This window comes from Zootoca vivipara, chromosome 5, assembly GCF_965207765.1.
Source record: "Zootoca vivipara chromosome 5, rZooViv2.hap1.1, whole genome shotgun sequence".
NCBI classification, from domain to species: domain Eukaryota; kingdom Metazoa; phylum Chordata; class Lepidosauria; order Squamata; family Lacertidae; genus Zootoca; species Zootoca vivipara.
In genome coordinates this window covers 4,821,071-4,927,603 of record NC_142588.1, presented here as the reverse complement: position 1 = coordinate 4,927,603, position 106,533 = coordinate 4,821,071, and the positions used below count along the sequence as shown (strand labels likewise).

The window sequence follows — 106,533 nt, the reverse complement described above, 5'->3', positions numbered from 1 at the left end:
CTAGGCGACCGGGAGGGCGGGGTTCCTTGCCCCTCGAGCCAAGGCCCAGGGCGGCAGGGCTCCGAGAGGGTTAATGCGCGGGGGCGGGGGCGGGGAGGGGGGGAAGGCTATATAGGCGACTCGCGAATAAAGGCGACACGGATATACGTGTGAACGCTCATCAAGCGGACGGAAAAGGACCAATGCCCGTTTCCTTTTCTCACATTTCATTGATGATCCTCAAAGGAGATGCAAAAAGTTAATACCCGATACAAAGTATTTTTAAAAATAGTTTCCTGATCCAAGAAAATAAATGTGCCCTTTTTTGGGAGGGTGGAGGAGTGGAGATATAACTGGTTGAAGGTTTGCCTCAAGGTACATGCACTAAAACTTTCAAGATTTCAGCCCTTTCTCAAGTCCTTAGAAATTAAGAGGAAGGGACGTTGCTGGAGGGCTTTTTGTTATGTTACATGAAAAACAAGCGCACGCTTGGGACGAAGGGGGAAAGCCTAACGAGTTACATGTAGAGCTTCGTTTCTTCTTGCCAATTAGACAAGCAGCAGGATGTGATATGACCTACAACTAAAAAGAAGTTGTGCCAAACTCTGTGGACGCCCCTAGACAGCCGAAATCTCAGGGGCCCCTCACAAATTAACTCAATGTATTTTTGGATTTTGAAGCTCAATTGTAATTTTCTGTCTAGATCAGTACTATTTTGACTCATAGTTGCAGGGCTCCTGAAAGGCTGCTGCCTATTTGGTAATCCAGCATTGGCTGGGAAGGGATGGAGGCCTGCCTGGTGACGGTCTACCCACCGAAAATGTCTCTCAAAATGTACCTGAAAAAATTAAGAGTCAACTTTATTTTTCCCCATGGTAGACTCTTACTTATCAAATGGGCCATCAGTTCATTAAAACTATTGGGCCTAAACAATTGGTTCATTTAAGAAGCACTTAGAAATGGGTTCTTTTTTAGGAGCGATCAAATCCACTTTCGGGGTTAGTCCAGTAAAAAAAAAAATTCAGCTCCACAACATATTATGCTTGTTGTATCTGTTGCAGTTGGAGTCAACCTTTGGAGTCCACATGCTGATGATCAGCGTGTCTGTATCAAAGTGCAATGCGATTGCAACACTAGCTCCACAGGTATTCCTGAACAGCAGCTGCTTGAAGTAGCATTGAGATACTATTGGCATGCTGTGCTATTTTCTGCCATCAGCAGGAGTTACAAAACCGCTACCCTCCCTCTTTGTAGTTAATTGGATAGATAGGATGAGGACACAAAATTTCGAGTCCTACATGTGGTTTGTAAGTGCACTGGCCATGTTAAATAAAAGCCGGAATTGTAGGGTTGGAAGGGACCCTGACAGTCATCTAGTCCAACCGCCTGCAATACAGGAATCTCAACGTCCATGATAGATGGCCATCCCACCCCTGCTTAAAAACATCCATGGAAGGAGAGTCCACCACCATCCAAGGGAGTCCGTTCCACTGTCAAAGAGCTCTTACCATCAGAAAGTTCTTCCAGATGTTTAGTCTGAATCTCCGTTCTTATAAGCTGAAGCCATTGGTTTGGGTTCTACTCCCTGGAGTGGGAGAAAACGATGGGATGAGCTTTGAAAACCATTCCTGGGACTATTTACCATGGGTCAGTTTAAACATGGGAAGTCTTGACCTGAGTTAAGTGGTTAGCACAGGGATAAGACAACATAGTGCCCTCCAGATATAGGACTCATATCAGCCCCATCCAGCATGGCTAAAGGTTATGGATGATGGGCATTGGAGTCCAAAATCATCTAGAGAGCATCACTTGAGCTATCCCTGCAGCACATTGGAGCACCAAGTCTGCATCTCTAAAGCAGTTGGTTCAAATCCCTGCAACAGGGTGAGCTCCCATTGCTCAGCCCCTGCTCCTGCCAACCTAGCAGTTCGAAAACACGTCAAAGTGCAAGTAGATAAATAGGTACTGCTCTGGCGGGAAGGTAAACAGCATTTCTGTGTGCTGCTCTGGTTTGCCAGAAGCGGCTTAGTCATGCTGGCCACATGACCCGGAAGCTGTCTGCGGACAAACGCCGGCTCCCTTGGCCAGTAAAGCGAGATGAGCGACACAACCCCAGAGTCGTCTGCGACTGGACTTAACTGTCAGGGGTCCCTTTACCTTTTTTAAAGAGTTTGCATGTTTTGAAAAAATAAAGTGCTAGATTAACATATGCATAGAAATGTACTTGCCTGGTTTTCTTTCATTTTGAAAAGCGGCAGAATCCACCTGAAGCACCTGGGAAATAACAAGACTGACAGCCACACTAGTATTTGATTTGCTGGTTTATATATGGATGTAAAGGAGATCAGCAGGATACTGTGGTCCCACTGTTAAGGCAAGCTCCCTGGTTGGTGACTGGGACTGGGCCTTCTACGTAATAGCGCCTTGGCATATTTTCACCCCTGTCCACAACCAAACATTTTAAGAGGAACTGATTTGTGGTTGTTCAGCATTCCTCTATTCAGCATTTGTTTCATCTCAAGATATTCATGCCTGAACATAAATACAGTTTGTTCTACACTTGCCTAGTGTAATGGGTCTGCACTTTGCCTATTCTGTATTTTGAGCCAGCATTTCTTCCAAAGTATATTTGACTGTTTCGCTCCTTTTGTAGGCATACTTTGATAGCTGGAGGGCAGGACTGTAACTTTCTCCAGTCTCACGTTAGCCGAAGTCATGTGTGCATTCCTGGGACAAATAGTTCTTCTACTTATCATTATGCATATACCAAACAGTACTTTCACATTAAATTTGTGTTCAGCATATTTAAGATTTTATTATTTTTAAAATAGTGTACTATACAGAAAAATACTCCAGACATATTTTTTCACCACTTGTGGCATAATTGTTCATGAACAATTATGCTGGAATATTACGATGGCAGCGATCCAATACTCAACCTTATACAATTGAACTTCATATGTTAATAAATATATTGATCTCCAAAAGCAAATGTAATACCAGGAGCACTTACAGCATTTTAATTGTCAAAAAGTTATTTCAATTACAGTGTAGTTCCCTAAAATAGCATTTCTACTTACCTGATAAGATTTAGATTTTCTATAAAGCAACTTGTTCCAACATGTTCACAATCCAGCTATTTGATCTCCTACAAATGTATACAATTTTACACTTTTACAGTTGATTTGCAATTGCAAACAAGTAGATTTTACAGTGTTCTGCTACAATAATCCACAGTGGGGCTACTGCAAGTTTATATTTGGAGCCACGATTCTACCTACAGATATTAATATTAGGATGTAACTACTATGTTCATCTTATTTGAGAATCAAAGTCACATAATACTTAGGCCTCACTCCAGTGTGCTGTGGATGCAGGGCCCAAAGAAGGATCCCAGGAATGCATAGCGGAAGACCGGTCTTCTCTCTTCCCCCCACAAGTGTGCCAGGCCTTTACAAGGAGTGGGAATCTTGTGCGTACCTTGCAACCTCCTCCACCTCAATCAAGGAAAGTGAGGTTGGGGTGGACAGGGACGTATTATGTGTGCATGCAGGTCTCTTTCTCCTGAAACCACTCCATATGGAAGAGGGTCAAAACTGGGCTCTTACATCCTTATGACAATCCCTCCCAACTACTACATCCACAGTGGCCTGGGTTGAGCAGATGATCTACTTTATGTTTAAATGAGTATGCACTGTCAAAGCACAGTTTAAATATGTTATAATTTAAATGGCTTGCTCTAAAGCTGCAACTTCCCACTGACGTGGATAGCAAACTCACATTTACTAGTGCTGGACTCCACCTTAAATCTAATGCATAGGCAATAGGCTGGCTAATTAGGACATGCTCTTTAAACATTTGAATATCAAATTATATATACACATATGCACAACTTAAAGAGCATCTCAATAAAAAAGCATTAATCTATTTTACAGTCTTTTGCTTGAAAAAATAATCTTCGTATACGTTTCCAAATCGCACAAAATCATTAACATCTTGCAAAATGTAAATTTCTCAGCAAGAATATGATGGAAATAGGTTTAAATATTATACTTCTAGAAATCTACTTGAAGTCGTAATTTGGAAAATTCATGTTTCTGGTGCCAAAATGCATCAATGGCATTCAAGAAACCCAAACTAACATTTGCAGACAGTATGCTACAATGTTCTGTAACAGACCCAATTTGGCATTTTACACCATTAAGGCATGCTAGTAACATGGAAAAGTTAACAGTACAATGTAAACTGAGGAATAATCAAATTCATAATTTAAGTAGTAGTAGATGAACCAGGCATGAAGATGGCAGGCTACATAGTCTTTAAATTAAAAAAATGCATCTTTCAAATATTGCTAAGAACAGATAAAAAATTGCAATTAAAAAAACAAGTTGCAATTTATTGCAAATTATTATAGGTCACTTAAAAGAAGTGATTTAAACAAGAATCAATGCAACCCACCACCCAGAAAACTGGGACTGAGGCAGTAGCAAATTTGAAAATATACATAAGGCATGATAAAACAGTAAATTGGCAATAAGTTCTAAAAATATAATTTTCTTGCCAACTAAATCTCCACTCTGGCCTGGTTATTTTGTGCTGTGCATAAGCTGCCAACCTTTCCCCAGTTTCAGTCTGAATTGTTATCTTGTCCCCTGGGAACACATCTTTCAATCCATCATTCATTTGCATTAAAGGAAATATATACAATTTCAACACATTTCAGTTCTCTTCATGGCGGGCCACCAACTTCATACTGACTGACAATTACTGCAGCACTTCTGCAATTCTTTGTCACTGGATTGCCTCAACATAGTTTGCAGGATAGAGTCCAACTTGTCCATTGTCCAAGCGGCCTTTGCACCAACCTTGCTCATCTTCATCTTCTATTTTAGTTAGCTCTTCCCCTGTGAGGAGAGAAAGTAATTTCAGAACCCAAAAAATAGCTACTCCCCGGGAGTGTTTGAGGGAAATGGGTCTTCCCATTGCAGTTACAGTACTGCCTCTTCGCCCCCAATAAGCATCAGAGCATTAGAAATCTGGGTTTTATTTCATTGCTCCTCCCATACCTTCAGAAACAGAAATAATAAAAGCATCAATTGAAGCATCATGTTAACTGGATAAAAAAACACACTAGATACCATTTATTATTATTTATTGAATTTATATACTGCCCTATACCTGCAGGTCTCAGGGAATCAGGGATATCAGGGAAATTGATTGCTACCAGTTCTGAGTGCAGGACCAGCTAGACAGACACAGCTGTGTAATGTCAATGTGTGTATAAGATAATGGTCCTGGGGGGTTGCGGAGGGTTTTGATTTTTTAGGCAAATATTTTTAGGGAAATGTTTCTGGACAGGCCTGGGATAAGAAGGTTGCAGAGCAGATTTAAATCCCCTAGGGGGGAAAAGAGGGAAATGTTTATGATCATTCAAATGAGTGGGGAGTAGAACTAGGCATTGAGAATTCAGCGGCACATGACTGAAATTCAGAGATGCCAACGCACTGCAGACTAAAATGCACATGCCAAAGACATTTGAGATAAACCCACGAATGCTGGACTGTTCCAAGCCAAGACCAGCCATCTAGAGTGCTTGGCGTTTGAGTAGACCATCGATACAGTGGTCGTAACACTTATCTCTGGTAAAAACTCTACAAGGAGAACAGCAGAGGGCATACTGGAGGTGCTGGGACACAGTACATCTAAGAGGATATGGAGTCTGTGGAGGAATCACCTTTTGTTTAAGTGTATTTGCCGAGGCAAAGTTTGGTTTGTGAACAGGATTGGTAAAAAGGAACCCCAGTGACTGCTATTGGAACCCGACCCTTGTTCGGAAATGATCTAGACCTGGGCGTGAGCAAGTTTACTGATGATACCAAATTGTTCAAAGCAAGCTCCAAAAGGAGCTCTCCAAACTGGGTGAATGGACAGTAGAATAGCAAATGTAATTAAATGTAAACAAGTAGAAAGTGATGTCCATTGGGGCAAAAATTCCTAATACTGTATCACATATACAGTCATGGGGTACAAACTGGCAGTGACTGACCAGGAACAGGAAGTTCTATTAAGATTTTGGCCCTGTGTGCCACAGCCGTTAAAAAGGTGAAAGGGATTGAAAGCAAAATTGGCAATATCATAATGCTGTTATACAAATATATGGTGCAAATGCACTTTGACTACTGGCATTAATCTGATAAAGGATACTGAAAAGAGTTCAGAAATGGGCAACCAAAATGATCAAAGGGCTGGAAAGCGAAAAAACATTTGGGAGCTTTGTTTTATTAGGGAAAGGACAAGTAATGAAGGACATGATAGAGGTATATCAAATTATGTATGGGGTGGAGAAAGTTTTCTTTCTCTTTCTTATACTACTAGAACTTGCGGTCATTCCATGCAGCAGAATGGTGGGAGATTCAAGACAGACCAAAATGGAATACTTCTTCACACCACAAAAACTAGGGGATTAGGTTCCACAAATTGTAGTGTTTTCCGCAACTTGGATGGGTTTAAGTTGATGATCAGACCAATTCATGAGGGTTAAGGTTACCAAGGCCAACGTTGTACCTTCCCTGTCAGAGGCAATATCCTAAGTGGAGAGGGAGGCTGCATTCCAGTCCTGCTTGCAGGCTTTCCTTAGGCATCTGGTTGGCCACTGTGAGAACAGAATGCTGGACTGGATGGGTCCTTGGTCTGATCCTGCAGCCAGGTTCTTACGGTCTCAGAGATGCTTGTGGCTGGCATTGACTCCTATGTACCTGTGAGGGACAGGGGATATCGCGAAGTCCCTCCCCTCCTGAGTTCAAGCCCGTCCCCGAGCAAAGGGGAAAGCAGGGAGAGTTCCGATTCCAGTGGGGAAGCAGGAAGTCGTGTCCGAGGCTCAGGCAAGGTAGAGGAGCCAGGGTCCCAGGTGGGACAGGAAGGGGCAAGTAAGGGGGGAAGACCCATCCCCCCAACTCCAGAATTACGCAGGAAGAGGAGGGGCAAGAGGATGGGTCTGCCAAAGCTTTTGTGTTGGAGAAAGACGCGCCAAAAGCCATTAGGAGGTTCTGAAACCGACTGACAACATCGCTCCGTGTAAATAGCAATGACTTGAGCACTGTAAATACGCAGCACCAATAAAAGAATAAAATGCAGAGCTGCGTAGCGTCGTTACTCTGAAGTAGTCCACTCCGGCCACTGTGACAGCAACCTCCTAATCATTTTTGGGCTACTTTGGAGTTGCCGGGATGAGCGTGTCAGAGGCGGAGAAGTGGCGGCAGATCGCTGAGCAAGCCCAGCTAGAACTGCAACAGCTGTCGCTGCAGGCGCAGGGAGAATTGAAGGCAGCTAAAGAGGAGACTAAGAAGGTCCAGGACGACCGGCTACAACTTGCGGAACAGGTGAGAGAGCTCCAGGAAAAAGAGCAGCATTTAAGGGCGGTGGCGGTAGACCTCCAAAACAAGCTGGATGCAGAGAAAAACAAGGCGGGAGGGGCACCCCAAGTCCAAGTGCTGCCAGGAAGGAGAGCCGGGACCCTAGTAAGCAAGTTCAATGGAGACCCGAAGGAGTTTCAGGGCTTTGAGACTGAGATTGTGTATGCTCTTGAGCTGCACCACGATGAGTTCCCTGATGATGAGCACAGAGTAGCGTTTATTGTGGAGCACCTTACAGGGGCGGCCAGGGAGTGGCTAAGACCGTTAATTGCAACAAGGAATCCTTGCATGAAGAATGTCAAACTATTTCTAGAAGGTTTGAAAACGATGTATTCGTCCGATAGTCATATGGACCAGACTAAGGAGGAACTTCATAATTTACGCCAAGGAAATATGACAGTTCGCGCGTATTGGGCGAAATTCACCATGCTGGTGCACAGATTGGGGTGGGATCTGGAGTCTGCCCCAATGCAAGCGGCGTTTTACTTGGGGTTGCATGAGGAGGTGAAGGATGAGCTCTCGAGAGGTCCAAAGCCCAGTAATATGGATCAACTGAGCAAAGCGGCTCTGGCGGTGGGGGTGAGGCAGGAATCCAGATGGAGCGACAAGCAAGCAACGCGCGCAAAGCGGGCTTGGTTCCCACGGTCGCAGGAGAAGCCACTCCCTCAACAACCCTTTCAAGCCACGCCTGGGGCCAGTCAGGACCAGGAACCCATGCAGATTGATAGCGCGCGCGCGCGGGCTTTTCAAACCCCAGCGGCGCCAAGACGCAAGGAGGGAAGGGGTGGGAATTGCTTTCTCTGCAACTCCCCCCAGCATCTCGTCAGAGACTGCCCACATCGCAGGGAGTGGCAAGGAAAGGCGGGAACGGTTGTGCCCTCCCCCACTGACGCAGCACCACAGCAGGGAAACGGGAAAGCCTGGCTGCAGGAGACAAGGGGCGGCAGCCAGGCACAGTCAGCAGACAACAGCCCCAGCCCACCCACCCGCACAGAGAGGAGCAGAGCCAGCCCACCCCTCCCAGAGCAGGAGTGGTTCTAGAAGTGACGCTCACGCTCCCAAATGGCTATCCATTGACGGTCCTCGCCCTAATTGACAGTGGTGCCTCAGCCAACTTCTTCTCGAGAAACTTTGCAGAAGAGCACCAGATCCAGCTTCTGCAGCTGGATTTTCCTCTGCACGTGGCAACCATTGACGGCAGAGAGCTGCTGGGAGGGGCCATCACTCATCAAACCCCCCCCATGAGAATGACGGTTGGAAGGCACTCAGAGACACTGGCATTCAACGTCACCACCATCTCAGACCCCCCAATCGTTTTGGGCATGAGCTGGCTGGCGCGCCACGACCCCTCCATAAGTTGGCATCAGAGATGCATCACTTTTGGATCGGACTTTTGCCTGGAACATTGCATGCAGCACCAACCAGGGGAGGGGCCTCCGATAGCCACGGTGGCCACCATGCACGTCAAAGGGGGTGAGGCGATACCCAAACCATACTGGGACCTGCAGGAGGTCTTCAGTGAAGCGGAGTCCGACCACCTGCCCCCACACAGGCCTTTTGACTGCCAGATCAACCTGGTGCCTGGGGCAACTATACCCCCAGCCAAGCTGTACGCCATGTCAGACCAGGAACTGGAGGATCTGCGCGCTTTTATCGACAAGAACCTCAAGCGGGGGTTCATCAGAGAAAGCAAGGCAGCAGGGGGCAGCCCGGTCTTCTGGGTGGACAAGAAAGACACGCAACAGCGCCGTCTTGTGGTGGATTTTAGACGGCTGAATTCGGTGACAGAGCCAGTGGCTTTCCCCATGCCCAGAGTGGATGATCTCCTGACAGCGGCACGCAGAGGCAAGATTTTCACCAAGCTAGACCTGAGGGGGGCGTACAACTTGATCAGGATCCGGGAAGGCGATGAGTGGAAAACCACGATGTTCACGCCTCTGGGCTCTTTTGAATATCTGGTGATGCCCTTCGGGTTGCAAGGGGGCTCAGCATGCTTCCAGGCCTTCATGCACCACGTCCTGGGGTCCCTACTCTTCAGGAAATGCTTGGTCTTTCTGGATGACATCCTTATTTACTCCAACGACCCAGTGCAGCACGTGAAGGACGTCAGGGAGGTGTTACAGCGCCTGAAGGAGAACCACCTGTATGTGAAGCTGGAGAAGTGCAAGTTTCACACCAAGGAGGTGGACTTCCTGGGCTACAAGCTGTCAGACAAGGGGCTGGCAATGGACAAGGACAAGGTGCAGACCATCCTGGACTGGCACAGCCCCAGGACGCGCAAAGATGCCCAACGCCTACTAGGCTTTGCCAACTTCTACAGGAAGTTCATCAAGAACTTCTCTCGAGTTACGGCTCCCATCACTGACTGCCTGAGAGGCAAGCAGAAGTTCAGGTGGACACCAGAGGCGCAAGCAGCGTTCGAAAGCCTCAAGAGGGTGTTCGCCTCAGACCAGAACCTGTTCCACGTGGTTCAGGACGCGCCCCTACGCATTGAAACAGATGCTTCTGATAAGGCTGTGGGCGCCATTTTGTTGCAACTGGACGCCAACAGAGAGTGGAGACCCTGTGCCTTCTTCTCCAGGAAGTTGACCCAGCCCGAGCGAAACTACACAGTTTTTGATCGGGAACTTCTTGCGATCCACGCGGCGTTCCAGCACTGGAGACACTTCCTGGTGGGCGCCAAGCACCCCATCCAGGTGTGCACAGACCACAAGAACCTGGAGTTCTGGAGAACTGCCAGGGTGCTCAACCAGCGGCAGATACGGTGGGCGGAGTTCTTCTCGAACTTCAACTTCTCCATACACTACATCCCAGGAGAGCAGAATGTCAGGGCGGATGCCCTCTCCCGCAAGCCAGAGTACATGGAGGAGGAGGCGCCACCAGCCCCAAGGCACATTTTCCCCCCGTCGGCATGGTCCTGCGGAGCAGCAGTGGTGAGCGAGGCAGAACTCACAGCACTGACGGCAGCGGATGAATTTGCCAACCGCATCTTCAGAGAACTGAGAGGGGGGAGGGAGCAGGCAAAAGACTTTGCAGAACGCAGAGGGCTGCTTTTCTACAAGGGTGCGCTGTACCTACCCACCACCCAGCTTCGACGTACGGTCCTCAAGCAGATGCACGACAACCCTACAGCGGGGCATTTTGGAAGGGACAAGACCACTCACCTAGTCATGAGACACTTCTGGTGGCCAGGGGTGAGGGAAGATGTTCGAGACTATGTAAGGGGCTGTACCACCTGCCAGCGGGCGAAGGTGGTCAGAGCAGCGCCACCAGGGTTGCTGGAGCCCTTAGCCACACCACACAGGCCGTGGGAAGTGGTGTCCATGGACTTCATCACAGATCTGCCTTCGTCCAGGGGTAAGACTGCAGTGTTGGTGGTGGTGGACCTCATGTCCAAAATGTGTCACTTTATACCGTGTGCCAGGGCAGTCTCGGCAGAAGAGACAGCCAAACTGTTTGTTGATCACATTTTCAGACTGCATGGATTACCTTTAAGGGTTATTTCGGATCGTGGCCGCCAATTTGTTTCCAGGTTCTGGCGGCGGCTCATGAACCTCCTGCAGGTGGAGGTCAGCTTGTCGACGGCTAGACACCCGCAGACCAACGGACAAGCGGAGAGGGTCAACGCCATTCTGCAGCAGTACCTGAGATGCTACGTCAGCCAGCGGCAAACGGACTGGGTGGATCGCTTGCCACTAGCAGAATTTGCCTACAACAATGCAGTGCACGTCTCCACAGGGGTGTCGCCCTTTAAGGCCAATTACGGGCGCGACCTCAGATCTTTCCCAGAGAGGGAGAGGGAGGAGGAGGAGGAGGGCCCACAGGCTGAGGATTGGGCAGAGGAACTGGAGACGGTGCACCAGCAGCTCAGAGAACACTTGGAGAGGGCCAAGGAAGCGTACAAAAAGGGGGCAGATCGCCACAGGCGACAAGGGGAGGTCATCAGGGTGGGGGACAAGGTGTGGTTGTCCTCGGAGGGCCTTCCCACCAGAGGGAGGTGCAAAAAGCTGGCACCCAAATGGCTGGGCCCCTTCACGGTCACGCAACAGGTCAACCCGGTGGCATACAGGCTGGCACTGCCAGAGGACATGAGGGTGCATCCAGTGTTTCATAGATCGCTGCTGTCGCCGTACAGGGAAAGCAGCAGGCTCAGAGACAGCGAACAAACCCCCGAGGGAGGGGGGGAGAGGGAAAGCAGGGAGCAACTCAATGAGGCCACGGCCATCCTGGATTCAAGGTGGGGGGTGGGGGGCCTGGAGTACCTCATGGCATGGGAGGATGCTCCACCGTCCCAGAATGAATGGGTTCCCGCCACTCAGATACAGGAGGAATTCTTGGTGGAAGAATTTCACGCCCTCTTTCCCCACAGACCCAAGCCCTGGCACATGGAAAGGGAGGGGGAGGAGGAGGAGGCACGGGAGAACAGCTCACCATGGCGCTGGGAAGCGGAGTTTGAGGAACCAGAGGATGAGGTATGGGTGTCGCCAAGATCCACCCAGTCAGAGGAAGGAGCAGATTGGCAAAACATTTTTACCCCCACCAGCTCTGACGCCACGGACTTTTTGGGATTCCCGTCCTCCCAGGCGGAAGGGGGGGGCTCGCAGGACTGGGGGGAGGTGTTCACACCAACGGGCTCGGAGAGCACCGAGTTTTTAGGCTTCCAGTCGTCACCGACACATGGGGGGGGCCTGGGGAGGGGTGAAGGAGAGCTTGGGAGGGGGGTGGATGTGAGGGACAGGGGATATCGCGAAGTCCCTCCCCTCCTGAGTTCAAGCCCGTCCCCGAGCAAAGGGGAAAGCAGGGAGAGTTCCGATTCCAGTGGGGAAGCAGGAAGTCGTGTCCGAGGCTCAGGCAAGGTAGAGGAGCCAGGGTCCCAGGTGGGACAGGAAGGGGCAAGTAAGGGGGGAAGACCCATCCCCCCAACTCCAGAATTACGCAGGAAGAGGAGGGGCAAGAGGATGGGTCTGCCAAAGCTTTTGTGTTGGAGAAAGACGCGCCAAAAGCCATTAGGAGGTTCTGAAACCGACTGACAACATCGCTCCGTGTAAATAGCAATGACTTGAGCACTGTAAATACGCAGCACCAATAAAAGAATAAAATGCAGAGCTGCGTAGCGTCGTTACTCTGAAGTAGTCCACTCCGGCCACTGTGACAGTACCATTGCAATTTGCCATTTTGTTTCGGGCAGCAAAATGTTTTGGGCCAATCCTGCCTTGCAACATTTTATGGCAGAAAAAAAAGGTAAAGGGTATTTACCAGTCTTGAAACTGAGTTCATCAAGCTCTTGACCCTCATAGTCATACAATGCCCGTACTCTAACTTCCATTGCAGGGGAAGTATCCTCATCAAATGGATTTGTTTCTGGTGGAGCATCGTTCAATGAAAAAGGGTTGTTGGTCTCCTCATCGGACCAGTCTGCAGAGTAACTTTGGTTTTTCTCCGAGCTGCTAACACTAAACACACGAAAAAAATTCTGTTAGCTTCCCTGACAGAAGTAGCTTGGCAGGGGGTGGGATATCTAGAATCATCAGCGCTGCGCCACCAGGGGCACCTGCTTCGCAATGCTGTGCTTTGCCCATTTTCACATAACAGTAAGAGTGAACATAGAGGTTATTTACCACCAAGAGAAACATCAAGGACAACATATTCATTTGAGGGGGGGGGGACATTAAACTGTGAGAAAGGGGAGGGGGGAACACCTAGTGAGCACAGCCAGTAGCAAAGATCCAGCAGTAGTTTCAAAGCACATGACCACAGTTAACGTTTGTGGAACCAGTGAAGGAAAACCAACCAGAAAACAAAAGAGTGACAGAGCATTGGGAGGTTAGTCGGGTTTGCAACAAAATAACCGTTCAACAAGGACTTCATGCATTGTGCAACATAATGCTTTTGTAGAAACCCGGAGTTGGAAACCCTGGATAGGAAAAGTGTAAGTATAAAAAACAGTTTGAGAACCGTCTTTCACCAACTTTTTGATTTTATTGTCCTCCTTTTCACTGACAGTACTTCCAGTATCCTCTTCATCTTCAAAGGGATTGTAACTTGACTGAACTGACTGCACTGTGTCACTCGGAACACTAACACTGCTATTTGGGAGAAAAAAATCATGAAGGTGACCCTACCATTTCACGAGTCAATATACATGCAATTATTAACAGAGCCATGCACATCCTTCTCTTTGGGTGACTTACCTTTCCAACACTTACTTAAAACGAAAACACACCTTCCCTTCTGCCAAAGCCATTCCCAACTTATTTCGCTACAGACACACTTAAGATTCAGTGTCACAAGTGTCTGACCTGCCACTACAGAAGCCAGCCTAGAATCCCAGTTTCAAGCTGGTTTCTGAGCAAATAATGCTTAGCAATAAGAATGGATCCATTGATCCATTGATTCACATCAAATTATAGTTAGCGCTAGCCAGGCAAGTACTGTATGGAGTGCACAAAGTGGGCCGTGCACTCCAAATCAGTCTTGATAGCAAGGACTCTAAAAAGTACAGCAATTAATGCCGTTTTAAAGGTTACAGTGTATGTTTACATTCTGAAGTCACTTATCAATCAGACAAGCCAGACAGGACGGCTGTAACATACCCTAATGTTATTTTGGGGGTGAGATGGATAGACCAAAGTTAAGGGATGTGGGAATTATGTAGAAGTTAAATATGTTCCCAGAGTTTATTTCTCACAGCAGAACTAAGAATAAAACATAATAAAACAAAGTAAAACTTGTTAAGAGTCATATGCTTATTAGAGTATGATATTCACACACAATGGGATTTTCTATAATATATGACCATTCCCTGATTTATGGTGCAGCACAGGGCAGCCTGTAAATGAGTTGCTGAATTGGGAGTGAATGTCCAAGTCCTCCACTGTTCATCCTCATTATTGATAAAGTTCAGTCCCCCTGCCCTGCCCTCTCATTTTGAACTGCTGGAGAAATATGTACCTTATAATTCATAACAGAGCCAACACTTCCTGTACTGTACATACTGGGTGCACGAGTGTCTGACTCATAATGCCGCAAACAACAACTGGTAATGATCATAGTTCATTCAATATGTTTTACTCCAACGTAATTTATTTATTAAAGTAATATGCAACCCTTCCTTCCAAAGGAGCCCAGTCTCAACCAGTCTCTATGACACACCCACATGGGTATCTTTAGGGTGTTACTGGAGCAATAGCAGCAGCAGCACCTCCCTTACGGATAGTATCCAGAATCCATGTTTGCCTGGTATCCCCACACAGGCAGTCAGGTGAGGACAGCAAAGCATCTATTTTAACAGGTCCTTAGTATGACCATGCTAGAGGTGGCTAAACCTTTGGCCTACAATTTTTTATCTGCTCCCTCAAATATTTCAGTCCTGTGCCCCCTTCTCTAACTTGTGGTAAATAATTGGTTCACCGTTCTCATCAATATTATGGATCTGGAAGTAGAAGCATTCCTTAATTATTGGCAAACGAATGTATCTGAGGACAACACCTAATCAATGACTGCTTACTTTTTAGGATAGAGAAAAATATTATTCCTTTATGGAAGGTGGGGGGAATCTTTCAAACACTCTATGTTGCTGATCATCCCTAGGAATTGGTCACGCTTGCTGCTGAGCCAAGTGTTTCTTCTCCTGCTCTATGGCTCAGCTGAGCACAGTCTGCATTTGAGCGGGACCAAAACTGACAGTGTCCATCGTTTTCGGGGCGGAGGAATCTCAGGCCGAGGGCCCTTAGGTGACATTCTGGGCTCTTTTATCTTGCTCTCTCCCCATTTCACATCCCTCACCACCAGCTCAGCTCTGTGCCTCCTTGAGAGCTTTTGCCTGGCCGGAATGTGCCCTTGAAATGTGCTAAACCCTCTGGGTGGAGAGCTTTGTTTGCAGAAACCTAATGTGTAACTGCAACATAGCCTAGAGTGCCACATGCCCACCCCCACCCCATGAAGACTGCTTATGAAGAAACACAACCCTTGAGCTAATGAAAAGATTCACTACTCCTTATCTATTACCTCAGCTGGTCAAACTTTAACTATAAAAATCCCAGAACAACAAATCCCAGAAACAGATGCTACCTTTCTTTAAAGCTTGTGTTATACACCTAGTTCTAAACAATTTCATAAGTGAATGACCAACACCTAATTTCTCATAGCAAGTCTTCTGTATAGGCACTAAAGAGACTATAGAAGGGGTGGGGGACTTGTTTCAACACCAGTGCTCAGTTTCTTCGTGGACTACCTTCCAGGGCCCACAGGCAATGCATGTAATGCTCACCTTTGAACAGTAGGTTACATTCCAGCCATACCAGAGTAAAGGTTTCCACATTCACCTTGTCCATCCAGGCAAGCTAGAAGCATCAATGGTCTTCAATGACACACGTCAGCCAGGCAAAAACATCCAGGTTGGGCACAAAGCAGAGCTAGCAAGGGATGTGACTAGGGGAGCATCCTGAGGGCCAGAGGGGCCCCAGGCCTGAGGTTCTCTATCCCTGGATTACAGCTTTGTAAACCATATGCATTAAGATACTAGGATCTCCAATTAAACAGACCTGTAGTTAGGAAGCATAGAAGGAGGACCCAGCTTTTGAGCCTGGGAATGTGTTTTGTCAGGGCATACAACTTCCTGCTAGATACTGCTCTGACTCAATATAAAACTTACCTCCATCTGTTTTCAACAAGGCCAAATGTTGAATCTATTTGTTGCAAGTCTGTTCTTTTCCACAGATTACTACTTATTTGCCTTATTCTGGAATCTAACAAAGAAATTCAAGACTCCACTGTTTAGGTTGGTTGACAAACTGACTGCCAAAACAAGTCCTATTTATTTACTTAGATTTTAAATGAATGTATCCCTACTACTCTACAGTTCTGATGGGACATTATTTCCAACCCAGCTTTGGCAAGAGACTGAGACGAGGGTTCTGGCTCTCTTACCCACATTTCAAACAAACCAGAAAAGGCATGTTTTCCAGAATGTGGTGACTCCCTGGCTCTGAGAAGTTAGATATATTTTCAAGATATCAACCTTCCGGAGTCAAGAAAAATCCCATATTCAAACTACTGCAACATCTCCCAGTTCAGTCAGTCATTCACTTCTTCCCATAGTAAGGGGGCCCAGGAATAAGCATGTCAACTCAAGCCCACTCCCAATCGCTTCTTATGGGGAAATATGTCTGAATGGAGCCTAGACTAATTTTCCAAAACTACGTATTTCCAGTATAATCCAAAATACAGCCATTTGATACTTTGCAATTAGTGCTAAAAGATAATGGGGCTCATGATCATGTACCTGCTGTTTTTGTTCTGCTGTGGAACTGGTTCTGTCTGGTTAATACCAGTCAGAGTTACCCCATCTGCAGCTTTCTTCTTCTCTCTTCTACTAAGAGTGCGATTCAGATCAGCTGACCAGTCCTAGAAAATGTAAGTGAGAAAAGGTGTTTTGCATCAGCAGGAAAGTGGATTTGATAAAAGCAAATCAAAATTTGAAACTGAAATACTGGCAGGGTAGATACCTTGATCATAATTCAAATTCAAATTATTTCTTAAATCCTTGGATGAAATTAAAATTCCTTAATTGAAAATTGTTTCTAAGTAGCAAGGGAAATTACGTACACCATACACAGCAAGTAACCATTCACAAAAAAGCTGAAAATTGTACAAATAGCTCATGTCATTTGACATGTTTTCATGACCATTTAGGCAGCCTGAGTTATAGAATTAGCTGTAAGTAAATATGAAAAAAAAAACTTACTTCCTCCTTGTTGCATGAAAATAAACAAACAGTATTTGTTAGGACAGCATTTATTTTAAGCATTTTAAAGCCTGACATTCATTTAAAAAAGAAGCTTCCAGCTTAAGAGTTTAAAGCAAAAAATTTACCGTAAATGCAAACAAATTAAAACAGTAGAACAGATGGGAAAACAAGCTATAACATCACATCTATAACATGTAATTTCCATTTTGGATAGTGCTTCACAATTGCATACCCAACACAGAATATGTACAGAACATATATTAGTATAATTTGCAACACAGTTCTCCGAGTGTTTACTCAGAAGTAGGCCTGATTGAATTCTATGAAGTTTACTCAGGGTAAGTGTGCAAAAGATTGAAGCCTTAAGTTTAAATCCATATTCCAGCTTTATTCCACCAAGAAGAAAAAGAATATTAGAAATACTGAAGAGTATTTTATCAGTCCAGCTGATTTTAAATAATGTTTTAAACATTGGTTTATTTTTTGTAACCCGCCCTGGGGCCTTAGGGCAAAGGGTGGGTAATAAATTATAATAATTTCAAAATGGAATTTCTAAAATGCAATTGTGGTTGAGTCCAGGTAAGATAAACCCATAGTTCTCTTGCCAGAAATGTAAATATCTGCAACTACATAACCTTCCTACAACAGGTTTTTTTTTAAAAAAAACAACAACAACAGTATAAAGCAATGTTAAATTGTCATTTGCATAGTATCTAGCTCACAATGAAGAAACATGATCAAGGCAGCAATAATTTGCTAACATTAGCCTGATAGTCCATGGCAGCACTTTTACATGCTTGTTTTCACATAGGGTCTTCGGTAAAAAGATCTGGTTTAGCTTACTATTACATATGCTGTAATGCATTTGTATTGGAAGCCATTTAAAAAGGACACAGATTTCACACCTCTTTAAAACAAAACAACAACATGAGGATAATATTTAATTTATTTCATTCATAGTGTATTTTTCCAAATAAGAACGTGAGCCAAACATGATCAAGATTCCGAGGGAGAATCTCTCAACTAGCTAAGTCACAACCAGAGCAATAAAACTGCTGGTTAATTCTGAATACAGAAACGTTACCACAGGGGTTGCCTTCTGCCCACCAGTCCCTCCTATGGTACCTGGCAAATGTCCAGTAATTATTATTTCAAAATTAGTCTGCTATTCTTACTCAGTTCCTCTTTGCACTAGCATAGCCTCTTGTACACTGAACATGCCTCCTTCAACATACCCACATTTCTCTGGATGACAGCCACCCTCCTTCCATCCATTCAGAAGAGAGGAGAGTCACAAAGAGCTTCCCTCCGTGAGAGTGTGGAAGCCATGGCAGATGTAGGTGCCTTTTACCCCACTAAGGGGGGCATGCCGGCACCATTTTCTGGTCTAACCAGGAAAAGGCTGCAATAGAAGATCAAGTCCTTACCTCAAACTGGGGCCAGTTCATTGACATGCCTGGACCATGATTAGCTCTAAACCACCTCAGATCTTCAACAGTATCTGCTGCTTTGATGTTCTGCTCCAATTCACGATAGATATTTTTATAGCTGTTAAGGAATACATGCTGATTTAAAGTTGCAATGAGCAAATCAGAAAGGTTCCAACTATACAATGTTTTGCCTAGGTATTCTTATATAACGTCTGCATGAAGTTCAGTACAATACAGACATGTAGTAGATAGAAAAAGGAGTAAGATCTTTTTAATCAGATCTATAAACAGCTGATAAATATTTTCATACCGTTTTTTTAACAAAAATATTAGCCTCTTATATGCAGTTAAACATATTCATCATCAGCTAAAAGAGAGATAACTTTGTTGCTTCAACCCACATTAGTCAATCTGGATGGAAAACACAAACCAGATCAACTGTAAAATTAGTGCAAACTTTATTGTGAGAGTATTTCCCAAGGGCAAGGTGAATTCTGTTATTAGATCTGCACATCTACTAGGCATTTCACTGTAGCACCAACAGACTTACTATATGGTATTACTACTTAAATACGAACTAGCAGAGAGAAACATTTGACAAATGTTTAACACACAGGATGGTTGTTGTTTTTACTAACAAGGGGAATGGGTCAGTGCTTGCACTACTGCAAGCACGCTTCAGTGATAAAACTGAGTCTAGCAACATATCTGCATCCATTTTAGCCTGATAACTGAGGGGGAGAAAAATCCTAAAAACATGAAGTTTACTTTATAGTTTAATCAAGTAATAATAAGCAAAATAAAATAAAATCTGGTGCATGTGTTTTAGCTGTTAAACATATTTTCTAGAGGAGTATAAGCAGTTGATGAATAATATTTGGGGGGGGGAAACACTTTGAAGCTGGGTGTGAGCAAGGGCATCTTTCAGTGACCAATTGTATTTAGAAGTATTTAAGAGTTTAATTTCTTTACCTACCTGTCTCTGGGGATAGGATAGGTTGTATATAACACTATCATACAATTGGTTTTTCCTCACTGGAAAGATTAGTGTGTTAAAAGCTATATGGAATTATTCCATTTTGCAGCCAGTACTTCACCACTAACAATTGTGAAGACAGAAAGAGGCTGACAGCAGGAAGAGTTGGATGTTTTTCTAGAGAAAATACCCTCTACCCTAGGCATAGGCAAACTCAGCCCTCCATATGTTTTGGGACTACAATTCCCATCATCCCTGACTACTGGTCCTGTTGGCTAGGGATGATGGGAGTTGTAGTCCCAAAACATCTGGAGGGCCGAGTTTGCTTATGCCTGCTCTACCCTCCCATTATCATAAACTCACTCAAGTTGATCTTTACAACCCTCTAACTGATTAATCTATTAAAGCCTATATAACATTGCCCTGCTTAATTTTTAAAATTATTTTAATTACTTTATTAAAGGTACTTTAATAAAATACTCTATCTATCTATATCTCCCACACAGGGGACTCACCTTTGGGTTGTATTTGTTTAAAACCAATCTTAATATTCTATAAATAAACTGCTGTAACTCATTCTTGGACCTTGTAGTGAAGGGTGGGGTAATAAACAAACAAACAAACAAACCATTCTTTTGGGAATGTTATGAGGATAAAGTTTGGGGTGGACCATTATCATAATGTTATAAAGCATATGCATTTAATAGTATTTATAATTATTATATTTATGTTTTATTATTTATTTATTCCTTAATAAGCCTGTTAGTATTGTTAACTAAATTAAATCCCATTTATTAATATTTACCATTCTGTTCCTAGCTTGTCAACATCATGTTTTCTTATTGTTACTTTCTACTTAATAAACAAACAAGCAGTTTCAAAAAGTGCTAACAAAACTGTGGTGGGAGACCTCTTTTTGGAAGCAGCATACCTCCTTCTCTTTCACAAAGGAGGGTTACACTCATGACGCTGCATGCTTCCTAAGAAGACTTTTTTTTTCTTACTGAATCTTCAAATTTATGCAGATTTAACCAAATCAACTAAGATCTCTTAAAGCAAAACACTCAGAGAAACATCACTGGTAGCTTTTTAAATGAAAATCACAACAAGGTTAGTGTCTTCTCATAATCTTCTTCAGAAGTCAGTAAATTCAACAGAAAAATGTTTGAATATAGGTTATGTCACCCCAATTCTATATTCTTTAAATAGTAAACTATGCTAGCATAATTTACTGTTAAATTATTTCACATGAAGACAACTTTTGTATCCAACGGCTTTCATCTTACACATTTACCCTGGAACAGTAGACAAGTCAAGATGTTTCTGAACTTCCAACAACACTTCTCGGAAGAAACGGATTCGTCTTTCCTCAAACTGCTGACACTGCTCAAAAACCTGCTCCATATTTTCCATATACTGAGGTGTTGCATTGTCCAGGTCTTTCAGAGCCTTTTCATACTTTTCTTTCGTCTTAAAGACAAACAAACAAAAAAATCCAAATCAGATAAGCTAATTGGGGAAATAGGTCTGAACAAGCTGGCTATGGCACAGGCAAGACTAACCTTGCTGCACTGGATTGCTCACAGATGAGCTAAACTAAGGTTAGGTCTACAGGTGGATGCCACTAAGATATCCTGGCTCAAGTTTGGCAAACTGTCTCCCATTAGCACAGTTCTAGTTGGGTGTTGACTGCCTCACTTCAGTCTCCGGCTGTGTGATAAAGCATAGTTTATCGTCATGTATTATTATTAATACATGACCCAGGGACCCAGGTGGCGCTGTGGGTTAAACCACTGAGCCTAGGGCTTGCTGATCAGAAGGTCAGCGGTTCGAATCCCTGTGACGGGGTGAGCTCCCGTTGCTTGGTCCCAGATCCTGCCAACCTAGCAGTTCGAAAGCACGTCAAAATGCAAGTAGATAGATAGGAACCGCTACAGCAGGAAGGTAAACGGCGTTTCCGTGTGCTGCTCTGGTTTGCCAGAAGCGGCTTTTTCATGCTGGCCACATGACCTGAAAGTTGTACGCCGGCTCCCTTGGCCAATAACGCGAGATGAGCGCCGCAACCCCAGAGTCGGTCACGACTGGACTTAATGGTCAGGGGTCCCTTTACCTTTACCTATTATTATTATTATTAAAAAATTGAATATGTATAGCCCTTAATCCTGTGGAATAAATTAGCCTCATATAACCAACATGCTAAACTCTACTTAATGCATGGAGGGGTTAAGACCATAGAGGAAGCAGTCGTCCCAGGCTTAGCTAGGAAAGACACCCTCACCTTGGAGGAAGGACTACCAAACTCTTCGGTCTTCCACTTTCTATCATCTTTCTCTTTCCACCATGTGAACCGACCATCTTTGTGCTTCAATGTCTTTTCTTGCTGCTCTTTTCTTTGCAGAGTTTTTAAGTAAGCCAGGTTTAACTTACCAAATGTGGTCTTTTTCTATGCTAATGGAAGTGGGTAACTTTGGAAGTAACTTAGAAGGGGGAATTTTAAAGGTCTAACAGACTATCTATTTCCATGCTTTCCTCTGTTGCATTTTCTAGGATTTCAAATTTCTGCTGGGGCTCTCTCACCAAAGAATTGTTGGAGCACTCTCAGAGGTGCAATACATAGTTCACACACACACACACACACACACACACACACACACACACACACACACACAATGCTACTGGCATATCTAGAATACAACAGGAAAAGAAGAACACTTCATATAATTGAACAGCAAAGAGAGAGTGAAAATGTGCACATGTACACTCCAAATACCCTAATTTGAATAGAATAAGGATACTAATAATATGAGACAGAAGATGACAATTTTTTACCCTTGTGCTGGGGTCACTTATATTTACTAATCTACAGAGTAGTATTTCCATTTTTCCACCCTGGAAGAAATGCTTGTAAAGTCCTGTGTTCAGAGTAACACACAGTTTACCTTAAGCACATCCTGTTTACTTTTATCAACTTTGTCCTGCAGTTTCTTCAGTTGTTCTGGATTCAGGGCTGGGTCAGCTTTGCTATTAGTCTCTCTGGATACGGCCAACTTTTCTTCCTTGCAGGCTACATGATATGCTTTCTTAGCAGCTTCGACCTAAGTGACATGTTTCAACAATTATTTCATCTTTGTACAGCATCACTATAAGCACCCACCATAGATTAGAAAGTTTGAGGGAAAATATTGTTGTAGGACTCAAGGAAGTATCAAAATATATTTAGATAGCCTGATCATTATATTGCTGAAAAGTACAGTGATTGTTTAATAAAGGAGCAAAATTGAGGCACCAATAAATACCGTTTCACACATTACAAATGTGAAGTGGTCCTTGTGTAGTTAACACAGCCCTGTTACTGGTCCTACCCCATCATGAGGTATGCCACTGGCTCTGCCCCTGGACACCCAAAAGTTAGTATATATGTTTGCAGGGGGGAAGCATATGTGTGAGCAGCTACCCTGCAAGCACATAAACACTGCAGAATTGTTTGCTCATACAAGACGGAAATGAGACTTCAGTGGCTACTTCCAATCTACAGATACAACGAAAACTTGTAGTCAAGGACTTAAGCGCGTTTGGCTCTCTGTGGCTTTGAGACCAGAGGGAAATGAGCATTGGCCGCAATTTTCTTAGAGAGGGAGAAAAATAGCAGTGGAGCCAACTGCAACATTACTTCATTACTGACTTTCACTCTCACCAGGAGGAAAGAAGATATTCTTGAGGAAGGCAAAGGGCCCTGCTGCATTCTCCAATCAAGAAACAGCACACTATGGGCAGGGGGGGGTGTGAAAGAAGAGGGAGAACTGGATGCAAGGATGTCCTTCTGCAACATTCAGTTCTTACTAGAAAGAGATCAACAGTCTTCAGTTTGGGGTCAGTCCAGCCTACTGTGTCTCTCTGCTTCAAAGACCAGAAAGCAAGGAGGGGACATGATCAGCAGTGGAGTGGGCTCCCTCAGGTGACAGACTCCGTCACTGGAGGTTTTTAAGCACAGGTTGAATGGTCATTGTCCTGGATGCTTTAGCTGAGATTCCTGCATTGCAGGAGGTTGGACTAGATGTCCCTTGGGGTCCCTTCCAACACTTTAATTCTATGATTCTATGTGAAAGCACCCAATGCAGCATGGATACAAGAGCACGGAGAGGAGGAATAGTGGACAAAGTTGCAAGGAACATCCTGCACATAACAATCACTTACCTCTTTTAGCTTTTTGGCCCATGGTTTCTGAGCTTTCCTAAATCCATCTTCAGCTTCTTTGGTTTCCTTAAATCCACCCATTATTTGCTTGTGAAATGCCTCCTTCTGCCAGTTCTTTATCTTTTCGAAGTCTTCATTCATTAGGGCACTTTTTACTTCTATGTGTAGTTCACTCACCTTTTCAGCCTCAGACATAAATGCATGCCAAGCCTTTTCAACGGTACCATACTGTGGCCCTGAACACAAAGATTGAAAAAAGAAGAAGCAAACGAAGTTATTTTTCTCACACTATCCTGAGTTTTTAAGGGAGGACTATAGCAGGCTTCCTCAACCTCAGCCCTCCAGATGTTTTGAGAATACAATTCCCATCATCCCTGACCACTGGTCCCGCTAGCTAGGGATCATGGGAGTTGTAGACCAAAAACATCTGGAGGGCCGAGATTGAGGAAGCCTGGACTATAGTGACTACATTCACTTCACAATAAAGCAATTAATGGTTTACTGTGAACATACAGAGGCCTGACAACACCTAGTCTGTATATTGTGGTTCCCCAGAATAAGCCAGGGGGTCCTTAACACACCATCTGAGACCATGCAGAGACTGAAATGCAGGAGGGTGGTCAATGCCTTCTAGATCACCCACCAACATTTCAGTAACGTAGGCTACGTCAGTTCTTTTAATCAGGATCAAACCCTATATGACAAATCCTATAACACCAACCTGGCATTAAGCAGCAACACCATAAGACTGGTCAGATAAACTTCAATACTCTTTAATTATCGATCCGTACCCAAAAAAAGAATCAGGGAACCCTTTCTCCCACATACCTAATGGTCTGCTAAATAAAAATAAGCATAAAAAATGCAAGCCAAGATGATAAAAGCTCGTAACACTGTGAGAAGCTTGCTATAAATTCGAGAACAATAGCCTCTAAGATAATGGGCTAGAGTTATAAGCAGATGATAGATACAAATATGCATTCCAAAAACAGTTTCCCCAAACATCAAGTTATTTACGGTATTTCCATGTGATCTGTATCTGTCTGAGGGCAGTAGCTGGCCCTTTGATCCAAGGATATAACACAGGCATCCCCAAACTGCGGCCCTCCAGATGTTTTGGCCTACAACTCCCATGATCCCTAGCTAAGAGAACCAGTGGTCAGGGATTATGGGAATTGTAGTCCAAAACATCTGGAGGGCCAAAGTTTGGGGATGCCTGATATAACAGGTATATTTTTAAGTAGGCTACCCATTATGATTGAACTTGCATTCAGTTTATTTTTCCCCTCTAAAACCTTCTTAGAAATCAACTCCAGGACCTATATTTGTGTTTTTCATAGCTTGTTGGGTTCCATTATTTTGCCTTTTTAAAACAGAGGGCTAATTTAATTAAGGATAGCTAGACTTAAGTAAATTACGTACCAAATCACTTGTGTTTTAAAAAAAGATGGATGGATTTTGAAATCTGGACAAACAGCTACTCACTGACATTTTGGGAAAAAGGATGGTATCCAGGGTTACTGTACATTTTTCAGTGCTTCCTAGTAACACGTTAAGATCTCCAAAGTAATAAAGTGGACTTGCACTGACATCAATACAGAAAACATAAACATGCAAAATAGACAAAAGTTCCCTTTACCCTTTTCTACAAGTTGTCTCCACCTTTTCGCCCATTCAGTGAGCTGCTGTGCATAGCCCTTTTCTATCCTTGCACGCTCATGAATGCAGTTCATAAGATCACTGCAAAGTCTATGACCATCATCAATGCGTTTCACTGTCCGCTTATAGTTTCCAACCTAAAAAGAGAGACAGAAACATTTATATAAACACACCTACTGCAACAAATTCAACCTCTTATTTAAAATGGAAACCAATTGTTTTTCTGTTCCTAGAAATGTGACAATCATTATTAGGTTAAATACAAAAATGAAATGGGCAGGTGTGGAGGACTCCCTGGTCCTGAATGGGGTAACTGTCCCCCTGAAGGACCAGGTGTGCAGCCTGGGAGTCATTTTGGACTCACAGCTGTCCATGGAGGCACAGGTTAATTCTGTATACAGGGCAGCTGTTTATCAGCTCCATCTGGTACGCAGGCTGAGACCCTACCTGCCCACGAACTGTCTCGCCAGAGTGGTGCATGCTCTAGTTATCTCTTGCTTGGACTACAGCAATGCGCTCTACGTGGGGCTACCTTTGAAGGTGACCCGGAAACTACAACTAATCCAGAATGCGGCAGCTAGACTGGTGACTGGGAGCACCCGCCGAGACCACATAACACCGGTCTTGAAAGACCTACATTGGCTCCCAGTACGTTTCCGAGCACATTTCAAAGTGTTGGTGCTGACCTTTAAAGCCCTAAACGGCCTCGGTCCAGTATACCTGAAGGAGCATCTCCACCTCCATCGTTCTGCCCGGACACGGAGGTCCAGGGCCGAGGGCCTTCTGGCGGTTCCCTCGCTGCGAGAAGCCAAGTTACAGGGAACCAGGGAGAGGGCCTTCTTGTTAGTGGCACCTGCCCTGTGGAACGCCCTCCCACCAGATGTCAAAGAGAAAAACAACTACCAGACTTTTAGAGGACATCTGAAGGCAGCCCTGTTTAAGGAAGCTTTTAATGTTTTAATAAATTATTGTATTTTAATACTTCTGTTGGAAGCCGCCCAGAGTGGCTGGGGAAACCCAGCCAGATGGGCGGGGTATAAATAATGAATTATTTATTATTATTATTATTATTATTATTATTATTATTATTATTATTTATTATTATTATTATTACCCTGTCCTGAATAAAGGTTGGTCCACTGTCCTTTCCTCATGCAAGAGCACAGGCATCAGCTCCAAGGGTATATGGGGTGGGCAGCAGAACTGTGAGGACTGATCGGGGAGTGAGAGTACTGCTTGTTTCTAACTCTGCCAGTCACCTAGGAGCCAAACAGGACTACTTTGGGGGAGGTTATTGCAGCTTCCTGAGAGCCTCCAGCATGCTGCACCACTTCCCCAGAGTCCACCCGGTCAACCAGTTCATTGTAGCTACCAAATGACAAAACTCTGGGGAGATCACAGCTTCATTCTGCGAGATTTGAAAGCCACGGCAACAACCCCCTTAGGGTCTCTCACCCCATCCAATTACTTCCCCACCCACCCGCCATGCAGACCTGCCTCTAAAGCCACAGAAAAGGGTAAAAACTGCCCTTAGGCACGCTGCTATGGTTCGGCTTAGTGTGTCGTCCAAACCCGGGCTTGTGGCTTAACATAGCACAGCAGCAAAATGACTGTAGGAGCAAACGTGCACATTTGCTAGTTTGCACTAAGACATGGTTTGACATAGTGTTCCTTGCAAAGAAATTCATACAGTTGGCAACCCTCAAAGGGGAAGGAAAGTGAAGCTTAAGACTATCACTGCTACTAAAAGGTATTCTGAGCCCTTGCAGTTTCTGCATTCGCAATGCCACGTAGAATAGGAGAGAAGCAGCCACGAATCACAGGAGACGCCCTACAGGAGTGAAATTTGAAGTCCTCTTAGCGTACAAATACATCTGCCAAATATTCTCACTTACAAATGAAGCTGTTGTCTTGCGAACCTCAAGACAGACACTATATCCTTGTTGTGCATTCCCTTCTGGCAAAACACCTGCAAGTATTTCCACTTAATATGGAGAACATCATAAGTGACGTTTGCAACTGGCACAGCTTATACGGAACAGTATCACCTGATGCTTTCAGAAGGGGAAACCCTTTTGTAAACAATCTGCTTTTAGCACTATCCTCACGCACACAGCAGTCAAATCCCTAATGCTATTTACTCTGTATCTACTAAATCTTATATTGTATTGCTAAGATTCACTGGTGACCTGTGGCATCTTTATGTAAGCCACATTTAAGTGGAAAGTGCAATGGAAGCTGCCTATATAAACCGTGAAGGTGGTTACTGGATTGAACTTCAACTGCAGGCAGGGTTTCATGGGAACTTCACAGGAAATTAACTTGTATGGCCTTGGAGTGGGGGGGGGGGAGGAAGAAGATAATTAAATATTGTAGCCAAACTACCGTACTTTCCCGTGTGTAACACGCCCCCATGTATAAGACGCTCCCTATTTGGGGGGGACTAAATTTAAAGCAGGGATGTCCAACCGACAGGTCGACCCCTGGTTGTCAGAAGTCAATCGCAGACTCATTTTCGTCCGTGGGTGAAAAGGAGCATTCAGCCCCACCCCCTCCCTCTTTCCTTTATCCGCGCACGATTTCAAGAGGGGTAGATCACTGCCAGTTTTTCATTCTGTGAGTAGATCACTGTCCCTGATTTAAAAAGGGGGGGGGAGATGGCAGAGAGTTGTCAAGCTTTTTGGGGGGAGATTGCCCAAAGTTGTTGAGGTTTTTTGGGGGGAGGATTGACAAGAGTTCTTTTTTTGCCGGGGGGGGGGATGCCCAGTTGCTAATTGAGGGGGATGATGCCGAAAATCACTCACCCAACTGAAATGCTAACAATCGCAAGCAACGGCAGGCAATCCAAAACAGCCCTCTACACATCCGCAAATAACCGCAAAAACCCACCCAATTGACAAAGCAGCCCTTGCAGCAGACACCATTCACTCACCCAATCGCAAGATCCTGCTCACAGCTGCAACCAATCACCCGTCCCCCCTCTGCACTACACATGTGTAAGACGAACCCCCCCCTCCATTTTTAACTTTAATTTTGAGAAGAAGAAAAAACCTCATCTTATACGGTACATGGAAAAGTACGGTAAATGCAAGTCAGAGATAAAAATGCAATCATGAGCACACTTTAGTAACTTTCAAAAAGTTTTTATATAAAGACATGCCTCTGATATTTAAAAGCTGCATAATTCCTACAATAGCAAAGTTATTGACAAATTCTCAAGACAAATGGTTGTGCCCACACAAGCAGAACCTAAGGCTCGATTTAGACAAGCCAGAAAGCAGTAGGATAAGCTTGCAATGCAAATAACAGGCAATGTATGGTCCAGACCAGTACATCTGCTTTTGTATTCCATCCTCTCAGCACTTGGGTCATAGCAAATTATTTTCTGGAGGCAGAACAACAGGTGTAAATATGGTTTGCCAATTTGGACATCACAGCAAACCACAAATGGTTTGCAAACCATAATTCACCATAGTTTTGAACTTTCTGGTTCTGTTTTGCCAGCACCACGATCTGTCGTGATGACTGAATAGAGTCTGAGTTCTATCTGCAAAACAGGAATCTAGTGTAAAAAAAGAAACAATGGGCCATGATGATACTATGCAAATATAACTGAGGTTGCGGGGGGACGGGACCTACTGGGAAATTTATTCTGCTTGGCTGCTAAAGATAAAAGAATGTGTCATTTGTTTTCAGGTCAAATGCTTCTAGTGGAAAATAGCCTCCGAGAGCATTTTATAGTTTTAAATCTTTGCAATCCGGCAAGCAAAATTTGAACAAAGCACTGTTCACAAAGAAGATCCAAAAAATTAACCATACTTTGTTTTTACTAAGCAGGAAGATGTTATCAGTTGGTTTCCCGTGCTTAGCATACGCAGAGGCAAATACCTCTTTGCGACAGTTCACTTAAGCAGAAAATGAAATGTGCAAATCTAATGTAGCAATATTTCAAAACCTTCACATTTTTATCCCTAGTAGCAGAACATGAAAGCTGGAGATTAAGTTTTAACAGCGGCATTTTTTATAGTTAGGAGCAAACGGAATCTTGAAATTTTGCTAGCATATCTATAAATGCAGCTGATGGAGAAAAGAGAAAAATTCAGCTTTCCACCAGGTAAGTTTCTTCCCACAAAAGCTTAAAAAATAAAGGTCTCCCCCATTTAGTTATTTTGTAGACTACATCTGGTATCAGTCTCTACTTGTGTTATAACCAGCATGCAGAAAGCTACTTTGACATGGACCAAGGGCTTACACACATTCAGTAGGCCCTCTCTTTAAAATAGCAGACAATTTATGTCATATCAAAATGATTTCTAAAAATCTCAGTCTGAAAAGCAATCCCAAGGATAGATTCTGAAGTTCATTTGGTACGTGGAATGAGCAGCGGAACTCTTTTCACTTCCAGCCAATGGCTATTGTGACCAAGTGCAGAACATCACAAGCTCTACTTGTTACCTTCCCCAACATTAGATGGATTACTGTAATGTGTTATAAGTGGGGCTGCCTCTGAAGACAGTTTGGAAACTCCAGCTGGTGCAGAACTCAGAGGCCAGGTTGCTCACCGGGGCAAAAAAGGTAAAGGTAAGGTAAATGACCCCTGGACAGTTAAGTCCAGTCAAAGGCAACTATGGGGTGTGGCACTCATCTCGCTTCAGCATGACTAAACCACTTCTGGCGCAGCGGGACACCATGACAAGTGCCAGAGCACATGGAAACACCATTTACCTTCCCACCGCAGCGGTACCTATTTATCTACTTGTGCTGGTGTGCTTTCGAACTGTTAGGTTGGCAGGAGCTGGGACAGGGCAATGGGAGCTCAACCCATCGGGCAGATTTGAACTGCTGACCTTCCGATTGGCAAACCCAAGATGCTCAGTGGTTTAGATCACAGCGCCATCCACTCCCTTAATAATGCAGTTTTATCTATTGAATTTTCCACATGAAGTATAACTCTATAAATCTCCATCATTTCCTCTGCATCACCTAAATTCTAAATGTTGTGGAGGCTTTTGGTTTTGATACTTTTGGTTGCCCTTTTTTGCAAGTTACCTAGCTTCACAATAGCCTTTCTGAGAACAGTACATTGGGCTATGGCTTGGATACTTCATCCCTGCCTCACCCCATGTGGTAATCCAAATGTGGTCATAGAAGTATTCAAAAAATGGTCATATAATCAAAGTGTATAACAGCATTACAATACTGGCAATTTATTTCCCCTTTTCCCTTTCCTAATTATCCCTCACAGGTGTCACATAGCAAGTTACTGTTCTCATTGTGCGATCTATAATGACTCCAATATCTCTTTTCAGGTTTGTCACCACCAGTGTATGCAGGAAGTTAGAGGTTTCTCCTCCAATGTAAATCCGTTTCAGTTACTTATCAAACCTAAATTGCCATTCTGTTGGTCAGATACCCAGTTCAGAGAGATTTCATTATCCAGAATAACCTGACAACTTGACAACTTTACCACTCAACCCAAACTTCTGATGATTAATGAACAAGTGGAACAGCACTAGTCAGCTTAATTGAAACAGGTATCTTTCCCAAATATTTCACAGTAAAGAATTAAGTCAGGGGTAGGCAACCGCAGGCCCATGGGACGGATGCGGCCCAATCGCCTTCTCAACCCGGCCCACAGACGGTCCTGGAATCAGCGTGTTTTTACACAAATAGAATGTGTCCTTTTATTTAAAATGCATCTCTGGGTTATTTGTGGGGCATAGGAATTCGTTCATTTCCCCCAAAAAAAATATAGTCCGGCCCACCACCGGCCCACGGCTGAAAAAGGTTGCTGACCCCTGAATTAAGTCAACAACTTCTCCGAATGAATAGAGACCTGACCTTAGATTTCTGAAACCGAAGGCTCTACAGGCCAAGGCTTACACAACTTGTGAGAGCAGCACAGCTTGCCAGCAACTCCAAGTGGGGGGTTTGGGGTATTTTTTTAACCAAGGCAGATAAAAATTGTAGGCTCATGTGTTTTTAATAATGTGTTTTAATGTTATAACCCATCCTAGGACCTTAGAGTGAAGGGTAGTGGACAATAATAAGCAATAAATAATATTTTTTATGTAAAGTATAAAATTAAAGTCAATACTGAACTGACAAAACACAGGCGGAAAAAAGACTAGGACATGATTTAATCCATTTACACATTTTGTATAGTATTTAATCCAATAATTCCTTAAACCAATTAATTGAAACCCTGATAAAAGAGAGACAACCAATACAGCTGTTTTAAAACAGAGTTTATATGCAATCTAAATGCAACATCAGCAGTTGCATTTTGGGCCAATTGAAGTTTCTGAGTTCAGTGACAGCCCCACATAGAGGGCACTGGAATAATCCAACCTGGAAGTTACCAGAGCAGGGAGCACAGAATCATTTCTGTCCAAAGGAGGCCATAGCTGGTGAACCAGCTGGAGCTGGAAAATGACACTCTTGGCCACTGAGGCAACCAGAGCCTCCAGTGAGAATGCTGGATCCAGGACCAAAGCCCAACCTGTGGGCTGCTCATTTCAAGGGAGTGCAACCCCATCCAGAAAATGCTGTTCCCCCACCTCCCGAACACGAGCACTCAGGGCACATAATACATTTACCATCCAGCCTGATGACAAGTTCTGGAGAAGCCAAAAGCCAGCACACTCTTTTATGGTATTTTGCTTGGTCTAATAAAAATGTTGCTCTAATACAGATTTTGGGATTTCTTATAGTGCAACCTGTACTTTTAAAAAACATATTGTTTCGTTTTTTTTCTTAATTACCTCCCAGAAGCTGTCACTAGGAACCTCTTCTCCAACAGAATCATAATACGAGTCAGACATCTCTACACACCCAGTGCAATCCGGAGTCTTGTAAATATCAGTTCTTCAAAGTCTGTAGAGAGGAAATACAAAGATCAGCTGAACAAATAATTGAACTTGTACATTTTTAAAGAATGACTGTAAGTTTGTCGTGTCGAGAGAGCCATACTGTATCTGTTTTATGTTTTATATACTATATTATACTATACTATACTATACTATACTATACTATACTATACTATACTATACTATATAGATACTATACTATATAGATACTATACTATACTATACTATACTATACTATACTATACTATACTATACTATACTATATAGATACAGAGACATATCTGGCAGGATTGAACTGTCAGAAGAGTAAAATACTCAGGAGAAATATCAAGTTAATGGCTTGGTTCACATGTTACGGTAAGTCAAACTATGACTTTTACCAGGACTGTACAAAGAGGCTGGCTCCAAGAAAGGAGCTCACTCATCCACTTTTCTCCTCTGCAGCTAAGTCAACGTTTGGATTTACGTATCATCTGGTGGTAAAGCTCTTTCTCCTTAACCACAGTCTGTACCCAGTAACAAACCTTCTCTGCAGAAGGTGGTTAAGGAGCAGACAGCTCACCCATGGATGATAAGCCAAACCCAGGCTTAGTGCCATGCTGAACTGACCAAAAAAGGACGAGAGTGAAGCAGAGTGGGTGTAATCTCCTCCCAGAAAGCAAGCATGTTCACATTAAGCCACAGTTTGGTTTAGCGCAGTGATGGGCAACCTTTTGAGCTTGGTGTGTCAAAATTCGCCAAAAAAACCAAGCATAACTCGGGTGGTGTGTCACTTCGAGAAAAAAACCATAATTTCACAATATTTATAGTTTAAATAACAAAAATGTATAATTGTTAATAAACCAAAAATGAATTATTTTACCAAAACAAAACAAAACAAAAACCCCTTATGTATCACAAAGTGCCCAGAGTTGTTGAGCTTTTGGGGGGAGCTGCTGACCAAAGTTTTGGAGGGTTTTTTTGGGGGGTGCAAAAGTTGCTTTGCTTTTGGGGGGGAGAACAGAAATGAATGACGAATAATACCTTTTCTGGAACTAACATAGTCTACCAAAGCGCCAAAAAAACCAGCACAGAACGGGTTAAAAAATGAACACTGTTACACCCAATCATAGTCTGCCAAAGCGCCAGAAAAAAACAGCACAGAAAGGGTTAAAAAACAATCTCTGGCTAGCAGCAGCAGCAACAACAACAACAACAACAACAACAACAAAAGGATCTGGGTTTTAACAGCAGAGACAACGGAGACAAGCGGGAGAACAAATTGGGGGGGGGACAACAACAACAGCCGAATGGGCCGATGGGGCACGTGCCAGCAGTGAGGGCTCTGCGTGTCACGTCTCACACGCGTGTCATAGGTTCGCCATCACTGGTTTAGCGTTATGTGTAAACAAAGTCAAAGTCACATGTTTTACATCCAGTCTCCAGGCAAAGCCAACAGGTCTAGGGGCAAGCAGGTCTTTGAGCTTATACAGTCAGAATACAAACATCCAGTTGCCAATGTACCAGTAAGGTTACATTACAGCAGTTAACTTAGGCTCCCTAGAAAATAGACAAGGTTGTTTTCTAATTCTAAATGGCATCATTAAGGATTTCTTGTCCCCTCCTTTCCTCATGTGCTCAGGTTGACTATATTCCAGCTACTTGCAGAAATCATTTTTTGCTGCCAAGCATTCTTTGTTGACCATCCCACCACCACCCAGATGCATCAATGCATGCCATTTTTGGAAGCAAAATGCTTAGCAAAACCCCTTAAATTTGAGTTCACACAGAACAGACTTGAACCAAATTGCCTAAAAGATTTGTTCAATGCATACAGGAAAGTGTTTTTATGGTTTTCAATTACAAAAGTACACCTAGATATCAAGTGCAGAACAAGGTGCATCTCATGAAAACTGCTATTCATACAGACCAAAACATAGGCAAACCTCCATGCTGAGTTCTAGCTAAGGATTACACTGCTACCACCAACATTTTCAAATTTTAGCCAGGCAACTCTAGAAAGCTGAGAGATAGACAGCAAAGAGCTTACCCATAGCAGCCTTGACTCTATTTAAATTTCTACTGTCCTAAATTTTAATTTGTGATGAGGAAACCATTTAAACCTCCAAAGTTTTCAAACTTATATAATGCCCTTTGGTTTTTAATAAATTGGCTTTGAAGACCCACCTTATGGAAATATTTACCTTTCCGAATTCAGCCTATGACTTTGTAATGTTTACATGGCAAGGGAAACTGGGAGTGGTTAATACAGCAATGAAGACACACACTCTTTCCAATCAGACAAGTCACAATATTTTTTGAATAAAGCATTTTCTCATGACACATCAAGTTATGCTAATATTAATTTTAAGGTTTGTACACAGCATTGATGCTACATGGTGAGAAAGTAAGAACAGGCATATTTGGGGAAATATTATGAAGTCATAGCAACGACTACACCAGAAAAAATCTCTACTCACACAGGACTTTTAAAAAATAAACTAGATACTAAAATACCAACATTACGCTAGCGATGACTCACCCCAGTCTTCTACAATACAATGATTAGAAGAACAGCCAGTACCTCAACATATCTGATTAAAGAAATTGGCTTTGCCTTCCCCCACTCAGCACAAGAGCAACTGATCTGGCATTTATCTCTACAGCAGCAGAGAAGCATAACTTGATTGTGTTTCATCCTTAATAGTCCAGACTGCTTTTTTAAAATGTGGGAGCTGTGGCACATTTAGACTCAGTTTCACAAAACAAAGCTGTATAAAAAACAAGTGGACATGAATTCAGTATCTTAAAGGGAAAGTACATCTCACTCATTCTTAGAATACTAAAAATAATTAACTTACATCACCAGGTGCTCAAAAGGCTTGACAACAGATTTAAAACTACCATTCTTATTTATGCCACATACCGGTAATTTATAATTTGTAAACCACATGACTGTAAAAACAACCACCACAAAGTTGCATTTTCTTCTTCATCTATATGCTATACCGCCAACTTTGGAGAAGAAAAGTATTTTGAACAATGGACAGCTATTGATTCTTTTGGACTGCTTCAAGGAACATTCAAGTTTTTAAATCACCTAGCCTCCCTTTAAGCTGCTAGCCTTCCAAGTCTCACCCAAAACACTGAAACCGTTGAGCTCACGCTGGAAACTGAAACCATCAAGGTTGGAAGCCAAGGGCATCTTTGGGAAGAGAGAGCAGGAGAGCGGCAGAACATTATGAGGGCAGCCAGTCCCCTGTGCTATGGCAATGCCCCACATGGAACACATGCAAAGCTCAGGGAAACATTGGCTCAGAATTGGGGGGAGAAACAAACAGGAGGGACAAACATGTGAGGTTTTTTTGAAGAGGGGGCGACTTACTTTGGCAATGGTGGTGCTCATCTCAATCTCAACAGCCACATTTTTCTCCTTGGAATGCCACCATATCATGACACAGCATCATTCTGAGGGGGCTTCTAATAATGGTTGCCTTAATGACTATCTCCTAATGATCAGCCAGATATTTCTAAGAACTTTAGGAAATTATCTGTATAGGATCAGGGGGTTACACACAGAATGTCCTAATCTATATTAGTTACCAACTTACACACCCAAAGACAGCCACGCCACAATACCACAGTGACGCCATTACAACTGTTAAAAGTGAAATAATAATATTTTCCATAAGTTTAAAAGATACTGAAGTTACTAGAAATCAGACTGGGAAAATAATGTTGCAATTATATGCATATTTACAAAGAACTGCTTCAGCTCAAACACACATAGGATTGGCTTGTAAATATAATATACCTCAAAAGTATTAGCAAGATGCCAAACACGTTACCTGGAAATAGTACTACAGGTGTAAGTTTGGCTGAGAAAATGTGGTGTCAAAGCACTGCAAACCATGATTTGATGATGTGGAAATAAATTAATTGGCATTTCCAGTGCATTATCAGTCTCTTCAATGATTATTTGATAAATAATGACAGCATTGGTTTCTAGGAAATGCAATACCCACACAAACAAAATTTCAATAGCTTCAAAAAGGCATCACTTTACTAACTGGATAGAATAAAACTGATCAGATACTTGAATCAAGAAGCCTAGCTTCAGTTAAGGCTATTAAAAACTTACCAGCAAGTTGCCTGCAAGTCATGATTTTTAACCACAATGACCGTGACCAAACATGCTTTAGCTCAGGCATAGGCAACCTTGGCTCTCCAGATGTTTTGGAACTACAACTCCCATGATCCCTAGCTAACAGGGCCAGTGGTCAGGGATCATGGGAGTTGTAGTTCCAAAACATCTGGAGAGCCAAGGTTGCCTGTGCCTGCTTTAGCTCATGTTTGAACATAGTTGTAATGCTCCAATACTCAAAACCTGACTGCAAGGGTTTTAGGATTAAGTAATGAAGAATTATTTTACAGGAAAACATTTCCCTGCCTGGCTGATTGCATGACCCTATTACATAATAGTCTCCCATGCTAATGTGATGTTTTAAGATCCAGGCAGATTAGCTGAACTTAAACTGAACTTTGATACACACATCTATGTTCTAAAGTGTTTTAAGTAACATCCAAAGTTGATTACAACAGACACTTCACACTAGAGGACAATGCTTTCACTTTGACAAAATTCAGTTTGAAAAACTGACTTCTTTCTATTGATTACATTTAAAGGCAGAATCTGCACCACTTCCTTGTCCCAAAACTGCTTCCTCACCACTTCCCCCTCCTAAAACTGTTTCTAAGACAATACCATCAGATCAGAAGCAACTTTCTAAGAACAATTTAAGCCTTGAAGCATCATTCAATGACTCCTCCTGGGCAGTCATCTTTCTACCTGAACCATGAGCAGATCTACCCAAGCCTACCATCTTAAAGGTAAATGTAAAGGGACCCCTGACCATTAGGTCCAGTCATGGATGACTCTGGGGTTGCGGCGCTCATCTCGTTTTATTGGCAGAGGAAGCCGGCGTACGGCGGTCATGTGGCCAGCATGACTAAGCCGCTTCTGGCGAACCAGAGCAGCACACGAAAACGCCATTTACCTTCCCGCTGTAGCGGTTCCTATTTATCTACTTGCACTTTGACATGCTTTCGAACTGCTAGGTTGGCAGGAGCTGGGACCGAGCAACGGGAGCTCACCCCGCCGCAGGGATTCGAACCGCCAACCTTCTGATCGGCAAGCCCTAGACTCTGTGGTTTAACCCGCAGCGCCACCATCTTAGACCCAAACAAAATACTTACAGTAAGTTCCTCATGACATACAAATACATTTGTGGAGGCAAGCTAGCATATTTCTAGTGAAAATTCTCAGGGGCAGAACACAGTAGTGGAGCTCAGGAATACAATTTAGGATGCAGCGCATTAGGTACAAAAACTGCTTCACAAAATACCACCACCACCCCATTTAAGGCATGATCTGACAGCAAGTGTGGGAAACCTGTGACCCTCCGGTTCTCAATGGGACTCCCAGCCCCCATTAGTTCCAGCCAGCATGGTCAGTGGGCAACCATTTCACACAGGGGTTCCTTTCCCGGCCCACGAGCATTGGCGCTGCCCGTTACGCCTTCCTCCAGGTCCAAAAGTTCTCCTGCGTCAGTGATGGCACGTCAATTGGATGTGCCTGAAACGGTCGCCATCTGGATCTGGAAAGACAACAGGTTCCACACCCATGTCTTACAATCCATTTCTTTAATTACTCACTCAATATTCTGGAAAGCATCACAGGGAATTAGCATCCAACATAAACTGCCATGAAAAATACCAGTTTCCTTAAGATGTAGTCTCATTAAAATATGCAAAAAATTACACATTATGGCCCAGATCCAAACAGCAATGCAACTAGTTCTAAATGCCCAGAGGTGCTTTGAGCATGTCTTTCTCAAATAGGAACCCATCCTCCAAGCTGCCACACTATTCGTCTCTTGTGAAATTAATGAGTTTGAAAAAGCAGCCTCTGCTTTCAGTGCCCTGTGCTGAAAGTAAAAAAATTCAGCTGGACACACCTAAAAACTCTTTGGGTCCTGGCCAGTCTGCAATGTCTTGTTGTGCAACCAGTGTATGAACAGGGTTCCTTCACAAGCACAGCACTGCATGCCAAGCAAAACTCCACACAATGTCATCAGAGCTTAAGTTTGGAACTTTTTATTTCTGGCCAACTGTTCATTACTAGTTGACCACATCAGGAAGACCAAGTCCACAGCTTGATGTCCTCCTGAATAAGATATGATCGGTGAAATCACAGGTGGTGTGACAATGAATAGGAGCACCATTTACTGGCTCAAGTCAATTCTCCAATTATCTAGATAGCTGTGACCCTATCTAGATAAAGCTGTTTTCTTACAGTGACTCCTGCCCTTGTGGCATCCAATTTCAATGCAATTTGCATTGTCCAAAAGTTTCAGCTGGTACAGAATACAGCTGCTTGGGTGTTGAGAGAGAGAAAAAGGCTCAGACTATGTTACACCATTCCGGTTCAGCTGCACTGGTTACCTATTTGCTTCCAGACTCAATTCAAAGCACTTGCAATGAACTTCAAAGCCATTAACGTTTGGGGTCAAGCCACTTAAAAGGACCACCTACACCCCATATGAACCTATTAGAACATCAAGATCAGTGCTTCTTGTTTGCTAACTAGGAAGGGAAGCTAGCCTGGTAGGTTCAAGAGATAGGGCCTTCCTGATAGGCACTTCATATAGAGCTTCCTTCTGCAGGAAATATGAACAGCAACTTCCTTGGTGTCTTAAGTGGGTGGGTGGAAACTTTTTGTTTCAGGTATCATGGGATAAACTAGGTTGGTAGAGGCTGTTTTCAGTCTCTGTGTTGGAATGGCTAGCTGAAATGTTCCTGGAAAATCCTAAACCCATTTAGAATATCACCAACCATTTGCATCCCTCCGGACTCACCCAGGTGATAGACTATGCAAACCTGCATCTTATTGTTCCTCCCTTGTAAGTACTCAAGGATTTCCTCCTGGTAATTACCATAACGCTTATCGGTACCCTCAGTCATTATCTTATATTAATCTTGTTTACCTCCCGGGCGCCCACAGCCCTTAATGGCCCAGCAGAGCGTCCAACCCCCCCCCCGGACAAGTGGTGGACAAGGATGGGCCCCCGCCCCCCCCCACGCACCGCCGCTGCGATACAGGCCGCTGCACAGCCTCATCCAGGGCGCCTACGGCCCTTAATGGCTTAAGCGGAGCACACTCACCCCACCAAGCGGCGGCCGTAGATGGTCCGCAGCCCCCCCCACTCGCCACCGCTGCAATACAGGCCGCTGTGCGGCCTCCTCCCAGGCGCCTAAGGTCCTTATGGGCCAAGCAGAGTGCCCCCCCGCCAAGCGACGGCCGTGGATGCGCCCGCAGGCCCCCCCCCCACGCCACCGCCGTGATACAGACCACTGCACAGCCTACTTTCTTTGATCTCCACACACACACACACCCCGGGCCAGGCGTCCTTTGCCCTACCTGGCCAGGTGGCAGGTCATAGGCCAACCCGAGCAGGTGGGTGGCATCGGTTCCAGGTAAGCCTCGCGCGATGTCGCAAACCCTGCCCACCTGAGGGGAAGAGTGAGGGCGGAAATTACCAAAATGTTAATGCTGTGTTGACCTCCCCTTTTCTGATGTTTTAGCTATGTAACAGTGATGTGGTGATGATGCTTTCGAACTGTATTATGGGATTGAGGTGGGACGTTTTAAAAGTTCTTGTCACCCAACTCCTGGTGTTCAGTCTTGGCTTGAACCTGCTGCGCAGTAGTAAACTTTGCTATTTTGCTATTTGGTGGCTGGACTCCTTCCTTTTCATTCCGCAGTGGACCAAGGGCTCGTGCCCGATGAGCCGGGTGGCAGAGCAGTCTTGCACCCGGAGTTTTCCCTAACAACAATAACACTACTTTTCCATCTACTATTCATCAATATCCCTTGCTTCCCAATTTAATGCAATACTGAAACTCATATATACTTTTGGTAACCTTAAGAAGCCCTTTCCAAATGTTAACTTTTAATTTCATTAAAATTTGTTCAATGCCTCCCCACCCCACCCCACAAAAATCTATACTAGCTTAACAAAACCTAATCCACAAAAACACTAAACTATCAACAGAAGATACCAGCATCATAAATTTCAAAAAAACAAACACCTATTTAGCTGGTCCAGATAACTAGGTATTAAAGTTTGAAAAGTTTACAAAACTTCTTTGGCCCTCAATTCCTGTTACTACGTTTTTCTTTTAATAGTGGCAAATCAGAATATCACTTGAATTTCTAAAGTGAAGGAAAGAAAACATTTTGAAATAATTGTGACTCACTATATATGTTGCTTTGAGAAACTAGGAAGCCTTAAGTAACTTGACATTATACAGCAGTTCTATCTTTGATGGGGACATAACTATTCTGGAAAAGCCTTGGCTACCTTAGCTGGATAAAAAATGCCCCTTATGCCAAACATGATATTGATAACAACAAATTAAGAAACACAGGTAATGAAACGGTAACACCAGAGACAGGCAATACTGTATCCCATTAAAAACAAATATAATGTACTTGCAATTAACTAAATCCACAAAGAACTAATACCTGACCTTCTATTTTAGACGAAAGTGCTTGCAGTCACACCAACACTAATTCATATTTAGCATTTGATCTATTATCCTATATGTGAGGTTTCTGTTAGGCCAATAATTTTAAACTAAGTTTGCAATACCATCTATCTTCTTACAAATACCTTAAACATTTCACATTCTTCCCAATTTCACATGCTTGCATAATCATGTAGATCTATGAACCCTGTGCCTGTCTTCTCCTAACAGAACTGTAATACCTGCAGTGTTCTGAAAACAGAATTCTCACGGCACATTTCATCATTTCCTGTTGGCAGCTAAACTCCTTGTAGCTCAAGATAAGGTCATTCTTTCATACTGCAGATCTCTTCCCCCACCAGCCAAAAGGTTGTTTGTTTGTTTTTCAATGCTTATATACTGCAGTTTCTGCACTAACTTGCCTCTCCCAAGCAATGAAAATAACTGAAACTAAGAAACAAAAAATATAATCGGTTAGACAAAGAATTACTCAGCAGATCTTATGTTATACCTATTATGTGCACATATAGTGAAAGGAATTGTACCTAATTTTTATTTCATTTCCCAGCCACTACCTCCTAGGCAACTCACAAACAGTTTAACAACAGCTAGTCTTACAAATTATAAATCCAATTTTCAGTCAACATAAGACAAGGTGATGAGATACCTCCTTATTCCCTAGATATTAATGAATTCTACTTTTCCACATAGAATGGTTAATCTTTAAAAAATATATTACGATCAACAGCACCAATTGATACTATTTTTCTTGTTCAAACGCACACACATGAAGACTAACAATGAAGGAGTTTCTTTTACGTCATCATCTTTATAATTACATACAGTACTTTGATGAAGATCACAAGATAATGCCTTAAAAAAAAAAAGTCTGCAGGAGCTCAAGGTTACACCAACATTATGCAGGCATTTTTTTCCCCTGCAGCTTGAAGGATTTCAAGCAGCTACTAAATAATACTGAACCCATACATATATTCACTAGATACAGACTATATTCCATAAAAAGGCTATCCTGCCCACCCCTCAAATACCAAGATCCAGAAACAATTGTGCTAAATTATTCTTTCCTTTTCATTTGCCAACATCCAAGCAACCAACAAATAATAAAACGAACAGAAACATAAATTAATGAATACAAGGTTTAAAACCAATCAATGAAAACCGATTTGTTGTAGCCTGAAAAATGAGTCAGCAGCATCAAAGAAGTGCTTCTTAGGAGGGTATTCCCTTAGTGGGACAGTACCAGCGAAGAAGCCTAAGCCCTGAACACCTGCCTACCCCCCCCCCCCCGAAGGGCCTAAGAAGATGGTCTTAATGAATGGACAGATTTACATGGGATATCCTGTACTGTTAGTCTATCTGTTATTCATAAACAGCAACCCCACTTGCAACAAAAAGGGAAGTTTTAAAGCCCCAGTGAAAACTGCAATACCATACTAGACAAGCAAAGGAAGACAATCACAGAATGCCTTATGGTGGTTTATTTAAAAATACATTAACTGGAATGCCACAATATGTTCAGTTTTAGTAATACATTGAGGATGCAGAATTTTGTTTTCAAGTAAGACAGTGCTCTTAATTAGACTGAGTGGGCGAGGAATCTGATCAAAGAGAGAGCTGAATCCTCTTTGCACCCCTGCATACACACACACAAACAAACAAATAAACACATTTCTCTTCTTAGATGAGTTTACCGCAGAGCTGGCTGAAATTTAAAGTGTCCAGAGTGGAAAATACACACATATTTTAAAAATTCTGAAAATGCTTTAAAAAAAACAAACAAACGTTGAATTTTTGCCATCTAGTGTCACGTTGCATATTACACTTAAAACATTTTATTTGCAGATGTATAGCTGAGTCCCAGGAAGACAATCTGCAGAGATCTGGTTACAGGTAGGTAGCCGTGTTGGTCTGGATCGAAGTAAAATAAAAAAATTCCTTCAGTAGCACCTTAAAGACCAACTAAGTTTTTATTTTGGTATGAGCTTTCGTGTGCATGCACACTTCTTCAGATACCACTGAAGAAGTGTGCATGCACACGAAAGCTCATACCAAAATAAAAACTTAGTTGGTCTTTAAGGTGCTACTGAAGGAATCTGCAGAGAGGTTAGCATCCCTCACCATTATCACCTTTTGCTCTTAAAAAAATAAATCCATCCATCTTTATGTACAAGGTGGTGGACACTCATTTCTTGGAGGTTTTTAAGCAGAGGTTGGATGGCCATCTGCCATGGATGATCTAGTTGAGATTCCTACATTGCATGAGGTTGGGCTAGGTGAGAAGAGAGGAGACTCGCATCCTGGGGAGCTGCCAACCATCTAGCTCCCAATATTCAAGCTAAGGTGGTCTCCCTCGGGGCTCATTAATAACCATCTTAGTCTGAAAGGAAGAGATACCTAGTTTTCAAAAAGTATTTTCCCCTGTACTTTGTCTGAATTAGTTTATTATATAATCAATCAATTCAGGATTATTGTTTAATATTTCTGTGTTCTCCCAGCTCCCCTAATCACCTGGTGCTGGTTATCACAGAATCATAGAATTGTAGAGTTGGAAGGGCCCCACAGGGCAACAGAGGAAGGGGAGAAATGGAGGTACATGGAGGCAGGGGAAGAATATGTGATTATTTCAATTGGCTTAGTTACAGAAAGATACAGATTCCGGCCCAGAGTCTACTAAATATTTGCACTAACAGGAGCCAGTCCAATAAGTCCTGCTAGCGCAATGGGGCTCTCCTTCCATGGTAGTTTTTTAAGCAGAGTTTGGATGGCCTCTGCAGAGTATGATCTAGATTCCTGCATCACAAGGGGTCGGACTAGATGACTCTCGGGGGCCAGAACAGCACACAGATGGGTAGAAGGAAGAGCGTTCCGTCTGGCAAGCAGAAAGGCTGCACTGATAGGTCAAATCTCACTAGTGCTACTTTGAATTCTACAGTCTATACCTTATCTAAGCTAGAAAGGCATCCCAATATATTGTGGCATTGTATTCAATATAAGAACACGGCTCTTTAATATAAACTGTTCACAGTACTACTTCCTCTGCTGATACCCTAAACCAGAGTCTGCACAGCTCGCATCTGAACTGATACTACCATTACCTATCCACAACCAGGTGCCTAAAAGTAGAACGACACCTTCTGCAAAGTAGAACACTAGATAGCAATTGGCTTTCACATGCCAATTGCATTTCTTCTTTATCTCTGTCTTTTGCTAGAAATCTCTGCACTTACAGGCATTCATCTTAATGTTTGGGGCTTTGGTTATTTCATTCTATGAGGTAGTTCTGCAAGTCTGAGATAAGGGAAGCAGGTTTTTCATCTGCCCTAAAACCTACCAAAGGGGATAAGAATATGTGGCATGCAGCCTAACAGGAAACAGAGCTTAATTTTCCCAACATATTCTTTCCACACTATTTTGTGAAGAAATTCTGAGGGCAAAACTATTTAGAAGCAGCCTGTAACATGATCTTACTGCTATTTCCTGGGTCAGAGTATGGGTGCTTTATTTTAAAGCAAGAACTGTATTCTCGGGAATATATAAGAAGAATCGACCATTATAGTTTAAATATAGCCCTGTCCAGAATTATTTGCAGTACAGTACTGTGGGTTTCATGTTTAAGAATTGGTGTAGTGGTTAGAGTTCTGGGAGAATAGAGTCCATAGCCCCACACAGCCATGCAGCTGACTGATTGACCTTGGGCCAGTTACTGCCTCTCAGCGGTTCCTACTTCACAGTGTAGTTGCAAAGAAAAAATGTGAAAGTGGGAGAAACTGCGTATGCCACCTTGAGCTCCTTGGAGGAAAGGTGAAATATAAATGGGATTAAAAATTGCAAAAGTGTCAGCCTGCCTTTCACTCACCTAACAGTATTTCCCATTTCTTTTTTCCTCCCTGAGAGTTGGAGACTCTGCAAAGCAAATTTCAGGGAACCTGGGGTGGGGGAGAGGAAATTCTGTCTTATCTGCTCACATGTGGAATCATGGATATTGCCCTTAAGGGGCAACCAACCCAAAACTGTTCATTGTGCACTAAGCACAGAATGCTGATGGAGAAAAATAAAACAGAGGATGGGGGATAGAACAGTATGGTTGGAACATTGAACCAAACCACACTGCACTGCAGATACCACTTGTTTTTCCAGATTTTAAAAAATGTCATATTAATGCCAAAAAAACCACACAGTACCTTTATACTTCTGCCTTCATCTTATTCCCTGTTTACTTTCCACTTTAGAAAGTTTACTTAGCATAATGAGTTTTTATGTTGGCCACTAGTAACATCCATGTTTTCTCCAGGTGTTTCAAAAACTAGATAGTTTAAATTACCGCAAGCTTAATTTGCATAATAGCTATGCAATAACCATTAAGTCAAATAAATAACTGATAGCCTTAAAGCTTGGTGGTAAATCAGGTAAATGCCAGTTAAACCACACACAATGTAATCTGTGCCGCTTTTGAGTAAGAAGACATGGGGATCATTCCACTGTTTCAATCCATAATTCTTTCCTGACATGTTACCAGGTTGTACGGTATGCCTTTTCAGAAGAAAAGCATGCTATGCATTGCTATCGCAGAATAGAACGTACTAATGAGATGTAGCTCTTGATGCTGATTATTGTGGTTTCTATGGGAATACAACACTTGTCACAGTTCTGAAATAGTGATGAAATTAAGTTCCTTGGTTGATTAACCTTTAAAGACATGGACTTTGTGTCATTATCAAAGTTTATGAACAACTAACCTGTATTTCCAGTTGAACTACAAACTATACAGTACTTCCACAGGGATTAATATATTTCCCTAGACATTTTTCAGATGACAGATGACCTTGTCTAATGCTACCTAAACAAACTACCGGGATAATAGATTTTATACAAACTTTATTAGTACTTTTAAATTCATTAGACTTTGTCTGCTTTTTCTTTTGAGGGGTACACCAAAACTTTTCATAAAATGTTTGCCTTAAGTCAACTTGCAAGAGGCATAGGCAATATGAATTCACTCATACTATTACCCTAAATATATGCTATTTTCGGAAAAAAGGACTCAAGAGCAGTGATTTTCATATTACACGCAGAGTACGATGCAATAAATCAGTCTAAATCACAATCTAAGTGGCAAAAAGAAAGCCTTCCCAAGCTATAGTATTAAAGAGTGCTGTCATAATGGATGTCAACTACATATCTGGATAGGTAGAGTGAGTCACAAAAAAACTGACTGGCAAACTGAATTTAAACTCAGTAAGAACTGACACCATAATCTTCACAATTACAACAAATAAAGGCTTGACATATCTCACTTTGTATGTCATGAGTCTATCTCCTATATTGGTTTCACCTTTTAAGTTGAATTACTGAAATAAATGACTTTTTGACAATCTTCTAATTTTTCTAGTTTCACCTGTATAAGACTTAAATCTACTAATTACAGGAACACGTTAAACTACTGTAGGTTGTAACAGGTACAGTAACTTATTCAAGTATAACTTATTCAACTCAGGCTTCTCGTAAACTACAAGGGCCAGGATCTTGAGAATGCTGAGAAACTAGATTTCATTTTAATGAGAGCAAATTGGCTTCACAAAAGGGCCTCAAGGCTACACCAGGCCAATTTGCAGCAAATAGCTCCAGGCTAGAAAATTTAAAGTGCAAGAGCTAAGAAATGTAGCATATTTAATGAACAATTCTGATCCCCAAAGCCTTCTATAAATAGAAAATATTGAGACTACAACTCAACCTTGCATTTCTTTATTGAAATAAAGCTTTTTTGATAGTGGCAGCCTTTATAGTATTCCTAAGAAATGTATGCCAAGCTCATTCTACTAATTAAAGTAGACTCTAATTAAACTCTAATTAAAGTTAGTAGGCTAGAGACTGATCTCTTCTACCAGGTATCCAAATTAAAAAATGGTTCTCAGCATTCTTGTTCTCATTTTTAAAATTGAAGTTGATGTTCTGTTTTATAATATTGTATGTAGTTTTACTATATGAACTGATTTGCAGACTTCAGTGGACCCAAAAGGAAGGCATACATTTAAAAGTGAACATTTCAACAAACATCCGCATGAAGATGGGAGCAAGTCTCAAGTTTCAAATATACATGTTTCCCAAATGAATTGTCTGGTGCACTTAAGGAAAGTGCATTAAGGAAATCAGATTGGTGGGAACATTTCTCAACTCTTAAGCTTGTTTTGTTGCAGCTCCTGAAAGGCACTTATCAATTAGGGGTGGGGGTAATTATGGAAGAACTAAACAAAATATATAGCCAAGGTTAGAATAACATTAGCCAGCCTATAATTTCAATCAGAACGGCCACCAGAAAAGCTGAATATCATATGACTAGGTATTTGAATAAATGAATCTGATCTGAAAAAGAAAAGACAGCATCTCACTCAGTACCCTAGCAGAGGAAAGCACATCACAGATCCTAACACACTAACTAGCACTGTTTTTGAAAGCCAACTATTTTATTTTTGTATTTATAGCCCACCTTTCAGTCTATTGTGAGCCTCAGGTCAATGCTGATCTCTATCTCTGTCTTTATTTTTCTCCATTTTATCTTAACCATTCTGTGAGATAGTTTAGGCCAAGAGACAGCAACTGGTCCAAGGCCATTCAGTGAGCTTCATGACTAAACAAGATTTGAATCCTGGTCTCCTAGATCCTAGTCCAACACTACCCATCGCACCACTGCAGAGCACATGACCATATTCCTTCTGGCAAGAGGTTGCTGTGGCAGAACATGTCTAAAAGTCATACCACTGTATTTCCACTACTACTCAGAAGGAACTGCTTATTTCAATATGAAATCTCAATGCAGAGCTATGTGAAGAGGGAAAAGATACAGAACTATTAACAAGAAAGTAATCTATCCCAGGATCAAGAATACTTTATTACTATCATCACCTTTAGACTTTAATCTTGTCCTCTAAATTGTCCTGCAGTACAACTAGAATTCAATTTCACTCATCTCAGCTACACTTGAATAAGAACAGGATTTACAGAAAGACATTCAATAGTAAACACAGAACTCACCAGGTTCGCCAGAACCAACATAACATGCAACTATTCCTGCCCACTGCTTTGCCTCATCAGATGTCTGTCTTTTTACCACTTGTTCCCTTTGCCATAGCTCAGATTATTCCATACAATTCCCTTTCCATGACTTAGTCATTCACATTAAAATCTACCTTCCTCCTCTGAACGCTGCAAAAAGACACACACCGCAAAAGATTTCTGCAGTTAAAATAATCATTCCCTCTTCGCCCAGCTGCTATTTGTTCCATTGTGGGGTGGGGAGATAGTACCATGCTAACAGATCTATGATCAGGAGTTATTGTGTATCATGTCTTGTTGGCCATATGATATATTATTAGTCTTTAAGATACCACAAAACTCTGTCCATTGGGATGGGAGAAGATACTGTAAGTTTTATTTAACAAAGCAGAAGCTATGGCCAGCTCAGTTGCACAGAACTCCAGTTTCAGAGGTAAACATGACACGAGAACACCCCAGGGACTGTTAACAGTCCCATCATTAAATAAAGGAATAAGCAAGCTACTGCTGCTAGAACCCAGGCTGCCATTGATGGGTGTTTATGTTGGATTCAGTAGCTGCTAATTCTAAGACAACCAGCATACTACCCCAAAGCCAGAAATGCCAGTCATTTGCCTGCAGCTTTGCCTAGCAGACTACTGAGATCCAAGAGAAAAAACCTCACCAAAGAGTATCACTCCATTGTACCCGACTAAAAACAAGATGCAATAAATATATATACGGGGGAGATAAGCTACTGAAAGAGGATGGATGCTTCAGGTTCAGAGGCGCTATACCACCAGCAATGAGAAAATGGAGCTCACTGGAAGGTGGCCACCATCTCCACCATGTGGGGCAGGACACTGAGCTCACCACTACTAGAGACTTGAATGGAGGTCACACTATCGCATCCTGAAGCCATCACATCACACGGCACATAAGAAATTTTATCAGCCCAAACTGAACAATTGTTTATAACCATTCTTTGACTGATCTGGCCAGATTTTTTTAAAATATGCTCCCTAGTTTCAATCCCCACAATCCATATAACAATTTGCCCATCCTTTCAAATGGAGCCTCGCGTGTTGTGATGTGCGCCCAATACACACATGCCTCTGGTACCCGGACTCCTGCTGGCTATCCCTAGGGGTTAGGAGGAATAAAGTAATTCGGGCACAGCGAATACCTAAGTAGGCAGCACTGGACCTGGACCAGGAAGGCCTGCATTTCACCCCCACAGCCTCTCCCAAAAGGGGCTCTCCAGGTGATGACCTTGAGCCCATGGCTCTCTCCTTCAGGCTGCCTCGGAGCCTTTTCCAACCGCAAGAGCTACCCGGTGTCATCCTCGCCGGCAGCCCACAAAACTGGCTCAGCAGAGGCAGGGCTCCGTGTGGCCGGTGAGGAACGGGGAGCGCGGCAAACCCAGGACCCCTCGGATGCCGGGGGATAAATTCATGGGGCCCCTCCTGGTCTCCTCCAAACTCCACGGCGGCGCACGTGAAACAGCTGCAGCGATGACAGCCAGCAAAGAGGCACCACGGAGGCGCCCCTCCCGTCCCCCAGACGCACACACGTCTTCCTCATCAGAGCGACTCCCGCGTCCCCACACCCCACCGAAGGGGGACCCGGAGCCTCGCCCCAGGTCTTCCGGCACCTGAAGGGAACCACCCCGCGACGTCTCCCTCTCCCCGCCAGGAAAGAAAGGGCGAGCGAAGGCCTTCTGCCGCCTGAGGCGCTCGCCTCAACTGGCCTCCCGGGCGGGCCGGCCCTACCGTTGGCACCGGCGAAACGGGCGGGGGGCCGGTCCGTCCTCACCTTGGCGAGCGCTGCGCGGAGCCCACGAGCCTCTCCGGGTACCAGAGAGAGAGAGGCAGGCGACGCCCAACTGCCCAGCCCTCCGTCCTGCCCGTCGCGCCGCGTCCGCTCCGCACCGCAAAGACCGAGCAATTCCGGAGCCTCCGCACCGAAGCAACTCCCTTCTCCTGCCCGCCTCCTCCGACGGCGCCCGCCAGCCCGCCAGCGCTGATTGGCCGCCGCCAGGGCGCCGCCTCCGATTGGACGAACGCGAAAAATTGCGGCCAGTCCGGCGCTTCGCCGTTGGCCCGCCCCGCTCCGCTTAACCATTTTCTCCGTGAACTGTCGATCAACGCTGGCTTCCGCGTTGAATCGCCCACGCGCAGGATGAGGGGAATTCGGATTGCAGCAGCAAGGAGGGAAGGCGGGGCTTCTGGGGAGACCGCGAGCCTGGGGGCGTGACTTAGCAGCGTCTGCCCCGCCCCCAGAGCCAGCTGTATTTCTGCCCCTCCCCGCTTGGAAAAGCACAGTTTTTACGGGAAGCGCCCAAGGTTTTCAATGCCCAGCCCTGTTTAGCGAAGTTTTTAATGACGGGTGTTTCAACGTATTTTTAATCCCTTGTTGGAAGCCGCCTAGAGTGGCTGGCATAGCTGCCAAGTTCTCCCTTTTTTTAAGGGAAATTCCCTTATGCTGAATAGGCTTCCTCGCGATAAAAGGGAAAACTTGGCAGCTATGGTGGCTGGGGAAACCCAGCCAGATGGGCGGGTTATAACCATTATTATTATTATTATTATTATTATTATTATTATTATTATTATTATTATAATATCATCATAGGAATCGCTAAAAATGTTTAACAAACGATAATTCCATACACACACACACACAAAAAAAAAACCCACAGCAGAAACGGAGTCCAGACTCTCAAAATAATTCAGGATTTAAATCCTTGCCTTGACAGAAAGGCATCTGGATGGGCTGAATTCAGAGATCAGAGGCAAAATGCAATCACATCCCCTTTGTAAGTGACAAGTGTCAGTTACTATTAATTATTATTTTTATTCTTATTATGTATCTTCATCCAAAGATCTGGCAGTTCATAACATAAAAATACAAAATGGGTACACATAATGCATAAACAAACCAAGAACCTCCCACAAACACATTTCAAAGACCATAGAATGTTAATGAGCCCCAGGCCAGGTTATAGAGAAATGTTTTCATCTGGCTCCTAGTTATGTAGTGAAGGGGCCAGGTGAGCCTCCCTGGAGAGAGCATCTCACAGATGGGGAGCCACCACACAAAAGGCCCATTTTCATGGTGCCACCGTCCAGACCTCACGTGGAAGAAGGGCACACGAAGAAGGGTCTCATGATGGTTGCAGGGTCTGGATTGGTTCATATGGGGGAGAGGCAGTCCTTGAGGTATTGCGGTCCTGAGCCTACTATTACTGACAGGGCCGGCCTACTTCAGGTGGCAAGGTCCACAGGGGCAGCAGATCCTGATGCAAATCTTTATTTTTCACCTTGTTGCTGATGTAGTTTTCTAATGAGCGCCCAGTCCTTTGCATTCTTACTCAGAAGTCCTGCTGCATTTTATGTGACTTACTCCCAAGAAAATGTCACACCATGGTGTACCGTGGTCAAAATATTCTTTAAAATAATCCTTTAGCTGCTGTGTATTAAGTATAAAAAAGATGTTAAACCAGACATAGACATTGCTTGCTTTAAAAGAAGTGAAAAGTTTCCTAAGGCAAAATTTTAAAAGTACATATGTATCATATTTTGGAGCCTTCCCTTTCTCAGTTCCTCATTTCCATGTGTGGACTTTATTTCTCTGTGTGAAGACTTCCTCTTTTTGTAAGTATCAGGTATGTTTGAGCAACAAAGGATTTAATGCGGGCATCCCCAAACTGCGGCCCTCCAGATGTTTTGACCTACAACTCCCATGATCCCTAGCTAACAGGACCAGTGGTCAGGGATGATGGGAATTGTAGTCCAAAACATCTGGAGGGCCGAAGTTTGGGGATGCCTGATTTAATGCATTTATTCATTCATTTTACAGTGTTCATTTATTTTATGCATTTATTTATTTGATGAAAAGCAAAGTGGCTATAAGCCAGGCCTTTATTACAAAATACTGTAAATACTGTTGGCAACAGGGTTCCCACTCACGTAACAAACAGGCGGCGGAGAACCCAGAACAAAAGGAAATTCTTACATTTATACCTTTTAAATTCCATACATAACAATGAAAACAAGAGACGTCAGACGAGGGATTAAAACAGGTAAGTGGTAAATCGGAAGAGGCAAATCCCTGTTAATTGTTGTTTGTCGACCCTTGGTTCATGCTATTGTTTGACAGGCAGTGTGCACAAAGGTGGAGTAAGCAGGGGCAGAGCAAAGAGGGCCGCCCCACGTGCCATCACAGAGGGGGGTGACAAAGCGCCTGGTGGGAAGCACACCCTGTCCCCGGGAGGTCCTGGGATCACAGCCACGGCCGCAGGCAAGCGCCGAAGAGCTGCCCACCCCCTCCCCAAAACAACACCCCCGGTGCGGCCCAGTGCTGCAGGGGCCCCCTCCCTCCCCCCCCAGCAACCCACCCTCCTACACTCCCCACTGCTGCCCCAAATTGCAGCGAAGCAAGGGGGCGCTAGAGCCGGGGGGCACCCGTTCCCCTCCCCAGGGGTGGCACTTTTGGTGCAGGTTGGCGACACGGACTTCTCCCCCCCCCAGCAGTCCATTCTTTTGCATTCCCTACCACATGACCTTACTACGCCACGGGGAGTGAGGATTTGGAGATGCTGACACAAAGTCAGCTGTAATTTGGGGCAGCATATGAATTTCAAGATGCATATTTTGTCCAATGTGGCACCTGGGGGCACATCACCCTGTCGGCACCCACCAAGGTTTCCAGCCTCTGCTGATTGATTGAAATGTTGATGTACCAATTTGTGATGTTATCTGACAAAGCCACTGCAATGCACCAGTTTCTTAGTGTGCTTTCCAGATTGTATTCTAATTGGCAAAGGATACTTGAAACTCAACACTGACGTCGTTTCTACCAATAATAGCTGTTACATCATAGAATCATAGAGTTGGAAGAGACCACAAGGGCCATCCAGTCCAACCCCCTGCCAAGCAGGAAACACCATCAAAGCATTCCTGACAGATGGCTGTCAAGCCTCCGCTTAAAGACCTCCAAAGAAGGAGACTCCACCACACTCCTTGGCAGCAAATTCCACTGTTGAACAGCTCTTACTGTCAGGAAGTTCTTCCTAATGTTTAGGTGGAATCTTCTTTCTTGTAGCTTGAATCCATTGCTCCATGTCTGCTTCTCTGGAGCAGCAGAAAACAATCTTTCACCCTCTTCTGTATGACATCCTTTTATATATTTGAACATGGCTATCATATCACCCCTTAACCTTCTCTTCTCCAGGCTAAACATACCCAGCTCCCTAAGCCGTTCCTCATGAGGCATTGTTTCCAGGCCTTTGACCATTTTGGTTGCCCTCCTCTGGACACGTTCCAGCTTGTCAGTATCCTTCTTGAATTGCGGTGCCCAGAATTGTGCAGAAATGCATCGCTGTATCAGCACACAGCTTATAGATCGGTCTCTGCTATATTTAGTCATGACAACAGGCCTGTCGCAATACTCCCGGTACAAAATGCTTTTTAGGTTCCCCCATCCATTCTATAAGCAGCATTTAGAAGTGCAAACATGTAGTTTGAAAACAGGCATTTCGAACATAAACCAGACTGATTTGGTCTTTTAGTGTATTTTGCAAAAAAAAAAAAGTGTGTGCTTTCAGTAGTATACTCATACAATTCTATAAAATATTAAGAAAAAAAGACAGTTTTTCTCCCTACAAAATATGAATTTCAAGATGCATATTTTGTCCAATGTGGCACCTGGGGGCACATCATCCTGTTGGCACCCACCAAGGTTTCCAGCCTCTGCTGATTGATTGAAATGACAGTTTGAGAGGGCTTTTTTGCGGGCGGGGGGTTGTTGGGGGAGTGTTACCTGTTTTATAGGACGTGTTTCCTGCCTTGAGTGCTGTATTTTATTTGTTGGTGTTTTCCTTGTTTAGCAATTCTGAGCATCACCAGGTTTAGTTCTATGAAATGGGGATTTTGTAGTCCAAAACAAAACAAGTGCCCCTGAACCAAAAAGTATTGGGGACCCCTATGGTAGCAACATGTGAGAAAGCAACCAGTTGTTTGCAAGACACAGCAATTCATTTAAAAACCTCATTTCCAATTATATTAACGCATAGTATATATTAATACAACTATTTCATACAACATGCAGCATGACAGTCCTGCAGTAAACCGGCAATGAACTGATTAATAACTGTTTATGTACATGCTAATAAACCAATTTTGTCCAGTCCTTCAATGTACTTGTCACTGCCGTACAGAAAAATATTCTGTCCCCTTTGTGCAACATTACCTCCCCCATAAGAGCATTTTTTAAATTAAATACATAATTTACACACATCATCTTACATACAGTCATTCATACTCACAAAAAGGATATTTATAAAGTTAAAAAACATTAAACAAATTATACAATCCACAAACAACACCATACCCCCCCACCACCCACACTAGACTTCCAATCACATAATCTGTATTATCTTTTTCTCTCTGTTAATTTCCTTTGCATATTATTTCCTTCTCACACATTCTAATTATCACCCTTATTTGTCTAACTTTTTTACATTCCATAGATTTTAAAATCATACTGCCAAATTCATCTTCCATTTTCTTCTTTTTCTAATTACGGGACCTCCTTTAACTTGATATGTATTTCCCTGTTTAAATAAAATACAATAATATTCAACCTTTACATTACTCTTCAGACAGCTGTAAATAAAAAGATTAATAGTTCAGCAGTCTATACGCAGCCGTCCTTCATCCTTCTGTCTCCTGTTGTTCATCTTCTTCTCCTTCTCTTTCCGACTCTGACAACTCTTGATCTTTCCTTTCTTCCGATCTGATTCCATTCTTATCTCCTTCCAATATTTCCCCAGCCTCTTCCCATATTTTCTCCAAAAAATGTCCGCTTCTTCAAATGTCTCAAATTTCCTTCGTTTGCCTTTAAAGTAAAAGGATAGCTCAACCGGATATTCCAATAGGAATTACGGATTTGGCGTTTAATGCTTTCGTTAGGAAGTTAAATTGTTGTCTTTTCTTTATCAATATTCTGTCCTCTTTGCGCAACAATACCTCCCCCATAAGAGCGTTTTGCGAACAGGAAGGAGGTCATCCAAAATCTGAGCATCCATTTCAAGCAAACCTCCGACAAAAACCACATCCCTGAATTTCAGGAACCGCCAGACTACAGTTCATTCTGCAGCTACTTCCATGTAAGGGGCCCTGATTTTCCAGTGTCTCTGGCTCGAGTTCCCTTCAATCCAATGGACTGCCCAGAGCGACTTCTCATATCACGATCTGACACTTCACTTTGCGCCATCTCTTCATCATATCTAAAGGCAAAGAGAAAGTCATTATTGTCCCATGGGATTCACAGGTGGGCTAAACAATGATCAGAACAAAGTGGTGCCACTGCTCTTCCAAGACTTTACTACTACAGGCTGTAGATGGAGGAATTGAAGGCTTGCCAATTATCCGCCTATTATTATTATTATTATTATTCCGCCAACCACAATATCAGGATGGTTCACAACACAAAAATAAATGATGAAAATGAGAACCAAAAACCAACCAACCAACAACCCCCTTCGCCCACACCCATGCATTTTGAAAGCATGTGAAGGTTCTTCTGCATGCAGAAAACCTGTGTGGGGAAGTTATTTTATATATAAAGGTAAAGGTAAAGGTACCCCTGACCGTTAGGTCCAGTTGCAGAAGACTCTGGGGTTGCCCACTTATCTCGCTCTATAGGCTGAGGGAACTGGCATTTGTCTGCAGGCAGCTTTTGGGTCATGTGGCCAGCAGGACTAAGCCGCTTCTGGAGAACTAGGGCAGCGCACAGAAATGCCGTTTACCTTCAAAAGGCATCCCTAAAGCATCTACCTGCAGAGGTTGAGACAATTGCTTTATCTATGATTAATACTTACAAAATCTCATAATGTCCAAAGGCTTCTTTGGGGGGAGATTTATTCCACTTACAGTCTGGAATTTCCCCGTTAGGGACCGCAATGTTAAGTGTGTCATTAATAAGATTGTATTTGAGGATATGATCATTAGCAGTACTGGAAGTAAGAGATGGAGAAGCGTTGACCTATAAAGTGTACACAGGGAGGAGAAAAATAGAGAGTTCACATCCACCAATTCTTCCACAAACAGAAATACGATTAATGAAATTATCAACAGCAGCTCAGGGTCATTCCATATCAAGTTGCCCAATTTTTGATTACTTTTTTTTTTACCTCAAATCAGCCAATTTTCTTAGAATTTTGAACACTTGTTAAATGATCAGAAGCAGGTTTAAATCATCCCGTTTTTGAGTTATGGGAATTTGAAATAAAAAAAACCTGACAATTGTGGCCTTGCCAGACAAAACAAAAATCTTAAAAGCACAGCCCAGAATTCCAAACTAAAAATACCAATCTCTAAGTTTACAGACCTTGTGAACCATTATGCTTTTATGCATTATGCATTTGTCATGGTTTGAAATTGCTCAGAAATGCTTTCTAAGAAGTCATTCATAAAAGAAATAAGTAATAATATGCCATCTGAGTTCCTGCTGCGTTAACATCTCAGATACTAGTCAAAAGGCAGCCCTGCTTTATCTATTGCTTTATCTATGATTAATACTTACAAAATCTCATAATGTCCAAGGGCTTCTTTGGGGGGAGATTTATTCCATTTACAGTATGGAATTTCCCCGTTAGGGACCGCAGTGTTAAGTGTGTCATTAATAAGATTGTATTTGAGGATACGATCATTGGCAGTACTGGAAGTAAGAGATGGAGAAGTGTTGACCTACGAAGTGTACACAGGAAGGAGAAAAATAGAGAGTTCACATCCACCAATACTTCCACAAACAGAAATTTCTGATGACTTTTTCACCTCATATTGCCCAATTTTCTTAGAATTTTGAACCAGGTTTAAATCTAAAATATTACTTTTTTATCTCATCGAGTTTTTGAGTTATGGGGGTTTGAAATTAAAAAAAAACCCTGACAATTGTGGCCTTGCCAGACGAAACAAAAATCTTAAAAGCTCAGCCCAGAATTGAGATATTTGCAAACTAAAAATACCAATCTCTTCAGAACTTCATAGGTTCAATTTGATATGGCACGTGATGGATTTACTTTAAATTTAAAGTTACATAACTAAAAGTGATACAAAATTATTAGTTACATAACTAAAAAAAATTTAAAAGTGATACAAAATTATTAGGAATTAAAAATTCCAAAAATGTGTATTATATCACATTTCTTTTTTTCAAGACCAAATATTTCTTCCTCCCTGGTACAAACATGGTGGTAACAGAACGTTACAAAGGAAAAGGAAGTTGTTATTTACAAACTGCACATCAAAAATACAAAGGGTAGTAGAAATTTTAGCTACAAAGAATCCCATCTCCTATGAAAAAGTCTTTGCATTTATTTTCCCTATGTTTTGCAGGAACAGAAGAGACTCCTTCGGTGACACCAGCAGATGCTTCAGGGGAAATGCAAAACGGTTTCAGAACTTGCAGGTTGATTTCCCAACTACCGGTAGCTCCTTGAGCTGCTGTTGGAGGCAAGTTTATTCTCAAATACTGCAGTGTGGATTTCCAGCTGGTCCTTTTAGGAAAAGGCTATGGGAAAGCATTCTCCCTGCCCAGGCAAAAGCTGCACGGTCCAGAAGTGCGTGCAAGACAGAAAACCCAAGATGCTGTGCTTATTTACACCAGGATGTTCAGAGCCACAAACCAGCCAGTGGTTTCAACCACGGCCAGCAGCTACAAGAAAAGAGACAAGCCCTTCCAAGGAGCAGAAGGAACATTCTTCAATGAAGGGACTTCTCCTTAACCTTGTCTCTCGCTGCCCCTTACCCAGTAAAAGCACCTGAGATTTCACATACAGCTTATGATCAGCTTCAGCATCCTCAACTGCTCCATGAGGTTCATATGGAAGAGACCAGTTTCTTCCTTCCAGCAGTGGATTTCCTGAGGTTTCCATCCGAAAAGGACTTGGGGCTTCTGCACCATAGGTGGCTCTCTCCCCCTCCTCCTTGTCCAGTCTATATATACTGCAGGAATTCCATCAGCCTCGCCTTCTGCCTGGATGCGGCAAAACCCCTGGAACAGTCTTGATAGGTGGACCCCTTTAACCCTGTTGCAGAGGAGAGCCTTCCATCTCCAGCACTGTGAGAAGGTTCCATCGCATCTCAGGATGGAAAATCACATGTCCTCAACACTCCACTTGTATGCCAGCTCCTGAACTGCCTTCTTACTTGAGATCCTAGCAAAGCGCTTCTGCTCAAAGCCGTTGGACCTGTCCACTCCATCCCAGCGATACCCAGGCCAGATGTTGAACCTATTAAGTGGGGGTGCTGGTCCACTACATCTTGGGGTTTTTTTGTATCTTTCTTCTCCTTGGCCTTCTTCTTCTTCTTAAGGAAATCGGCCATGATGCTCCTGCTCTTGCAGCATCTTGTCCAAGTCCTGGTCGTCAATGCATTTCTTTCGCTGCATCTTCCACATTCTGCTGCTGCTGCTGGCTCTGTGTGAGGCGCTTTCCCCATTTGGCATACTGCTCATCTCGCTTGGATTTCTCCTCTGCTTTCTTGTGCTGTTCCAGCAATTCCTGCTTCAGGTCCCTCTTGCGGCCCGACTTGTCCCGGAAAACCGTTTCAGCATGCCACGATTCAGCTTCCAAATGTTTGCTGCTGCTTTGCTGATTCCTGACCTCAATCTGCTCCTTCCTCAGTAGCTCAGCTGACACAAAGCCAGCTTTGCCCCCCCCCCGCCGAAAGCATCTGAGGGCCCTTATTTGTCTATCTTTTTTACATTCCATAGATTTTTTAATAATACTGCCAAATTCATCTTCCATTTTGCAGACCTCAAAGTCAGGGGCCCAGGAAGGAAGTGATGGCGGCCCCCCACCCCCCCCTGCCCCAGAACTGCACCCCCAAAGTTGTACGGAATTAACCGCCCACTTGGCAATTCAATCTCATTAATAAGATTGTATTTGAGGATATGATTATTGGCAGTACTGGAAGTAAGAGATGGAGAAGCGTTGACCTACAAAGTGTACACAGGAAGGAGAAAAATAGAGAGTTCACATCCACCAATTCTTCCACAAACAGAAATGCGATTAATGAAATTATCAACAGCAGCTCAGGGTCATTCCATATTAAGTTGCCCAATTTCTGATGGCCTTTTTACCTCATATTGGCCGATTTTCTTAGAATTTTGAACACTTGCTGAATGGTCAGAACCAAGTTAAATCTAAAATATTACTTTTTTTATCTCATCCTGTTTTTGAGTTATGGGAGTTTGAAATTTAAAAAAACTGACAATTGTGGCCTTGCCAGACAAAACAAAAATCTTAAAAGGTCAGCCCAGAAATGAGATATTTCCAAACTAAAAATACAAATCCCTTCAGAACTTCATAGGCTTTAATTTGATATGGCACGTGATGGATTTACTTTAAATTTTAAAGTTACATAACTAATTTTTTAAAAAAAGTGATACAAAATAATTAGGAATTAAAAATTCCAAAAATGTGTATTTTTCTTCCTCCCTGGTACAAACATGGTGGTAACAGAACTTTACAAAAGGAAAAGGAAGTTGTTATTTACAAACTGCACATCAAAAATACAAAGGGTAGTAGAAATTTTAGCTGCAAAGAATCCCATCTCCTATCAAAAAAGTCTTTGCATTTATTTTCCCTATGTTTTGCAGGAACAGAAGAGACTCCTTCGGTGACACCAGCAGATGCTTCAGGGGAAATGCAAAAAGGTTTCAGAACTTGCAGGTTGATTTCCCAACTACCGGTAGCTCCTTGAGCTGCTGTTGGAGGCAAGTTTATTCTCAAATACTGCAGTGCGGATTTCCAGCTGGTCCTTTTAGGAAAAGGCTATGGGAAAGCATTCTCCCTGCCCAGGCAAAAGCTGCACAGTCCAGAAGTGCGTGCGAGACATAAAACCCAAGATGCTGTGCTTATTTACACCAGGATGTTCAGAGCCACAAACCAGCCAGTGGTTTCAACCATGGCCAGCAGCTACAAGAAAACAGACAAACCCTTCCAAGGAGCAGAAGGAACATTCTTCAATGATGGGACTTCTCCTTACCCTTGTCTCTCGCTGCCCCTTACCCAGAAAAAGCACCTGAGATTTCACATACAGCTTATGATCAGCTGCAGCATCCTCAACTGCTCCATGAGGTTCATATGGAAGAGACCAGTTTCTTCCTTCCAGCAGTGGATTTCCAGAGGTTTCCATCCAAAAAGGACTTGGGGCTTCTGCACCATAAGTGGCTCTCTCTCTCTCTCCCTCCTCCTTCTTGTCCAGTCTATATATACTGCAGGAATTCCATCAGCCTCGCCTTCTGCCTGGATGCGGCAAGCTGCCTCCAAGCCCTTCCAAAACCACAGTCTGGAACAGTCTTGATAGGTGGACCCAGGAGCGTACTGGGAGGGGGGGCAACCAAGACAAGGTCGTTTGGGGGCGGGACCAAAGCAAGAGGGGAGGGGCCATGAAGTGGGAATGTGGGCGGAGCTACAGGGCCCGCGGGCTCGCGGCGGCCGCCTTGTGCTTCGTGAGGAGCCTGGCAGCTGCAGACCTCAAAGTCAGGGGCCCAGGAAGGAAGTGATGGCGCCCACCCCCCACCCCCTGCCCCAGAACTGCACCCCCAAAGTTGTACGGAATTAACCGCCCACTTGGCAATGCATTGCATCTGCAAGGACACCACACACACACCTCACGCGCGCCCTCCACTCCCCATCCCTGAAAAGTGCCGGCCCCCCACAACCAACCCCTCCCTGCCTCCCCACCCCACCCCACCCAAGGGACCCCCATTACCTCCGCCCTATCCTCCCAAACCCTCCCTCTCTCCATGCTCCGCCCTCCTTCAAGGCACCCCAACTTAGCCCCTTCCTGCTTCCCTCCCCCCGCTTAACCCCTTCCTCCCCACGCCCCCCACCATTAAACCCTGGCTACTCCGTCCAAGCCCCGACCTCTCCTCTCCCCAAATTGCCCCCTCCGTAAGGAAACACCCCCACAACTTAACCCCTTCCTTCCTAGTGCACGGTGCCCCCTCCAAAGTCCAAGCACCCCTGCTGCCCCCTGGGGGGAACCCTCCCCAATTAACCCCTTCCTCCCCACTCCCAAGTCCTGACCCCCTCAAGGAGACCCTCAACCGACTGACCCCCTCCAGCCACACGCTCGCGCGCTGTGAGTGTGTACTGCAAGAGGCCTGTGGTGGGGAAAGGTCCAAATCTGAGGAGGTTTTCGTACTCCTCCTGGGTGGGGGAGAATCGGAGTCGGATTCAGAATCATGTCTCTGGTGCTTCCTTGGTGAAGGTACTGATGAATGGGACCGTTTATTGGCTTCAGAGTCTCTGGCGTTGCTTTGCTTTCCTAGACCCCCCGTGGACAACTGCCGTTTCTGAGACAGCAACGGGCCAGTATCTTCTGGGGTGCTGACAGGTCAGAGATAGCTTGCCAACTCTGATGGGTTGAGAGCTTGTCAGCGTAGTGTTCCTGTTGGCCTCCATGCGAGCTTCTGGTATTATTTTTGCCTGTGTCAGAATGATGCCTTTTAGGTGATGGATCTGGTGACCCCCGGCGGCCCCTCCCGGGCGGGGACTGATCTGGTGACTCACAACGGGCCCTCCTGGGTAGTGATTGGTCCAACGAGTCATGACGTCTCCTCGGCGGCGACTGGTCTGGCGAATGCCTTGCTCTTTTTTGTTTTGTCAGCGCAAAAACAAAACTATGCCGTGATAAATCCCTGAAACGAGATATTGATAAGGTGAATAAAACTAAAACTCAACTGATTTAAGGTTTAGGTTTAAAATTCCCAAAAGAAACTTTGATATAGAAAAGACATAAATATCTCCAGGGCCGTCTTAAGCACCTCTGGCGCTGTGGTGCGACGGATCCCTCCGGCGCCCCCCCCGCCCCTTTCACAGCAAGGCGGGCGGGCGCAGTGCAGCGCGGCTGCCAAAGGCGCTGCTGCGCAATGGGTGGGCAGGCTCAGCGCCCAGCGCGGCTGCCGAGGGCGCTGCTGCGCGGCGGAGCGGCCCGGCGCAGCTGCGTGCCACCCCCTCTGGTGGCCCGGCGCCATGGCCACCTGCGCCACCCAGCCTGGCCGTAGGGCCGGCCCTGAATATCTCAAAATAACCTCTACATAAAGTAAACCTTGACCAGGTGCCGGCTAAGTGATTCCTTTCACTGGAAAATCGCTGTTTCCTCATAAGGAAAAGGTTAAGGGGCTGAGGTTTCCTTAGAATCAAAACTAAACAGGAGCCATAAGCTCTGAAAAGAATTGAAAATTACTTAGCAGTCAGGGATAAACTTCCCCAAGATAAGACTATAGTTGTTTAAACTAAAGGTTAGATAACCTATGGGACAATTCAACTCATAAATATCATTTTTTTAAAATTTCAAACCCCCATACCATAACTCAAAAACTCGATGAGATAAAAAAAGTAATATTTTAGATTTAAACTTGGTTCTGATCATTCAGCATGTGTTCAAAATTCTAAGAAAATTGGCCGATATGAGGTAAAAAAAAGTCATCAGAAATTGGGCAACTTGATATGGAATGACCCTGAGCTGCTGTTGATAATTTCATTAATCGCATTTCTGTTTGTGAAAGAATTGGTGGATGTGAACTCTCTATTTTTCTCCTTCCTGTGTACACTTCGCAGGTCAACGCTTCTCCATTTCTTACTTCCAGTTCTGCCAATGATCGTATCCTCAAATACAATCTTATTAATGACACACTTAACATTGCGGTCCTGTGAGGGACAAGGGATACAGGGAAGTCCCTCCCATCTTAAGTTCCAGCCCATCACCAAGCGCTGGAGAGAGTAAGGAGAGCTCTGCCTCCAGCGGAGAGTCAGGAAGTGGTGTCCGAGGCTCAGGCAGGGTTGTGGAGCCCATGCCTCAGGTGGGACAGGAAGTTGGACGCACAGGGGGGAGGCCAATTCCCCCAACTCCCGAATTGCGACGCAAACGTAGGGGGAAGAGGTTGGGTCTGCCAAAGTTGTGGTGCTGGAAGAAAACGCGCCAATCGCCATTCGGGAGTTCTGACACCTCACCTTAAGGATGCATTTTTATTGCTCTGAACACTGTAAATAGTCAGCACTTAATAAAAGCCTTAAAAGACCATGCTGGAGTCGTTACTCTAGAGTAGCCATACCAGGCCCTCTGACAGGTCCCTAACGGGGAAATTCCAGACTGTAAATGGAATAAATCTCCCCCCAAAGAAGCCCTTGGACATTATGAGATTTTGTAAGTATTAATCATAGATAAAGCAATTGTCTGAACCTCTGCAAGTAGATGCTTTAGGGCTGCCTTTTGACTAGTATCTGAGTGTAAACTTGATAATTCAACTAATAAATATCATTTATTAGCTCAGTGGCTCCACCTCCACGATGCCCCATACAGGGAGGCAGCAAGGCTTCTCTGTCAGCCCCAGGGGCAGAGCTGAGGGGCAGATTCCTGGGATCTCGGATTAGAAGGGATCTGCAGAAACAGCGCTGGGAAATATCTACGCTGAAGGCCTTGGAGAGCAACAGCTACAGCAGACAGTGCCAGACTAGATGGACCAATGGCCTGGATTCTTTATAAGACACCTTTTTAGGATTATTACTCAAAAGCAAATATTTTCCCATTCAATGTTACTTTGCTACCCATTTTTCTGTAGTCCCAAGAAGGGGAATCCTTTAGTTGCCAAAGAGCAGGACCCTGCTGTTCAGAGGAAACCTGCACGCATCATCAAGATAACTCTGCTTACCTCAATAAGCCACGGCTTTAGCTTGTCATCAATGATGATGTCATATCCGTAACATTCAAAGCAGTGTTTATCGTTGTTCATTACAGGCTGAAAGAGTTGAAAATGGACAAGAAAGCAGAAATGAACATCGGTACAATTTTACTAGCTAGGGAGTATGACTAAGACTCCTGAAATAATTTGCAAGGCATTTCAGTTACATGCTCCCTATTTTGCTAGGCTGCTCTCAGCTGTGGGGCACCCTCAATAAATGGTACAAACAATCATATGGTGGGCTAGAAAAGGGGGTCCAAAAAGTTTGACGGGCTATTGCTTGTTCTTGCCACCAACCCAGCTGCTCACTCCACCCATAAAGGACTCAAAGGAGGGTGTCTGACACCACCCTGCTTTTAAGAACCCCCAAAGCTCAAAAGATCCTGTCCAACTCTTGCTTTGCATTGAAGGGGCTGGTTTCCAGGCACAAGAATGCAGCTGCCATGTGATCGTATTCCTCAACCTGGTGATAAGAACCAAGTAATACTTCTTAATAAAAAGTATTTTACAATCATACAAAAACTCATCTAGTTCTGAGGACATGCTATTGCCCCCTGATCAAAATGCTCATGCATCAATGCTGCATTAATGGGTGATATCAACTACCCTCACACACATACACATTCCAGCCTTGGCAAAATGGTAACATATAGAAACCCTAAATGACTGTGACCTTGGACCGACCAGAGGGATGGCAACCCTGGACTTAATCTTAAGTGGCACCCAAGACCAAGTATGAGATGTGTTGTTGGACTGAATGGAAGGAGTGACCCTAGTACTATTACATTAAATAAACGTGTAAGTGGCCCCTTGCCGAGAAAATCCAACATAGGAACATTTGAGTTCAAAAGAGGAAACTTCCCCCAAAAAGATGGAATGGAGAAACTTCCCAAGAGGAAAGGTTTCAGCATATGGAGCCTTTTAGTTTAGGGGGGAAAGGCCAAGAAGAGGCGACAGGATAGACATGTCACAGCATGCAGAAAGGGGATAAATTACCGTAAGTCTTTCTCCCTCATAACACGAGGAACTCATAACACAAGGAGCCCACGAGCCTCTCCGGGAACCAGCAAGAGAGGGGGGGAAGAGAGAGGGGGGAGGGAGGGGGAGGGAGGGAGAGAGGGGGGAGGGAGGGAGAGAGGGAGGGAGGGAGGGGGGAGAGGGGGTGGGAGGGAGGGAGAGAGGGAGGGAGAGAGAGGGGGTGGGAGGGAGGGAGGGAGGGAGAGACTTTACCTCAACGACCGAGCGATTCCGAAGCCTCCGCACCGAAGCAACACCCTTCTCCTGCTCGTCTCCTCCTCCTCCTCCACCTCCTCTGTGCTGATTAGCCCCCGCCAGGAGCCGCCTCCTCCGATTGGGCGAAGGCGGGAAATTGGGGCCAGTGCGCGCGGCGCTTGAGCATCTTCAAGGCTCCGTTCTTCTCCGCCTCCTCAAACTGCCTCTGGGGCTGGGCGCAGGCAGCCGCTGTGTTGGCGCATCACCCGCGTGCCGAGCGGCCTCCTCCTGGCTGGCGCCCCGCTGCCGCCGGTACTGGGTTCCCGTGGTGGCGGCGCTACTCTTTTGAAGGCCTTCCGGACCCAGGAGACAAGGGAACGGAGGCTGAGGCACGAGGGGGTCTTCCGATGGTGCTTTTCCACACGGGCCTCGTTCCCTCCGGGCTCCAGGTGTTCTTCTGCATTGTCGCCAGGCGGGGGCCACAGCCTCTCCGCAGCAGGTGAATTATTGGGGGGCGGCGGCCCTTGGCTGCTGCTGTTATCTTCTGGGAGGATGCCAGGCTCCTCTTGTGGAGACCGGCCCTCTTCCTCCTCCTTAGCCGCCTCCTCTGGGTATTGGGTCAGAGAACTCTGGCCCTCCTCATCTGACCATCTGACATGTTTTGTCTTTTTTTTACAATCCCAGGCCAGCAGAGGCGGCGGCGGAGGGCTGCTGCTGCAGGGTCCCAGGTCGTCAAGAAGGGCACTTCTGCTCTTCAGGAGGTTCGAGTCTCCAGCAGCCTCCATCCTGCTGGGCAGGGAGCGCAGGTCCTGCAGCTGGGACTTCAGCTCCCCTCCTGCCACCTTCTCCTTCTCCAGGCCGCCCTGATTCTTCTTCTTTTGGGGACACTTTCGGCCCACATTGGCCGCTGGCAGAGGCGACGGAGGCCTGTGCCCCTTTGTGGGGGGGACCTTCCTGCCCGATCGGGGGTCCCCACTCTCTCTGTCCTCGGGCGGCTGGTAGCGGGGGCGCTCATGGTCTGTCCCATAGCAGAGGAAGTTGCTTGTGGAGGCACCTGAGTCACTCAGGGGCGTTTCCTCCTCATCATCATCATCGCCCAGGTAGTAAGCCTCATGATCTGTTACGGAACTTTCCGGGTGCTCTGGCTTAGTGGTGTCAGCAGGGAGGACCACAATCACTCTGGGCCACAGGTGCTGTTCTTTCCTTTCGCCGGATGGGGGCCACAGCCCCTCCGCAGCATCCGAATTATTGTGGGGCAGCCCTTGGCTTTCTTCTGGGGGGATGGCTGCCTCCTCTTGTAGAGGCCCCTCTTCCTTTTTCCGGAACTCATCCCCTCTGGGCTCCTGGTTTTCTTCTTTGCTGTCGCCAGATGGGGGCCACAGCCCCTCCCCAGGTGAATTATTGTGGGGTGGCGCTTGGGTGCCAGGCTGCTCTTTCTCTTCATTTTCCGGCAGACATTCAGGACAACATGGTCTCGGGGTTTCCTCCTTCCTTTCGTCTTCCTCCTCCGGGGGGCCGCCTCTTGGTCCGCTCACCATTTTCCCAGCCATTAATTTTCAGACTTTCCTGATTGTAACTCCCGCTTTCTCGCTGTCTAATTTGTCGTGATTTTTTCAATCAAATTAGGCACCAGTTTTTCCTATTCTTTCACAGCTAAGACACCCAAGGGTTGTTGAGCCAAGGCTGGGTCTCAACTGCCAAGTGAGGTTGGGATTCTGAGTGGGTCTCAGCTGCCAAGTGAGGTTGGGATTCTGAGTGGGTCTCAACTGCCAAGTGAGGTTGGGATTCTGAGCTGATGTCACAGGCTGGTTCCGATCAGTCCATTTCCTCTAAGGGGGGGGGAACCTGTTTCCCCCTAGGGTGACCGCTTAAAACACCACCCAAGGAAAAAAAGGAGAAAAGCAGAGAAATCTTTTAGAGTTTTTCTGCCTGGCCTTCAATTTAGCCTACGTAATCCTCCATTCCTTTTTCCCTTCCCCTTTTCTATGAAGAAACCCTTCTGGGTCCCCACATTTAAATTCTTCCCTGGTCTCCTTGCTGGCCTTAGCAGTACTAACTTGGCCAGTTAGCCCTGGTGTGGTGGCTTGTTTGTGATAGGCTGTGGTGAACTTTGTTTTTGTGTGTGAGTGGGGTGGTGGGTGTTTTTTAATCAGGTTAGCCATATTGATTCGTATGCTGTTGGTGGATTCTCGTCGTTGTCTTGTTGGGCTGTGTATGTGATAAAGGGGAGCCATACCGGGGGAAAGTATCTTCTATTTGTCCCCGTGTCAGTTTCAGTTTATTGGTTAATTTTCTAGTAGGGCTGTTTCCCATACTATTTGGTACCATTTGTCCATGCTTACTCCTGACAGGGCACAAGAAGAAGGGGACGACAGAGGACAAGATGGCTGGACAGTGTTCTCGAAACTACTAACATGAGTTTGACCAAACTGCGGGTGGCAGTGGAAGACAGGAGTGCCTGACGTGCGCTGGTCCATGGGGTCATGAAGAGTCGGCTAAACAACAACCAGTTCAAGCACTTCCTACCACTGTTTTACAGAACCATGAGAGAACGTTTGCCTTAAAATGTAGTGATAAATGATTTAGTAACTAACAAACCATTTCAGGTATTTGTTTTTCTTTTTGTCAATCATTTTCCTCCATAAAATCTTTAATTAGGACCATAAGGGGCTACCAGGCTGTTAGTCCATCTAGCTAAGCATCATCTACACTGACTTGATGGCAGCTCTGCAGGGTTCTGGCCCAGAGCTCTTCTTCCCCAGCTCTGCTTGGAGATGCCAGGACTGAACCTGGGACATTCTGCATGCAAAGCAGATGCTCCATGAACCCTTTTCCTACTACTGCAGCTCTGGTATGAGAGGCACTGACTGCCAAAGGGGAATGTGAGCTCACAAAGCACATTGTTTCAGCCATTTTGAATAGATTGATTGTCTTCTAAATGGTTGCTGTATTTGGCTTGGCAAAGATTTTTTAAAACTACGTAGTTCATAAATGGACAATACTAACTGTTTTGCTTCAATTTTGCTGATTTTACAAAGGTGATTATGTCTGGAGTGCACATGCAGTTCTACTCAAGATTAAGCAACTAAGCGAAATAAACCTATAGAACGCTTATTTGTCTTCTATCTATGCATTCTGACACTCCAACAATGTGTTTTGCTTCAATTTGGCTCATTTTACAAAGGTGCTTATTTCTTGAGTTCATATCCATATCTACTCAAGAGTAAGCAACTAAGCGACATAAACGTATAAAACGCTTATTTGTCTTCTATCTTTGCATTGTGACACTCCAACAATGTGTTTTGCTTCAATTTGGCTCATTTTACAAAGGTGCTTATTTCTGGAGTGAACATGCAGTTCTACTCAAGAGTAAGCAATTAAGCGAAATAAACCTATAGAACGCTTATTTGCCTTCTTTCTATGCATTCTGACACTCCAACAATGTGTTTTGCTTCAATTTGGCTCATTTTACAAAGGTGCTTAATTCTGGAGTTCACATGCATATCTACTCAAGAGTAAGCAACTAAGCGAGATAAACCTATACAACGCTTACTTGTCTTCTATCTATGCATTCTGACACGCCAACAATGTGTTTTGCTTCAATTTGGCTCATTTTACAAAGGTGCTTAATTCTGGAGTGCAAATGCATTTCTACTCAAGAGTAAGCAACTAAGCGAAATAAACCTATAAATCGCTTATTTGTCTTCTATCCATGCATTCTGACACTCCAACAATGTGTTTTGCTTCAATTTGGGTCATTTTACAAAGGTGCTTATTTCTGGAGTTCACATGCATATCTACTCAAAAGTAAGCAACTAAGCGAAAAAAACTTATAGATCGCTTATTTGTCTTCTATATATGCATTCTGACACTCCACCAATATGTTTTGCTTCAATTTGGCTCATTTTACAAAGGTGCTTATTTCTGGAGTGAACGTGCAGTTTTACTCAAGAGTAAGCAACTAAGCGAAATAAACCTATAGAACGCTTACTTGTCTTCTATCTATGCATTCTGACACTCCACCAATATGTTTTGCTTCAATTTGGCTCATTTTACAAAGGTGCTTATTTCTGGAGTTCACATGCAGTTCTACTCAAGAGTAAGCAACTAAGCGAAATAAACCTATAGAACGCTTATTTGTATTCTATCTATGCATTCTGACACTCCAACAATGTGTTTTGCTTCAATTTGGCTCATTTTACAAAGGTGCTTATTTCTGGAGTGCACATGCAGTTCTACTCAAGAGTAAGCAAATAAGCGAAATAAACCCATAGAACGCTTATTTGTCTTCTATCGATGCAGTTCTACTCAAGAGTAAGCAACTAAGCGAAATAAACCCATAGAACGCTATTTGTTTTCTATCTATGCATTCTGACACTCCAACAATGTGTTTTCTTTGTCTTCTATCTATGCATTCTGACACTCCAACAATGTGTTTTGCTTCAATTTGGCTCATTTTACAAAGGTGCTTATTACTGGAGTTCACATGCATATCTACTCAAGAGTAAGCAACTAAGCGAAATAAACCTATACAACGCTTACTTGTCTTCTATCTATGCATTCTGACACTCCAACAATGTGTATTGTTTCAATTTGGCTCATTTTACAAAGGTGCTTATTTCTGGAGTGAACATGCAGTTTTACTCAAGAGTAAGCAACTAAGCGAAATAAACCTATAGAACGCTTACTTGTCTTCTATCTATGCATACTGACACTCCACCAATATGTTGTGCTTCAATTTGGCTCACTTTACAGAGCTGCTTATTTCTGGAGTTCACATGCAGTTCTACTCAAGAGTAAGCAACTAAGCGAAATAAACCTATAGAACGCTTATTTGTATTCTATCTATGCATTCTGACACTCCAACAATGTGTTTTGCTTCAATTTTGCTGATTTTACAAAGGTGCTTATTTCTGGAGTGAACATGCAGTTCTACTCAAGAGTAAGCAATTAAGCGAAATAAACCTATAGAACGCTTATTTGCCTTCTTTCTATGCATTCTGACACTCCAACAATGTGTTTTGCTTCAATTTGGCTCATTTTACAAAGGTGCTTATTTCTGGAGTTCACATGCATATCTACTCAAGAGTAAGCAACTAAGCAAAAAAAAACCTATACAACGCTTACTTGTATTCTATCTATGCATTCTGACACTCCAACAATGTGTTTTGCTTCAATTTGGCTCATTTTACAAAGGTGCTTATTTCTGGAGTTCACATGCATATCTACTCAAAAGTAAGCAACTAAGCGAAAAAAACTTATAGATCGCTTATTTGTCTTCTATATATGCATTCTGACACTCCACCAATATGTTTTGCTTCAATTTGGCTCATTTTACAAAGGTGCTTATTTCTGGAGTGAACGTGCAGTTTTACTCAAGAGTAAGCAACCAAGCGAAATAAACCTATAGAACGCTTACTTGTCTTCTATCTATGCATTCTGACACTCCACCAATATGTTTTGCTTCAATTTGGCTCATTTTACAAAGGTGCTTATTTCTGGAGTTCACATGCAGTTCTACTCAAGAGTAAGCAACTAAGCGAAATAAACCTATAGAACGCTTATTTGTATTCTATCTATGCATTCTGACACTCCAACAATGTGTTTTGCTTCAATTTGGCTCATTTTACAAAGGTGCTTATTTCTGGAGTGCACATGCAGTTCTACTCAAGAGTAAGCAAATACCGTGTTTCCCCTTTTTTAATACGTAGTCAGAAAGTAAGCCATGGCAGGGTTTTTAACCATTTGAGAGCTATAAGACATACCCCGAAAATAAGCCATACTTCCGCACCAGCTAGCAGGACCCAGCATGCCGGCCGCGACAGGAGGAGGAAGCCTGCCGGGTCGGGTCAGTGCCCGGAAGCGGCGGTGGCTGCTTTAGTGCCAATAAAGCGTGCAGCAGTGCCGCACGGAGCACCAGCCAGCAGGACCCAGCTCCTGCAATGCCGGCCGCGGCAGGAGGAGGAAGCCTGCGGGGTCGGGTGGGTGCCCAGAAGCGGTGGCGGCTGCAGCGCTGACAAAGCGTGAAGCAGCGCCGCACGAAGCACCAAGGGCACGAGCGGCAGGAGGAAAGAGAGAGAGGCTCGTTACTTGCGGCACTTTAAGAGAAGCAGCCAGAACCGATCTCCATATTCCGAGCCTCCCTTTTGCGCGTGCGGGCATGTTAAAGCCCCGATCACTTCACTCCCCACTTCTTCCTCGCCATCCCTCCCTTTCACGCATTGCCTTGACCCCGCAGCCCCCCTCCCTGGCCATCTTCCCCTAAGTGCAGCGCTGCTTCGTGAGCGCTGCAGCCGCACGCTCTCTGTGTGTGCTGCAGCCGCACGCTCTCTGTGTGTGCGCGTGTCTCTTTCTTTCTCTCCCTGTGTGTCCGTCTCTGTGTGTGTGTGTGTGTGTGCGCGCGCGCGCGTCTCTCTCTCTCCCCCCCCGTGCGTCTCTCTGTGTGTGTGTTTGTGCGCGTCTCTTTCTTTCTCTCCCCGTGCATCCGTCTCTCTCTGTGTGTGTGTTTGTGCGCGTCTCTTTCTTTCTCTCCCCGTGCATCCGTCTCTCTCTGTGTGTGTGTTTGTGCGCGTCTCTTTCTTTCTCTCCCCGTGCATCCGTCTCTCTCTGTGTGTGTGTTTGTGCGCGTCTCTTTCTTTCTCTCCCCCGTGCGTCCGTCTCTCTCTGTGTGTGTGTTTGTGCGCGTCTCTTTCTTTCTCTCCCCGTGCATCCGTCTCTCTCTGTGTGTGTGTTTGTGCGCGTCTCTTTCTTTCTCTCCCCGTGCATCCGTCTCTCTCTGTGTGTGTGTTTGTGCGCGTCTCTTTCTTTCTCTCCCCCGTGCGTCCGTCTCTCTCTGTGTGTGTGTGCGCGCGTCTCTTTCTCTCTCTCCCCCGTGCGTCTCTGTGTGTGTGTGTGTGTGTGTGTGTGTGCGCGCGTCTCTTTCTTTCTCTCCCTGTGCGTGTCTCTCTCTCAGTGTGTGTGTGTGTGTGTGTGTTTGCGCGCGCGCGCGCGCGCGCGTCTCCCCCCCCCCACAGAGAAAAGGTTCCGCTTCGGCTCGTCATTCAGCCGCGCGCGCACGCCAGGGGCATGGGCCCAAGCCTCGTCCCCCTCGCGCTTCCCTCACAAGCATCTCAGAGCGGGACGGGTCACGGCCTCCCTCCTCATTCCTCGGCCGGCGTGAGAGAGCCCGGGGAGCAGAAGGATCCCAGGTTTAACCCCCAGGTACCCCCAAGTTTGAAATTCTGGAGAGCTGCTGCCAGCCTGGTTGACAGCAAAACCTGGATAGCACAGTAGGCTAGAGTGTGGTGTTTATAATGTGCGCGGAAGAGAGCACCGAGTGTCCTGAGCCAGTGGGACCCAGTTGTACCAGCACTTAAAAAAAAAGACACCCCCTGAAAATAAGCCACCGTGTGTTTTTTTGAGGAAAAAAAGTTATAAGACGGTGTCTTAAAAAAGGGGAAACACGGTAAGCGAAATAAACCCATAGAACGCTTATTTGTCTTCTATCGATGCAGTTCTACTCAAGAGTAAGCAACTAAGCGAAATAAACCCATAGAACGCTATTTGTTTTCTATCTATGCATTCTGACACTCCAACAATGTGTTTTCTTTGTCTTCTATCTATGCATTCTGACACTACAACAATGTGTTTTGCTTCAATTTGGCTCATTTTACAAAGGTGCTTATTACTGGAGTTCACATGCATATCTACTCAAGAGTAAGCAACTAAGCGAAATAAACCTATACAACGCTTACTTGTCTTCTATCTATGCATTCTGACACTCCAACAATGTGTATTGTTTCAATTTGGCTCATTTTACAAAGGTGCTTATTTCTGGAGTGAACATGCAGTTTTACTCAAGAGTAAGCAACTAAGCGAAATAAACCTATAGAACGCTTACTTGTCTTCTATCTATGCATACTGACACTCCACCAATATGTTGTGCTTCAATTTGGCTCACTTTACAGAGCTGCTTATTTCTGGAGTTCACATGCAGTTCTACTCAAGAGTAAGCAACTAAGCGAAATAAACCTATAGAACGCTTATTTGTCTTCTATCTATGCATTCTGACACTCCAACAATGTGTTTTGCTTCAATTTGGCTCATTTTACAAAGGTGCTTATTTCTTGAGTTCATATCCATATCTACTCAAGAGTAAGCAACTAAGCGACATAAACGTATAAAACGCTTATTTGTCTTCTATCTTTGCATTGTGACACTCCAACAATGTGTTTTGCTTCAATTTGGCTCATTTTACAAAGGTGCTTATTTCTGGAGTGAACATGCAGTTCTACTCAAGAGTAAGCAATTAAGCGAAATAAACCTATAGAACGCTTATTTGCCTTCTTTCTATGCATTCTGACACTCCAACAATGTGTTTTGCTTCAATTTGGCTCATTTTACAAAGGTGCTTAATTCTGGAGTTCACATGCATATCTACTCAAGAGTAAGCAACTAAGCGAGATAAACCTATACAACGCTTACTTGTCTTCTATCTATGCATTCTGACACGCCAACAATGTTTTTTGCTTCAATTTGGCTCATTTTACAAAGATGCTTATTTCTGGCGTGAACATGCAGTTCTACTCAAGAGTAAGCAACTAAGCGAAATAAAGCCATGGAACGCTTATTTGCCTTCTATCTATGCATTCTGACACTCCAACAATGTGTTCTGCTTCAATTTGACTCATTTTACAAAGGTGCTTTTTCCTGGAGTGAACATGCAGTTCTACTCAAGAGTAAGCAACTAAGCGAAATAAAGCCATGGAACGCTTATTTGCCTTCTATCTATGCATTCTGACACTCCAACAATGTGTTCTGCTTCAATTTGACTCATTTTACAAAGGTGCTTATTCCTGGAGTGAACATGCAGTTCTACTCAAGAGTAAGCAACTAAGCGAAATAAAGCTATGGAACGCTTATTTGCCTTCTATCTATGCATTCTGACACTCCAACAATGTGTTCTGCTTCAATCTGGCTCATTTTACAAAGAGCTCATTTCTGGCGTGAACATGCAGTTCTACTCAAGAGTAAGCAACTAAGCGAAATAAAGCCATGGAACGCTTATTTGCCTTCTATCTATGCATTCTGACACTCCAACAATGTTTTCTGCTTCAATTTGGCTCATTTTACAAAGATGCTCATTTCTGGCGTGAACATGCAGTTCTACTCAAGAGTAAGCAACTAAGCGAAATACAGCCATGGAACGCTTATTTGCCTTCTATCTATGCATTCTGACACTCCACCAATGTTTTCTGCTTCAATTTGGCTCATTTTACAAAGATGCTTATTTCTGGCGTGAACATGCAGTTCTACTCAAGAGTAAGCAACTAAGCGAAATAAAGCTATGGAACGCTTATGTGCCTTCTATCTATGCATTCTGACACTCCAACAATGTTTTCTGATTCAATTTGGGTCATTTCACAAAGGTGCTCATTTCTTGAGTGAATATGCAGTTCTACTCAAGAGTAAGCAACTAAGCGAAATAAAGCCATGGAACGCTTATTTGCCTTCTATCTATGCATTCTGACACTCCAACAATGTTTTCTGATTCAATTTGGGTCATTTCACAAAGGTGCTCATTTCTTGAGTGAATATGCAGTTCTACTCAAGAGTAAGCAACTAAGCGAAATAAAGCCATGGAACGCTTATTTTCCATCTATATATGCATTCTGACACTCCAACAATGTTTTCTGCTTCATTTTGGCTCATTTTACAACGATGCTTATTTCTGGCGTGAACATGCAGTTCTACTCAAGAGTAAGCAACTAAGCGAAATAAAGCCATGGAACGCTTATTTGCCTTCTATCTATGCATTCTGACACTCCAACAATGTTTTCTGCTTCACTTTGACTCATTTTACAAAGGTGCTTATTCCTGGAGTGAATATGCAGTTCTACTCAAGAGTAAGCAACTAAGCGAAATAAAGCCATGGAACGCTTATTTGCCTTCTATCTATGCATTCTGACACTCCAACAATGTGTTCTGCTTCAATTTGACTCATTTTACAAAGGTGCTTTTTCCTGGAGTGAACATGCAGTTCTACTCAAGAGTAAGCAACTAAGCGAAATAAAGCCATGGAACGCTTATTTGCCTTCCAACTATGCATTCTGACACTCCAACAATGTGTTCTGCTTCAATTTGACTCATTTTACCAAGGTGCTTATTCCTGGAGTGAACATGCAGTTCTACTCAAGAGTAAGCAACTAAGCGAAATAAAGCCATGGAACGCTTATTTGCCTTCCAACTATGCATTCTGACACTCCAACAATGTGTTCTGCTTCAATTTGACTCATTTTACCAAGGTGCTTATTCCTGGAGTGAACATGCAGTTCTACTCAAGAGTAAGCAACTAAGCGAAATAAAGCCATGGAACGCTTATTTGCCTTCTATCTATGCATTCTGACACTCCAACAATGTGTTCTGCTTCAATTTGACTCATTTTACAAAGGTGCTTATTCCTGGAGTGAATATGCAGTTCTACTCAAGAGTAAGCAACTAAGCGAAATAAAGCCATGGAACGCTTATTTGCCTTCTATCTATGCATTCTGACACTCCAACAATGTGTTCTGCTTCAATTTGACTCATTTTACAAAGGTGCTTTTTCCGGGAGTGAACATGCAGTTCTACTCAAGAGTAAGCAACTAAGCGAAATAAAGCCATGGAACGCTTATTTGCCTTCTATCTATGCATTCTGACACTCCAACAATGTGTTCTGCTTCAATTTGACTCATTTTACAAAGGTGCTTATTCCTGGAGTGAACATGCAGTTCTACTCAAGAGTAAGCAACTAAGCGAAATAAAGCTATGGAACGCTTATTTGCCTTCTATCTATGCATTCTGACACTCCAACAATGTGTTCTGCTTCAATTTGACTCATTTTACAAAGGTGCTTTTTCCTGGCGTGAACATGCAGTTCTACTCAAGAGTAAGCAACTAAGCGAAATAAAGCCATAGAACGCTTATTTGCCTTCTATCTATGCATTCTGACACTCCAACAATGTGTTCTGCTTCACCTTGACTCATTTTACAAAGGTGCTTATTCCTGGAGTGAATATGCAGTTCTACTGTTTAGGGAAGCTTTTAATGTTTGATGGATTTCTGTATTTTAGAATTTCTGTTTTTTTTGGAAGCCGCCCAGAGTGGCTGGGGGAACCCGGCCAGATGGGCGGGGTATAAATAATAAATTATTATTATTATTATTATTATTACTCAAGAGTAAGCAACTAAGCGAAATAAAGCCATGGAACGCTTATTTGCCTTCTATCTATGCATTCTGACACTCCAACAATGTTTTCTGCTTCAATTTGGCTCATTTTACAAAGATGCTTATTTCTGGCGTGAACATGCAGTTCTACTCAAGAGTAAGCAACTAAGCGAAATAAAGCCATAGAACGCTTATTTGCCTTCTATCTATGCATTCTGACACTCCAACAATGTGTTCTGCTTCAATTTGACTCATTTTACAAAGGTGCTTATTCCTGGAGTGAACATGCAGTTCTACTCAAGAGTAAGCAACTAAGCGAAATAAAGCTATGGAACGCTTATTTGCCTTCTATCTATGCATTCTGACACTCCAACAATGTTTTCTGCTTCAATTTGGGTCATTTCACAAAGGTGCTCATTTCTTGAGTGAATATGCAGTTCTACTCAAGAGTAAGCAACTAAGCGAAATAAAGCCATGGAACGCTTATTTGCCTTCTATATATGCATTCTGACACTCCAACAATGTTTTCTGCTTCAATTTGGCTCATTTTACAAAGATGCTTATTTCTGGCGTGAACATGCAGTTCTACTCAAGAGTAAGCAACTAAGCGAAATAAAGCCATGGAACGCTTATTTGCCTTCTATCTATGCATTCTGACACTCCAACAATGTGTTCTGCTTCAATTTGACTCATTTTACAAAGGTACTTATTCCTGGAGTGAACATGCAGTTCTACTCAAGAGTAAGCAACTAAGCGAAATAAAGCTATGGAACGCTTATTTGCCTTCTATCTATGCATTCTGACACTCCACCAATGTGTTCTGCTTCAATTTGGCTCATTTTACAAAGAGCTCATTTCTGGCGTGAACATGCAGTTCTACTCAAGAGTAAGCAACTAAGCGAAATAAAGCCATGGAACGCTTATTTGCCTTCTATCTATGCATTCTGACACTCCAACAATGTTTTCTGCTTCAATTTGGCTCATTTTACAAAGATGCTCATTTCTGGAGTGAACATGCAGTTCTACTCAAGAGTAAGCAACTAAGCGAAATAAAGCTATGGAACGCTTATGTGCCTTCTATCTATGCATTCTGACACTCCAACAATGTTTTCTGATTCAATTTGGGTCATTTCAGAAAGGTGCTCATTTCTTGAGTGAATATGCAGTTCTACTCAAGAGTAAGCAACTAAGCGAAATAAAGCCATGGAACGCTTATTTGCCTTCTATCTATGCATTCTGACACTCCAACAATGTTTTCTGCTTCAATTTGGGTCATTTCACAAAGGTGCTCATTTCTTGAGTGAATATGCAGTTCTACTCAAGAGTAAGCAACTAAGCGAAATAAAGCCATGGAACGCTTATTTGCCTTCTATATATGCATTCTGACACTCCAACAATGTTTTCTGCTTCAATTTGGCTCATTTTGCAAAGATGCTTATTTCTGGCGTGAACATGCAGTTCTACTCAAGAGTAAGCAACTAAGCGAAATAAAGCCATAGAACGTTTATTTGCCTTCTATCTATGCATTCTGACACTCCAATAATGTGTTCTGCATCACCTTGACTCATTTTACAAAGGTGCTTTTTCCTGGAGTGAACATGCAGTTCTACTCAAGAGTAAGCAACTAAGCGAAATAAAGCCATGGAACGCTTATTTGCCTTCTATCTATGCATTCTGACACTCAAACAATGTTTTCTGCTTCAATTTGGCTCATTTTACAAAGATGCTTATTTCTGGCGTGAACATGCAGTTCTACTCAAGAGTAAGCAACTAAGCGAAATAAAGCCATGGAACGCTTATTTGCCTTCTATCTATGCATTCTGACACTCCAACAATGTGTTCTGCTTCAATTTGACTCATTTTACAAAGGTGCTTATTCCTGGAGTGAACATGCAGTTCTACTCAAGAGTAAGCAACTAAGCGAAATAAAGCTATGGAACGCTTATTTGCCTTCTATCTATGCATTCTGACACTCCACCAATGTGTTCTGCTTCAATTTGGCTCATTTTACAAAGAGCTCATTTCTGGCGTGAACATGCAGTTCTACTCAAGAGTAAGCAACTAAGCGAAATAAAGCCATGGAACGCTTATTTGCCTTCTATCTATGCATTCTGACACTCCAACAATGTTTTCTGCTTCAATTTGGCTCATTTTACAAAGATGCTCATTTCTGGCGTGAACATGCAGTTCTACTCAAGAGTAAGCAACTAAGCGAAATACAGCCATGGAACGCTTATTTGCCTTCTATCTATGCATTCTGACACTCCACCAATGTTTTCTGCTTCAATTTGGCTCATTTTACAAAGATGCTTATTTCTGGCGTGAACATGCAGTTCTACTCAAGAGTAAGCAACTAAGCGAAATAAAGCTATGGAACGCTTATGTGCCTTCTATCTATGCATTCTGACATTCCAACAATGTTTTCTGATTCAATTTGGGTCATTTCACAAAGGTGCTCATTTCTTGAGTGAATATGCAGTTCTACTCAAGAGTAAGCAACTAAGCGAAATAAAGCCATGGAACGCTTATGTGCCTTCTATCTATGCATTCTGACACTCCAACAATGTTTTCTGCTTCAATTTGGCTCATTTCACAAAGGTGCTCATTTCTTGAGTGAATATGCAGTTCTACTCAAGAGTAAGCAACTAAGCGAAATAAAGCCATGGAACGCTTATTTGCCTTCTATCTATGCATTCTGACACTCCAACAATGTTTTCTGCTTCAATTTGGCTCATTTTACAAAGATGCTTATTTCTGGCGTGAACATGCAATTCTACTCAAGAGTAAGCAACTAAGCGAAATAAAGCCATGGAACGCTTATTTGCCTTCTATCTATGCATTCTGACACTCCACCAATGTGTTCTGCTTCAATCTGGCTCATTTTACAAAGAGCTCATTTCTGGCGTGAACATGCAGTTCTACTCAAGAGTAAGCAACTAAGCGAAATAAAGCCATGGAACGCTTATTTGCCTTCTATCTATGCATTCTGACACTCCAACAATGTTTTCTGCTTCAATTTGGCTCATTTTACAAAGATGCTCATTTCTGGCGTGAACATGCAGTTCTACTCAAGAGTAAGCAACTAAGCGAAATACAGCCATGGAACGCTTATTTGCCTTCTATCTATGCATTCTGACACTCCACCAATGTTTTCTGCTTCAATTTGGCTCATTTTACAAAGATGCTTATTTCTGGCGTGAACATGCAGTTCTACTCAAGAGTAAGCAACTAAGCGAAATAAAGCTATGGAACGCTTATGTGCCTTCTATCTATGCATTCTGACACTCCAACAATGTTTTCTGATTCAATTTGGGTCATTTCACAAAGGTGCTCATTTCTTGAGTGAATATGCAGTTCTACTCAAGAGTAAGCAACTAAGCGAAATAAAGCAATGGAACGCTTATTTGCCTTCTATCTATGCATTCTGACACTCCAACAATGTTTTCTGATTCAATTTGGGTCATTTCACAAAGGTGCTCATTTCTTGAGTGAATATGCAGTTCTACTCAAGAGTAAGCAACTAAGCGAAATAAAGCCATGGAACGCTTATTTTCCATCTATATATGCATTCTGACACTCCAACAATGTTTTCTGCTTCATTTTGGCTCATTTTACAACGATGCTTATTTCTGGCGTGAACATGCAGTTCTACTCAAGAGTAAGCAACTAAGCGAAATAAAGCCATGGAACGCTTATTTGCCTTCTATCTATGCATTCTGACACTCCAACAATGTTTTCTGCTTCACTTTGACTCATTTTACAAAGGTGCTTATTCCTGGAGTGAATATGCAGTTCTACTCAAGAGTAAGCAACTAAGCGAAATAAAGCCATGGAACGCTTATTTGCCTTCTATCTATGCATTCTGACACTCCAACAATGTGTTCTGCTTCAATTTGACTCATTTTACAAAGGTGCTTTTTCCTGGAGTGAACATGCAGTTCTACTCAAGAGTAAGCAACTAAGCGAAATAAAGCCATGGAACGCTTATTTGCCTTCCAACTATGCATTCTGACACTCCAACAATGTGTTCTGCTTCAATTTGACTCATTTTACCAAGGTGCTTATTCCTGGAGTGAACATGCAGTTCTACTCAAGAGTAAGCAACTAAGCGAAATAAAGCTATGGAACGCTTATTTGCCTTCTATCTATGCATTCTGACACTCCAACAATGTGTTCTGCTTCAATTTGACTCATTTTACAAAGGTGCTTTTTCCTGGAGTGAACATGCAGTTCTACTCAAGAGTAAGCAACTAAGCGAAATAAAGCCATGGAACGCTTATTTGCCTTCTATCTATGCATTCTGACACTCCAACAATGTGTTCTGCTTCAATTTGACTCATTTTACAAAGGTGCTTATTCCTGGAGTGAACATGCAGTTCTACTCAATAGTAAGCAACTAAGCGAAATAAAGCTATGGAACGCTTATTTGCCTTCTATCTATGCATTCTGACACTCCAACAATGTGTTCTGCTTCAATTTGACTCATTTTACAAAGGTGCTTATTCCTGGAGTGAACATGCAGTTCTACTCAAGAGTAAGCAACTAAGCGAAATAAAGCCATGGAACGCTTATTTGCCTTCTATATATGCATTCTGACACTCCACAATGTTTTCTGCTTCAATTTGGGTCATTTCACAAAGGTGCTCATTTCTTGAGTGAATATGCAGTTCTACTCAAGAGTAAGCAACTAAGCGAAATAAAGCCATGGAACGCTTATTTGCCTTCTATCTATGCATTCTGACACTCCAATAATGTGTTCTGCTTCACCTTGACTCATTTTACAAAGGTGCTTATTCCTGGAGTGAATATGCAGTTCTACTCAAGAGTAAGCAACTAAGCGAAATAAAGCCATAGAACGTTTATTTGCCTTCTATCTATGCATTCTGACACTCCAATAATGTGTTCTGCTTCACCTTGACTCATTTTACAAAGGTGCTTATTCCTGGAGTGAATATGCAGTTCTACTCAAGAGTAAGCAACTAAGCGAAATAAAGCCATGGAACGCTTATTTGCCTTCTATCTATGCATTCTGACACTCCAACAATGTGTTCTGCATCAATTTGGCTCATTTTACAAAGAGCTCATTTCTGGCGTGAACATGCAGTTCTACTCAAGAGTAAGCAACTAAGCGAAATAAAGCCATGGAACGCTTATTTGCCTTCTATCTATGCATTCTGACACTCCAACAATGTTTTCTGCTTCAATTTGGCTCATTTTACAAAGATGCTCATTTCTGGCGTGAACATGCAGTTCTACTCAAGAGTAAGCAACTAAGCGAAATACAGCCATGGAACGCTTATTTGCCTTCTATCTATGCATTCTGACACTCCACCAATGTTTTCTGCTTCAATTTGGCTCATTTTACAAAGATGCTTATTTCTGGCGTGAACATGCAGTTCTACTCAAGAGTAAGCAACTAAGCGAAATAAAGCCATGGAACGCTTATTTGCCTTCTATCTATGCATTCTGACACTCCAACAATGTTTTCTGCTTCAATTTGGCTCATTTTACAAAGATGCTCATTTCTGGCGTGAACATGCAGTTCTACTCAAGAGTAAGCAACTAAGCGAAATACAGCCATGGAACGCTTATTTGCCTTCTATCTATGCATTCTGACACTCCACCAATGTTTTCTGCTTCAATTTGGCTCATTTTACAAAGATGCTTATTTCTGGCGTGAACATGCAGTTCTACTCAAGAGTAAGCAACTAAGCGAAATAAAGCTATGGAACGCTTATGTGCCTTCTATCTATGCATTCTGACACTCCAACAATGTTTTCTGATTCAATTTGGGTCATTTCACAAAGGTGCTCATTTCTTGAGTGAATATGCAGTTCTACTCAAGAGTAAGCAACTAAGCGAAATAAAGCCATGGAACGCTTATTTGCCTTCTATATATGCATTCTGACACTCCACCCATGTTTTCTGCTTCAATTTGGCTCATTTTACTAAGATGCTTATTTCTGGCGTGAACATGCAGTTCTACTCAAGAGTAAGCAACTAAGTGAAATAAAGCCATAGAACGCTTATTTGCCTTCTATCTATGCATTCTGACACTCCAACAATTTGTTCTGCTTCACTTTGACTCATTTTACAAAGGTGCTTATTCCTGGAGTGAATATGCAGTTCTACTCAAGAGTAAGCAACTAAGCGAAATAAAGCCATGGAACGCTTATTTGCCTTCTATCTATGCATTCTGACACTCCAACAATGTGTTCTGCTTCAATTTGACTCATTTTACAAAGGTGCTTTTTCCTGTAGTGAACATGCAGTTCTACTCAAGAGTAAGCAACTAAGCGAAATAAAGCCATGGAACGCTTATTTGCCTTCTATCTATGCATTCTGACACTCCAACAATGTGTTCTGCTTAACTTTGAATCATTTTACAAAGGTGCTTATTCCTGGATTGAATATGCAGTTCTACTCAAGAGAAAGCAACTAAGCGAAATAAAGCCATGGAACGCTTATTTGCCTTCTATCTATGCATTCCGACACTCCACCAATGTGTTCTGCTTCAATTTGACTCATTTTACAAAGGTGCTTATTCGTGGAGTGAACATGCAGTTCTACTCAAGAGTAAGCAACTAAGCGAAATAAAGCTATGGAACGCTTATGTGCCTTCTATCTATGCATTCTGACACTCCAACAATGTTTTCTGATTCAATTTGGGTCATTTCACAAAGGTGCTCATTTCTTGAGTGAATATGCAGTTCTACTCAAGAGTAAGCAACTAAGCGAAATAAAGCCATGGAACGCTTATTTGCCTTCTATCTATGCATTCTGACACTCCAACAATGTTTTCTGCTTCAATTTGGGTCATTTCACAAAGGTGCTCATTTCTTGAGTGAATATGCAGTTCTACTCAAGAGTAAGCAACTAAGCGAAATAAAGCCATGGAACGCTTATTTGCCTTCTATATATGCATTCTGACACTCCACCCATTTTTTCTGCTTCAATTTGGCTCATTTTACTAAGATGCTTATTTCTGGCGTGAACATGCAGTTCTACTCAAGAGTAAGCAACTAAGTGAAATAAAGCCATAGAACGCTTATTTGCCTTCTATCTATGCATTCTGACACTCCAACAATTTGTTCTGCTTCACTTTGACTCATTTTACAAAGGTGCTTATTCCTGGAGTGAATATGCAGTTCTACTCAAGAGTAAGCAACTAAGCGAAATAAAGCCATGGAACGCTTATTTGCCTTCTATCTATGCATTCTGACACTCCAACAATGTGTTCTGCTTCAATTTGACTCATTTTACAAAGGTGCTTTTTCCTGTAGTGAACATGCAGTTCTACTCAAGAGTAAGCAACTAAGCGAAATAAAGCCATGGAACGCTTATTTGCCTTCTATCTATGCATTCTGACACTCCAACAATGTGTTCTGCTTCAATTTGACTCATTTTACAAAGGTGCTTTTTCCTGGAGTGAACATGCAGTTCTACTCAAGAGTAAGCAACTAAGCGAAATAAAGCACTAGAACGCTTATTTGCCTTCTATCTATGCATTCTGACACTCCAATAATGTGTTCTGCTTCACCTTGACTCATTTTACAAAGGTGCTCATTCCTGGAGTGAATATGCAGTTCTACTCAAGAGTAAGCAACTAAGCGAAATAAAGCCATGGAACGCTTATTTGCCTTCTATCTATGCATTCTGACACTCCAACAATGTTTTTTGCTTCAATTTGGCTCATTTTACAAAGATGCTTATTTCTGGCGTGAACATGCAGTTCTACTCAAGAGTAAGCAACTAAGCGAAATAAAGCCATGGAACGCTTATTTGCCTTCTATCTATGCATTCTGACACTCCAACAATGTGTTCTGCTTCAATTTGACTCATTTTACAAAGGTGCTTTTTCCTGGAGTGAACATGCAGTTCTACTCAAGAGTAAGCAACTAAGCGAAATAAAGCCATGGAACGCTTATTTGCCTTCTATCTATGCATTCTGACACTCCAACAATGTGTTCTGCTTCAATTTGACTCATTTTACAAAGGTGCTTATTCCTGGAGTGAACATGCAGTTCTACTCAAGAGTAAGCAACTAAGCGAAATAAAGCTATGGAACGCTTATTTGCCTTCTATCTATGCATTCTGACACTCCAACAATGTGTTCTGCTTCAATTTGGCTCATTTTACAAAGAGCTCATTTCTGGCGTGAACATGCAGTTCTACTCAAGAGTAAGCAACTAAGCGAAATAAAGCCATGGAACGCTTATTTGCCTTCTATCTATGCATTCTGACACTCCAACAATGTTTTCTGCTTCAATTTGGCTCATTTTACAAAGATGCTCATTTCTGGCGTGAACATGCAGTTCTACTCAAGAGTAAGCAACTAAGCGAAATACAGCCATGGAACGCTTATTTGCCTTCTATCTATGCATTCTGACACTCCACCAATGTTTTCTGCTTCAATTTGGCTCATTTTACAAAGATGCTTATTTCTGGCGTGAACATGCAGTTCTACTCAAGAGTAAGCAACTAAGGGAAATGAAGCCATAGAACGCTTATTTGCCTTCTATCTATGCATTCTGACACTCCAACAATGTTTTCTGCTTCAATTTGGCTCATTTTACAAAGATGCTCATTTCTGGCGTGAACATGCAGTTCTACTCAAGAGTAAGCAACTAAGCGAAATACAGCCATGGAACGCTTATTTGCCTTCTATCTATGCATTCTGACACTCCACCAATGTTTTCTGCTTCAATTTGGCTCATTTTACAAAGATGCTTATTTCTGGCGTGAACATGCAGTTCTACTCAAGAGTAAGCAACTAAGGGAAATGAAGCCATAGAACGCTTATTTGCCTTCTATCTATGCATTCTGACACTCCAACAATGTGTTCTGCTTAACTTTGAATCATTTTACAAAGGTGCTTATTCGTGGAGTGAACATGCAGTTCTACTCAAGAGTAAGCAACTAAGCGAAATAAAGCTATGGAACGCTTATGTGCCTTCTATCTATGCATTCTGACACTCCAACAATGTTTTCTGATTCAATTTGGGTCATTTCACAAAGGTGCTCATTTCTTGAGTGAATATGCAGTTCTACTCAAGAGTAAGCAACTAAGCGAAATAAAGCCATGGAACGCTTATTTGCCTTCTATCTATGCATTCTGACACTCCAAAAATGTTTTCTGCTTCAATTTGGGTCATTTCACAAAGGTGCTCATTTCTTGAGTGAATATGCAGTTCTACTCAAGAGTAAGCAACTAAGCGAAATAAAGCCATGGAACGCTTATTTGCCTTCTATATATGCATTCTGACAATCCACCCATGTTTTCTGCTTCAATTTGGCTCATTTTACAAAGATGCTTATTTCTGGCGTGAACATGCAGTTCTCCTCAAGAGTAAGCAACTAAGTGAAATAAAGCCATAGAACGCTTATTTGCCTTCTATCTATGCATTCTGACACTCCAACAATTTGTTCTGCTTCACTTTGACTCATTTTACAAAGGTGCTTATTCCTGGAGTGAATATGCAGTTCTACTCAAGAGTAAGCAACTAAGCGAAATAAAGCCATGGAACGCTTATTTGCCTTCTATCTATGCATTCTGACACTCCAACAATGTGTTCTGCTTCAATTTGACTCATTTTACAAAGGTGCTTTTTCCTGTAGTGAACATGCAGTTCTACTCAAGAGTAAGCAACTAAGCGAAATAAAGCCATGGAACGCTTATTTGCCTTCTATCTATGCATTCTGACACTCCAACAATGTGTTCTGCTTCAATTTGACTCATTTTACAAAGGTGCTTTTTCCTGGAGTGAACATGCAGTTCTACTCAAGAGTAAGCAACTAAGCGAAATAAAGCCATAGAACGCTTATTTGCCTCCTATCTATGCATTCTGACACTCCAATAATGTGTTCTGCTTCACCTTGACTCATTTTACAAAGGTGCTCATTCCTGGAGTGAATATGCAGTTCTACTCAAGAGTAAGCAACTAAGCGAAATAAAGCCATGGAACGCTTATTTGCCTTCTATATATGCATTCTGACAATCGACCCATGTTTTCTGCTTCAATTTGGCTCATTTTACAAAGATGCTTATTTCTGGCGTGAACATGCAGTTCTACTCAAGAGTAAGCAACTAAGTGAAATAAAGCCATAGAACGCTTATTTGCCTTCTATCTATGCATTCTGACACTCCAACAATTTGTTCTGCTTCACTTTGACTCATTTTACAAAGGTGCTTATTCCTGGAGTGAATATGCAGTTCTACTCAAGAGTAAGCAACTAAGCGAAATAAAGCCATGGAACGCTTATTTGCCTTCTATCTATGCATTCTGACACTCCAACAATGTGGTCTGCTTCAATTTGACTCATTTTACAAAGGTGCTTTTTCCTGTAGTGAACATGCAGTTCTACTCAAGAGTAAGCAACTAAGCGAAATAAAGCCATGGAACGCTTATTTGCCTTCTATCTATGCATTCTGACACTCCAACAATGTGTTCTGCTTCAATTTGACTCATTTTACAAAGGTGCTTATTCCTTAGTGAACATGCAGTTCTACTCAAGAGTAAGCAACTAAGCGAAATAAAGCCATGGAACGCTTATGTGCCTTCTATCTATGCATTCTGACACTCCAACAATGTTTTCTGATTCAATTTGGGTCATTTCACAAAGGTGCTCATTTCTTGAGTGAATATGCAGTTCTACTCAAGAGTAAGCAACTAAGCGAAATAAAGCCATGGAACGCTTATTTGCCTTCTATCTATGCATTCTGACACTCCAAAAATGTTTTCTGCTTCAATTTGGGTCATTTCACAAAGGTGCTCATTTCTTGAGTGAATATGCAGTTCTACTCAAGAGTAAGCAACTAAGCGAAATAAAGCCATGGAACGCTTATTTGCCTTCTATATATGCATTCTGACAATCCACCCATGTTTTCTGCTTCAATTTGGCTCATTTTACAAAGATGCTTATTTCTGGCGTGAACATGCAGTTCTACTCAAGAGTAAGCAACTAAGTGAAATAAAGCCATAGAACGCTTATTTGCCTTCTATCTATGCATTCTGACACTCCAACAATTTGTTCTGCTTCACTTTGACTCATTTTACAAAGGTGCTTATTCCTGGAGTGAATATGCAGTTCTACTCATGAGTAAGCAACTAAGCGAAATAAAGCCATGGAACGCTTATTTGCCTTCTATCTATGCATTCTGACACTCCAACAATGTGTTCTGCTTCAATTTGACTCATTTTACAAAGGTGCTTTTTCCTGTAGTGAACATGCAGTTCTACTCAAGAGTAAGCAACTAAGCGAAATAAAGCCATGGAACGCTTATTTGCCTTCTATCTATGCATTCTGACACTCCAACAATGTGTTCTGCTTCAATTTGACTCATTTTACAAAGGTGCTTTTTCCTGGAGTGAACATGCAGTTCTACTCAAGAGTAAGCAACTAAGCGAAATAAAGCCATAGAACGCTTATTTGCCTCCTATCTATGCATTCTGACACTCCAATAATGTGTTCTGCTTCACCTTGACTCATTTTACAAAGGTGCTCATTCCTGGAGTGAATATGCAGTTCTACTCAAGAGTAAGCAACTAAGCGAAATAAAGCCATGGAACGCTTATTTGCCTTCTATATATGCATTCTGACAATCCACCCATGTTTTCTGCTTCAATTTGGCTCATTTTACAAAGATGCTTATTTCTGGCGTGAACATGCAGTTCTACTCAAGAGTAAGCAACTAAGTGAAATAAAGCCATAGAACGCTTATTTGCCTTCTATCTATGCATTCTGACACTCCAACAATTTGTTCTGCTTCACTTTGACTCATTTTACAAAGGTGCTTATTCCTGGAGTGAATATGCAGTTCTACTCAAGAGTAAGCAACTAAGCGAAATAAAGCCATGGAACGCTTATTTGCCTTCTATCTATGCATTCTGACACTCCAACAATGTGTTCTGCTTCAATTTGACTCATTTTACAAAGGTGCTTTTTCCTGTAGTGAACATGCAGTTCTACTCAAGAGTAAGCAACTAAGCGAAATAAAGCCATGGAACGCTTATTTGCCTTCTATCTATGCATTCTGACACTCCAACAATGTGTTCTGCTTCAATTTGACTCATTTTACAAAGGTGCTTTTTCCTGGAGTGAACATGCAGTTCTACTCAAGAGTAAGCAACTAAGCGAAATAAAGCCATAGAACGCTTATTTGCCTCCTATCTATGCATTCTGACACTCCAATAATGTGTTCTGCTTCACCTTGACTCATTTTACAAAGGTGCTCATTCCTGGAGTGAATATGCAGTTCTACTCAAGAGTAAGCAACTAAGCGAAATAAAGCCATGGAACGTTTATTTGCCTTCTATCTATGCATTCTGACACTCCAACAATGTTTTCTGCTTCAATTTGGCTCATTTTACAAAGATGGTTATTTCTGGCGTGAACATGCAGTTCTACTCAAGAGTAAGCAACTAAGCGAAATAAAGCCATGGAACGCTTATGTGCCTTCTATCTATGCATTCTGACACTCCAACAATGTTTTCTGCTTCAATTTGACTCATTTTACAAAGGTGCTTTTTCCTGGAGTGAACATGCAGTTCTACTCAAGAGTAAGCAACTAAGGGAAATGAAGCCATAGAACGCTTATTTGCCTTCTATCTATGCATTCTGACACTCCAACAATGTGTTCTGCTTAACTTTGAATCATTTTACAAAGGTGCTTATTCCTGGAGTGAATATGCAGTTCTACTCAAGAGTAAGCAACTAAGCGAAATAAAGCCATGGAACGCTTATTTGCCTTCTATATATGCATTCTGACACTCCAACAATGTTTTCTGCTTCAATTTGGCTCATTTTACAAAGATGCTTATTTCTGGCGTGAACATGCAGTTCTACTCAAGAATAAGCAACTAAGCGAAATAAAGCCATAGAACGCTTATTTGCCTTCTATCTATGCATTCTGACACTCCAATAATGTGTTCTGCTTCACCTTGACTCATTTTACAAAGGTGCTTATTCCTGGAGTGAACATGCAGTTCTACTCAAGAGTAAGCAACTAAGCGAAATACAGCCATGGAACGCTTATTTGCCTTCTATCTATGCATTCTGACACTCCACCAATGTTTTCTGCTTCAATTTGGCTCATTTTACAAAGATGCTTATTTCTGGCGTGAACATGCAGTTCTACTCAAGAGTAAGCAACTAAGGGAAATGAAGCCATAGAACGCTTATTTGCCTTCTATCTATGCATTCTGACACTCCAACAATGTGTTCTGCTTCAATTTGACTCATTTTACAAAGGTGCTTTTTCCTGTAGTGAACATGCAGTTCTACTCAAGAGTAAGCAACTAAGCGAAATAAAGCCATGGAACGCTTATTTGCCTTCTATCTATGCATTCTGACACTCCAACAATGTGTTCTGCTTCAATTTGACTCATTTTACAAAGGTGCTTTTTCCTGGAGTGAACATGCAGTTCTACTCAAGAGTAAGCAACTAAGCGAAATAAAGCCATAGAACGCTTATTTGCCTCCTATCTATGCATTCTGACACTCCAATAATGTGTTCTGCTTCACCTTGACTCATTTTACAAAGGTGCTCATTCCTGGAGTGAATATGCAGTTCTACTCAAGAGTAAGCAACTAAGCGAAATAAAGCCATGGAACGTTTATTTGCCTTCTATCTATGCATTCTGACACTCCAACAATGTTTTCTGCTTCAATTTGGCTCATTTTACAAAGATGGTTATTTCTGGCGTGAACATGCAGTTCTACTCAAGAGTAAGCAACTAAGCGAAATAAAGCCATGGAACGCTTATGTGCCTTCTATCTATGCATTCTGACACTCCAACAATGTTTTCTGCTTCAATTTGACTCATTTTACAAAGGTGCTTTTTCCTGGAGTGAACATGCAGTTCTACTCAAGAGTAAGCAACTAAGGGAAATGAAGCCATAGAACGCTTATTTGCCTTCTATCTATGCATTCTGACACTCCAACAATGTGTTCTGCTTAACTTTGAATCATTTTACAAAGGTGCTTATTCCTGGAGTGAATATGCAGTTCTACTCAAGAGTAAGCAACTAAGCGAAATAAAGCCATGGAACGCTTATTTGCCTTCTATATATGCATTCTGACACTCCAACAATGTTTTCTGCTTCAATTTGGCTCATTTTACAAAGATGCTTATTTCTGGCGTGAACATGCAGTTCTACTCAAGAATAAGCAACTAAGCGAAATAAAGCCATAGAACGCTTATTTGCCTTCTATCTATGCATTCTGACACTCCAATAATGTGTTCTGCTTCACCTTGACTCATTTTACAAAGGTGCTTATTCCTGGAGTGAACATGCAGTTCTACTCAAGAGTAAGCAACTAAGCGAAATACAGCCATGGAACGCTTATTTGCCTTCTATCTATGCATTCTGACACTCCACCAATGTTTTCTGCTTCAATTTGGCTCATTTTACAAAGATGCTTATTTCTGGCGTGAACATGCAGTTCTACTCAAGAGTAAGCAACTAAGGGAAATGAAGCCATAGAACGCTTATTTGCCTTCTATCTATGCATTCTGACACTCCAACAATGTGTTCTGCTTAACTTTGAATCATTTTACAAAGGTGCTTATTTCTGGCGTGAACATGCAGTTCTACTCAAGAGTAAGCAACTAAGTGAAATAAAGCCATAGAACGCTTATTTGCCTTCTATCTATGCATTCTGACACTCCAACAATGTGTTCTGCTTCAATTTGACTCATTTTACAAAGATGCTTATTTCAGGAATGAACATGCAGTCCTACTCAAGAGTAAGCAACTAAGCGAAATAAAGCCATGGAACGCTTGTGTGCCTTCTATCTATGCATTCTGACACTCCAACAATGTTTTCTGCTTCAGTTTGGGTCATTTCACAAAGGTGCTCATTTCTTGAGTGAATATGCAGTTCTACTCAAGAGTAAGCAACTAAGCGAAATAAAGCCATGGAACGCTTATTTGCCTTCTATCTATGCATTCTGACACTCCAACAATGTTTTCTGCTTCAATTTGGCTTATTTTACAAAGATGCTCATTTCTGGCGTGAACATGCAGTTCTACTCAAGAGTAAGCAACTAAGCGAAATACAGCCATGGAACGATTATTTGCCTTCTATCTATGCATTCTGACACTCCACCAATGTTTTCTGCTTCAATTTGGCTCATTTTACAAAGATGCTTATTTCTGGCGTGAACATGCAGTTCTACTCAAGAGTAAGCAACTAAGGGAAATGAAGCCATAGAACGCTTATTTGCCTTCTATCTATGCATTCTGACACTCCAACAATGTGTTCTGCTTAACTTTGAATCATTTTACAAAGGTGCTTATTCGTGGAGTGAACATGCAGTTCTACTCAAGAGTAAGCAACTAAGCGAAATAAAGCTATGGAACGCTTATTTGCCTTCTATCTATGCATTCTGACACTCCAACAATGTTTTCTGCTTCAATTTGGCTCATTTTACAAAGATGCTTATTTCTGGCGTGAACATGCAGTTCTACTCAAGAGTAAGCAACTAAGTGAAATAAAGCCATAGAACGCTTATTTGCCTTCTATCTATGCATTCTGACACTCCAACAATGTGTTCTGCTTCAATTTGACTCATTTTACAAAGATGCTTATTTCAGGAATGAACATGCAGTCCTACTCAAGAGTAAGCAACTAAGCGAAATAAAGCCATGGAACGCTTGTGTGCCTTCTATCTATGCATTCTGACACTCCAACAATGTTTTCTGCTTCAGTTTGGGTCATTTCACAAAGGTGCTCATTTCTTGAGTGAATATGCAGTTCTACTCAAGAGTAAGCAACTAAGCGAAATAAAGCCATGGAACGCTTATTTGCCTTCTATCTATGCATTCTGACACTCCAACAATGTTTTCTGCTTCAATTTGGCTTATTTTACAAAGATGCTCATTTCTGGCGTGAACATGCAGTTCTACTCAAGAGTAAGCAACTAAGCGAAATACAGCCATGGAACGCTTATTTGCCTTCTATCTATGCATTCTGACACTCCACCAATGTTTTCTGCTTCAATTTGGCTCATTTTACAAAGATGCTTATTTCTGGCGTGAACATGCAGTTCTACTCAAGAGTAAGCAACTAAGGGAAATGAAGCCATAGAACGCTTATTTGCCTTCTATCTATGCATTCTGACACTCCAACAATGTGTTCTGCTTAACTTTGAATCATTTTACAAAGGTGCTTATTCGTGGAGTGAACATGCAGTTCTACTCAAGAGTAAGCAACTAAGCGAAATAAAGCTATGGAACGCTTATTTGCCTTCTATCTATGCATTCTGACACTCCAACAATGTTTTCTGCTTCAATTTGGCTCATTTTACAAAGATGCTTATTTCTGGCGTGAACATGCAGTTCTACTCAAGAGTAAGCAACTAAGTGAAATAAAGCCATAGAACGCTTATTTGCCTTCTATCTATGCATTCTGACACTCCAACAATGTGTTCTGCTTCAATTTGACTCATTTTACAAAGATGCTTATTTCAGGAATGAACATGCAGTCCTACTCAAGAGTAAGCAACTAAGCGAAATAAAGCCATGGAACGCTTGTGTGCCTTCTATCTATGCATTCTGACACTCCAACAATGTTTTCTGCTTCAGTTTGGGTCATTTCACAAAGGTGCTCATTTCTTGAGTGAATATGCAGTTCTACTCAAGAGTAAGCAACTAAGCGAAATAAAGCCATGGAACGCTTATTTGCCTTCTATCTATGCATTCTGACACTCCAACAATGTTTTCTGCTTCAATTTGGCTTATTTTACAAAGATGCTCATTTCTGGCGTGAACATGCAGTTCTACTCAAGAGTAAGCAACTAAGCGAAATACAGCCATGGAACGCTTATTTGCCTTCTATCTATGCATTCTGACACTCCACCAATGTTTTCTGCTTCAATTTGGCTCATTTTACAAAGATGCTTATTTCTGGCGTGAACATGCAGTTCTACTCAAGAGTAAGCAACTAAGGGAAATGAAGCCATAGAACGCTTATTTGCCTTCTATCTATGCATTCTGACACTCCAACAATGTGTTCTGCTTAACTTTGAATCATTTTACAAAGGTGCTTATTCGTGGAGTGAACATGCAGTTCTACTCAAGAGTAAGCAACTAAGCGAAATAAAGCTATGGAACGCTTATTTGCCTTCTATCTATGCATTCTGACACTCCAACAATGTTTTCTGCTTCAATTTGGCTCATTTTACAAAGATGCTTATTTCTGGCGTGAACATGCAGTTCTACTCAAGAGTAAGCAACTAAGTGAAATAAAGCCATAGAACGCTTATTTGCCTTCTATCTATGCATTCTGACACTCCAACAATGTGTTCTGCTTCAATTTGACTCATTTTACAAAGGTGCTTTTTCCTGGAGTGAACATGCAGTTCTACTCAAGAGTAAGCAACTAAGCGGAAAAAAGCCATGGAACGCTTATTTGCCTTCTATCTATGCATTCTGACACTCCAACAATGTGTTCTGCTTCAATTTGACTCATTTTACAAACGTGCTTTTTCCTGGAGTGAACATGCAGTTGTACTCAAGAGTAAGCAACTAAGCGAAATAAAGCCATGGAACGCTTATTTGCCTTCTATCTATGCATTCTGACACTCCAACAATGTGTTCTGCTTCAATTTGACTCATTTTACAAAGGTGCTTATTCCTGGAGTGAACATGCAGTTCTACTCAAGAGTAAGCAACTAAGCGAAATAAAGCTATGGAACGCTTATTTGCCTTCTATCTATGCATTCTGACACTCCAACAATGTGTTCTGCTTCAATTTGACTCATTTTACAAAGATGCTTATTTCAGGAATGAACATGCAGTCCTACTCAAGAGTAAGCAACTAAGCGAAATAAAGCCATGGAACGCTTGTGTGCCTTCTATCTATGCATTCTGACACTCCAACAATGTTTTCTGCTTCAGTTTGGGTCATTTCACAAAGGTGCTCATTTCTTGAGTGAATATGCAGTTCTACTCAAGAGTAAGCAACTAAGCGAAATAAAGCCATGGAACGCTTATTTGCCTTCTATCTATGCATTCTGACACTCCAACAATGTTTTCTGCTTCAATTTGGCTTATTTTACAAAGATGCTCATTTCTGGCGTGAACATGCAGTTCTACTCAAGAGTAAGCAACTAAGCGAAATACAGCCATGGAACGCTTATTTGCCTTCTATCTATGCATTCTGACACTCCACCAATGTTTTCTGCTTCAATTTGGCTCATTTTACAAAGATGCTTATTTCTGGCGTGAACATGCAGTTCTACTCAAGAGTAAGCAACTAAGGGAAATGAAGCCATAGAACGCTTATTTGCCTTCTATCTATGCATTCTGACACTCCAACAATGTGTTCTGCTTAACTTTGAATCATTTTACAAAGGTGCTTATTCGTGGAGTGAACATGCAGTTCTACTCAAGAGTAAGCAACTAAGGGAAATGAAGCCATAGAACGCTTATTTGCCTTCTATCTATGCATTCTGACACTCCAACAATGTGTTCTGCTTAACTTTGAATCATTTTACAAAGGTGCTTATTCGTGGAGTGAACATGCAGTTCTACTCAAGAGTAAGCAACTAAGCGAAATAAAGCTATGGAACGCTTATTTGCCTTCTATCTATGCATTCTGACACTCCAACAATGTTTTCTGCTTCAATTTGGCTCATTTTACAAAGATGCTTATTTCTGGCGTGAACATGCAGTTCTACTCAAGAGTAAGCAACTAAGTGAAATAAAGCCATAGAACGCTTATTTGCCTCCTATCTATGCATTCTGACACTCCAACAATGTGTTCTGCTTCAATTTGACTCATTTTACAAAGATGCTTATTTCAGGAATGAACATGCAGTCCTACTCAAGAGTAAGCAACTAAGCGAAATAAAGCCATGGAACGCTTGTGTGCCTTCTATCTATGCATTCTGACACTCCAACAATGTTTTCTGCTTCAGTTTGGGTCATTTCACAAAGGTGCTCATTTCTTGAGTGAATATGCAGTTCTACTCAAGAGTAAGCAACTAAGCGAAATAAAGCCATGGAACGCTTATTTGCCTTCTATCTATGCATTCTGACACTCCAACAATGTTTTCTGCTTCAATTTGGCTTATTTTACAAAGATGCTCATTTCTGGCGTGAACATGCAGTTCTACTCAAGAGTAAGCAACTAAGCGAAATACAGCCATGGAACGCTTATTTGCCTTCTATCTATGCATTCTGACACTCCACCAATGTTTTCTGCTTCAATTTGGCTCATTTTACAAAGATGCTTATTTCTGGCGTGAACATGCAGTTCTACTCAAGAGTAAGCAACTAAGGGAAATGAAGCCATAGAACGCTTATTTGCCTTCTATCTATGCATTCTGACACTCCAACAATGTGTTCTGCTTAACTTTGAATCATTTTACAAAGGTGCTTATTCGTGGAGTGAACATGCAGTTCTACTCAAGAGTAAGCAACTAAGCGAAATAAAGCTATGGAACGCTTATTTGCCTTCTATCTATGCATTCTGACACTCCAACAATGTTTTCTGCTTCAATTTGGCTCATTTTACAAAGATGCTTATTTCTGGCGTGAACATGCAGTTCTACTCAAGAGTAAGCAACTAAGTGAAATAAAGCCATAGAACGCTTATTTGCCTTCTATCTATGCATTCTGACACTCCAACAATGTGTTCTGCTTCAATTTGACTCATTTTACAAAGGTGCTTTTTCCTGGAGTGAACATGCAGTTCTACTCAAGAGTAAGCAACTAAGCGGAAAAAAGCCATGGAACGCTTATTTGCCTTCTATCTATGCATTCTGACACTCCAACAATGTGTTCTGCTTCAATTTGACTCATTTTACAAAGGTGCTTATTCCTGGAGTGAACATGCAGTTCTACTCAAGAGTAAGCAACTAAGCGAAATAAAGCTATGGAACGCTTATTTGCCTTCTATCTATGCATTCTGACACTCCAACAATGTGTTCTGCTTCAATTTGGGTCATTTCACAAAGGTGCTCATTTCTTGAGTGAATATGCAGTTCTACTCAAGAGTAAGCAACTAAGCGAAATAAAGCCATGGAACGCTTATTTGCCTTCTATCTATGCATTCTGACACTCCAACAATGTTTTCTGCTTCAGTTTGGGTCATTTCACAAAGGTGCTCATTTCTTGAGTGAATATGCAGTTCTACTCAAGAGTAAGCAACTAAGCGAAATAAAGCCATGGAACGCTTATTTGCCTTCTATACATGCATTCTGACACTCCACCAATGTTTTCTGCTTCAATTTGGCTCATTTTACAAAGATGCTTTTTTCTGGCGTGAACATGCAGTTCTACTCAAGAGTAAGCAACTAAGCGAAATAAAGCCATAGAACGCTTATTTGCTTCTATCTATGCATTCTGACACTCCAATAATGTGTTCTGCTTCACCTTGACTCATTTTACAAAGGTGCTTATTCCTGGAGTGAATATGCAGTTCTACTCAAGAGTAAGCAACTAAGCGAAATAAAGCCATGGAACGCTTATTTGCCTTCTATCTATGCATTTTGACACTCCAACAATGTGTTCTGCTTCAATTTGACTCATTTTACAAAGATGCTTATTCCTGGAGTGAACATGCAGTTCTACTCAAGAGTAAGCAACTAAGCGAAATAAAGCCATGGAACGCTTATTTGCCTTCTATATATGCATTCTGACACTCCAACAATGTTTTCTGCTTCAATTTGGCTCATTTTACAAAGATGCTTATTTCTGGCGTGAACATGAAGTTCTACTCAAGAGTAAGCAACTAAGCGAAATAAAGCCATAGAACGCTTATTTGCCTTCTATCTATGCATTCTGACACTCCAATAATGTGTTCTGCTTCACCTTGACTCATTTTACAAAGGTGCTTATTCCTGGAGTGAACATGCAGTTCTACTCAAGAGTAAGCAACTAAGCGAAATACAGCCATGGAACGCTTATTTGCCTTCTATCTATGCATTCTGACACTCCACCAATGTTTTCTGCTTCAATTTGGCTCATTTTACAAAGATGCTTATTTCTGGCGTGAACATGCAGTTCTACTCAAGAGTAAGCAACTAAGGGAAATGAAGCCATAGAACGCTTATTTGCCTTCTATCTATGCATTCTGACACTCCAACAATGTGTTCTGCTTCAATTTGACTCATTTTACAAAGGTGCTTATTCCTGGAGTGAATATGCAGTTCTACTCAAGAGTAAGCAACTAAGCGAAATAAAGCCATGGAACGCTTATTTGCCTTCTATCTATGCATTCCGACACTCCACCAATGTGTTCTGCTTCAATTTGACTCATTTTACAAAGGTGCTTATTCGTGGAGTGAACATGCAGTTCTACTCAAGAGTAAGCAACTAAGCGAAATAAAGCTATGGAACGCTTATGTGCCTTCTATCTATGCATTCTGACACTCCAACAATGTTTTCTGATTCAATTTGGGTCATTTCACAAAGGTGCTTATTTCTTGAGTGAATATGCAGTTCTACTCAAGAGTAAGCAACTAAGCGAAATAAAGCCATGGAACGCTTATTTGCCTTCTATCTATGCATTCTGACACTCCAACAATGTTTTCTGCTTCAATTTGGCTCATTTTACAAAGATGCTTATTTCTGGCGTGAACATGCAGTTCTACTCAAGAGTAAGCAACTAAGTGAAATAAAGCCATAGAACGCTTATTTGCCTTCTATCTATGCATTCTGACACTCCAACAATTTGTTCTGCTTCACTTTGACTCATTTTACAAAGGTGCTTTTTCCTGTAGTGAACATGCAGTTCTACTCAAGAGTAAGCAACTAAGCGAAATAAAGCCATGGAACGCTTATTTGCCTTCTATCTATGCATTCTGACACTCCAACAATGTGTTCTGCTTCAATTTGACTCATTTTACAAAGGTGCTTTTTCCTGGAGTGAACATGCAGTTCTACTCAAGAGTAAGCAACTAAGCGAAATAAAGCCATAGAACGCTTATTTGCCTCCTATCTATGCATTCTGACACTCCAATAATGTGTTCTGCTTCACCTTGACTCATTTTACAAAGGTGCTCATTCCTGGAGTGAATATGCAGTTCTACTCAAGAGTAAGCAACTAAGCGAAATAAAGCCATGGAACGCTTATTTGCCTTCTATATATGCATTCTGACAATCCACCCATGTTTTCTGCTTCAATTTGGCTCATTTTACAAAGATGCTTATTTCTGGCGTGAACATGCAGTTCTACTCAAGAGTAAGCAACTAAGTGAAATAAAGCCATAGAACGCTTATTTGCCTTCTATCTATGCATTCTGACACTCCAACAATTTGTTCTGCTTCACTTTGACTCATTTTACAAAGGTGCTTATTCCTGGAGTGAATATGCAGTTCTACTCAAGAGTAAGCAACTAAGCGAAATAAAGCCATGGAACGCTTATTTGCCTTCTATCTATGCATTCTGACACTCCAACAATGTGCTCTGCTTCAATTTGACTCATTTTACAAAGGTGCTTTTTCCTGGAGTGAACATGCAGTTCTACTCAAGAGTAAGCAACTAAGCGAAATAAAGCCATAGAACGCTTATTTGCCTCCTATCTATGCATTCTGACACTCCAATAATGTGTTCTGCTTCACCTTGACTCATTTTACAAAGGTGCTCATTCCTGGAGTGAATATGCAGTTCTACTCAAGAGTAAGCAACTAAGCGAAATAAAGCCATGGAACGTTTATTTGCCTTCTATCTATGCATTCTGACACTCCAACAATGTTTTCTGCTTCAATTTGGCTCATTTTACAAAGATGGTTATTTCTGGCGTGAACATGCAGTTCTACTCAAGAGTAAGCAACTAAGCGAAATAAAGCCATGGAACGCTTATGTGCCTTCTATCTATGCATTCTGACACTCCAACAATGTTTTCTGCTTCAATTTGACTCATTTTACAAAGGTGCTTTTTCCTGGAGTGAACATGCAGTTCTACTCAAGAGTAAGCAACTAAGGGAAATGAAGCCATAGAACGCTTATTTGCCTTCTATCTATGCATTCTGACACTCCAACAATGTGTTCTGCTTAACTTTGAATCATTTTACAAAGGTGCTTATTCCTGGAGTGAATATGCAGTTCTACTCAAGAGTAAGCAACTAAGCGAAATAAAGCCATGGAACGCTTATTTGCCTTCTATATATGCATTCTGACACTCCAACAATGTTTTCTGCTTCAATTTGGCTCATTTTACAAAGATGCTTATTTCTGGCGTGAACATGCAGTTCTACTCAAGAATAAGCAACTAAGCGAAATAAAGCCATAGAACGCTTATTTGCCTTCTATCTATGCATTCTGACACTCCAATAATGTGTTCTGCTTCACCTTGACTCATTTTACAAAGGTGCTTATTCCTGGAGTGAACATGCAGTTCTACTCAAGAGTAAGCAACTAAGCGAAATACAGCCATGGAACGCTTATTTGCCTTCTATCTATGCATTCTGACACTCCACCAATGTTTTCTGCTTCAATTTGGCTCATTTTACAAAGATGCTTATTTCTGGCGTGAACATGCAGTTCTACTCAAGAGTAAGCAACTAAGGGAAATGAAGCCATAGAACGCTTATTTGCCTTCTATCTATGCATTCTGACACTCCAACAATGTGTTCTGCTTAACTTTGAATCATTTTACAAAGGTGCTTATTCCTGGAGTGAATATGCAGTTCTACTCAAGAGTAAGCAACTAAGCGAAATAAAGCCATGGAACGCTTATTTGCCTTCTATCTATGCATTCCGACACTCCACCAATGTGTTCTGGTTCAATTTGACTCCTTTTACAAAGGTGCTTATTCGTGGAGTGAACATGCAGTTCTACTCAAGAGTAAGCAACTAAGCGAAATAAAGCTATGGACCGCTTATGTGCCTTCTATCTATGCATTCTGACACTCCAACAATGTTTTCTGATTCAATTTGGGTGATTTCACAAAGGTGCTCATTTCTTGAGTGAATATGCAGTTCTACTCAAGAGTAAGCAAATAAGCGAAATAAAGCCATGGAACGCTTATTTGCCTTCTATCTATGCATTCTGACACTCCAACAATGTTTTCTGCTTCAATTTGGCTCATTTTACAAAGATGCTTATTTCTGGCGTGAACATGCAGTTCTACTCAAGAGTAAGCAACTAAGTGAAATAAAGCCATAGAACGATTATTTCCCTTCTATCTATGCATTCTGACACTCCAACAATTTGTTCTGCTTCACTTTGACTCATTTTACAAAGGTGCTTATTCCTGGAGTGAATATGCAGTTCTACTCAAGAGTAAGCAACTAAGCGAAATAAAGCCATGGAACGCTTATTTGCCTTCTATCTATGCATTCTGACACTCCAACAATGTGTTCTGCTTCAATTTGACTCATTTTACAAAGGTGCTTTTTCCTGGAGTGAACATGCAGTTGTACTCAAGAGTAAGCAACTAAGCGAAATAAAGCCATGGAACGCTTATTTGCCTTCTATCTATGCATTCTGACACTCCAACAATGTGTTCTGCTTCAATTTGACTCATTTTACAAAGGTGCTTATTCCTGGAGTGAACATGCAGTTCTACTCAAGAGTAAGCAACTAAGCGAAATAAAGCTATGGAACGCTTATTTGCCTTCTATCTATGCATTCTGACACTCCAACAATGTGTTCTGCTTCAATTTGACTCATTTTACAAAGATGCTTATTTCAGGAATGAACATGCAGTCCTACTCAAGAGTAAGCAACTAAGCGAAATAAAGCCATGGAACGCTTGTGTGCCTTCTATCTATGCATTCTGACACTCCAACAATGTTTTCTGCTTCAGTTTGGGTCATTTCACAAAGGTGCTCATTTCTTGAGTGAATATGCAGTTCTACTCAAGAGTAAGCAACTAAGCGAAATAAAGCCATGGAACGCTTATTTGCCTTCTATCTATGCATTCTGACACTCCAACAATGTTTTCTGCTTCAATTTGGCTTATTTTACAAAGATGCTCATTTCTGGCGTGAACATGCAGTTCTACTCAAGAGTAAGCAACTAAGCGAAATACAGCCATGGAACGCTTATTTGCCTTCTATCTATGCATTCTGACACTCCAACAATGTGTTCTGCTTAACTTTGAATCATTTTACAAAGGTGCTTATTCGTGGAGTGAACATGCAGTTCTACTCAAGAGTAAGCAACTAAGCGAAATAAAGCTATGGAACGCTTATTTGCCTTCTATCTATGCATTCTGACACTCCAACAATGTTTTCTGCTTCAATTTGGCTCATTTTACAAAGATGCTTATTTCTGGCGTGAACATGCAGTTCTACTCAAGAGTAAGCAACTAAGTGAAATAAAGCCATAGAACGCTTATTTGCCTTCTATCTATGCATTCTGACACTCCAACAATGTGTTCTGCTTCAATTTGACTCATTTTACAAAGGTGCTTTTTCCTGGAGTGAACATGCAGTTCTACTCAAGAGTAAGCAACTAAGCGGAAAAAAGCCATGGAACGCTTATTTGCCTTCTATCTATGCATTCTGACACTCCAACAATGTGTTCTGCTTCAATTTGACTCATTTTACAAAGGTGCTTATTCCTGGAGTGAACATGCAGTTCTACTCAAGAGTAAGCAACTAAGCGAAATAAAGCTATGGAACGCTTATTTGCCTTCTATCTATGCATTCTGACACTCCAACAATGTGTTCTGCTTCAATTTGGGTCATTTCACAAAGGTGCTCATTTCTTGAGTGAATATGCAGTTCTACTCAAGAGTAAGCAACTAAGCGAAATAAAGCCATGGAACGCTTATTTGCCTTCTATCTATGCATTCTGACACTCCAACAATGTTTTCTGCTTCAGTTTGGGTCATTTCACAAAGGTGCTCATTTCTTGAGTGAATATGCAGTTCTACTCAAGAGTAAGCAACTAAGCGAAATAAAGCCATGGAACGCTTATTTGCCTTCTATACATGCATTCTGACACTCCACCAATGTTTTCTGCTTCAATTTGGCTCATTTTACAAAGATGCTTTTTTCTGGCGTGAACATGCAGTTCTACTCAAGAGTAAGCAACTAAGCGAAATAAAGCCATAGAACGCTTATTTGCTTCTATCTATGCATTCTGACACTCCAATAATGTGTTCTGCTTCACCTTGACTCATTTTACAAAGGTGCTTATTCCTGGAGTGAATATGCAGTTCTACTCAAGAGTAAGCAACTAAGCGAAATAAAGCCATGGAACGCTTATTTGCCTTCTATCTATGCATTTTGACACTCCAACAATGTGTTCTGCTTCAATTTGACTCATTTTACAAAGATGCTTATTCCTGGAGTGAACATGCAGTTCTACTCAAGAGTAAGCAACTAAGCGAAATAAAGCCATGGAACGCTTATTTGCCTTCTATATATGCATTCTGACACTCCAACAATGTTTTCTGCTTCAATTTGGCTCATTTTACAAAGATGCTTATTTCTGGCGTGAACATGAAGTTCTACTCAAGAGTAAGCAACTAAGCGAAATAAAGCCATAGAACGCTTATTTGCCTTCTATCTATGCATTCTGACACTCCAATAATGTGTTCTGCTTCACCTTGACTCATTTTACAAAGGTGCTTATTCCTGGAGTGAACATGCAGTTCTACTCAAGAGTAAGCAACTAAGCGAAATACAGCCATGGAACGCTTATTTGCCTTCTATCTATGCATTCTGACACTCCACCAATGTTTTCTGCTTCAATTTGGCTCATTTTACAAAGATGCTTATTTCTGGCGTGAACATGCAGTTCTACTCAAGAGTAAGCAACTAAGGGAAATGAAGCCATAGAACGCTTATTTGCCTTCTATCTATGCATTCTGACACTCCAACAATGTGTTCTGCTTCAATTTGACTCATTTTACAAAGGTGCTTATTCCTGGAGTGAATATGCAGTTCTACTCAAGAGTAAGCAACTAAGCGAAATAAAGCCATGGAACGCTTATTTGCCTTCTATCTATGCATTCCGACACTCCACCAATGTGTTCTGCTTCAATTTGACTCATTTTACAAAGGTGCTTATTCGTGGAGTGAACATGCAGTTCTACTCAAGAGTAAGCAACTAAGCGAAATAAAGCTATGGAACGCTTATGTGCCTTCTATCTATGCATTCTGACACTCCAACAATGTTTTCTGATTCAATTTGGGTCATTTCACAAAGGTGCTTATTTCTTGAGTGAATATGCAGTTCTACTCAAGAGTAAGCAACTAAGCGAAATAAAGCCATGGAACGCTTATTTGCCTTCTATCTATGCATTCTGACACTCCAACAATGTTTTCTGCTTCAATTTGGCTCATTTTACAAAGATGCTTATTTCTGGCGTGAACATGCAGTTCTACTCAAGAGTAAGCAACTAAGTGAAATAAAGCCATAGAACGCTTATTTGCCTTCTATCTATGCATTCTGACACTCCAACAATTTGTTCTGCTTCACTTTGACTCATTTTACAAAGGTGCTTATTCCTGGAGTGAATATGCAGTTCTACTCATGAGTAAGCAACTAAGCGAAATAAAGCCATGGAACGCTTATTTGCCTTCTATCTATGCATTCTGACACTCCAACAATGTGTTCTGCTTCAATTTGACTCATTTTACAAAGGTGCTTTTTCCTGTAGTGAACATGCAGTTCTACTCAAGAGTAAGCAACTAAGCGAAATAAAGCCATGGAACGCTTATTTGCCTTCTATCTATGCATTCTGACACTCCAACAATGTGTTCTGCTTCAATTTGACTCATTTTACAAAGGTGCTTTTTCCTGGAGTGAACATGCAGTTCTACTCAAGAGTAAGCAACTAAGCGAAATAAAGCCATAGAACGCTTATTTGCCTCCTATCTATGCATTCTGACACTCCAATAATGTGTTCTGCTTCACCTTGACTCATTTTACAAAGGTGCTCATTCCTGGAGTGAATATGCAGTTCTACTCAAGAGTAAGCAACTAAGCGAAATAAAGCCATGGAACGCTTATTTGCCTTCTATATATGCATTCTGACAATCCACCCATGTTTTCTGCTTCAATTTGGCTCATTTTACAAAGATGCTTATTTCTGGCGTGAACATGCAGTTCTACTCAAGAGTAAGCAACTAAGTGAAATAAAGCCATAGAACGCTTATTTGCCTTCTATCTATGCATTCTGACACTCCAACAATTTGTTCTGCTTCACTTTGACTCATTTTACAAAGGTGCTTATTCCTGGAGTGAATATGCAGTTCTACTCAAGAGTAAGCAACTAAGCGAAATAAAGCCATGGAACGCTTATTTGCCTTCTATCTATGCATTCTGACACTCCAACAATGTGCTCTGCTTCAATTTGACTCATTTTACAAAGGTGCTTTTTCCTGGAGTGAACATGCAGTTCTACTCAAGAGTAAGCAACTAAGCGAAACAAAGCCATAGAACGCTTATTTGCCTCCTATCTATGCATTCTGACACTCCAATAATGTGTTCTGCTTCACCTTGACTCATTTTACAAAGGTGCTCATTCCTGGAGTGAATATGCAGTTCTACTCAAGAGTAAGCAACTAAGCGAAATAAAGCCATGGAACGTTTATTTGCCTTCTATCTATGCATTCTGACACTCCAACAATGTTTTCTGCTTCAATTTGGCTCATTTTACAAAGATGGTTATTTCTGGCGTGAACATGCAGTTCTACTCAAGAGTAAGCAACTAAGCGAAATAAAGCCATGGAACGCTTATGTGCCTTCTATCTATGCATTCTGACACTCCAACAATGTTTTCTGCTTCAATTTGACTCATTTTACAAAGGTGCTTTTTCCTGGAGTGAACATGCAGTTCTACTCAAGAGTAAGCAACTAAGGGAAATGAAGCCATAGAACGCTTATTTGCCTTCTATCTATGCATTCTGACACTCCAACAATGTGTTCTGCTTAACTTTGAATCATTTTACAAAGGTGCTTATTCCTGGAGTGAATATGCAGTTCTACTCAAGAGTAAGCAACTAAGCGAAATAAAGCCATGGAACGCTTATTTGCCTTCTATATATGCATTCTGACACTCCAAGAATGTTTTCTGCTTCAATTTGGCTCATTTTACAAAGATGCTTATTTCTGGCGTGAACATGCAGTTCTACTCAAGAATAAGCAACTAAGCGAAATAAAGCCATAGAACGCTTATTTGCCTTCTATCTATGCATTCTGACACTCCAATAATGTGTTCTGCTTCACCTTGACTCATTTTACAAAGGTGCTTATTCCTGGAGTGAACATGCAGTTCTACTCAAGAGTAAGCAACTAAGCGAAATACAGCCATGGAACGCTTATTTGCCTTCTATCTATGCATTCTGACACTCCACCAATGTTTTCTGCTTCAATTTGGCTCATTTTACAAAGATGCTTATTTCTGGCGTGAACATGCAGTTCTACTCAAGAGTAAGCAACTAAGGGAAATGAAGCCATAGAACGCTTATTTGCCTTCTATCTATGCATTCTGACACTCCAACAATGTGTTCTGCTTAACTTTGAATCATTTTACAAAGGTGCTTATTCCTGGAGTGAATATGCAGTTCTACTCAAGAGTAAGCAACTAAGCGAAATAAAGCCATGGAACGCTTATTTGCCTTCTATCTATGCATTCCGACACTCCACCAATGTGTTCTGGTTCAATTTGACTCCTTTTACAAAGGTGCTTATTCGTGGAGTGAACATGCAGTTCTACTCAAGAGTAAGCAACTAAGCGAAATAAAGCTATGGACCGCTTATGTGCCTTCTATCTATGCATTCTGACACTCCAACAATGTTTTCTGATTCAATTTGGGTGATTTCACAAAGGTGCTCATTTCTTGAGTGAATATGCAGTTCTACTCAAGAGTAAGCAAATAAGCGAAATAAAGCCATGGAACGCTTATTTGCCTTCTATCTATGCATTCTGACACTCCAACAATGTTTTCTGCTTCAATTTGGCTCATTTTACAAAGATGCTTATTTCTGGCGTGAACATGCAGTTCTACTCAAGAGTAAGCAACTAAGTGAAATAAAGCCATAGAACGATTATTTCCCTTCTATCTATGCATTCTGACACTCCAACAATTTGTTCTGCTTCACTTTGACTCATTTTACAAAGGTGCTTATTCCTGGAGTGAATATGCAGTTCTACTCAAGAGTAAGCAACTAAGCGAAATAAAGCCATGGAACGCTTATTTGCCTTCTATCTATGCATTCTGACACTCCAACAATGTGTTCTGCTTCAATTTGACTCATTTTACAAAGGTGCTTTTTCCTGGAGTGAACATGCAGTTGTACTCAAGAGTAAGCAACTAAGCGAAATAAAGCCATGGAACGCTTATTTGCCTTCTATCTATGCATTCTGACACTCCAACAATGTGTTCTGCTTCAATTTGACTCATTTTACAAAGGTGCTTATTCCTGGAGTGAACATGCAGTTCTACTCAAGAGTAAGCAACTAAGCGAAATAAAGCTATGGAACGCTTATTTGCCTTCTATCTATGCATTCTGACACTCCAACAATGTGTTCTGCTTCAATTTGACTCATTTTACAAAGATGCTTATTTCAGGAATG

General features: G+C 42.4%; 2 protein-coding genes, 1 long non-coding RNA gene and 1 pseudogene across 14 annotated transcripts; 1 reads left to right on the top strand and 3 right to left on the bottom strand.

Annotated features, from left to right (window-relative positions):
- Positions 1 to 2,768: 2,768 nt before the first annotated feature.
- On the bottom strand, positions 2,769 to 49,869 carry PACSIN2 (protein kinase C and casein kinase substrate in neurons 2). Of its 12 annotated transcripts, none has more exons than XM_035137711.3 (11): positions 49,658 to 49,869; positions 32,163 to 32,274; positions 25,379 to 25,535; positions 23,740 to 23,975; positions 22,485 to 22,640; positions 20,840 to 21,015; positions 18,567 to 18,687; positions 16,675 to 16,796; positions 13,361 to 13,477; positions 12,648 to 12,844; positions 2,769 to 4,883 (listed from the first exon to the last, which is right to left on the bottom strand). In XM_035137711.3, the coding sequence occupies exons 2-11, from the start codon at positions 32,220 to 32,222 to the stop codon at positions 4,771 to 4,773; spliced, it is 1,455 nt and encodes a 484-aa protein (XP_034993602.2). In that variant the 5' UTR covers positions 32,223 to 32,274; positions 49,658 to 49,869; the 3' UTR covers positions 2,769 to 4,770. The 12 variants fall into 12 exon arrangements, with proteins under 12 accessions (XP_034993602.2, XP_034993597.2, XP_034993603.2 ...); XM_035137706.3 differs by having other exon boundaries at positions 49,701 to 49,869; XM_035137712.3 differs by having other exon boundaries at positions 13,361 to 13,474; positions 49,701 to 49,869.
- A 4,037-nt stretch (positions 49,870 to 53,906) lies between these two features.
- LOC132592188 (polyglutamylase complex subunit TTLL1-like) lies at positions 53,907 to 64,934 on the bottom strand. Its single transcript, XM_088669975.1, has 4 exons — positions 64,872 to 64,934; positions 63,612 to 63,698; positions 55,768 to 55,931; positions 53,907 to 55,173 (listed from the first exon to the last, which is right to left on the bottom strand). The coding sequence occupies exons 2-4, from the start codon at positions 63,690 to 63,692 to the stop codon at positions 55,044 to 55,046; spliced, it is 375 nt and encodes a 124-aa protein (XP_088526101.1). The 5' UTR covers positions 63,693 to 63,698; positions 64,872 to 64,934; the 3' UTR covers positions 53,907 to 55,043.
- On the bottom strand, positions 57,941 to 62,064 carry LOC118096532 (uncharacterized; annotated as a pseudogene).
- Positions 64,935 to 64,990: 56 nt separating the features above from the next.
- Positions 64,991 to 67,858, top strand: LOC132592191 (uncharacterized). The gene is made up of 2 exons (XR_015950107.1): positions 64,991 to 65,352; positions 67,205 to 67,858. It is a non-coding gene; the product is annotated as an uncharacterized LOC132592191 (long non-coding RNA).
- The last annotated feature ends 38,675 nt before the right edge of the window (positions 67,859 to 106,533 follow it).

What these genes read in the sequence shown, in the direction of transcription:
- PACSIN2 (XM_088669432.1), bottom strand. Translation starts at nt 32,222, where the DNA reads ATGTCTGACTCGTATTATGATTCTGTTGGAGAAGAGGTTCCTAGTGAC. An exon ending in CAGCAGAACAAAAACAGCAG is followed by an intron (nt 13,478 to 16,674) that starts GTACATGATCAT and finishes TCTCCCAAATAG; the next exon opens with CAGTGTTAGTGTTCCGAGTG. An exon ending in GAGGACAATAAAATCAAAAA is followed by an intron (nt 12,845 to 13,360) that starts GTTGGTGAAAGA and finishes TCGTGTGTTTAG; the next exon opens with TGTTAGCAGCTCGGAGAAAA.
- LOC132592188 (XM_088669975.1), bottom strand. Translation starts at nt 63,692, where the DNA reads ATGAACAACGATAAACACTGCTTTGAATGTTACGGATATGACATCATC. An exon ending in TAAAGCCGTGGCTTATTGAG is followed by an intron (nt 55,932 to 63,611) that starts GTAAGCAGAGTT and finishes TACACTTTATAG; the next exon opens with GTCAACGCTTCTCCATCTCT. An exon ending in TTTGGACATTATGAGATTTT is followed by an intron (nt 55,174 to 55,767) that starts GTAAGTATTAAT and finishes CTTTGCCTTTAG; the next exon opens with ATATGATGAAGAGATGGCGC.